Source organism: Erythrolamprus reginae, chromosome 8 (genome assembly GCF_031021105.1).
Source record: "Erythrolamprus reginae isolate rEryReg1 chromosome 8, rEryReg1.hap1, whole genome shotgun sequence".
Lineage (NCBI taxonomy): Eukaryota > Metazoa > Chordata > Lepidosauria > Squamata > Dipsadidae > Erythrolamprus > Erythrolamprus reginae.
The window spans coordinates 12,016,378-12,159,896 of NC_091957.1; the positions used below are offsets into that span (position 1 = coordinate 12,016,378).

General features: G+C 46.8%; 2 protein-coding genes across 4 annotated transcripts in view; both read right to left on the minus strand.

Moving 5' to 3' along the window:
• Window positions 1-7,770: 7,770 nt before the first annotated feature.
• NR5A1 (nuclear receptor subfamily 5 group A member 1) lies at window positions 7,771-73,428 on the minus strand. Its single transcript, XM_070758845.1, is given in 10 exon segments — window positions 7,771-10,108; window positions 19,939-20,086; window positions 20,732-20,851; window positions 49,175-49,645; window positions 49,648-49,904; window positions 51,731-51,788; window positions 51,790-51,873; window positions 58,451-58,568; window positions 64,624-64,932; window positions 73,347-73,428. Coding segments are annotated over 8 exon segments (1,488 nt in total). The 5' UTR covers window positions 58,553-58,568; window positions 64,624-64,932; window positions 73,347-73,428; the 3' UTR covers window positions 7,771-9,860.
• Window positions 73,429-92,931: 19,503 nt separating this feature from the next.
• NR6A1 (nuclear receptor subfamily 6 group A member 1) overlaps window positions 92,932-143,519 on the minus strand; it is a 97,897-nt gene continuing 47,309 nt past the window's right edge. The window contains exons 4-11 of one of the 3 annotated variants that reach the window (XM_070758847.1): window positions 113,706-113,936; window positions 108,952-109,007; window positions 107,938-108,095; window positions 107,602-107,829; window positions 104,773-105,027; window positions 101,121-101,242; window positions 98,486-98,638; window positions 92,932-96,442 (exon numbers count right to left, since the gene is read on the minus strand). In XM_070758847.1, coding sequence (XP_070614948.1) covers window positions 96,354-96,442; window positions 98,486-98,638; window positions 101,121-101,242; window positions 104,773-105,027; window positions 107,602-107,829; window positions 107,938-108,095; window positions 108,952-109,007; window positions 113,706-113,936 — 1,292 coding nt within the window. In that variant the 3' untranslated portion in view covers window positions 92,932-96,353. Of the gene's footprint in view, window positions 96,443-98,485; window positions 98,639-101,120; window positions 101,243-104,772; window positions 105,028-107,601; window positions 107,833-107,937; window positions 108,096-108,951; window positions 109,008-113,705; window positions 113,937-143,519 lie in introns of all 3 variants that reach the window. The other 2 variants (XM_070758846.1, XM_070758848.1) reach the window with 2 other exon arrangements.

Sequence of the window (143,519 nt, forward strand, 5' to 3'; positions counted from 1 at the left end):
GCTATTGATTCCCCCACACTTTCTTCGCTTCTGAACTTGGAGCTGATGGGCCAGAAGCTAAGGAGAACCAAGAGAAGACCAGGCAACACAACCATCCTTAATTGTGAACTTCTGAGGAATGTATCTACTGTAGTGTCTTATCCTGGAGCAACAGCACCCAGTCAAGGTTATGTAGTCACCCCAAAGGATGGTGTTGGGAGAGAAGATTAAGCTAGTGCAGGAGTCACCAACTTTGACAACTTTAAGACTTGTGGAGTTCAACTCCTCTACTCTACCCTACGCAACCAGACTTGAAATCCTAGGCTTAGAATGCATGGAGCTTCATCGCCTTAAACACAACCCAAGCATAGCCCATAAAATCATCTGCTACAACGTCCTTCCTGTTAATGACTACTTCAGCTTCAACCACAACAATACACGAGCACCCAACAGATACAAACTCAAAGTAAACCGCTCCAAACCCAACTGTAGAAAATACAACTTCAGCAACTGAGTTGTTAATGCCTGGAACTCATTACCGGACTCTGTTGTTTCATCACCAACCTCCAAAACTTTACTCTTAGACTGTCCACTGTTGACCTCACCCGATTCCTAACAGGTCAGTAAAGGATGTGCATAAGTGCACCAGCGTGGCTACCGTCCTGTCCTAATGTTTCCCTCTTATTAGTACCAATATAATGTATGAGGGACGCCCAGAAAGTAATGCACCACATTTTTTTTCTCAGCCTACAGTAATGGTACGAATGCAAAACTTTAGATGTGCATTATTTGAATTGTCAGGAGTGCGTGTGTAAATTTTGCATTTCTTCAGACAGATAGCATAGCTGCAGCAGTGTTTCAAAAGCAGGATGTCGTCACTGAATTTCTCACTGTCGAGAAAGAAACTGTTGGGAACATTCAGCAACGTTTGTGTATAGTTTATGGAGAATCTGCAGTCGACAGAAGTACGGTTAGTCGCAGAAGATATTTTGAGGATGACAAAAGAGGTGATTCGCACAGTGCAGAAATGGCTTCGTGACCAGAACCAGGAATGGTACCAATAGGGCATACACGCCCTTGTGTCTTGCTGGAGGAAGGCCATACAATGGGACGGAGATTACATGGAAAAATAGGAAGTGTAGAAGAAACATCATTCTTTCTTGTGTATAAGTTTCATTGTGTTCAATAAATAATTGTTGAAGAAAAAAATGTGGTGCATTACTTTCTGGGTGACCCTCGTATATAAACAGTGTTGTTTCTTTGTATACTACCAATACGTACTTGATAAAAACAAACAAACAAACAAACATTTCTCAGCCAGCCGTGTCTGTTTCCTTTTCTCTTACAACCCTAAAGTTGGAGACATTGCAGAGAAAGGGATTAGAAGAGAGGAAGCTATGCTGACTGAGGAATTCTGGGAGTTGAAGTCCACAAGTCTTAAAAGTCGCCAAGGTTGGAGATCGCCTGCTCTAGTAGATGGTTTCATGAACTGCCTTCTTTCCTCCATAACATCACCCGATGTGGCTGGTCTTCACGTCATCCTCCATTGGAGCTCTCTGTTGTAGCAACTCCTAAAATGGTGGTTCTCAACCTGGGGGTTGGGACGACTATTTCACAGGGGTCGCCTAAGACCACATGAGAAAAGACAAATTTCCCATGGTGTTAAGAACTAAAGCTTCTATTCTGGCGCCTGGTGTTGTGGTTAGCTCTGGCCCAGCTCCTGCCCCAAGGACTGTGGATGTGGGGGAGACATCCACATGCTGCAGGCCTGTTTTGCCCCCGGTGGAATCTGCTGATGAAGGCTCCTCTGACCAAGAAGACATGAGTGACAGGGAGGAGGAGAGTGTGGCAGACAGCTCAGAAGGCGATCAATTATCTAGCTCCTCCTTGGATTCAGAACAATAGTTAATGATACAGCCACACATGTGGAGAGTGATGCATAGGCAACAACAACTGAGAGATTATTATCAAAGAAAATGAGGCCACCTGTGGTTGGGTGGGGCTGTGGTAATTAGTGAGGCTGCTATAAATAGCAGCCTGTGGGTTTGGCCATTGTGGAGGATTATCTGATCGTTGTGTTTCGTGACTGCTTTACTGACTTTGACTTCTTGTGTGCTGATTTTTCCCCGCTTTGAAACTAAACCAGAGCAAAGTGTGTTTCACTGTGTGATAGAAGAAGGACTGTGAATTACCTCACAGCTGCAAGCTAAGTATCACAGAACTGATAAGGGACTTGTACAAATTACCAGTTTGGTTGGAGACGAGTGCTCTTTGCTATACCAAAAGAGGGCTTAGGTTAAGTGAATTTTCAGTATAAAGAACATTGTTTTGAATTTTCAAACATGTGTGTGTCTGAAATTTGTACCTGTGAATTTTTGGGAGGAGTCTACCAGAGAGCCCGACAGAACACCTTACAATCTGACCAATCAGGCATCCCTCTGACCTTCCTGCCAATCAGCTTAAAGCTCTGTTGGAAGAATCGACGCTAGACTTATGGTTGGGGGACACCACACCACAAGGAACTGCATTAAGGGGCCGCGGCATCAGAAAGGTTGAGAACCATTTGTTTAGAAGAACCTCCTCCTCTCTGGAAGCCAACAGCCAACTTCCATCTCCCCATTTTTCATCCCTGACCCAAAACGTCCTCTTCCCGCCCCCCATCACGCCAATCATCACTGCAAGGGCATTCCTTAACCACCAGGACCTCCCTGAAGCCTCTAGAGATCCTGTTTTTTTCAAAACAGGAAACAGCCAGGGACATTAAGTTGGAGAAGAAAAGAGGAAAGACCTTCAGATCTTCAGAAAACAATCGGGGATGCTGATGGAATTTTTTTTTTTTTTTTGGACTGCCCCGTTTAAGGCCTGAAACCGTTTCCATGGGCACCGACGGAACATTTTCAGAGTGCTATTTTTAAAATGATGAGGAGGAGGAGGAACCTTCTGAGGGCCGCTAGAGTTTTCCACCGTTCCAGATTTCATCAGATTTCATCACCTTGCAGCTGTCGGCAATATCTTAACCGCTTGCTGTCGCTTGACAAGTTACAAAAGCTAAAAATTCTCATTTTTTAATATCCCATCTTATTCGGGAGGCTAAGCAATGGCTCTTTCTGAGTGGGTGCAAAATTTACTCCAGTGTTTCAGGAACCGCCGATCTCCTTCGACTTTGGAAGAGGCACCACGGCAGATGAGCAGGACCAAGCACAATGGGTGTCGTTATCCAGTGGTAGCCGTCCCACGATGGCACCCTACGTTAGAGGAACCTCTTGTCTTAACTCTCGGATGTTCGACGTGCTTCGTCTACGTTTATTATTCTAAAAAACGGATCGGCTGAGTTGGAGCGGGTGGGTAAAGTGACGTTTCAATGTTTAAAATTGTGCTTCAGAGTTGTTTCTCTTTTACCCACAAAAACCGCCACTGGGGATAACAGGACTGTTTGTTTCTGGTTGCCGAGTGTCGAAATTCGGCTACATATTTTGAAACCCAAACAGGGGAGATAACAAGGTTGTATCAACTTGAGGGATGCTTCAAGTGAAACAAAATTAAAAAAAATCTTGAAACTTTTCTCTCTCTCTCTCTTTGCCCTGTTCTCTAGGAAATAGACTAGAATGAGCTGGAAAGAGACCCTAGAGGTCTTCTAGTCTGGCCCCTCCTGCTATATACCTATACAGTCGTACCTATACTTACGAACTTAATTCGTTCCGTGACCGGGTTAAGTAGAAAAGTTGGTAAGAAGAAGCCATTTTCCCCATAGGAATCAATGTAAAAGCAAATAATGCGTGCGATTGGGGAAACCACAGGGAGGGTGGAGGCCCTGTTTTCTCCCAGGAGATTCCTAGAGAGGCCCCATGGAGGCTTCTCATCACCTTTTCTGGCCCTGTTTCCTCCCAGGAAATACCTTGAGTGGCCCCACGGAGGCTTCTCCCTGCCTTTTCTGGCCCTGTTTCCTCCCAGGAAATTCCTAGAGAGGCCCCACGGAGGCTTCTCCCCACCTTTTCTATCCCTGTTTCCTCCCAGGAGATTCCTAGAGAGGCTCCACGGAGGCTTCTCATCACCTTTTCTGGCCCTGTTTCCTCCCAGGATATACCTAGAGAGGCCCCACGGAGGCTTCTCCCCGCCTTTTCTGGCCCTGTTTCCTCCCAGGAAATTCCTAGAGAGGCCCCACGGAGGCTTCTCCCCACCTTTTCTGGCTCTGTTTCCTCCCAGGAGATTCCTAGAGAGGCCCCACGGAGGCTTCTCCCCACCTTTTCTGCCCCTGTTTCCTCCCAGGAGATTCCTAGAGAGGCCCCACGGAGGCTTCTCCCCTTTTCCGGTTGCAGTTTTGGAGGCTCGGGTTTGTAAGAGGAAAATGGTTCTTATCTAGAAAAGTTCGTAAGTAGAGGTGTTTGTAGGTAGAGGTACCACTGTATACCATTTCAAAATAGGTCTTGGGCTCCTGGATGTATCTACTGAGATTTTAAAAGCAGGCAGGGGAAGGGGTGACTTTTTTAAAAAAAAAAATTAAGGTTCAGCTGCTCAATTGGTGAAGCTGTTGACTTTGCTTCGAGGAAGCTCGATGGAATGGATGCTTTCGAATCCTAAATTATTTTGTATAATTTTTAAATTTTTCTCCATCATAAAATAAAACAATATATAGTTACAAGTGCAACAACAATGCTTAAAATCTATCATATATAAACTTTCCTTATTACTCAATGGAAGCTCTTGTCTCTCCTCCTCCAAAAATTTCTATTAATTTTATACAACGTTGTCAATTCTTAAAAGTCTAAATAAAAAATCCTTTTCTCCATCTTACTATACTATACTTAACTATATTTACTATACTATACTTATTTACTCCTTTTATAGTGGGATTTTTTTTTTTAAAGAATTCCACCTCTCCTTCCTCAGGCCTATTATCCTTGGCCAGGCTGGCTGAGGCTCATGGGCACTTTAGTCTTGCACATCTGGGGGGGTGGGACTCTCAAGCTCAAGGGAAGGAAGGGCGGCTGCAGTCTATCTGAAGACCCTGCTGAAATCTCTCCTGGCCGTGCATAAAGACGAGGATCAGAAGGTGTTTTCTAAAGGGGGGAATCCTGATGTCTGAATCAGCAGCTAGGCCTGAAACCTAACATCTGGAATCTCTTCTCCAAATGTTCCTGGTTTTTGGGGTCTCTGGGAAGGAACATTTTGCAAGATGAGACCTCTGGAAGCTGTTTCTTGGCTGGATTTAGGCCTCCTTCGTTGTCGTTGTTTTTCCTTCTTTCCTTTTTTCCCTCCTTCCTTAAGTTTCTCCTCCCTTACTCGCTTTTTATTTCCTTTCCTTAACTCTCTCCTTCCTTCCTTCCTTCCTTCTTTCCTTCCTTCTTTCCTTCCTCCTTCCCTGCCTCCCTCATCTTTTCCTTCCTTAACTTTCTCCTCCCTCTCATTTTTTCTTTTCTTTCTTTCCTAACTCACTCCTTCCTTCTTTCTTTCTTTCTTTCTTTCTTTGTTTCCTTCCTTCTTTCCTTCCTCCCTCTCTGCCTCCCTCATCTTTTCCTTCCTTAACTTTCTCCCCCCTCCCTCATTTTTTTCTTTCCTTTCTTTCCTTAACTCACTCCTTCCTTCCTTCATTCTTTCTTTGTTTCCTTCCTTCTTTCCTCCCTCCCTGCCTCCCTCATCTTTTCCTTCCTTAACTTTCTCCTCCCTCTCATTTTCTTTCCTCCCTTCTTTCCTCCCTCCCTATATTTTTCTTCTTTCCTTAACTTTCTCCTCCCTCCCTCATTTTTTTCTTTCCTTTCTTTCCTTAACTCATTCCTTCCTTCGTTCTTTGTTTCCTTCCTCCCTCCCTGCCTCCCTCATCTTTTCCTTCCTTAACTTTCTCCCCCTCCCTCATTTTTTTCTTTCCTTTCTTTCCTTAACTCACTCCTTCCTTACTTCCTTCTTTCCTCCCTCCCTCCCTGCCTCCCTCATCTTTTCCTGCCTTAATTTTCACCTCCCTCTCATTTATACTTTCCTCCCTCCTTCCCAATCTTTTTTCCCCTACCTTAACTTTCTCCTCCATCCTTCATTTTTTCCTTCCTTTTTTCCTTAACTCTCTCTCTCTCTCTTTCTTTTTTTCTATCTTTCTTTCCTTCCTTCCTTCTTTCTCTCCCTCCCGCTCTCCCTCCTGCTCCTCCTCCTCACCAACTTCTCAAATGAGATTCTGCCCCCCCTCAAAGATTTTTTTCACAGGGGGAAACCAGCCACCTCTTCCGAATCACCCCCACGCCTGCAGCTGGAGCTTGGCCTGGTGTCTTATCATTGCTGGCAAGGCTCCAAGCCCTGTTTGCTCTCCAGGAAAAAGCCTTAAAGAGGAGGGACATCCCAGCCTCACTAGCTAGGGAAGGACAATTCCTCACAATTTCCTTGTTTCTTGAAACTGACACAGCTCAGGTTTTGGTTGGCTGGAGAAAGGGCTTTTCTCTCTCTCCAGCTTCCACCCACTCCCCCCATCTGTGCATTCGTATCCTCCATAGGAGTCTTCTGGGTCTCCCCCAGGGGTGGAATCCAGCAGGTTTTGGAGAAGCAGTAGCAGAAATTTTAAGTAGTTCAGAGAACCAGCAAATACCACCTCTGTCTGGCCCCAGAGTGGGCAGGGAATGGGGATTCTGCAGTATCCTTCCCCCAGGCATGGAGATTCTGCAGTATCCTTCCCCTGGAGTGGGGAGGGAATGGGGATTTTGCAGTATCCTTCCCCCAGGAATGAAGATTCTGCAGTATCCTTCCCCTGGAGTGGGGAGGGAATGGGGATTCTGCAGTATCCTTCCCCCAGGCATGGAGATTCTGTAGTATCCTTCCCTGGAGTGGGGAGGGAATGGGGATTTTGCCGTATCCTTCCCCCAGGCATGGAGATTCTGCAGTATCCTTCCCCTGGAGTGGGGAGGGAATGGGGATTTTGCAGTATCCTTCCCCCAGAACTGGAGATTCTGTAGTATCCTTCCCTGGAGTGGGGAGGGAATGGGGATTTTGCCGTATCCTTCCCCCAGGCATGGAGATTCTGCAGTATCCTTCCCCTGGAGTGGGGAGGGAATGGGGATTTTGCAGTATCCTTCCCCCAGAACTGGAGATTCTGTAGTATCCTTCCCTGGAGTGGGGAGGGAATGGGGATTTTGCAGTATCCTTCCCCCAGGAATGAAAATTCTACAGTATCCTTCCCCCAGGAATGAAGATTCTGTAGTATCCTTCCTCTGGAGTGGGGAGGGAATTGAGATTCTACAGTATCCTTCCCCCAGGAATGAAGATTCTGCAGTATCCTTCCCCTGGAGTGGGAGGGAATGGAGAATCTGCAGTATCTTTGGGGATTCTGCAATATCCTTCCCCCAGGAATAGAGATTCTGCAGTATCTTTCCCCTAGAGTAGGGAGGGAATGGGGATTTTGCAGTATCCTTCCCCCAGAAATGGAGATTCTAAAGTATCCTTCCCCTGGAGTGGGAGGGAATGGAGAATCTGCAGTATCTTTGGGGATTCTGCAATATCCTTCCCCCAGGAATAGAGATTCTGCAGTATCTTTCCCCTAGAGTAGGGAGGGAATGGGGATTTTGCAGTATCCTTCCCCCAGAAATGGAGATTCTACAGTATCCTTCCCCTGGAGTTGGAGTTAATGGAGACTTTGCAGTATCCTTCCCCTGCCACGCCACCAAGGCACACCATGCCCGCCAAGCCATGCCCACATGAACCGGTAGTAAAAAATAAAAAAGAAATTGAATTTTACCCCACCCTCGCCATCTTTGGTTGCAAATAAAGCATCCAAGCATCCCCATTGGCGGCAAAGAACCAGTCATGAAATGGACCTCATCGGAATTATAAAATTTATTGGAATGTCTGAATTCAGCAAGGTAGAACTCCATAAAGACTTTTGGGGGAAGGACATGGAGAGAGGGTTTGAGGGGTGGGCATAGACACTTAAGAGCACTTTTCATGTTTGCGTAGGGCTGGGAGTGAGAAGAGAGACCTTCCTCCTCTCCACCCCCTCCCCCAGATCCACGGGCAAACCGAGAAAGCATTGGCCGCTTCCAAGGGGCGTCCTCCAACCACGCAGATCAAACCACAACACGCAGATCCACGGACGCACACTGGGGACCGATTGTCCCGAAGTCACATACGAAGCGGGGAAAGGCGTGGTCAAACACACAAGAGACAAGCAATCATGAGAGTCCACCACTGCAGCGCATGAGGAACAGAAGGGCAGGTGGGGGACAGAATCGAACCATCACGTAGACCTGGGTAGGAAGGCACTCAACAGCTGCGAAGAAGCCCAATTGGGATTTTGGAGGGGGGGGGCACTGTATCACCCCCCCCCCTATTCCTCGAAGGCAGCTGGTCCCACAACCCATCGCCCGCTTTCCCAAGCTTCTCTGCTAAATTTTTTTAAAGCCCCCGAAAACTCAGATAAATATGAACCGTTTTGCCATCTCTGCAACAGGGCTCAGAGGATGTGGCTGGACGGTCAAAGCGCTTAAGGAAACGATCCCCGTAAAAAAAACCACCCCTCCTTCTCTTTGCAAAAGTAACCTTGCACAACTGGCGAGCCTTTTTTTAGAAGAGAGGGACAAAATACAAGAAAAGAAACAGGAAGAGGCTTGACCTTTCGTGGAGCAGGTCCAACAGGAATCTAGATTTTGAGAAACACTTCAAACTTGGACACACACACACACTCAGAGGCAAGACACAAACACACACACAAAGAGAGAGACCGTATCTTTACCAGCAAGTCAGTTCAGGATTCTGGCTAGGCTATTTCTCGAAAAGCTGGATGGGTTTTTTTAAAGGAAGGGACTGCTGGACGCCAAAGAGAACCTCACTGGGATGGGTTGGTGGCTTTAACGGTCGAGATCTGGCCTTTCTTGGACACACCCGTCACCTCCCCCTCCTCTCCCCAAAAGTTCTCCTGGCTGAGAAATTCATTCATGAATAAAATTAAATAAAATGGATTTAGGACTATTGGGAAGAGATTAAATACGAAAGAGACACGGCGACCAGACACAGGCCGTTTGAAAACGAACCCGCTTTTTGCTGGATGGAGCAACAGTAAAATTAAATTGCTAGGCAAAAAAAAAATAACGAAAAAGGGTTTGGGGGAGGGAGAATCCGCGAACAATTTCATGCGCTCGAGAGGATTCACAAGCCTGCGGAGAGGGCCCGACTTTTTCAGGATACGGCCGCCAAACACTCGAGCCGCCGTACCATGGCATGGACCGAGCGCACGCCCAGGAGATGCTCCGCGGAGTGAACTGGAAATGAAAACGAACCACAGTCTGTGAAAACTTTAGCAAAGGGATCGTTCCTCCCACCTACCACCCACCCGTGAGATTGAGAAGCGCGGTGGGTGGGAGGTGGGAGGAATGATCCCTTGCGCCTTCACAAATCCTCTCGCACCTCCAGACCCCCTAAAGACATCTTCCTGACGTTTGAGGTGCAGGGGGGAGAAGGGGCACCCCCATTTTCCTTGCAAAATGCACCAGCTGTGGCCGAGGGAAGGAACGGCGACCTCACTCGTGGGTCGCTGGTAGGTTTCCCCTTTTCGGATCGAGGCCGGGGAAAGAAAGACAGGGTGGCCCCTTTCTCTCCCCACAACCCCTACACACACACACACACACACACACTGCTGACTTCCAAACCATCTCCGAAGACTGCAGAGCTCCAAAGTTGAAGTTGCTCTTTTTTGGATTCTCCCCACAATAACATCCCAGCATCAGGGACACAAGAAAGGCGGAACTGGCCCGATTCCAGCATGCTGGACAACGAAAGGACTCAGGGTCGAAACCCAGAGAGTGGGCAGGGCTCCCCTAATTGCCAACCCCTTTCCCCGGCCGCCCCAGCCTCCTCTTTCCTCCGTCCATCTGTCTGTCCAGTCCGTCAGCTGCTCTGGGGCGGAGGGGAGCCCCTCAAGTCCGCTTCGCGTGCAGCATTTCAATCAGCAAGTTGTTGCAGGGCACTTCCCCGTTCAGGTGTTTGGTGTACAGGTACTCTTCAGCCTGTATGCTGAGGGCCCGGATGTCCGCAAGCTGGACCAACAGGTGCCGGAATTTGTCCATGGTATGCGGATAATGGCAGAGGGTGTATTCCATCAGAGCTGTATTGGCTTTTTCCTGAGCTTCCTTGACCGCGCTGGAATTCTCCAGGTACTTCACATCTGCAGCCAAAACAAGGAGAAAGCGGGCAAGGGAGGGCGGGGGGGGGGGTGTTGTCAGTCCAGCTTTTGCCCCGAGTCCACCACCCCCCACTCCTTCCCCAGCCAGGAGTTTGGTAAAATTTGCAAAATGGCTAGGTTTGCAGACAGGTAGCGGCGGCGCTAACAAGGACCGCGATCTGCTTAATCCAGTGGTTCTCAACTAATGCTGCGACCATAGTTCCCTCTAAGCTGAGCAGTGAGCAATCGCTCACTTAAAAATCATCATCAACTCAGAGTTTTCCAAACCTGCCCAGAAGCCGAGAGGGAAAGAGTGAGAGGGAAGGAGAGAGAGAGAGGAAGAGAGGGAGAGAGAGAAACAGATAGAAAAAAGAGAGGAAGGAAAAGAGAAAGAAAAAGAATGGGAGTAAGGAAGAGAGAAAGAAAATCAAAATCTAGTTTGAAACTAGCTCAACTATTTAAGTGGCATTTTGATATTGATAGAGTTGCCCTATTATGAGCTCACTGTTATAGACACACAGTACAGTATTTTATTTTGAAATTCTCTGAGGCAAAACAGGGTGGGTTTTTTGTTTGTTTGTTTGTTTGTTTGTTTGTTTGTTTGTTTGTTTGTTACTTCTGTGCCGCCCAGTCCCGAAGGGACTGCCGCTCAGACACTATACTTTTCCGCCCACCCCCCCAAAAAAATTAGAGGGAACACTGGCTGCAACCCCTTAATACAGTTCTTCCTGTTGTGGTGACCCCCAACCATAAGTCTAGCGCCAATTCCCCCATTAGAGATTTAAGCTGATTGGCAGGAAGGTCAGAGGGACAACCCCACTGCCAACGCCTGATTAGTCGGATTGTAAAAATAAACTCCAAGTTGTCAGAAGAGAAGCTTTAGTTCCTAACACCAGGGGAAATTTGTCTTTTCCAATTTGGTCTTAGGCGACCCCTGTGAAATGGTCGTTCGGCCCCCAAAGGGGTCCCGACTCCCAGGTTGAGAACCACTGGCTTAATCCATCACTTAAACCTAAGAGATGCATACAAGCTGGGTGAAACCACATTCAACAGCAGCAACTATGAGAAGAGTCTTGGAATTTTGGTGGACAACCAAGTAAATATGAGCCAGCAGTGTGCAGCAGTGGCCAAAAAAGCAAATACAATCCTAAATTGCATTAGGATGGGGTTGGACTAGATGACCACAAGGTCCCTTCCAACTCGAATAAATAAATAAAAATTGTAGCTATTTGGCACATTTAAATCATAGAAAAGTACTATAGGGGCATATAGTTATAATATAAGAAACAAATATTGAAGAAAAGAGATTAAGAGAGGGGAGGGAAATATTAGGCCTTGCGATGAGAAGAAATAAAAAATCATAGGTATTTGGGAAAGTAAAGGGAATAATCATCAAAGTTGGATTCAAAAGAGGGGATTAATTAGTTGGGAAATTCGGATGACAAAATTAGCTGTTTTAAAAATTGGAGGCAGTTGTATACCCGAAATTAAAAGTTTTACATTTTTGGAACTGCAAGTTAAAACTAAAAAATAATGGTGGTTGTTGTTGTTGTTATTATTATTTAGAAACTAAATTTACAACAATGGTCTGCTAATAGGATAGGAAAGGTTTTAGAGGACAGAAGAGGAAGTAGATAGGAAGGTAGAGAGGAAGTGAGAGGCAGAAAGAGTAAAGAAAGATAAAGAGGGGGGAGAGAGAGGGGGAGTGTGAGAGAGAGGTTTGGGAGGAGTGAAGGGAAAGTAGGTAGGAGGAGGAAAGAGAGAAAGAGGAAGGGAGGTGCAAGAGAAAATAGCCAAGGGGGCAGGCTGTTGTTGGCAAAAAAATCTCTTTTTTGATAAAAATTTGATAAGTTCCCCATCTATCCCCTCGTCTAAGTCATGAAGATGTTGAAGAGTACTGGGCCTAAAGCAGAGCCTTGGGGTACTCCACCGCATACATCTCTCCATGTAGATGTAGTTCCATTGAGCAATACATGTAGAATGTAGTTGGTTAGCTTTGAATCCATCTGGAGGTGTTGCTGTCCATCCCACATTTTTCCAGTTTATTTAGTTGTAGGTTATGGTCTACTTTGTCAAAAGCCTTATTGAAGTCCAAGTAAACCACATCGGCAGCATTCCCCTGGTCCACTAATTTTGTCACTTTGTCAAAGAATGCTGAGATTAGTCTGGCATGATCTGACTAATAAAAATGATTTATTATATAACTGTGTAGAAACGTAGAAGACTGATGGCAGAAAAGGACCTCATGGTCCATCTAGTCTGCCACACTATTTTTGTATTTTATCTTAGGATGGATCTATGTTTATCCCAGGCATGTCTAAATTCAGTTACTGTGGATTTACCAACCATGTCTGCTGGAGGTTTGTTCCAAGCATCTACTACTCTTTCAGTAAAATAATATTTTCTCATGTTGCTTTTGATCTTTCCCCCAACTAACTTCAGATTGTGTCCCCTTGTTCTTGTGTTCACTTTCCTATTAAAAACACTTCCCTCCTGAACCTTATTTAACCCTTTGATATATTTAAATGTTTTGATCATGTTCCCCCTTTTCCTTCTGTCCTCCAGACTATACAGATTGAGTTCATTAAGTCTTTCCTGATATGTTTTATGCTTAAGACCTTCCACCATTCTTGTAGCCCGTCTTTGGACCCATTCAATTTTGTCAATATCTTTTCGAAGGTGAGGTCTCCAGAACTGAACACAGTCTTCCAAATGTGGACTCACCAGCGCTCTATATAGCGGGATCACAATCTCCTTCTTCCTGCTTGTTATACCTCTAGCTATGCAGCCAAGTATCCTACCGCCCGACCACACTGCTCACCCATTATTGTAATTATAGTGTAATTATTGTTTTGACATTTTGTCATGTTTTATTGTTGTTTGGTACCTAAAATTTGAAAATAAATAAAAAAGAGATTGATCTTCTTTAGATGCAAGCCGTCGATCCTACCCTGGGCCGGGAGGGGGTTGGGCTGGATGACCTCTAAGGTCCCTCCCCCCTCTGATTTCGTCAACCCAGCAGGGAAAATGTCAACAGCAGGTAAACAAGGCATTTTCCCCTCCACCGTCTGGAATTGTCCTCGCCTCCCCGCCAGACGAGGCACCAGATTGCCTTCGCCTCTAAACCCCGGATGGCGAGATTTTCCTTTAATCTACTTGGCCTCCGCAAAGCCGCCAGGCAGCTCAGCCGGCATAGAAACCCTGATCCCTGCCGCCTGGCACAGACGGGGGCCGTTGTGGGTATATTGTGGGCAACAGGGCTTTGCGGAGCGCAGAAACTGCGTTGCAAGAAAAGCCAGCCAAAGTGGATCGGCAGGTGCTGCGAGCGACCTGATAAAACCCAGTCTTGTTTGGTTCCCATCGTTATTAGATGTGTGTCTCGGTCGGTCATTTGTCGGAAACATCCTATGGCACAATTTCAGGCATTTCATAGAATGAGCATCCAATCGATGCACCTAGATAAAATTAATTTAAATGTTGGTGCTTTTATTTTTTTCATTCATTTCTTTGTTTGCTTGGTCTGGTTCTGTGGACTTCCCCAGGCACGGCTCAAATTTAGCAACCGCAATTAATACTACAGCTCTCGATTGGATCGCTGTTTCTCTCAATTCAAGATGAATGGAATAAAATAACTATGTTGGAAGGGACCTTGGAGGTCTTCTAGTCCAACCCCCTGCTTAGACAGGAAACTCTAAACCACTTCAGACAAACAGTTATCCAACATCTTCTTAAAAACTTCCAGTGTTGGAGCATTCACAACTTCTGGAGGCAAGTTGTTCCACTGATTGATAGTTCTGACTGTCAGGAAATTTCTCCTTAGTTCTAGGTTGCTTCTCCCCTTATTTAGTTTCCACCCATTGCTTCTCGTCCTGCCCTCAGGTGCTTTGGAGACTAGCTTGACTCCCTCCCTCTGAGATTTTGGAAGACATGGATGGTTTTTGTTTGTTAGCTGTTTTAATTGTTAATTGTGGGTTTTTAATTATTTTGTACTGTTTGTATGGGGTTTTATATTGCATTTTATGTCTATTTGGCTGTGAGCCGCCAGAGTCCTCTGGGAGTGGGGCAGCAAATATGTCCTAATAAATAAATAAAGATGCCTAATTCTTCTTTTCTTTATAATAGAAAATAGAAAATAATAGAAAATAGAAATTAGAAAATAGAAAAGAAATTAGAAATTAGAAATTATAGAAAATAGAATAGAATAGAATAGAATTTTTGATTAGCCATGTGTTTTATTGGACATACAAAGAATTTGTCTTTGGTGCAGATGCTCTCAATGTACATAAAAGAAAAGACACATTTGTCAAGTATCATGATTTACAACACTAGCTAAACCCAAATCCTGCAGCTGTTCTTCCTATGTTTGAGCCTCCAGTCCCCTAATCTTCTTGGTTGCTCTTCTCTGCACTCTTTCTGAAGTCTCAACACCATGGCGACCAAGCCTGGACCTCAACTCCCAGAATTACCCAGCCTGCCATAGAATTCTGGGAGCAGGGAAAAATGCTTGGACTGGGGACTTCTGGGAATTGAAGGCCATGCCTCTGGAGCTAGCCGAAATTGAGAAAAGCTTTTAGATGGAGGCGCTGTCATGTCGGTATGAACCCCTGTGCCCTTGAAAATAGAATAGAATTCCTCCAAAAGGATGGAGAATTATTGCAATCTTGATTGGGAGTCCTTGGTGCTCCTCTGAGCTGGGTGGTTTTATTGCAAACGTTTCATGACCCAGCTAGGTAACATCATCAGTGCTGGAAGAGAGAGAAAGAGCAAAACCCACACCTTGCTAGCGTTGATGATGTTGCCTAGCTCAGGCCGTGAAACCTCTGCAAGGAAAGGATGGAAGGACTTTCTCATTGCAACCCTCATCTATAAGTCCCCTCTTTTATCGGCGTGGGAATCTTCATTAATTCCTGGGAAATTATTTATGAGGTCTCTAGGAGCCCCACACACCCTAAAATGGGGATCTCTGGCTTTCCTGAAAGACCCTTGACAGGAGAAGGACACCCCCCCCCCCCAGATTTTTATTTTTATTGTTGTTGTTGTTATTCTGGCACCGGAGCAGAATATCTCCGGGACCGCCTTCTGCCGCATGAATCCCAGCGACCAGTTAGGTCCCACAGAGTTGGCCTTCTCCGGGTCCCGTCAACTAAACAATGTTGTTTGGCGGGACCCAGGGGAAGAGCCTTCTCTGTGGCGGCCCCGACCCTTTGGAACCAACTCCCCCCAGATATCACAGTTGCCCCCACCCTCCTTGCCTTTCGTAACTCCTTAAAACCCACCTCTGTTGTCAGGCATGGGGGAATTGACATTTTCCCTCCCCCTAGGCTTATAAAATTTATGTATGGTATGCTAGTATGTATGATTGGTTTCTAAATTGGGGTTTTTTAAATTAACTTAAATATTAGATTTGTTTACATTGTGTTATTATTGCTGTGAGCCGCCCCGAGTCTGCGGAGAGGAGCGGCATACAAATCTGATAAATAAATAAATAAATAAATAAATAAATAAATAAATAAATAAATAAATAAATGTTGTTGTTGTTGTTGTTGTTGTTATTATTATTATTATTATTATTATTATTATTATTATTATTATTATTTAGATTTGTATGCCACCCCTCTCCGAGAACTCAGAGCGGCTCACAACAACAATAAATACAATAAAATACAAATCCAATATAAACTATATTAAAAACCCCATTATTATAAAAACTAACAATTCTAAAACAATCAAACCAGTCTCATATGTTGAGTCAGAAAGATAAGGGGAGAGAAATTAATCCCCCCATGCTCGGCGGTATAGATGGGTCTTCAACATTTTATGGAAGGTGAGGAGGGTGGGGGCAATTCGAATCTCCAAGGGGAGTTGATTCCAGAGGGGTGGGGCCACCACAGAGAAGGCTCTTCCCTTGGTTCCCAGCAGACGACATTGTTTGGTCGACGGGACCTGGAGATGGTCAGGCCAAGCCACCGCCAGGCCCTACTCAATTCCAGAATGGAATCCCTGCCCTTCCCATTTTCTTCCCATCCACTGAACTTGCGCGACTGCAATTTTTGCATGGAAGGAGGTGGAGGGTTAATAGAAAGTAATAGGTGTGTGTGTGTGTGTGTCTGTCTGTCTGTCTTTGTGTAAACAAACAATCTTCCCTCCCATTTTCCACTACCACCACCACCAGAAAGTATACATCTTCGCTAAATGTCAACTCTCTCTCTTCCTCTTTCTCCTTCCCTCTCTCCCACTCTCTCCTCTTCTCTCTATTTCCTCTCTCTTTTCTTTCCCTCTTCCTCTCTCTCCTCTCTTCTCTCCTTCCCTCTCCTCCCCTCTCTTTCTCTCCCCTCTCTTCTCTCTTTCCCTCCTTCCCTCTCTCTTGTCTCTCCTCTCTTCTCTCTCCTTCCCGCTCCACTCCTCTCTCCTCTTCTCTCTCCTCTCCCCTCTCTCTTTCCATCCTTCCCTCTCTCTCTCTTCTCTCTCCTTCCCTCTCTCCTCTCCCTTCTTTCTTACCCTCCTTCCCTCTCTCCCTCCCTCTCTCTCTCCTCTCCCCTCTCTTCTCTCTCTCTCTCCTCTCCTCTCCTCCCCTCTCTTTTCTCTTCTCTCTATCTCCTTTCTCTCTTCTCTTTCTCTCCTTCCTTTTCTCTCTCTTTCTCTTCACCCTTCTCTCTCCTCTCTCTCCTCTCCTCTCTCTTCTCTCTTTCTCTCCTTCCCTTTCTCCCTCTTCTCTTTCCCCTCTTTCTCTTCTCTTTCTCTCCTTTCCTCTCTCCTCCTCTCTCTTCACCCTTCTCTCTCTCCTCTCTCTTCCCTCTTTCTCTCCTTCCCTTTCTCCCTCTTCTTTCCCCCCTCTTTCTCTTCTCTTTCTCTCCTTTCCTCTCTCCCTCTTTCTCCTCTTCTCTCTTTTTTTCCTCTTTTCTCTCTCTCCCCTCTCTCCCTTCCTCCCTCTCTCTTTTCTGTCTCCTCTTTCTCTCTCTCTGCCCCCCCCCCTCTGTGCTGGGCGTGACAATAGCAGGTTCGTGGCGATGAACTCACCTGGTTTGGAGAAAGCACCCTATTCACAGTTTAATTGAATATTTGAATAATCTTTTCATTCCTGCAAGGGAACATAAAGAATGCCGTTCCCCATCCCCAGCTCAGATCCTGGCGGGGGGGCTTAGAGGGAGAGGCCCCCACCGACTCCGTCCTGCGACAAAAGCCCGGCCGCTGGCAGAGAAGGGAGGGGAACCACTGGAAAGGGGAAAAGAAGGGGGGGCCCGCGCGACTATTTCTTTGCTCTCAAGTGTTCTTCTCATTCACAGCTCCTTTTGTTTGCCGGAGGCTTCTGACAAATTGCCATCGCTTATGGGAATGCAGCCCGCAATAAAAAGCCATTTTCTCGCTCTGCCCCCTCGTTTGGCTGTCGGGAGAATGGAAGTCAGCCGCCCGTACGAGGATGCAGGGTAGGTCAATCCATTAAGGCTCTATTAAACCCTCCTGGAGAACAAAGCTAACCTGTGCCATGCTCATAAATATTGCGGTTTGGAGAAGCCCTAATTTTAATTAAAACCTCTTTAGCTACTCAGGAGTGGGGAGGGGGGGGAGAAGGAAAAAAAAGAGAGAGGGAGAGAGAGAGAGAAAAGAAAGGAAGAAATCTATTTACGGCTCGAAATAGCAGGCCTCTTATGCACATGGGTGCAGATTGTGCCACGGGAAAGCGAAGGCGCATATGTTGGAGAATTCTCCGGCAGAGCACAATTACAGCCGGCGAGGGGAGGGGGGGAGGCCCCTACATAATAGGGGAGTTGGTGGGGTGCAGCAGAGCCTCGAGGAAGGCAAAAGGACAGGACGGGCCCTGCCCGCTAAGACTCGAATACAGAAGAGGGGAGATAGGTCTCCAGCTACAGGACAAAGTCATTTTAACGCAATGCGGAAAGAGGGAAAAAATGGCAGTTCTCCAATGCGCAAAAAAATGTGGAGAGTCTTGAAAAAGTTCGAAGAAGAGCAACCAAGAGGATTTAGGGGACTGGAGGCTAAAACAAGCGATGAACGGCTGTAGGAATTATCCACGGCTGGTCTAGCGAAGAGAAGGACCAAGGGAGACATGATAGAATCATCCAATATTTGAGGGACTGCCCCAGAGAGGAGGAAGGGAGTCAAGCTGTTTTCCAAAGCATCCAAAGGCCAGACATGGAATAATGGATGAAAACTGATCAAGGAGAGATTCAACCTGGAAATAAGAAGGGATTTCCTGGACCAATCAACCCATGGAATAGAAGTTGCCTTCAGAAGTTGTGGGAGCTTCATCACTGAAGGCTTTCAAGAAGGGACTGGACTCTCATCGGTCGGAAATGGTGTAGGACCTCCTTCTTGAGGGAGGGTTGGACTAGATCAGGGGTAGGCAAAGTTGGCTCTTCTATGACATGTGGACTTCAACTCCCAGAATTCCTGAGCTAGCATGATTGGCTCAGGGAATTCTGGGAGTTGAAGTCCACAAGTCATAGAAGAGCCAACTTTGCCTGCCCCTGGACTAGGCGATCTACAAGGTCCCTTCCAACTTGTTCCAATTTGATGCTTTGTTGGAAGGGTGTTTAAATCTAGAAGATGTTCATGTCAACACAACAGGTGGCTGTTGAGCGTCCCTCAACATTGGAGGTGTGCTAGGATTCTGGTGGTGGCCTTCCGTGTCACTTTTAGAAGTTGGAGGTAGCATTAGCAACAGCATTTAGACTTATATACTGCTTCGTGGTGCTTTTGCAACCCTCTCTACGCTATTTACAGAGTCAGCCTCTTCCCCGCAACAATCTGGGTCCTCATTTGACCCACCTCAGAAGCATGGAAGGCTGAGTTAACCTGGAGCCGGTGGTGAGATTTGAACTGCCGAACTACAGCTGGCAGCTACACACATGTTGGAGCTGAGCTAGGGCAACGGCTTGTGTGCCAGTAGATATGGCAATGCATGCCACCTATGGCACCCGTGCCATAGGTTTGCCAATCTTGGGCAGGAGGCTTTTTCATCCAGATAGCAATAGCATTTAATAATTAATAATAATTATAATAATAATAATTTATTGGATTTGTATGCCGCCCCTCTCCATAGACTCGGGGCGGCTAACAACAATGATAAAAACAGCATGTGACAATCCAATAATAAAACAACTAAAAACCCTTATTATAAAACCAAACATACACACAGACATACCATGCATAACTTGAAATGGCCTAGGGGGAAGGAATATCTCAACTCCCCCATGCCTGGCGGTATAAATGAGTCTTGAGTAGTTTACGAAAGACAGTGAAGGTGGGGGCAATTCTAATCTCCGGGGGGAGTTGGTTCCAGAGGGCCGGGGTCGCCACAGAGAAGGCTCTTCCCCTGGGGCCCGCCAAACAACATTATTTAGTCGACGGGACCCGGAGAAGGCCAACTCTGTGGGACCTTATCGGTCGCTGGGATTCGTGCGGTAGCAGGCGGTTCCACTTTACAGCCCTCTCTAAGCGGTTTATAGAGTCAGCCGTTTGCGCCCAAAAAATCTGGGTCCTCATTTTACTGAGGACGGAAGGCTGAGTCAACTTTGAGCCTGATGAGATTCGAACTGCCAAATTGCAGGCAGCTGGCAGGCAGCGGAAGTAGCCTGCAGTACTGCACTCTCACCACTGCGCCACCATGGCTCCTATCAGCCCATGGACACTTGCGGGACAGGACTTTAAGGGATCTTGCTCCCCACAGGTTTCATCCCATAGTCCCCGAACATCTGTCCAGCAGAGGCGGGTTTTTTCAGTTGGGCTCCACCGTCTCCATCGTTGGGTACCCGGGCCTTCCCTCCCCCTCCGTCCCGTTCCCTTCCTCCCCCTCGCCCAGACGTGCCACTTACCGAGGCTGAAGAGGATCAGGAATTTCAAGCAGACGAATTCTTGCCGATCTATTTGAAGGGAGTGCAGGTTCAGCACCAGCTCCTGAGCTTTCAGCACCATGTTGTTCACCACCGATCCTGCCTGGTTGGCAATCGTGGACATGTCCACCTAGAAGGGAGGGGATGGAGGGAGGGAGAGGGAGGGAAGGCATCAATGCCAGAGGGTTTTCCCCTGTGGTTTCCCCGCCACTCCACTCCAGAACGAAAGGGTGCAAAGCCTTAACAGGGATGGCTCCAAGTCTGTTTCGGCTGGGTTGCCACTTCTACCACTACGGGTGCAGTTTATGCGCTGCTTCACATCTCTGCCATGATGCGCATGTGTCAGAGTGAGATTTTGCAGAAGGGGACGCCCGCACAAGGGAGATTTTGGCAATTTTCAGGCAATTTTTTAAATTTTTCTCTCCAATCACATGTCCAAAAAAAAATTACCATTAATATTGAATTATATTACAATGAATCGTTTTTACAATTTTGGTATACATAATTTAACCAATTTATTTATTAGATTTGCATGCCGCCCCTCTCCAAAGACATCTGAACCAGCCTGCAGTGCTGCACTCTAACCACTGTGCCAGCCCCGCTCATGGGGTGAGCATCCTTCGGAGCATGTGCAGAATTAAAACCGTGCAAGGGGATGGGTGTGTGAAATGTTGTGATGTGCACCAGTAGCAAAGGTAACTGGAACCCGCCCCCTGGTAAAATGAGCCAGAACGGCTTCTCCACCCACCCCGAACCTCAGTTTCCCCGTTCGTACCTCCTGGCCTGTCACCAACACCAAGCTGTGCTCTTTTCCGTACTGGACCTGGCGAAAAATGTGGTCGAACACCAGCAGCTCACTCCAGCTGTTCTGCAGCAGCTTCATCTGGTCTCCAACCTAGGAGGAGAGAGAGGGGTTGAACTCGGTTTCATTGAGGGTCGCATCTGGGTTGTGCTTGACCTCAGGGGGCTGGGATGGGTGTGGCCGGGGTGGGCGTGGCCATCTTGATGTCATTCGGGTCAGGAAGGCCTATGGCAGCCTGAGCGTTCTGCCAGAGAAAAAACAGGCTCCCGAGATCACATTTTCAGCTGCGACGGCCTCCTGCAACTCTTTGCGAGCGAAAATGGAGCTTGGGAGGGCAGCCTGTGGCCCTTGTAAGCTCTATTTTGGGCTGTGACAGCCTCCTGCAAATCCTCTGCCAATGAAAACAACTCTCTCGTGCGCTCTCCCTTTCTCCTGTTCCTCTCTTTCTCTTCTTCGCTCTCTCTCTTCTCTCTTCTCTATTTCTCTTTTCTCTTTCCTCCCTTTCTCTCTCCCCTCTCTCTCCTTTCTGTCTCTTTCTCCCTCTTTTTTCTCCTCTCTTTCTCTCTCCTCTTTCCCCTCTTTCTCTCTCTTCTCTCTCTCCCTCCCTCCCTCCCTCTTTTCTCACTTTCCTCTCTATCTTTTCTCTCCTATCTTTCTATCCCTCTTCCTATATTGGAAGACTGCTATCATGTCTCCCCCTGGTCCTTCTTTTCATTAAACTAGACATACCCAGTTCCTGCACTGTTCTTGCTATGTCTTTCCTATCATCTTTGTTGCTTGTCTCTGCGCTCTTTCTAGAGTCTCAACATCTTTTTTTATTACTGACCAGTAATCTCTCGTTAGCAAAACTATGTTTTGCCAGACAGACCTGGTGAAAGCAACTGAAACCACCTTTGAAAAAACAAGTTTGTAAACTAAGTTATCACTTCCACAACTGGGGAAAAACCTCTTAGAATTGGCAAAAACCCTCCTCAAGCACGCAAGCTTCAAACATGTGCCAGAGCTGTCCTGAGATTACCCATCACTTTCCACCAAATGTCAGGTTTCTGAATTTAGGGACCCTAAATTTGCATTTTTGGCTAAAGAACTAGGTGAGGAGGAGAAAGAGGAGGAGAAGGAGAAGAAGAGAAAAGAAAAAGAAGAGAAAGAGGAAGAGGGGGGGAGGAAGGAAGGAAGGAACAAGAAGAAGAAGAAGGAGGAAGTGGGAGGAGGAGGAAGGAAGAGAGGAGAAGAACAAGAACAAGAAGAACAAGAGGAGGAGGAAGAGGAGGAGGAAGGAAGGAAGGAAAGAAGGAAAGAAAGAAGGAAGGAGAAGAAGCAGAGGAGGAAGAAGAGGAGGAAGGAGAAAGGATGCAAACAGAAGGACATTTTACCACATGTGGTGGACATGTCCAGAGGTGAAAAATTGAAAAAAAAACCAAACCTGAAAGATGGTTGGAGGAAATCACAGAACAAAAATTAGAGTTGAAACCAGAGTTGCTTTTGTTGGAAATTATAAGAGGAAAAATAAATAAGAACAATCAATATATCATATGTCATAACAACAACAGTAGCTAGGATCATCTTTGCCTAAAATTGGAAATCAGGAACTGTTCCCACAAGCACAGTGATAATTAAAAACAATTGTTAGAATGTGCAGAGGTGAGCAAGATAACAAAGGAGTTACACAATAGAGGGGATATGGATTATTGCAAAATCTGGAACAAATGGTATAATTGGAACAGAAAAATAAAATTAATGTTTAAAAAGTACATCAAATGTAAATTAGAAGATATGTATGTATATATGTATATAATATGTATGTGTGTATATATGTATGTATCAAATGTTTTTAGCTGGTTTTAGTATATATGTATGTATATATGTATGTATGAATGAATGAATGAGTGTATGTGTGTATATATACACTGCTCAAAAAACAAAGGGAACACTCGAATAACACATCCTAGATCTGAATGAATGAAATATTCTCATTGAATACTTTGTTCTGTACAAAGTGGTATGTGCACAATAGCAGGTGAAATTGATTGTCAATCAGTGTTGCTTCCTATGTGGACAGTTTGATTTCACAGAAGTTTGATCTAGTTGGAATTATATTGTGTTGTTTAAGTGTTCCCTTTATTTTTTTGAGCAGTGTATATGTATGCATGTATGTATGTACTGTATATGGAAATATTAATACACGTCACTAGTTTAAACAGATATTATAACTACTTGTATACCAAGATGGATGTTAAGATGTAAATGTAAGTAGTAACTATGAAATGTATGAAAATTATAACTTAAAAGATGAAATGAAATAAGGTCTGACACCAAAAATGGAGAGCTGTAAAAAATGAATTTTTGATTTTAAATGTATAACATTCAATATTAAAACCCAACCCCACAAAAGAGATGGGACCACTGTTAGCTGCTTGGCCAAAAGGTCACTTTTTATTCCAAAGCTTTGACGTTTGTGCACTAGAGTGCCTTCCGTCCCCTGTCCTATTGCTCTCCTATATCTCCTATACCTTTCTTCTATTCCTATATCTCTTCTTCTATTCTTTCATTGATATGTTCTATTCCTATATCTTCTTTTCTACTCTTTCATAGATATATTTTACTATGAGTATCTCCTCTATAACCTGCATCATGTATTTTACTATGTGTATATAGCCATATACCCACTAAAACCCTCATTGTGTATTGGACTAACTAACTAACTAAATCAATCAATCAATCAATCAATCAATCAATCAATCTTGCATGGATTTCTAGAAGATCCATATAGGCATTTGTAGGCGGGGAAAAGTAGAAAGAGTCCTTGGCTTATGACCCCCCAAATTTTTTTTTGCTAAATGAGACCATTTTCTGGGTGAGTTTTGCCCCATTTTACAATTTTCTTTGCCACACTTTTTTCAGTGGAATCGCCACGGTTGTTAAGTTAGAAACCCGGTCATTAAGTGAACCTGGTAATCTGACACTTACCGTCATAACGATGAATCCGGGGAAGATTTTATGAATGGATGGAAATTAAAACCAATTAAAATTTAAAACTATTTTTGAAGGAATAGGGTGGTACCTCTACTTACGAACTTAATTCGTTCCGTGACCAGGTTCTTGAGTAGAAAAGTTTGTAATAAGAAACAATTTTTCCCCATAGGAATCAATGTAAAAGCAAATAATGTGTGCGATTGGGGAAACCACAGGGAGGGTGGAGGCCCTGTTTCCTGCCAGAAGATTCCTAGAGAGGCCCCATGGAGGCTTCTCCCCACCTTTTCCAGCCTTGTTTCCTCCCAGGAGATTCCTGGAGCGGCCCTATGGAGGCTTCTCCCTGCCTTTACTGGCCCTGTTTCCTCCCAGGAGATTCCTAGAGAGGCTCTGCTGAGGCTTCTCCCCGCCTTTTGCGGCCCTGCTTCCTCCCAGGAGATTCCTAGAGAGGCCCCACGGAGGCTTCTCCCTGCCTTTTCCGGTTACAGTTTCAGAGGCTCGGGTTTGTAAGTGAAAATGGTTCTTGAGAAGAGGCAAAAAAATCTTGAACACCCGGTTCTTATCTACAAAAAATTGTAAGTAGAGGCATTTGTAGGCAGAGGTACCAATGTATATGACAATTAGAATTTAAAGAGGAAAGACCTAGATGACGAAAAAAGGAAGGGTGGCAGCACTAGTTAAATTATGTAACACAGAATTGAATAGTTTACGTAGAGAGAGGTGATAATTCTAGGCAATGAATTTGCGTTTAAAATTAAATAGAAGGCTGAAGCAAACAAATTTTAACACATTTTAACAGATACGGGCACATTATCTATATAAGAGGATAGATATTGAATTTTAGTTTGCACTCTTATAAATGAAAGTTCTGGAATTGAGTTAAATTTAAAAGGTTTAGAAATGGAAGAGAGGATAATATGTAAGGAAAATAGTTGTTTGATGTATGAAGGGAATGTTATATATTAATATCTTTAAGCATGGATGCTTTGTTTCTTTTATATCATGTATGTTTTTGTTTTTTTTAAAAATAATCTTTATTGGTTATGTACATTTAAAAAGAAAAACAAAACATATATAACAAAGAAAAAAAGAAAGGAAAGAAAAAAGTAATAAATAATTTCCATAATATACTTGTATGTGGCACACATCATAAAAGAAAGGAATAATAATGCCACAACATGAGATTATTTTTGCAATACATCGAGTTTGTCTGTGATGACTTATCTCTGTAGTCAATATACATATAAATATAAATTTATATAATTTGCATTTTCCCTCATATTCTTTGTGTATAATTTTAATCTTTATAGATTTATGATATTACTATCTAATCCTTCCACATATACAACTAGTTTGTCAACCATATCGTTGACCGCTAATTTGCGACTTTTAGTTTTAAACCAAAATATTTCAAACTATTTTAGTTTTGTTCATTCTTTGTGACATTTTGGATAGTCATCTGTTGATATGTTTATGATTTCTCTTCTCTGTAACATAATAGTTGATCCTTTTGGAATAGTTCTATAAAGTTTCAGACTTTACTTCTTACTTTTTAACGTATTTATAGTGTTTCAACCAATTGTATGTTTTGCATATAACCAATTGCATGTATGTTTTCTTTCATGTTGGAGAAAAAAATAAAAAAATTATACCCCCCCCCCCCCCAAAAAAAATATGAAGATGAATCCTTTGCTGAGCGTTTGAATTTTGATCACATGTGCTTGGGCATACTGCTAAAGTTGTAACAGTGGAAAAATACTCCAAAGTGACTTTTTCCTCAATGGGGACATGGCGACTGTCATATATATGAGTCAGTTATACCAATTAAGATTATTACTCTTCTTTTCAATCAGTAATTATTAATTTTTATTTAAAATTGGCAATAGAAAATGTACATAGTTAGTACCGTTATACAGACTTGCCTGCTTTCTATTCTTTATTCTTTGTTTTTTATTTTTATTCTTCGTAATTTTTAAATGTGTGTGTTTGTTTGTCGTATACATATATGTAAATAAAATTTAATTAAAAATAAAAAATTACAAAAAAATGAGTCAGTTGCCGGGCGTATGAGTTTTCATCGTGTGACCGTGGTAGAATGCTACAACAGTCACATGAAAAACTTCCTTTTTTTGCTGCTCCAAGTCTACGTAGAGGGGCGGTATACAAATCTAATAAATTATTATTATTATTATTAAATTACAGTGGTACCTCATCTTACGAACGCCTCTTCTAACGAACTTTTCAAGATACGAACCCGGTGTTTAAGATTTTTTTGCCTCTTCTTCTGAACTATTTTCACCTTACGAACCCAAGCACCTGCTGCTGGGATGAAGGGGTTTCTTTTTTCCCCCTTTTTTGAAGAAAGAAAAGGGAGGGGCGGCTTGGAGGAGGAAAGATTTTGCAGAGAACAACGTGCTTGCAGAGGCACTGAAACGGTGTCTTTTGAAGAAAGAAAAGGGAGGGGAGGCTAGGAGGAGGAAAGATTTTGCAGAGAACAACGTGCTTGCAGAGGCACTGAAACGGTGTCTTTTGAAGAAAGAAAAGGGAGGGGAGGCTAGGAGGAGGAAAGATTTTGCAGAGAACAACGTGCTTGCAGAGGCACTGAAACGGTGTCTTTTGAAGAAAGAAAAGGGAGGGCCGGCTTGGAGGAGGAAAGATTTTGCAGAGAACAACATGCTTGCAGAGGCACTGAAACGGTGTCTTTTGAAGAAAGAAAAGGGGGGGGAGGCTAGGAGGAGGAAAGATTTTGCAGAGAACAACGTGCTTGCAGAGGCACTGAAACGGTGTCTTTTGAAGAAAGAAAAGGGAGGGCCGGCTTGGAGGAGGAAAGATTTTGCAGAGAACAACGTGCTTGCAGAGGCACTGAAACGGTGTCTTTTGAAGAAAGAAAAGGGAGGGGAGGCTAGGAGGAGGAAAGATTTTGCAGAGAACAACGTGCTTGCAGAGGCACTGAAACGGTGTCTTTTGAAGAAAGAAAAGGGAGGGGCGGCTTGGAGGAGGAAAGATTTTGCAGAGAACAACGTGCTTGCAAAGGCACTGAAAAGGTGTCTTTTGAAGAAAGAAAAGGGAGGGGCGCCCCCCTTGCCTTTCTTCCTTCCCACTCACCCTTTAGCCTAGCCTTGCTTCTTCCACCCGCCCCCTTTAGCTGCTCCTCCCTGCCCTCTGTTCGCCGCCCTTCTAAAGTTTGGGATTTTCCTGAAGGATTTGCACACACCTCGAAGCCCTGGGAGCTCATAAAAGGGTGAGAAAGTCTCATCACGATTGGGAAAAGGTCTCTCCTCCCCCCCATATTATTATTACGGGCAAAGAGGAACTTGAATGTGGGGGTTTGTCCGGGATCAGAGCTAAAGACAAGGCAGCAAATCCTTAAACCTGTAATTAATAGTCCCGAATAGCTAGTTAAAAGTGAAAATTGTTTCCAGGCTGGCTAATGGGGCCATTTCAGCTGGGGGGGGGGTGAGATGGGGGGGATTTCTAAGAGAAGAAGGAATGCCTTAAGACAGGGATTTATTTATTAATTGCATTTTTAAAAAAGAATCTTTATTGAATATTGACATTAAAAAACCCAAAAACCTTAAAATGCTTTCACCTGCTCCAAGTCTGGTAGAATTCAGTATTGTCTCTTTCCTGTATTTCCAATGTTACTTTATTTATTTCTGCAATTTCATAAATTTTACAAACAGAAGATTGACAGCAGAAAAAGACCTCATCGTTCATCTAGTCGGCCCTTATACTATTTCCTGGATTTTATCTTAGGATGGATATATGTTTATCCCAAACATGTTTAAATTCAGCTATTGTGGATTTACCAAACATGTCTGCTGGAAATTTGTTCCAAACATCTACTACTCTTTCAGTCAGATAATATTTTCTCAGGTTGCTTCTGATCTTTCCCCCAACTAACCTCAGATTGTGCCCCTTGTTCTTGTGTTCACTTTCCTATTAAAAACACTTCCCTCCTGAACCTTATTTAACCCTTTAACATATTTAAATGTTTCAATCATGTCCCTCCTTTCCCTTCTGTCCTCCAGACTACACAGATTGAGTTCATTAAGTCAATGCTAGCAAGGGGATGGGAATGCCCCAGGGGTAGCCTGCTACAGGAACGGTAAGGTGCTGCGTTCCGGTAGCAATATCCAGGATGTGAGCGCATGAGATTTCACTTCTGTGCATGTACAGCAAGTGAAATTTTGTGTGAAGACGCTTGTGCAAGCGAGATTTCAGCAATTTCGGCCGATTTTTTGCTTGTGTGTGTTGTGGTTAGCTCTGGCCCAGCTCCTGCCCCAAGGACTGTGGATGTGGGGGAGACATCCACATGCTGCAGGCCTGTTTTGCCCCTGGTGGAATCTGATGGTGAAGGCTCCTCTGACCAAGAAGACATGAGTGACAGGGAGGAGGAGAGTGGGGCAGACAGCTCAGAAGGAGATCAATTATCTCTCTCCTCCTTGGATTCGGAACAAGAGTTAATGATACAGCCACGCATGCGGAGAGCGATGCATAGGCAACAACAACTGAGAGATTATTATCAAAGAAAATGAGGCCACCTGTAGTTGGGTGGGGCTGTGGTAATTAGTGAGGCTGCTATAAATAGCAGCCTGTGGGTTTGGCCATTGTGGAGGATTATCTGATCGTTGTGTTTCCTGACTGCTTTACTGACTTTGACTTTTTGTGTGCTGATTTTTCCCTGCGTGGAAACTAAACCAGAGCAAAGTGTGTTTCACTTTGTGAAAGAAGAAGGACTGTGAATTGCCTCACAGCTGCGAGCTAAGTATCACAGAACTGATAAGGGACTTGTATAAATTACCAGTTTGTTTGGAGACGAGTGCTCTTTGCTATACAAAAAGAGTGCTTAGTTTATTTGAATTTTCCTTATAAGGAACATTGTTTTGAATTTTCAAATGTGTGTGTGTCTGAAATTTGTACCTGTGAATTTTTGGGAGGATTCTACCAGAGAGCCCGCCCGAACAGTGTCGAAGCAAAAAAAATTCAGCAAAAATCGCCAAAGTCTCGCTCATGCGCGCTTCCTCGCATGAGAGTTCGTTTGCTGAACATGTGCAGAAGCCAAATCTCGTATGGGCGCATAACTGCGCACACATCCTGAAAACCATTCATATTCTTTCAAGTCACGTTTATTTATTTATTTTATTTATTTATTAGATTTGTATGCCGCCCCTCTCCGTAGATTCGGGGCGGCTAACAACAATAATAAGAAACAGCATAAAACAAATCTAATATTTAAATTACTAAAAGCCCTTATTAAAAACCAAGCATACACACAAACATAACATGCATAAATTGTATAGGCCTAGGGGGAAGGGAATATCTCAATTCCCCCATGCCTGACGACAGAGGTGGGTTTTAAGGAGCTTACGAAAGGCAAGGAGGGTGGGGGCAATTCTGATCTCTGGGGGGAGTTGGTTCCAGAGGGCCGGGGCTGCCACAGAGAAGGCTCTTCCCCTGGGCCCCGCCAAACGACATTGTTTAGTCGACGGGACCCGGAGAAGGCCAACTCTGTGGGACCTAACTGGTCGCTGGGGTTCGTGCAGCAGAAGGCGGTCCCGGAGATATTCTGGTCCGATGCCATGAAGGGCTTTATAGGTTATAACCAACACTTTGAATTGTGACCGGAAACTGATCGGCAACCAATGCAGACTGCAGAGTGTTGGTGTAACATGGGCATATTTGGGAAAGCCCATGATTGCTCTCACAGCTGCATTCTGCACGATCTGAAGTTTCCGAACACTCTTCAAAGGTAGCCCCATGTAGAGAGCATTACAGTAGTCGAGCCTCGAGGTGATGAGGGCATGAGTGACTGTGAGCAGTGACTCCCGGTCCAAATAGGGCCGCAACTGGTGCACCAGGCGAACCTGGGCGAACGCCCCCCTCGCCACAGCTGAAAGATGTTTCTCTAATGTGAGCTGTGGATCGAGGAGGACTCCCAAGTTGCGGACCCTCTCTGAGGGGGTCAGTGATTACCCCCCAGGGTAATGGATGGACAGATGGAATTGTCCTTGGGAGGCAAAACCCACAGCCACTCCATCTTATCAGGGTTGAGTTCGAGTCTGTTGACACCCATCCAGGCCCCAACAGCCTCCAGGCACCGGCACATCATATCCACTGCTTCGCTGACTGGACATGGGGTGGAGATGTACAACTGGGTATCATCCGCATACTGATGATACCTCACCCCATGCCCTTGGATGATCTCACCCAGCGGTTTCATGTAGATATTAAATAGCAGGAGGGAGAGTTTAGCTCTCTCTCCCCCAGCCTCATAATTTGGAGTTCGCTTAGGCAGAGAGAGCAGAGACTCTGCAGATCTCTGCAGAGACCCCTCCTCTTATTTCAATAAGGCAGGGGAGGCTCCTTGAATATATACACACATGCACACCATGGCCAGGGATTAGGTTACACTGGTCATCGATGGTGTGACCTAGCTGGGTAATGAAACGTCTGCAAGAGAACAGCCAAGTTCAGAGAACCACCAAGGACCCCCACAGACCCCCCCTTCCCCTCCCTTCCTCCTTCTTCCTTCCTTCCTTTGGTAATGACACACACACACATTTGAAAATTCAAAACAATGTTCTTGATCACAAAAGTCAAAATAAACTAAGCGCTCTTTTTGTATTGCAAAGAGCACTCGTCCCAAAACAACCGGGTAGTCTGTACAATTAACCTTAAGCAGTCATTAAGTACTTAGCTAGCAGCTGTGAAGAAACTTCACACCCCTTCTTCTTCCAACAAAGTGAGACACACACACACACACACACACGTTGCTCTGCTTTGTTTTCCACGGCGTGAAAAAGCAACAAAGGCCAGAAAACACAGGATTCCTGACGAACTCCGATCAGATATTCTTCCACAACGGCCAAACCCACATGCTGCTATTTATAGCAGCAGCCCTAATTACTGGAGCCCCACCCAAACACAGGTGGCCTCTCTTATTTCCTATAATATGTTCTTACTTGGTCTCTTCTACGCATAATTCTGCACTTGCGTGGGTCCAAAATGTCATCATTTGAACCTATAGAAGATAAGGGAGATTGACTGCCTTGGCTGTGTGCCAAACCCTCCTCTGCCGAGTCACTCCCACCTTCTTCGTCGTCCGAGGAAACTAAACTCTGAACTGATTCTGTCGGCAATAACACAGGCCTGTGACATGTTGAATTTTCCCCTGCATCCACCTCCCCATTCCCTGGGGCAGGAGCTGGGCCAGAGCCAACCACAACACCACCCATCCACTTCCTTCTAGCACTGATGACGTTACTGAGTTGGGTAATGAAACGTCTGCAAGAAACCCACTAAGTTCAAAGAGCACCAAGGACCCCCCCGTCCTCCTCTTCCTCCTTCTCCTCCCGTCTCCTTCCTTCTAGCCCTGATGACGTTACCGAATTGGGTAACGAAACATCTGCAAGAAAATCACCAAAGCTCAGAGACACCAAGGACCCCCATAGTCGTTCTCTTCCTCCTCCTCCTCCTCCTCCTCCCCCTCCTCCTCTTCCTCCTCCCAATCTCGTTCTAGCCCCGATGTCGTCACGAGACATCTGCAAGAAACCCACCAAGCTCAAAGAGTGTTGGGTTTAACTACTCTACTACATGCTTGCACTGTCTTGTAAACCAGTGATTTTCAACCTTTTTTGAGCCGCGGCACATTTTTTACATTTATGAAACCCTGGGGCACATTGAGCGGGGTGGGGTGGGGGGGCTAAAAAAAGTTTGGACAAAAATATTTTCTCTCTTCCTCCCTTTCACTCTATTTCTCTCTCCCTTCCTCTTTCTTTCTCTCTCTCCATCCCTCTTTCTTTCTCTTCCTTCCTCTCTTTTTTGCTCTCTTTCTCTCAACTTCCCTACCTCCCTCTGTATCTTTCTCTCTCTCTCTCTCTCTCCTTCCCTCCCTCTCTTTCTCTCTCTCTTGCTTTCTTTCTCTCTCTTTCTCTCTCTCTTGCTTTCTTTCTCTTGTTCTCTTTCTCTCTCTCTTGCTTTCTTTCTCTCTCTCTTGTTCTCTTTCTCTCACTCTTTCTCTCTCTTGCTTTCTTTCTCTCTCTCTCTCTTGCTTTCTTTCTCTCTCTCTCTTGCTTTCTTTCTCTTTCTTTCTCTCTCTCTTGCTTTCTTTCTCTCTTGCTTTCTTTCTCTCTGAGCTTCGCGGCACACCTGACCATATCTCACGGCACACTAGTGTGCCGCGGCACACTGGTTGAAAAACACTGTTGTAAACACATCTCTATGGTCAGGTCGCAATTAACTGACCAGTGTGTCACCTTTTGATGACCAAAAGGGGCAGATACCCTGCAGGCTATATAAACCTCTGCAGAGTAGATGCTCCCCCCTTCTCTTCTACCTCTTCTACCTTCTTCTTCTGAACTCCTGTGTGTGATCCATTGTCCTCGGCTGAGGACACATGTGTGAGATGAAATCCAAAGCCATCCTCACACATGGGACCATCCAGAAGTTATTAATATGGACTGGAATATAAACTTATCTGCCTGCAATCTATCAATTGCATGAATCAACATAATGGTAAGTAAAGATTGTATTTTTCATCTTTATGAAGGAGCGGTCATTCATTGCTAACAAATAGGATTCTGAACCACATGTTATTTCTTGCCATGCTAACTCTGCTGCAAATTAAGCCAGATGAACTCTGCTAATACTAATAATACTAATAATAATAATAATAATAATAATAATAATAATAATAATCAAAATACCCAACAAAGAGCACCGAGGAGCACCCTCTCTCAGTTCAACCCTGAGCTAAAAAACCCCCATTTAATTCTTTACGTATGAAACTCAACATTCAACATGGCAGGCAAGCAGGGCCTTGCCGCTTCAGGCACCCTCACCCAGCAGAATGGCTTTCCCTCGTTGTCGCCCGTCCCCCCCCCCATCCTTGCCTCCCCCCCAACCTCACCCTACAGGCTGGCTGCGGTCTCTGCAAATCTCCTCCCAGGCTTGACACCTCGACCCACTTAGAGCCAGTATTTATGGCCTTCCCGCTTGACCTCTTGCCTGGATGCTCCCCCTTCCATAAACAGGCAACCCATGGAGACCCTCTTGGGCCTGATGCGCATGATTAGCCGAGCCTCCGAAGGCCAGGGCGGCTGTCACTGGCAGGGATGGACGGCTGTGTCGGTTTTTTTCCGGCCCGGCCATGGGCAGTCGGCGGGGGTCTCCCCTCCCCTCGTTTGTCACCCACCGGCTGACAGAATTATGGGCCCTTAAATGAAACCCTCTCTATCTGAAGGGAGCTGGAATCTCAACTTTCCTTTTTTGCAGTCCGGAGGCGTAGGGAATATTGTCGGGGACCTCGATGTCAAGAGGGCAATTAGAGGCACGGCGAGGCAATCGTCTCTTGGCCTTCGCAGGGAAGGCGCCAACCTGCTCCCTCCCCCCTCCCACTCTGCCCCCCCCCCAACCCCAGGGACCTTGAAGTCATTGTTTGGGCAGTGAGGGTGGGGGTTAGAGAGAGAGAAGGTCCTGTCGGTCTTGTTTCTGGTTTTGCTCTTTCTCTTTCTTTCTTTCTTTCGTTCGTTCTTTCTTTCTTTCTTTTTCTTTCTTTCTTCTTCTTCCTCCTACTATTATTATTATTAGTATTACTTCATTATTTATTATTATTGTTGTTGTGATTATTACTAATTCATTGTTACTTCCTCCTCTTCTTCTTCCTCTCCTTCTTCTTCTTCCTCTCTTCTTCTTGTTCTTCTTCTATTTCTCCTTCTCCTCCCCCTCCTCTTCTTCTTCTTCTTCCTCTTTTTATTCTCCTTCTCCTCCACCTCCTCCTCTTCTTCTTTTTCTTCTCCTTCTTCTCCTCCTCCTCCTCTTCTTTTTCTTCTTCTTCATCCTCTTTTTCTCCTTCTCCTCCTCCTCCTCCTCTTCTTCTTCTCCTTCTTCCTCCTCTTTTTCTTCTTTTTCTTCTTCTTCTTCTTCCTCTTTTTCTTCTCCTTCTCCTCCACCTCCTCCTCTTCTTCTTTTTCTTCTCCTTCTCCTCTTCTTTTTCTTCTTCTTCATCCTCTTTTTCTTCTTCTTCTCCTCCTTCTCCTCCTCTTCTTCTTCTCCTTCTTCCTCCTCTTTTTCTTCTTTTTCTTCTTCTTCTTCTCTTCCTCTTCCTCCACCTCCACCTCCTCCTCCTTCTCTTTCTTCTTCTTCTTCTTCTTTTCCCACCACCTTTTCTATCTCTTCATGGACATATTTGAGGGGTTGCCACAAAGAAAAACCACCAGAAGGCAGGACAAGAAACAATGGATGGAAACTAATCAAGGAGAGAAGCAACCTGGAATCAAAGGAGAAGCTTCCTAACAGTGAGGACAATTAACCAGTGGAATTGCTTGCCACCAGAAGTTGGAGGTGCTTTTCATCACCGCAGGATTTTAAAGACTAGACTGGACAACCGTTTATCTGAACTGGTATAGGATCTCCTGCCTGAGCAGGGGGCTGGGCTAGAAGACCTCCAAGGTTCCTTTTGGAGGAGGAGGAGAAGGAAGAGGAAGAAGAATGAAGATGGAAGAAAGAGGAGGAGGAGAAAGGAAGGAAGGAGGAGGAGGAGAGGAAGAGTAGGAAAGAAGGAAGGAAGCAGGAGAAGAGGAGGAAGGAAGGAGAAGGGGGAGAAGAAGAGGAGGAGGAGGAAAGGAAGGAGGAAGGAGAAGAGGAAGAGGAGGAAGGAAGGAAGGAAGGAAAGAAGGAGGAGGAGAAGAAGAAGAGGAAGAGTAGTAAGGAAGGAAGCAGAAGGAGAAGAGGAGGAAGGAAGGAAGGAGGAGAAGGGGAAGAGGAGGAGGAGGAAGAAAGGAAGGAAGAAGGAGAAGAGGAAGAGGAGGAAGGAAGAAAGGAAGGAAAGAAGGAGGAGGAGGAGGAGAAGAGGAAGAGTAGTAAGGAAGGAAGGAAGCAGAAGGAGAAGAGGAGGAAGGAAGGAAGGAGGAGGAGAAGGGGAAGAAGAAGAGGAGGAGGAAAGGAAGGAAGAAGGAGAAGAGGAAGAGGAGGAAGGAAGGACGGAAGGAAGGAAGAAAGGAAGGAAAGAATGAGGAGGAGGAGGAGGAGGAGAGGAAGAGTAGTAAAGAAGGAAGGAAGCAGAAGGAGGAGGAAGGAAGGAGGAGAAGGGGAAGAAGAGGAGGAGGAGGAAAGGATGGAAAAAGGGGAAGAGGAAGAGGAGGAAGGAAGGACGGACGGAATGAAGAAAGGAAGGAAAGAAGGAAGGAAGGAAAAAGGAAGGAGGAGGAGAAGAAGTAATTCTATTTTGATGCTTCCCTGGCATGTTCATGAACTTGGTCTTTTTGATATACGGGAAGAGATCAAAATTCTCTCTTTCTTCCTTGATTTCCCCCATCGGATGTTCCAGGCATTCTTTGGGTTTCCGAGAGACTTTGTATTGTCAGCCTGTCTTGAGCTTTCCCCCCATTACTATTATTATTATTTTTAATTCTTCAAGATTCAGCTTCCTCACCATCTTTTTTGGTCCTCAGGAAAACTCCACTTCAACGCCTGTAGTTTCCCTCTCCACGGGGCTTTCCAAAGGAGGACATTGTTCTGTTCTGTTTTGTTTTCTTTCTGGCACGGTGCGCAACCTCCAGCCCTCGACCCCTTCCAGCCCTTGACCCACTAGCAAAAACCCTCCAGAGAAGCCCGAGAGCGCAATTCCCAGTTTGCTGGTCCAGGGCCACCTCTACTTCTTTATATCGTGCATAGTTTTCAAACCAATCTTTGCTTTTCCCCCCACCTTGCCTAATTAATTGCACTTTGGATCGTTATTATTATTATTATTATTATTATTATTATTATTATTATTATTATTATTATTAATTTAGGCCCTGTTAGTGGTCGTCCTTCCAGGGTAAAAGCTAACTCATCTGCAAATGCCTGTAATTCAGACTATTCCCTTTTAATCTCTTACTAAAGAATTAACAGAGCTGGAAGGGAGTTTGCAGGTCTTCTAGTCCAAAGCAGGAGATCTGATACTCGTGATGGTGAACCTATGACATGTGTGCCACAGGTGGCACACGGAGTCATATCGAAAGCACGTGAGACTTTGCCATGTGTCAGCTCCAGCGCACAAGCATGCACTAGGCAGCTGATTTTCGGCCTTGGGAAAGGCCGTTTCGCCCTCCGGAAACTTCAGGGAAGCCTTGGAGGCAAAGAAAATTGCCCAAACCGGAAGTTTGGAACTGGAAGGCTTGGAGGCAAAGAAAATTTTCCCAAACCGGAAGTTTGGGAAAACGCACTTCCAGTTTGTGTTGTGCTGGTTTTTTGTTGGGTGATTATTTGTTTTTGCCTCCAGGAAGATTCCTGAAGTGTGTTTTCCGAACTTCTGGTTTCCCCATTTTGCTGGGTTTTTTTGGACTCCGGAGCTTCGGGAAAATTCCCTAAACCCTCCAGAGTGCAAAAAACAGCACAACGGCAAACCAGAAGTGTGTTTTCCCGAACTTCAGAAAGGCCTGTGCCCATGAAAGGGGGGTGGGCAGATTAGATTAGATTAGATTTATTGGATTTATATGCCGCCCCTCTCCGCAAACTCGGGGCGGCTCACAACAATAATAAAAACAATACCCTGTTTCCCCGATAGTAAGACACCCCCAATTGTAAGACGTATCAGGGGTTTCAGGGGGGTCGGCTAATATAAGCCGTACCCCGAAAGTAAGACATATGTCTTACTTTCGGGGAAACACGGGGGTATTGCCGCCTCCCTGTCATCTAGCTGCACGCCGCCTCCTGCCCACGTCCGCACCGTCCCCCTCTCCATACGTCGCCGCGTCTGCCACCTCCCTCTGATCTTAATGAGTGCCACCTCCTGCCCACGTCCGCACCGTCCCCCTCTCCATACGTCACCGCGCCGTCCCCTGCACTTGTCACTGCCGCCTCCTGCTTAAAATACGGTAATGCACACAGTATTAATCATACATCAGTAAAACATACACACTGGCATACTGGGGTATCATCTGCTGTTTTGTGGTGAATACAATACTGTTCAGGTTGTTAATAAATGTTAATTTTATGGTTAAAACAAAAAATTTGACATTTTTTTTCCAATATAAGACATACCCCGAAAGTAAGACACTGTCTTACTTTCGTACATAGTAACAAATCCAATTCCCACCAATCTAATTACAATTTTAAATTAAAAAATTCATAAAACAATCCCAATATATATAAAAAACAGGCACACAGTCAATCAATCAAACGGCAAAACAACATGGGCAAGGGGGAGATGTTTTAGTTCCCCCATGCTTGACGACAGAGGTGGGTTTTAAGGAGTTTACGAAAGGCAGGGAGGGTGGGGGCAATCCTAATCTCAGGGGGGAGCTGGTTCCAGAAGGTCGGAGCCCCCACAGAGAAGGCTCTTCCCCTGGGTCCCGCCAGACGACATTGTTTAGTCGACGGGACCCGAAGAAGGCCAACTCTGTGGGACCTAACCGGTCGCTGGGATTCGTGCGGCAGGATGGGGTGCGCATGCGTGGGGGAGAGGGAAGGGGTGTGAGCATATGTACGCATGCTGGCTCACACACATACATACACCCCTATTGGGACGCCAACCCTAAAAGGTTCGCCATCACTGCCCTACACCATTGCAGGCAAATGGCTGTTCTTTTTCCCTTTCCCCTTGTAGCTCACACCCATCCATCCCTTTTCCCCCATTCCCCACCCTTCCATTGATTTCCTATTTCTCCCCCCCTTATCTTCTTTGTATTCTTCATAACGAAATAAAACCTTAATAAATGAAAAGCCTCCAGTGATGGAACATTCCACAATTTTCCGGTGGCAAGCTGTTCCTCTGGCTAATTGTTCTCACTGTTAGGAAGTTTCCCCTTAATTCCAGGTGGTTTCTCTCCTTGATTAGTTTCCCTCCATTGTGTTGTGGTTAGCTCTGGCCCAGCTCCTGCTGCAAGGACTGTGGATGTGGGGGAGACATCCACATGCTGCAGGCCTGTTTTGCCCCCAGTGGAATCTGATGATGAAGGCTCCTCTGACAAAGAAGACATGAGTGACAGGGAGGAGGAGAGTGGGGCAGACAGCTCAGAAGGAGATCAATTATCTAGCTCCTCCTTGGATTCGGAACAAGAGTTAATGATACAGCCACGCATGCGGAGAGCGATGCATAGGCAGCAACAACTGAGAGATTATTATCAAAGAAAATGAGGCCACCTGTGGTTGGGTGGGGCTGTGGTAATTAGTGAGGCTGCTATAAATAGCAGCCTGTGGGTTTGGCCATTGTGGAGGATTATCTGATCGTTGTGTTTCGTGATTGCTTTACTGACTTTGACCTTTTGTGTGCTGATTTTTCCCCGCTTTGAAACTAAACCAGAGCAAAGTGTGTTTCACTTTGTGAAAGAAGAAGGACTGTGAATCGCCTCACAGCTGCAAGCTAAGTATCACAGGACTGATAAGGGACTTGTATAAGTTACCAGTTTGTTTGGAGACCAGTGCTCTTGGCTATACCAAAAGAGGGCTTGGTTTAAGTGAATTTTCATTATAAAGAACATTGTTTTGAATTTTCAAACCTGTGTGCGTCTGAAATTTGTACCTGTGAATTTTTGGGAGGAGTCTACCAGAGAGCCCGACAGAACACCAGTGTTTCTTGTTTGGCCTTCTGGTGCTTTGGAGAATAAATTAACCCCCCCTTTTTTTTTGTGGCAGCTCCTCAAATACTGGAAGGCTGCTATCACGTCTCCCCTAAGGGATGAAGACACAAAACCCGCACTTTGTTGTCACTGCACAAGGGGATGCAAATCTTACGGTACACCAAATATCTATGTCTGTTAGAGACCTTTCCCCCCCCCCTTTATTTCTGGGCTTTCCAGCTCAGATGTCCAAATGTCCAGTCCCCATCAAGGGCACGTTAGACTGAAAAAATAACCGAAATGGATAAATTAACATTACAAACTCAAAAATAAAGAAGGTTCAGATTTTTATAAATGCTGGGGTATATTTTTTATTTTTATTTATTTTATTTATTCATTTATATTATCACGTGTCTATCTTTCTTCCTACGTATTTGTGTACTGGACAAATACATAGGAAGAAAGATAGACATGTGATAATATAAATGAGGGTGAGAGTGAACTTAGAGGAGAGGATATATGAAAGGAAGAGAATATATAAGATAGGTGGAAGAACTTTTACAGAACTCAAAAATAAACAAGGTTCAGATTATTATAAATGCTGAGATAGATTTTACAGAACTCAAAAATATAGAAGATTCAGATTATTATAAATGCTGAGATAGATTTTACAGAACTCAAAAATAAAGAAGATTCAGATTATTATAAATGCTGGGATAGATTTTACAGAACTCAAAAATAAAGAAGATTCAGATTATTATAAATGCTGGGATAGATTTTACAGAACTCAAAAATAAAGAAGGTTCAGATTATTATAGAGGATGGGATAGATTTTACTGTTGGATGGAACAATGGGAAAGTTCAAAGTAGATAGTTAAAATAAAAGATGCAACGATTAAGGAGAAAGAAATACGAAGCTTAAATATCGGGGTGGGGCAGAAAAAAGGGAGAAAGAAGGAAAGACCTATTTGGAAGGATGTATAGAAACTGTAAACAAATTGTTAATATTAGCTATATAAGTATGAATGAGTATTAATGAATATCACGAGAAATGTAAACTGACTTGTCACGTAACGTCCACTGTTTTTAAATGTTCCTAGTTTGTAAATAAAAAAATTCTTTAAAAACTATATTTAAAAAATGGCACGTTAGCAGAAAACCCACCCAACTTTCAACAACCCTAAAGATGACAAAATTAAGGTGGCTTGTTTATAATAATAATAATAATTATTATTATTATTATTATTATTATTATTATTACTATTATTATTTTTTATTAGATTTGTATGCCGCCCCTCTCCGTGCAACTACTAGCAATAGCATTAGCATTTATACTTATATACTGCTTCATAGTGCTTTTACAACCCTCTCTAAGCGGTTTACAGAATCAGCATATTTGCCCCCAACAATCTGGGTCCTCATTTGACCCACCAAGGAAGAATGGAAGACTGAGTGTACCTGGAGCCAGTGGTGAGATTTGAACCGCTGAACCATAGCTAGCAGTTCACTGAAGTAGCCTGCAATGCTGCACTCCAACCACTGTGCCACCCCAGCTATCCCTCAGGTTATGACCAGAACTGGCACCAGAATTTTGGTGACCGGTCAAGGTAGTTATTAAAGGAGACCATGCCTGAGTTCACCACCTTTTCTACCACAGTTGCTAAGCAAAGTAATCTCAGCCACAGAGAGTCCTCAGAGAGGGGCAGCTTATAAATCCAATTAATAAATAAAATAAACAAATAAAGGGGTTGTGGAAGTGAATCTTGTGGCCATTAAACGAAACAACCATATCCTCGTTGATATTACTTGTTGGAAAGCCAGCTGGGAAGGTCACAAATTATCAGTTGTAATAAACTTAGGGAAGGAAGGAGTGAAGGAAAGAAAGGGAAGGAAGGAAGGAAGGAAGGAAGGAAGGAAGGAAGGAAGGAAGGAAGGAAGGAGAATGCATGACAGAATTGGAAGGGGCTTTGGAGGTCTTCTAGTCTAACCCCTTCCTCAAGCAGGAGATCCTATACCATTTCAGATGGATGGATGGATGGATGGATGGATGGATAGATGGAAGGGAAGGGAGGGAAGGAAGGAAGGAGGGAGAGAGGGAAGGAAGGAAGGAGGGAGGGAGAGAGGGAAGGAAGGAAGGAGGGAGAGAGGGAAGGAAGGAGAATGAATGACAGAATTGGACGGGGCTTTGGAGGTCTTCTAGTCTAACCCCTTGCTCAAGCAGGAGATCCTATACCATTTCAGTTGGATGGATGGAAGGAAGGGAAGGAAGGAGGGAAGGAGGGAAGGAAGGAAGGAGAATGAATGACAGAATTGGAAGGGGCTTTGGAGGTCTTCTAGTCTAACTCCTTCCTCAAGTAGGAGATCCTATACCATTTCAGATGGATGGATGGAAGGAAGGGAAGGAAGGGAAGGAAGGAGGGGAGGGAGGGAGGAGAATGAATGACAGAATTGGAAGGGGCTTTGGAGGTCTTCTAGTCTAACCCCTTGCTCAAGCATGAGATCCTATACCATTTCAGATGGATGGATGGAAAGGAAGGAAGGAAGGAAGGAAGGAAGGAAGGAAGGAAGGAAGGAAGGAAAGAGCCGGATTGTGGGGGCAATAGGCTGGCTCTGTTAAAAAGTGCTATTGCTAACATATTGTAAACCGCCCTGAGTCTAAGGAGAAGGGTGGCATAAAAAATTGAATAAATAAATAAATAAAGGAAGGAGAGAGAGAGAGAAAAAAAGAGAGAAAGAAAGAAAGACAGAGAGAGAGAAAGAAAGAAGAAAGAGAAAAAGAAAGAGAAAAGATGGAGAGAGAAAGAAAGAAAGAAAGAAAGAAAGAAAGAAAGAAAGAAAGGGCAGTCAGCATTAAAAAAAACCCCACCCGATGGCCATTCAACATTCATCGGGAACACGATGCTGTGTTTGTGAGGGTTTCAGTGCATGGCTCCCACCCACCCACTCGCCCACCAGACACTCAGGGGAAGCTAACAAAACACCGCATTAGCATAAACCCTTGGAAATAGGCAACAGTTAAAGTCATCATAAACATACTTAGGAATATTATCCCTCTGCCTAAGCCACGAGTTTCTTTTTTTTGCTTCTTCTTCTTTTGTTTTTGATCCTGCTTCAAAGTTGGAGGAGTGAATTGTGACCTTGAAAACAGGTGTTGGAGCTGAATCCTCCCCCCCTCACACAAACACACACACACACAAATGCACAGAGAACACACACCCCACAGCTGTTTGGAGCTCACCACTTTGCTCACCCTTCTGGCAGAATAAATGCCAGGCTGGGGGATTCCGAAAGGTGCCCAGTTTGTTTGCCGTTTTTTTGGCATTAGGGTGTGTAGAAAAGCCCAGGAAAAGAAGAAGGAGTGAGAAGGAAGAAAGGAGGAAGAAATGTGGAAGGAAGGAAGGAAAGGAGGGAGGGAGGAAAAGAGAGGGAGGAAATATGGGAGAAAGGAAGGAAGGAAATGATGTGAGACAGGGAGGAAGGGAATGAGGGAGGGAAGGAGGGAAGAAGGAAGGAAAGGAAGGAAAGGAGGAAATGTGGAAGGAAGGAAGGAAAGGAGGGAGGGAGGGAGGAAAAGAGAGGGAGGAAATATGGGAGAAAGGAAGGAAGGAAATGATGTGAGAGGGAGGAAGGGAATGAGGGAGGGAGGGAAGAAGGAAGAAAAGGAAGGAAAGGAGGAAATGTGGAAGGAAGGAAGGAAAGGAGGGAGGGAGGAAAAGAGAGGGAGGAAATATGGGAGAAAGGAAGGAAGGAAATGATGTGAGACAAGAAGGGAATGAGGGAGGGAGGAAAAGGGAGGGAGGGAAGAAGGAAGAAAAGGAAGGGAAGGAGGAAAGAAGGAGGAAATGTGGAAGGAAGGAAGGAAATGATGTGAGGAAAGAGGAAGAGGAGGAGGGAGGAAGGGAGTGAGGGAGGATCTCAAGGGCCATGCCACACTTGGCAACAGGAGTCAAGCAAGTTTGTGCAGAACTATTCGAAGAAGAGTTTTACTACCCCTCTAGTAAGTGAGTCTATACTGAATGGTGGAAAAGGTTTGATTAGTATCACTATTATTGCAAAAGCCTTTTTTTTTTAAAAAAAATTCCCATTAAAAGCTTTTAACAGAAAATTACAGGGGAAAGAAAACGAATGAAATGAAAACAGAAAAGAAAGATAAAAGAAAGAAGAAAGGGAAGGAAGGAAAGAAAGAAAGAAAGAGAAGGAAAGAGAAAGAGAGAGGAAGAGAAAGAGAAGGAAGGAAGGAAGGAAGGAAGGAAGGAAAGAGAGGAAGAGAAAGAGAAGGAAGGAGGGAGGGAGGCAAGGAAGGAGATGAGAATGGGAGGAAGGGAGAGAGAGAGAGAGAGACCAGAGCAGTGATGGGCTCCTACAGGTATGGTCAGGTATGCAGAACCGGTATTTTTCCTATCTCAGTCAATGAGGTTGAATGTTTATAATTTTAAAAGAGCTGTGCATGTGTGTGTACATGCACATACAGTTTATATAGTATATTTTTGTGTGTCCCTGTGTATAATATGTACGTACACATATGGCCTATATACATAGAATTAAATAGTATATTTTGGATGCTTAGTAATAATAAATAGAGAGGGAAATCGTATCTCTTTGAGGCGAGGAGAAGCCTAACTCTAACCCAGCCCTTGACGTGAGTGACGTCAAAATGGCCACCGTTAAGTTAGTCACATGACCTTTACGTCACTCTGTCACATGACCGTCCAGCCACTCCCACCTGGTCACATACTGGCAAGCCACACCCAGAAAATAAGCCACGCCCACAGTGTGGTAGTAAAAAAATTGTAGCTCTTCACTGGGCCAGGCCCTATCTCCATCCCCAGGCCATAAACCACGACCAATTTGAATTCACACAGCCCGTTTGTCCTCTTCTAGTTAGAAAAGGCAAAAATGCGTTGGGACACAATTTTTGCAGGCTGAGGCCCTCTGTCTCCATGTGACCTGTCAGCCTGTCCTGGAGCTGCACAATCTTCACGTTCGGAGGTAGTGCCAGTAATGGGCAGCCAAAGTTTTTACTGCCACACTGTGGGTGTGGCTAATTTTGTGGGTGTGGCTTAATGGTCATATGACTCAGTAGGAGTGGCTTGCTGGCCATGTGTTTAGGTGGGAGTGGCTTGAAGGATCATTATCGTTCAAGTAAACTGTTAAGTCCTCCTTTCCCCCCCTTTTTTAAAAAAATATATTTTTATTAAATTTTATTACAACAAACAAACAAAAAATACTTAAAGAAAAAGTGCCCAACACCAATAAACCCTACCACCGTTTAGGGGGTTAAATTATTTGCAATAAGTTTCAATTTCTTCCTTAGCTCCGGTTTACATTTCTTTACATACAAAAAGTGATTGGAATTTATTTTTCACATTGTCGTCATAGATTCTACTTAAGATATAATTTTTCACCTTATTCCATCGTGCCATCAGCTCCTCCAGTTTATTTTCATCCAAGTTATTTAATCTTATTTCCATAATTCCGAAGTGGATGTGGTCCACCATGTACCAGTACCAATTCTGGATTGTCCATTTATTGCTATCCTTCCACCCTAATACCACTACTGCTTGAGCGCTTTCCAAAGCTGCTGTTTTGATTTCTTTAAATTCTCGTAATTCCCCATACTTAACTAGTGTTGCTAATTCTTTCGTGATTATCCAATTAATGTTTAGCATATTGTTAATTTCATTCTGTACTTCCTTCCAAAACTTTTGAACTTCAACGCATTCCCAGAGCATATGCATAAAAACTCCTTTTATTTGGCAACCATGCCAGTGTCGCTCGCTGGGGTGACAATTTGCTTCGCGTTTCCCGCGCTCTCTTTCCTGGGTCGCCTCCTGCCTAAGGCTGGGTAGCTAGGCAAACGGGTGCTGCCAGAAGCATAAATGCTGCCAGTGCCGCTTCCACCCACACCTTCTGCTTGCACCTCAGGTGGGAGGTAGCCGCGGGAGGCTGGAGGGGAGCCGGGCAGGAGAGAGGGAAGCTCGTCCGAGGTCAGGAAGGAGGAAAGAGGAAAAAAGCAAGGAGCGCAGACACAGCAGCAGGGGGAAAAGAAGAGTCGAGACGAGACCAGTAATCCAGGAAGTGACAGCCACCCATCAGCTGGAGCTGCACACGCATCTTCATTTCCACAGGTGGAACTGCGTTCCACTCCATCCTGCCTGTTGCCCACCTCTGGGTAGTGCAAAATGCAGCCACGTGAGCAGCCATGGGCTACCAAGGTATACCCATATCTCACTATCACTCTGCGACCTGCTTTGGCTGCCAATCGGACTCTGAGCCCAATTCAAAGTGTTGGTTATGACCTATAAAGCCCTACATGACTTAGGACCAGCTTAATTAAGGGACCGTCTCCTGCCTCATGCATCTCAGCGACCGGTTAGAGCCCACAGAATCGGCCTTCTCCGGGTCCCGTCAACTAGACAATGTCGCCTGGCAGGGCCGAATGGAAGGGCCTTCTCGGTAGTGGCTCTGGCCCTTTGGAATCAGCTCCCACGAGAGATTCACCCTGCCCCCACCTCCCGGCCTTTCAAAAGGTTTTAAAAACACATCCTTTGCCACCAAGCCTAGGGCCGTTGAGCATTGATACCTTGCTCCTGATGGCCGAATACTGTGATTTTGATGAAACGAATGTTGGTTGAATGGTTTGAAATGTTTGGGGTTTTTAAGAGTAGGGATTTCATTGTTTGGATTTTCATCCAATTCATCGTTTTACAAAAATTTATTCTTTTATAACTTTATAAACGTTATCCTAGTCTCACTTTTCTTCTTTAAAAGTACTGCTGTCGTCCGTATTTTCTTATTTCGATATTCGATATTACTTTTGAGAAGAGAGGATGTCACCAGTCTTTGTTTGGAAAAAATGAACTTTTGTGACAAGGGACGCGTGAATGAACTGATGGAGGTATGGTTACAAAACTCGCAAAAGTACAAATCAAATAAGCAAGAAGTCTGAGGATTATTATACAACGGACATCATTACCAGAAAGAGTCTTTGCAATATGGAATTACAATGGTACCTCTACCTAAAAATGCCTTACGAACTTTTTTAGATAAGAACCGAGTGTTCAAGATTTTTTTGCTTCTTCTCAAGAACCATTTTCCACTTACAAACCTGAGCCTCTGAAACTGTAACCGGAAAAGGCAGGGAGAAGCCTCCGTGGGGCCTCTCTAGGAATCTCCTGGGAGGAAACAAGGCCAGAAAAGGCAGGGAGAATTTTATTTATTTTATTTATTTATTTATGATTTGGATTTGTATGCCGCCCCTCTCCGAAGACTCGGGGCGGCTGTGGGGCCTCTCTAGGAATCTCCTGGGAGGAAACAGGGCCTCCACCCTCCCTGTGGTTTCCCCAATCGCACACATTATTTGCTGTTACATTGATTCCTATGGGAAAAATGGCTTCTTCTTACAAACTTTTCTACTTAAGAACCTGGTCATGCAACAAATTAAGTTCGTAAGTAGAGGTATCACTGTATAGGTATATAGCTGGGGGGCGGGGCTGGACTAGAAGACCTCTAGGGTCTCTTTAAAGCTCATTCTAGTCTAGCTACCGTATTTGGATTTTCAAAGGTAGCTTTTCGGGTAGGATTTTATAGTTTGTGTGTGTGTGTGTGTTTATGCTGTAAGCCACCCTGAGTTCCCTGGAGAAGGACGGCCTAGAAATCCAAATAAATAAATAAATAAATCTTGGGTGTGTGTATATATACACACACACACACACCGAGTTCAGCTTCCTTTTCCTGCCTTGCAACAAAGCAACTAGAAGACAGAGAGAGAGAAAGAGCGAACTGCCACTAGCTGTCCTCCCCCAGATGTTGTACCAACATCTGGATCTCAGTCCCTGTCCTTCAGTTTTCTTCTGGGGGAGAGGGAGACCCTGTCCCCAAGGCTGGATCCCCCCCACCCCCACAACTTCGGAGCTCAAAAAATTCCTCTTCCACCCACCCCCAACACACCTCCTCATCCGTTCTGCATCAAGCATTTGACTCCTGGATATACAAAACCTGGGTACCAGCAAAGGATACCCCTTAAAACTTCACCTTATGGCAACACTAGATGCTAATGTAACACAAATCTAAGATAGTTCATAGTTTATATTATTTGATATGGGAAAACTACATTGCTCAAAAAATAAAGGGAACACTTAAATAATGTTGGGGGTTAGGGGTTGACGCTACTGGAACTCATTATCTGACTCGGTAGTGTCAACCCCTAACCCCCAACCTTTTTCCCTTAGACTATCCACGATTGACCTCTCCAGGTTCCTTAGAGGTCAGTAAGGGGCATGCATAAGTGCACCAGTGTGCCTTCCGTCCCCTGTCCAATTGTCTCTCCTTATCTCATTTATCTTTTCTTCCTTTCAAATATGTTCACCTATACTGTACTTTTATATCTTTTCTTCTAGTCTTTTCTTTAGTTATATTACTACATATCTATTCTCTTCAATGTGTATTATGTATTGGACTAACTAACTAACTAACTAACTAACATGAATGAATTAATGAATTAATGAATTAATGAATTAATGAATTAATGAATTAATGAATTAATGAAATAGAACTCAAACTTCTGGGAAATCAAACTGTCCACTAAGGAAGCAACAGTGATTGACAATCAATTTCACAGGTTGTTGTGTACATTCAACTTTGTACAGAACGAAGTATTCAATGAGAATATTTCATTCATTCAGATCTAGGATGTGTTCTTTTAGGGTTCCCTTTATTTTTTTGAACAATATATTTTTATTTTCCCCCCAAAACGCCATTACTCTACTAAACAAATAATTCCCTCAACACTGTCAAACTTTTCACTAAGTCTGCACTTCTATTTCTACTAGTTTTTTCTCACCATTCCTATTACCCATTTCCTCCCACTTAGGACTGTATGACTGTAACTTGTTGCTTGTATCTGAAGATTTTTTTTATTCATATTGATTGTTGCTTTATTGCTTATTTGACCCCTATGACAATCATTAAGTGTTGGACCTCATGATTCTTGGCAAATCTATATTTTCTTTTATGTACACTGAGAGCATCTGCACCAAAGACAAATTCCTTGTGTGTCCAATCACACTTGGCCAATAGAGAATTCTATTCTATTCTATTCTATTCTATTCTATTCTATTCTAAGGTAAACAGCTTAAATGTTGGAGTGAGGGGAATTTCTTCTGTCCCCATAAATAATGATGGATATGGGATTTATTGAATGTTAGATGTTGAAGGATATATTTGGTTGTTGGGTTTGTGTTTGTTTGTAGTTGTCGTGGTTTGATGAAATTTTAGTATCGATTAACAAGTTTAAAGGTTGGAAGGATGAAGTTAGAGGAGACGAAAAGGAAAGAAGAAAGTAAAAGTACCGGTAACTCCTTAGAGTACATAAACGAAATTGAAATTTAGTGGTGTGGCAGGGGAAGGATTCTGCAGAATCTCCACTCCCTCCCCACTCCAGGGGGAAGGATACTGTGAAATCCCCACTCCCTCCCCACTCCAGGGGGACGGATACTGTGAAATCCCCACTCCCTCCCCACTCCAGGGGGACGGATACTGTGAAATACCCACTCCCTCCCCACTCCAGGGGGAAGGATACTGTGAAATCCCCACTCCCTTCCCACTCCAGGGGGAAGGATACTGTGAAATACCCACTCCCTCCCCACTCCAGGGGGAAGGATACTGTGAAATCCCCACTCCCTCCCCACTCCAGGGGGAAGGATACTGTGAAATCCCCACTCCCTCCCCACTCCAGGGGGACGGATACTGTGAAATCCCCACTCCCTCCCCACTCCAGGGGGAAGGATACTGTGAAATCCCCACTCCCTCCCCACTCCAGGGGGAAGGATACTGTGAAATCCCCACTCCCTCCCCACTCCAGGGGGAAGGATACTGTGAAATCCCCACTCCCTCCCCACTCCAGGGGGAAGGATACTGTGAAATCCCCACTCCCTCCCCACTCCAGGGGGACGGATACTGTGAAATCCCCACTCCCTCCCCACTCCAGGGGGACGGATACTGTGAAATCCCCACTCCCTCCCCACTCCAGGGGGAAGGATACTGTGAAATCCCCACTCCCTCCCCACTCCAGGGGGAAGGATACTGTGAAATCCCCACTCCCTCCCCACTCCAGGGGGACGGATACTGTGAAATCCCCACTCCCTCCCCACTCCAGGGGGACGGATACTGTGAAATCCCCACTCCCTCCCCTCTCCAGGGGGAAGGATACTGTGAAATCCCCACTCCCTCCCCACTCCAGGGGGAAGGATACTGTGAAATCCCCACTCCCTCCCCACTCCAGGGGAAGGATACTGCAGAATCTCCATTCCCTCCCCACTCTAGGGGGAAGGATACTACATAATTCCAATTCCCTTCCCACGTGGGGGGAGGGAAGGATACTGCAAAATCTCCATTCCCTCTCCACTCCAGGGGGAAGGACACTGCAAAACCCCCATTCCCTCCCCACTCCAGAAGGAAGGACACTGCAAAACCCCCATTCCCTCCCCACTCTAGGGGGAAGGATACTGCAAAATCTCCATTCCCTCTCCACTCCTGGGGGAAGGATATTACATAATTCCAATTCCCTTCCCACGCGGGGGGGGGATACTGCAAAATCTCCATTCCCTCCCCACTCCAAGGGGAAGGATACTGCAAAATCCCCATTACCTCTCTGCCAGAGGTGGTATTCCGCTACTACCGGTTCTCCAGAGTCTGTCGGAACCTGCTGGCTTTCACTCCTGTAGCCAAGGGCTCTGCCCAGGAAGCTCCATGCTCCCCAGGCCGTGAGGCTGGGGCCATGGGCTTCCGTGCCCGAGACCCAGACAAAAGTAAAGTTCCCTCCAGAGAGAAGAGTGGGTCTCCCCGACCAACCCTCAACCCCACTCCACTTTCCCACGCGCAGGGGTGGAAGAACGCCCCTCACCTGCAGTTCGTTGAAGAAGATGCAGCTTCGTGCCCACTCGACGAAGGCGAAGAGGGTCTGGTCGGCCATCCGGCAGAGGAGTCCGAAGGTGGTCAGCTTCTCCGGCCGGCCTTTGCCCTGCTCCTGCTGGAGGCAGGTCAGGATGCGGACCTTGAGCTGCGCCTCCTCGGGCTCCAGCTGCAGCAGCTTCAGGATCACCTCGGGCACGTCCAGCGGCGGGGAGCCGCCGCCCAACGGGTAAGGCTCCGGGTAGGGGTACGCCGGGGCGGCCTCGTGGGCGGGGTGGGCGGCGTAAGGCTCCGGGAACTCCGACTTGATGGCCCGGCTGGCGAAAGGCGGGTAGGGGTAGCCAGGAAAGGGTCCCGGGGCCACCGGCCAGGGCGCGGCCAGCGCGGGCGTCCCGTAGGGGCTTCGCTCGTAATCGACGGGCGTCATGGCAGCGGCGCTGGGGGGCGGCAGGGCCTTGGCCAGGCCAGCGGGTGCTGGTGGTGCGCCAGGCCGTGGAGAGAAGGTGGCAGCCCCCCGCAGTCCACCGCTTGCACCGGGGAGACGATGGGGGGCGGGGGGCGGGGGCAGGGGCGGCGGCGGGGGTCCTGGCGGCGGCGGGGTGTCTCCAGTTTGAAGCCGTTGGCGCGGAAGAGCGCTTTCTTCTGCTGCTTCAGGCCCCGGTCGCGTTTGTACATGGGGCCGAATTTGTTGCGCCCTCCGCGCATACGGTCGGCGCGCACGGCTGCAAAAGGAAAAAAAACAGAGGAAGCGCGCACCGGAGAAGCGTCGGGGAGAAGGGGGTGCGCGCAGTGTTGGGCTCTTGCCGATCCGGCTAATTGCACGCAGCTCCGGCGCCGCGAGTGGAGGGTCGAACGCCAGATTTTGCTACACTTTGTGCGGCTGGCAAAATCCGCGGTTCCGGCGCGCGAGTGAGGGATCGAGCGCAGATCTTGCTACACTTTGTGCGGGCAGCAAAATCCGCGGCTTTTGAGCGCAAGTGCGGGATGGAGCGCAGATTTTGCTACACCTGCGGGGTTGGCAAAATCCGCGGCTCCTGCGCGCAACTGAGGGATCGAGCGCAGACTTTGCCACACTTTGTGCGGGTAGCAAAACCTGGCAGAGGGGGCCACGTGCGCGCGCGTTTCGGCAAAGGTTTTTGGAAGTTAAAACACCCGCACGGGTGCGGGGAAGCAAAACTGCGCTCGATCTCGCCCTGGCGCGCCGGAGCCGCGGAGCTGCGCGCAATTAGCCGTACGGGCAGGACACCAAGGGGGGGGGGATTGTTACCGTTATTAGCGCCACCGCCACCCCATCTCCCGCTTTGCTCCCCGGCGTCTAGCGGCATCCAAAGATATTCTGGTGAGGGATGGAGGGCAGCCCCCAGATAGGGACGGTGGGAAGACGCGCAAGTCAATTTTTTTTGGCGAGGATCCATTTTTAGGAGCTTTTCAGGCTTGCCCGGGGTTTTTTTCCCGGTCGTCCCCCCACCTCCGCGGGAAGGGCCTCTTCGGGGCTCCTCCGCGTATCCTTCCTGAGACCCCCACCCCCTATTGTTCCAGCTCCCTTGCAGGGGTCTCCGACAGACGGGGGCGGGGGAAGTGGAGGTGTGAGGGGGGAGAGAGAGCCAGGGGGTTGGGGGTTACGGAAAGGCGAGGGAGTCTATTTAAAGAGCTTCCCTTGCCAAGCGCAGAGAAGAAGGAGGGGAAGGGGAGGGGGCGGACGAAGAATCTCTAGGCCGAAGTTGCGCGGCCTGCCCGGAGCTTCCCCTCCCCTCCACGTCCTCCCCCGCACAGGTGAAGAAGGGCGCAAGGCGTTGCTCCCTCCCTTCTGCAGCCGAGCGCCTGCCTTGCTCAGCGGGTCAAAGCAACCGTTCTGGGGAGGGGGGCAGCTCGATTCCTTCCTTCCTTCCTTCCTTCCTTCCTTCCTTCCTTCCTCCCTTCCCCCTTCCTTCCTTCCAGAGAGAGGGGGGGAGGAAGAATAAGAATAAGAGGCACAGAGAGAGGGAGGGAGAAAGCGGGGAGGGAGAGAGACACACACAGAGAAAGACAGAACACGAAAGAGAGAGAGAGAGGCGGCAGAGGTTCAGGCGTTCGTGGCAGCCCCCTTTCCAAAGCAAGCAGCCCGAGCAAGAGGGAGGGGCTGTTCCTTACGGGAGGGTCGGGGGAGGAACACCCGCAGGCCCAGCGTCCTCTTGGAAACCCAGGGGCAACTTTTGAGGGGGAGAGACACGCGCGCTCTGCAACCGGAGCCTTCCAAACATGGGCAGAGCGCCTCGCCTTTCCCCCACCTCCGGCCAGTCCCCAAAGATTTTTTGGGGGCTGCGGGGGGGCGGGGGGTGTTGAGATCCTGATGGCAATGCAGGGGAAGAAGGCCCGGCCGGATTCCCTATCTTAACCACTCCCGCCCCGCCCGCCCTTTAACTCCCTGTGAAGCACTTTCGCTTTCTCCCCCTTCCCCACGTGCGCTTGGCCCGCCTTGAGAGCTGCCCTCCATCCGAGGCCCTTCCGCCGTGCGAAGACACCCCACCGCACCCCCCAACCCCCCATAAGCCAAAGCAAGAGCGCTCACCTTCCAGCCGCATCCCCACGGCCAAGCACTTTTGGAAACGGCAGTACGGGCACCGCTTCCCGCTGGGTCTTGTCGATCTTGCAGTTCTGGTTCTCCGTACACGTGTAGTGCTTGTTGTTCTGCACGGTCCTCTTGAAGAAGCCCTGGGCCAGGAGAGAGAGAGAGAGGGTGGGGTGGGGGGCTTGAGAGAGAGGCCCAAAGGAAGAGGGAAGCACTCCGCTCCGGGCCAGCTGCTGGGAATGTTTGAAGAATGTCGATTATTGGGGCTTTAGATAGCAATTTGTAATTGTGTTTTATTATTGTCTTTTTCACCCTTGCAAGCAGCCGTGAGTCAGATAGGAAAAGGGCAGCCTATAAATCTAATAAGTAAGTAAGTAAGTAAGTAAGGAAGGAAGGAAGGAAGGAAGGAAGGAAGGAAGGAAGGAAGGAAGGAAGGAAGGAAGGAAGGAAGGATGAAGGAAGGAAGGAGGAAAAGGAAGGAAAGAAAGAAAAATGGAAGGAAGGATGAAAGGGAGAAAAGGAAGGAAAGAAAAAAGAAGAAAGAAAGAAAAGGAAGGAAAGAAAGAAAGAAGGATGGATGGAAGGGAGAAAAGGAAGGAAGGAAAGAAAGAAAATAGAAGGAAAGAAGGAAGGAAAGAAAGAAAGAAAAAAGGAAGAAGAAAGCAAAGAAAGGAAGGAAGCAAAGAAAGAAGGCAGGAAGAAGGAAATAAATAGGAAGGGAGGAAAGAAGAAAAGAAAGAAAGAGGGAGAGAGAGAAAGAAAGAAAAAAAGAAAGAAAGAAAGAAAGAAGGGAGCACAGGGAGGGGGATGAGCGGTGAGTGTGAAAAACTATTCTAAGGTGCGTGAGGACTCCAATCCCCAAAATCCCCCTCGCCTGTCCAGGTTGGAGGATTCTGGGAGCTGAGGGTCCACACAGGGCCATCTGAACAGTATTACCTGTATTGCCCCCCTTCCAGGGCAAAGCAGTGTATAGGAGCCCCTACCACAACTACCGACAGGAATGAAAATGTAAAATGGTCGATAAAAGTAAACATATTTCTTTTATTGGCACTCCCAACCAAATAGGTATGTGGCCCTTGTGCTCATGGGGCCAACGGGCAAGTGTCCCTCAGCTCTGAGTCCAGAGGGGGGGGGCTGCATCCCAATTCCATCTGCTGGGGAATTCACTTAACCCCCAATTAACTCGCCCAAACAACATCCCCCCCCCCCAAGCCCCAAGGTGGGCGTCATTTGTTTTACGCTAATCTTGTATTCGAATGAATGTCATAAAAAAATTAAAATATTCATGTGTGAACGTCATATAAAATTTAAATTTTATAAGTTTGAATGAAAGTTCAAATGCTGGTAAGGGTAGGGCTAGCTGATGAGAGCCAAATAGCTTGAAATAGATCTAGTTTCCCTTCCTTTTCATTATCAGCAAAAATGTTACACAAACACACACACACACACACATCTATCTCTACACCTATCTATCTATCATCTCTATCTATCATTTATCTCTCTATCATCTATCCACCCGTCCATCTATCTACCCTATCTATCATCTTTCTCTCTACCTCTTTATCATCTGTCTGTCTGTCTGTCTATCTATCATTTATCTATCATTCATTCATCCATCCATCCATCCACCCATCCACCCAACCCACCCACCCACCCACCCACCCACCCATCTATCTATCTATCTATCTATCTATCTATCTATCTATTATCTATCTATCAATCATTTATCTATCTATCTATCATTTATCTATCATCCATCCATCCATCCATCCATCTATCTATCTATCAATTATCTATCATCTATCCATCCATCCATCCATCCATTTAACTATCCATCCATCCATTTAACTATCTACCCTATCTATCATATCTCTATCTATCTATCTCTTTATCTATCATCAATTTATCTATCTATCTATCTATCATCCATCCATCCATCCATCCATCCATCCATCCATCCCTCTATCTTAGAAAGTTTGCTGGCCTGCGAATACAACCACCGGGGCCGGTGCGCCTCTAGATACAATTCTTCCTGGGACAAAACCATAAAACTGTCTACTTTGGCTTTTAAAAAATAAATTAAAAAGTACTGTATCTCCCAATTTTTGGATAAGTCCTCAAGATAACTAGCTTCACATTCGCATAATTTAACAAAGGGCATTTTTTAAAAAATCCTTTAGCGCCAGTCTGACTTAGGCTCTTTCTGTTATCCTCAAACGCCCCCCCCCCAGCCTGGCGAGGTAGGTTCCACCTGGAAAAAGTAGCTAAACAAAGACACACCCCCATCCCATGAAATTGGGGGGGGGGGGGACGAAGGTCGCCGCTCCCTGCCTTTCATTCTCCCCACCTCTGGCCTCAACATTCATCCGTGAAATGGGCTTAATCCTTCAAACTATAATAATATGAGTTTATAAAATGTAATGAAGCTGAAAAAAGAAATATGCAATGGTGTATCGGTGCAGAACTCCATACTGTACTTATTGTGATTTTGTTCTTTTTAAAAAATGAAAAATTAATAAACTCTATTTTTAAAAAATCCTCAAGACTTAAGCCGGAAGGAACAGTGGAGCTGGAGGCGATGATAATAACGAAAAGAAACTAATGGTTTGTTCATCATTACCCTTATTTGGAATAATGTGAATAGTTATCGACACGAGGGTCCCTTTCTTGAAACGGGACTCGAAAGGAGCTTCCACGCGTGAATAATAAATGGACGGATCGATGCTATAAACACGGGGATTCCTATTTTAATACGACCCGCCTCTGGATTCCATGCGCGCCGCAAAAAAAATAATATTAAACTCTCGTTCTTTCTCCCTCCTTTCCCTCGCCCACCCTTCACTTCCAAGAGGAAAGGTCTCCCGACCATTTTCACGCCCCTTGGGACTGGAGAATCCACCCTCTGTCATGTTCCCCCCCAAACCCACCGAAAAATACCCAGAGGAAAAAAGAATAAGCTACAGTATTTCTTAAGTCCACCTTCGTTTTAAAATCTAGGGGTCCTTTGGACTTGGAGGCGGCGTTTTAATGGGATAGTCGTGGTCTTGTTTAAAAAGGGGGGTCGTTTGGGAATGTGGCTTGAGAGAAGGACGTAGGCATTTCTCCTCCCCCCCCCCCAGCCCGAAAAAAAATCAATTCGATGGGAAAAAAACACCGCCCCGCGAGATCTGGATTAAACTAGAAAAGGGAAAGTGTTTTTTACGCGTTCGCCCCCTTGAATCTCCAAATCAAAATTCCTCTCCCCCTCCCCCATGAAAGAAGCCAAATGAGCCCCCTCCCCCGCGCTCCCCGCGACCCTCCGAGGGACCAGGCGGGTGGGGACGAGGGGGGGCTGCGGGAGCCCCCCCAAAGGGGCCGGCTGCCCACCTTCGACTCGCTTTCGTTTCTTGAAACCAAGGCGTCATTTCGCTCTTTTTTAATTTCCCATCTCAAAATATTTAGAGGGGGGTGGAAATGCCAAGCGAGGGGGGGGGAGAGGCAATTTCCCTCCCTGCGGTGGGGGTGGGGGGTGAAATCAAACTCGAGAGGTTTAATTGCCCCCCCCCTTCCAAAATATTTTTTTAAAGAGAAAAATTGGCACCGTCTCTTCCGCGTTCTTGGCATGCCGTTCCGTTCCAGCTGCCGATGAAAACCCGGAGGAGTTTTGATTCTAAGAGATTCTCCCTTGGTTTCTTCCCAAATCTCTTTCTCTCTTTCATTCTCTCTCTCATTCTCTTTCTAATTCTTGTTATCTCTCTCTCTTTCTCTCCTGCATTCTCTCTCTCTCATTCTTGTTATCTCTCTCTCTCATTCTCTCTTTCTCTCTCATTCTCTCATTCTCTCATTCTCTCTCTCTCTCTCTCTCATTCTCTCATTCTCTCTTTCTCTCTCATTCTCTCATTCTTGTTATCTCTCTCTTTCCCCAATTCTCTCCCATTCTCTCTCTCTCCCTCTCATTCTCTCTCTCATCCTCTTTCTTATTTTATCTTTCTTTTCTTTCTTTCTTTCTCTCATTCTCGTTACCTCTCATTCTAATTCTCTCTCTCTTATTCTCTCTCTTTCTTTCTCTTTCTCCCTCATTTCTCTCTTTCTCTCCCTCTCATTCTCTCTCATTCTTGTTCTCTCTCATTCTCATTCTCTCATTCTCTCTCTCATTCGCTTTCGAATTCTTGTTATCTCTCTCTCTTTCTCTCCTGCATCCTCTCTCTCTCTCATTCTTGTTATCTCTCTCTCTCTCATTCTCTCCCATTCTCTCTTTCTCTCTCATTCTCTCTCATTCTTGTTATCTCTCTCCCCGCAATTCTCTCCCATTCTCTCTCTCTCCCTCCCTCTCATTCTCTCTCTCATCCTCTTTCCTATTTTCTCTTTCTTTTCTTTCTTTCTTTCTCTCATTCTCGTTACCTCTCATTTTAATTCTCTCTCTCTTATTCTCTCTCTTTCTCTTTCTCCCTCATTTCTCTCTTTCTCTCCCTCTCATTCTCTCTCATTCTTGTTCTCTCTCATTCTCATTCTCTTTCTCTCTAATTCTCTCTCATTCTTGTTATCTCTGTCATTCTCTCTCATTCGCTCGTTCGTTCTCGTTCTCTCATTCTAATTCTCTCTCATTATCTCATCATCTCATTCTCTCTTTCTCTCTCTCTCTCATTTTCGTTATCTCATTCTTATTCTCTTACTCACTCACTCTTTCTCTCTCATTCTCTCTCTCTCTTATTTTCTCTCTTTCATTTCTCTCTCTCTCTCTCTCTCCTATTTTTCCCCCTTCACCTCTTCGGATTCTTTTTCAACGGTTCGACTTTTAACTCGACTTTCAGCTTTCTCGGATCTTCCCAAGAAATCTTTCTGGGACCAAGCAGAGGCCGGCGTCAAGGAAAGAAGGCCGGAGTGATGCCGAATCCGGGAGGGAAAAACTTATCTATTTAATACCTGGGCCTCCAAAGCGATGGAGTATTTTTTCCCCCGCGGAAGGATGCGTGGAGGGATCGACGCCCGGTTCAAAAAATTAAAAAAATAAAAATAAAATACCCAAAGAGAAGAGCCGGAATTCGTTTGGACGCTAAACCGCCTTCGCCCAATTCGGAGTCAACTAAACGGAATTCTGAACCGAATCTACAGGTTCTGGGCTGGAGCGGCGAAGGATGGCCAGGATCGCCATTAAATGAATCCTAAGGCGACGTAAAATAAAATCAAATCAAGTCAAATCGGGGGCAATAATTCCATACAGAGGCGAGATCGCGCGGACTTTGCTTCGACCCAGCAGTTAAAACCTCTGTTGTTTTATTTTTAAAAACCTACCGAGATTGGAGGATTTTTTTTTTTTGGCTGCTCAGGGCTGCAACCGCTTTGCCTCCTTCCAAGAATTGGAATCGCCAAAGCGACAAAATCATATATAATATAGAAAAGCTTAGTATATTTTTAAGAATTTAAACGTTCCAGAGATCGTAATATCTATCGTTTATATATATATACATATGGATATTACATATACATATACAGTACATATAAATATTACATATACATATACACATACATACATACATACATACATACATACATACATACATATATATATATATATATATATATACAAATAATTCTTTTTAACATTAATTAGATTTCTTATACATATGATTTTCATTATGCTGTATGCCGCCCTGAGTGAGTCGCTTCGAGAAGGGCGGCATAGTTAAATAAATAAATAAATAAATAAATAAATATGTACATACATACATATATACATACATAAATAAATAGACATATATATATATATATATATATATATATATATATGAATATATACACATTATATACACATGCATACACATATATGTATATATATATATATATATATGCATACAAGTCTAATAAATTATTATTATTATTATTACATATGTATATGTATATATATATATGTATATGTATATGTATATGCATGTACGTATGTATGTACACATAATAGTGCTATCCTAGTCTCCCTTAATTTTGAAAAATCAGCAAAAATATGTGATACATATATATACAACACACACACATATATTCCAAACTTGCAAAGAACTGATAAAGAAATAAAGATATATATGTAACACATTTAGCTGATAAAGAAAAGGCAGACTAGTATAGATCTATTTAGTACTGTAGATATATCTAGTATATATGTGTGTGTGTGTGTGTGTGTGTGTATATATATATATATATCCCGAAGTCCGCACCACCGAAAAACAATTATCAATATTAATTATGATGATGAGGATTATAATTATTATTCCTTGCCGTCAAAGAAGGAAAACCTCACCAGATCTGGGACGCAAATGGATCCGGAGCTGCGGCAGGGATCCGGGGCTTTCCTCGCCTTGCCGAAACCCCCCTTTTCTCCTCTCCGCTGACCGGAGACACCCCACCCGCTAAAACCGTCTTACCCCTCCGGCGTCCCGGAGCGGAGGAGCCGCCAGATCCCCGGAAGGCGGGTCTGCTGCGGGGCGCGGCGCCGCCGGATCCTGGGCGACCCTCCTCCCCGATTTCGTCGGCAACTTCATTATGATAATTCCGACGGCGGCGGGGCCGCGCTTCTACCCCCCACCCCTCCGGGGATGCTGGAGGGGCCTGCGGGGGTCTTAAGTCTGCTTCCCCGCGAGCCCTCCGGGATGCGCTGCTCGGAGAAGGGTCCCCCTTTCCTCTTGCGCGCCCCGCGCCCCAAATCACGCCGCCTCGCCCCCCCCCCCCAAAAAAAAACAACACGCCACCCACCTTGCAACTTTCGCAGGTCAGCAGCCCGTAGTGGTAGCCGGAGACTTTATCCCCGCAAACGGGGCACAGCTCGTCCAAATCTTCGTCGTACGAATAATCCATCACCTTTGAGGCGCGCCTGCGGGGGGAGGAAAGGAGAGAGAAAAAAACGGTGGGGAAACCTTCCCCGGGGAGCAGGGGGGGAAGGGGGGGAAGAGAGGGAGAGGGAGGGAAGGAAGGAAGGAAGGAGCCGCGGGTGCCCCGACGAGAGGTGGCCGAGAGATTTGGGGGGGGGGACACAGGCGGCGCTGACTTTATAAAGCCGCCGGCGGGGGGGACGTGCGCGCCGATGCGCCTTCGCCAAGCGTTCTCGTGCGGGCGGGGAACGCACGGGAACCCCCCCACCCCTCGCCTGCCTCTACCGCCGTCGGGAAGGAGGGCACTGAGAGGGCTCGGCTCTCCACTGGACGCCCCCCCTTCCCCTTGGGGGGGCGGGCTCGGCCAGAGTCCAACCCCCCCTCAAAGATACACACCACCATCCCTTCTCTCTCCACCCCGATGACCAGGCACCTAACGGGCATCGCCCTCTTGTTCCTGCCCCCAATTCCAAGGGAGGGAGGGGGGAAGGCTGGGTCCTTGCTGCGCCCCCCTCCCGCCCCATGCCGGTATCGGAGCCCCGACGGGGCGCACCGCGGGCTCCAGAGGCAGCCCAGGTAGAAGGGTGCGCATTCTGGCTGGCAACCGGCCCCGCAGAGAGGCAAAGACAAGGCCGTTGCGGGCTCTCGGGTTTTTTTCTCCCCCCTCCATTCCCCGGGGGGGGGCGGACGCTCCGAGACACACACACCTCCCCCGCGCGGATTCCCTTCGCGGAGGGACCCACAGTCGATTGAATCATTTTCCGAGGTGCGATCCAACCAAGCTGGAGCGTTTATCTGGATTGGAATTAGAGAGGGACAGAAGAGTTTGTGGCTTTTGGAGGATGGGGGGGTTAAGATCGGGAGAAGGAAGATTTCTGCCCCAGAGGGGGGGGGAAACACAACCACACAGTCACACGCGCGCGCGGGGGGGCACAAACACACACAGAAACAAGTTCACACACATAAGCACACACACGGGGCCACCGCTTTCTGTCAGTTGGCGACCACTTTCCCCTTTCCACCAGCTGCCTCCATGGGGTGTTGGGGCAAGATGGAAACTGTAGTCCCCTTTGGCTCAGGGGAGGGCAAGGCGCAGGTAGCAGAGGCGGTTCATCTGCCCCCAGCTGAGCTGAGCTGGGTTGAGCTGAGGGCAGGACAAGCTCTTCACACCAGGCTTTTCTCTTTTTTTTTTTGAAGCTTTGCTCTGGTCATTCGGCTTGAAGGAAGGGAGGGAGGGAGGGAGGAATTAATTGAGAAGGAGAGGAAGGAAGTGAGGAAGGAATTAATTGAGAAGGAGAGGAAGGAAGTGAGGAAGGAATTAATTGAGAAGGAGAGGAAGGGGGGAAGGAAGGAAGGAAGGAAGGAAAGAAGGAAGGAAGGAGGGAAGGAAGGAGGGAAGGAAGGAAGGGAGGAAGGAATTAATTGAGAAGAAGAAGAAGGAAGTGAGGAAGGAATTAATTGAGAAGGAGAGGAAGGGGGGAAGGAGGGAAGGAAGGAAAGAAGGAAGGAAGGAGGGAAGGAAGGAGGGAAGGAAGGAAGGAAGGAAGGAAGTGAGGAAGGAATTAATTGAGAAGAAGAGGAAGGAAGTGAGGAAGGAATTAATTGAGAAGGAGAGGAAGGAAGTGAGGAAGGAATTAATTGAGAAGGAGAGGGAGGGAGGGAGGGAGGGGGAGGGAGGGAAGGCAGAAAGCTATACTCTAAGAGAGATGGAGGGGGGAGAGAAAAGACGCATATGCACAGTTACACAATCACCAAACTGGGGGGGTGGGGGGTCTTCACAGAACCGGCTCTGGCATTCTGGATTAATTCTATCACATCTGATGCAAAATCACGAGTTGAAGGTTTAAACCAGTACTATAGAAAATCGGGGGGGGGGGGTTGCTGCTGATGTAAGGGGGAAGATGCGGGGGGGGTGTCCCCCCTTTCCTTGACAAACACCCCACCCCGGGGGGGGAGGGAACCCCTTCATGCTCAGGAAATCTCACGTCCCTTCCTTCCGGGGCTCCTTCGTTTGTGCCCAAAGGGGACCCTGTTTCCTCCCTGCTGCCTTGGAGTCAAGGAGAGGGACCCTCTGGAGGTCATCCAAACGTTTCCGAAGGCTCTGTGTGCCTCCCGCAGCCTCCCTCTCCCCTTCAGCCTCGCTCATCCCCCCCCCCCACCAGCACCACCATCGGGGCTAGAAGCTTTGCTTGTCTCTCTGGGCGCCAAAAGCTTCTTATCCCATAATCAATGTGCCCTCCCCCCCCAAAAAAAACCCCTCCTCTGGCCTTTGCTGAGCAAAAAGGCATGTTTTGGTAGACAACAACTACACAACTTTTGCTCCCAGGCTCCTGAGCCACACATACACACTTGTGCCGACAGGCGCTAATATTTACAGCCGATGCCTCTGGATGTGGGTGGATTGAATACGACTAATTTTTAGATTAAATTGGGGCTTTTTAGACTGTTTGTTTTAGTTTTATTGGATTGCACAACTGTCTTTGTTCATAGATTGTAAGGCGCCTGGGGCAGGATTAAAAAAACCCTCATAAATAAATAAATAAATACACACATGTGTGTGTCTGTGTATTTTTATGTGTCTGTGTATCGGTGTGTCTGTGTGTCTGTTTGTGTGTGTCTGTGTGTTTCTGTGTATCTCTCTGTGTGTGTGTGTGTGTGTCTGTGGATGAGTGGGTCGGTGGGTGTCTGTGTGTCTGCGTTTCTGTGTGTGTGTGTGTTTCTGTCTGTGTGTTTCTGGGTGTTTCTGGGTGTCTCTATGTCTCTGTGTGTGTCTGTCTCTCTGTGTGTGTCTCTTTGTGTGTGTCTGTGTGTGTCTGTGTCTGTCCATGTCTCTGTGTTTCTGTGTGTTTTTATGTGTGTGTGTTTCTGGGTGTCTCTGGGTGTCTGCCTCTGGGTGTTTCTGTCTCTGTGTTTCTGTGTGTTTTTATGTGTGTGTCTGTGTGTCTCTCTCTGTGTGTGTATGTGTCTGTGTGTTTCTGTGTCTCTCTCTCTCTTTCTGCGTGTGTGTCTGAATATCTCTGTGTGTGTCTCTCTCTCTGTGTCTGTTTCTGTGTCTGTGAGTGTGTGTGTGAGGCGTGCAACATTTTTCTTTTCCTCCCAAAAGGCTCCAGGGGTGGAAAACAACCACTACAGGATCTCCAACCCCCATTGCACCCCTCAATCTGCTCCCCCACCACTCCAGCCAGCAAAGAGAGACCTAACACCACCGGAGGCAAAACCCTTCGGACACGCAGGAGGAAAAACACACCCAGTTCACACACCAACCGTCCCAGCGTTGTGGTGGAATCGAAAGCAAACTCAGCCGAATAACAACTCCAGGCCCACTGCCACCCGCCCCTCTCCTCCTCCTCCTCCTCTCCGACCCCCCACCCCACCCAGCCTCTTTGCAGAGGTCAAAAAAAGAACATCGACCGCGTGACCCCTTTGGCCCTCTGGTGGAAGATCTCCACATCTGGGCGCTTGGAAATCTAGCGTCTCAAGGAGCAGGCTGGGTGGTTTGGAGCTTTGCTTGCAAGGCAGTGGATCCCCCTGCAGGAGAGGGGCTGCCCTGGTGGCAGGAGTGTGTACTCCCTAGATTTACGCACACAACACAGACACAAACACACAACTGACAATCGTAGATGCTTTCCCCCCCCCCCCCGCATCCAGGTGAAGGCGCCTTTGCCATCTTCCTCCGTGTCGGGTGTGGGGAGGGGGCACTCACATCGTCTTCCTCCTGCAGCCTTTCTGGGGAGGAAGCACTTCCTGCCAGCCGAAATGGCGGCCAGGAGACAACCAGTAGCTAACCGGAGCCCAGTGCCAAAGGAACGGAAGGCCTGCTCAATCGTGGAACCGTAGGAGCACCGGAGAGCCAGAAGGCCCCTGAGCGTACACAGAGTTCTCCCTCAAGGCCGGCCCGAAGCTTGCAAGGCCGAACCTGGAAGAGAGAGGTGCACAAGTCTGGCGCATTTTAGAGTTGCGTTTAAGGGTCTGTCCGGAGGTGCGATCCATCCGAAGGGGGCTTAGAGCAACAATTCCAACATCTGGGGGGGGAAACCACAGGTGGAGACAACCATCCCTAGCTGGGTCAAAGAGATGGCGTGGCCCTCAACAAACGTGGCAGATAACAAAGAGGGAAATAAAGTTAGAACAGGGGTGTCAAAAAAGGCAAAAGGTTTATAAGATCTGAAGATAAACCATGAAGATACGTTTATGTCTTTCCTTAAAATTGGAAACTAGATTATCTTGCTTTTTTGAAGTACAGTATTATTATTATTATTATTTTTATTATTTTTATTATTTTTATCATTTTTATCATTTTTATCATTATCATTATCATTATCATTATCATTATCATTATCATTATCATTATCATTATCATTATCATTATCATTATCATTATCATTATCATTATCATTATCATTATTATTACAGTATTATTATTATTAGATTAGATTAGATTAGATTAGATTAGATTTATTGGATTTATATGCCGCCCCTCTCCGCAAACTCGGGGCGGCTCACAACAAGTAAAAACAATACATATTATTATTATTATTATTATTATTATTATTATTATTATTATTATTATTATTATTATTATTCTCTGCCCAGTTCTCATTCTTTAAATTTCTTTTTTCTTTCGTAAAATGTACAGTATTTACACATAGATAAAAATGTTTCCAATTCGATGTAAAAATATGTGATTCTGACGAAAATCGGGATGTACTTTTCTTCTATGTTTGTGTGTTTTTATATGTCTGTCTCATTTAAAAAAAAATTAAAATATGCATTTAAAAAAGGGGGTGTCAAACTCATGGGCCATGGCCCCACCCCTGCCCAGTTTAGCGGAAGGGGTGAAAAGTCATGTATCATGTGCCGGGTCTAGAACAACAGACAAGAAGGGCCCGACCTCACCAAAAGTGGCCCCATCTATTTCAGGGACATCCCCTGCAGCATGGGATTCAAGAGGGGCCCCAGGCAACACCCCCCATCTTTCTTTGGCTACCCCCACATCAAAATAGAAAGAGGGTGCCCGAGTCATGCTGAAACTGACCGGACACTGGAGTCAATTGGAAGGCATAGATAAGGTTCAAACAGGACATCGGAGAAAAGAAAGATTCGGTCCCTGAAGCATCAGAGAGTTAAGATTAACTTGTGAGAGGTAAGTTATTCTGAAATGGAGAGATGTGGAGAACTACGGACCAGTGAAAGAATAGACTGAGTTTCTGAAAAGCGAAGTTGGCTTCAATCTATCCAAATGTCGAGTTAAGAATTCTCCAAGATCAAAGGCAGACTTCTAAGCCACTTCCTTGGAAGACCAAAATAGCTTTTTTTTCCTGCCTTAAAAAAAGGAGCTTCCTCTCATTTTGGACTCACTCTGGAATTTGTGATGGAATGAAGAAGGAAAAACACAACAAAACCACGCTCTGGGACTCACCCATTCCTACCACGGGGAGACCACCTGAAAATGGAGGTCTCCAAACAAAGATCTGCTCGCAAGTGCCCACATTTGGGGAGCAGGAATCCATGTCTATATTTTGGGGGCGAAGGTGGGTGTTATCTAACCGAGGGAGCGAAAGACGCTACTACCACGCGTCTCGCCATGCAAATTCTGAGTCTTCAAGCCGAGCACTCCCCACTTTCTAAACAAAACCTCCCTTCTCCGGTATCAAAGCAAAGGTTGCGGGACTGATAACCGCTTGGGTCCCACTGTGGGAACCGACTCAAGATCTGGGCCTTTCTTCGGGGAGGTTTCCCTCCCGAGTAACTTGGAGAAGGTGGAAGGAAGCCCAGATGTTGGGGAAGGAAAGGCTGGCAAATCCAAGTGAACTACAACATCTCCACCCAGTCAGAAAAGGACCATGCAGAATTCTACTTTCCAGTTCAACCATCAGCCCTATTCGGGGGCCCCCGAGATCTTCCATCGGCCTAAAAGCAGAGAGGTTGGTGGACAAGGGCCGTCCGGCAGCTCCCGTCCCACCTCATCCTTAACTGGAGACCACGAATTATCGCCCCAAGTAGATAAAAGTACAATTGTTGCCATGACCTTGGCAGTGTCTGTTATCAATCACTTACTTGGAAAGTAGCCCTCAGTTAGTTTCGCTCTCCGCTTAGGAGTCCACCAGCTGAAGTCCTCCAAGAGTGAAAGTGGCCAGAGGCCAAAGTTTTTGGACTCCGGGTCTTAATCCGGATGGAGCCACATGGAGCCCACTTCTCCAACCGGCCGGCGGATCCCAAGTGCCAGGTGGATCTGTGGGTGATCTCCTTCTGGCAGTCCCCAAGCTTTGCCGGACCTCTTCGGTCCAGTCCCCGCCTCCAAATGGTGACCACGGTAAGATTTCAAGTTCTTGCTTCATTGGCTTTCTCCAGGGCCACGTGACGGTGCTAGCAACAGAAGGGAGAAAGGGAGGGGGGGGAAACAGAAAAAGAAGAAACAAAATTAAGATACAAAATACCACCGTTCATAAACCCAGCATCAGAATGTGGCAGCCGAGGAGATAAAAAGGACCTTTGCCATAGATAAAGCAACACAAGAAGGAAACTTGTGAATAGATGGTTGAAGGAGGAGGACAGAGAGCATTTGAAAAGAAAATTGAGGGAAGGAGGGAGGCGGTGGATTTATGGCTGCGGTCCTGCTGGCCTGAACAATTTTACTTTCGGTGTTCACTGCTTAGATTAGATTAACAGAGTCGGAAGGGGCCTTGTGGGTCATCTAGTCCAGCCCCCTGCCCAAAGCAGCAGACCATACAACCAATCGCAGCCCAATCTCTTCATGAAAGCTTCCATCGATGCAGAGAAGTAAGGGGTACCACAGGCTCCATCCTAAAGTACTCTTTCATATCTTCATAAATGTAAAATCCTGTCCCAGGTTAAAAAAAAACCCTCAAAAGATACATACAAACTGGGCGAAACCACACTCACAAGTGACTGTGAGAGAGATCTGGGAGTCTTGGTAGACAGCCAACTAAATATGAGCCAGCAATGTGCAGCGGCGGCTAAAAAAGCCAACACAATTTTGAGCTGCATCAACAGAGGGGTACAATCTAAGACTAAAGAGGTACTAATACCAGACCTCATCTAGAGTACTGCACTCAGTTTTGGGCTCCGAACTACATGGCAAACTCAAACTCAACCCAGACAAGACAGAGTGGCTGTGGGTCTTGCCTCCCAAGGACAATTCCATCTGTCCGTCCATTACCCTGGGGGGGGGGAACTACTGACCCCCTCAGAGAGGGTTCGTAACTTGGGCGTCCTCCTCGATCCACAGCTGACATTGGAACATCATCTTTCGGCTGTGGCGAGGAGGGCGTTTGCCCAGGTTCGCCTGGTGCACCAGTTGCGGCCCTATTTGGACAGGGAGTCATTGCTCACAGTCACTCATGCCCTCATCACCTCGAGGTTCAATTACTGCAACGCTCTCTACATGGGGCTACCTCTGAAAAGTGTTCGGAAACTTCAGATCGTGCAGAACGCAGCCGCGAGAGCCATCGTAGGGCTTCCAGGATTCGCCCACGTTTCTTCAACACTCCATGGCTTGCATTGGCTGCTGATCAGTTTCCGGTCACAATTCAAAGTGTTGGTCATGACCTTTAAAGCCCTACATGGCATTGGACCAGATTACCTCCGGAACCGCCTGCTACCGCATGAATCCCAGCGACTGATAATGTCCCACAGAGTTGGCCTTCTCCCGGTCCCGTCGACTAAACAATGTTGTTTGGCGGGCCCCAGGGAAAGAGCCTTCTCAGTGGCAGCCCCAGCCCTCTGGAACCAACTCCCCCCGGAGATTAGAACTGCCCCCACCCTCCCTGTCTTTCGTAAACTACTCAAAACTCATTTATACCACCAGGCATGGGGGAGTTGAGATAGTTATGCATGGTATGTTTGTGTGTATGTTTGGTTTTATAATAGGGGTTTTTAGTTGTTTTTATTATTGGATTGTACATGTTGTGTTTATTATTGTTGTTAGCCGCCCCGAGTCTGCAGAGAGGGGCGGCATACAAATCCAATAAATTATTATTATTATTATTATTATTATTATTATTATTATTATTATTATTATTATTACAGCAGTCTACTAATACTTGAGAGGCTGCCACAGTGAGGAGGGGGGTCACACTGTTTTCCAGGGCTGCATCAACAATCTAAAACTAAAGAGGTACTAATACCACTTTATAATGCCCTTGTCAGACCTCACCTAGAGTACTACAATCAATTTTGGGTTTTGCGCTACAAGAAAGACATTGAAACTCTGGAAAAAGTACAGAAGAGAGCAACCAGAATGATAAAGAAATTAGAAACCACAAGGAAAGGTTGCAGGAACTGAGCATGGATAATCTAGCGAAGAGGAGGTCCGGGGCGACATGATAGCAATGTACAAATAGTTGAGAGGCTGCCACAGTGAGGAGGGGTATTAAATCTGTCCAGGAAATACAGTAGGCCTGGCAATTGTTAACAGGCTTTATTGGAGAACGGTAACAACAACCTCAATGTAACTAGATGGAACAACAACAACAAGATGGCCGTGCCTGGCAGCTTTTTATATCTGCTGCTGCCAGGCTAAGCCAACCAATCCCGGTTGTGTATTTTCCCGCCCAGGAATAAGGGGCGGGGCCACATTTCTCAACTGTCCCCTGGACACAACAAGGGGGTCACGCTGTTTTCCAGGGCACTAGAGGGCCAGACTAGGAGCAACGGATGGAAGCTGACCAAGGAGAGACTCAACCTGGAAATAAGGAGGAACTTTCTGACGGTGAGAGCGATCAACCGTGGAATGGCCTGCCTGCGGAGGTGGTGAACGCCCACCCCAACTGGAGACCTTCAACAAGAGACTGGGATGGTATAATGTCTCCTCCACCAGAGGTTGGACTAGAAGACTCACAGGGTCCCTTTCCAGCACAAACTAACTAATTAAATGACCTAGATCAGTGATAGCGAACCTTTCTTCCCTCAGGTGCTGAAATAGCGCATACATGCACATGCGCGCTCACACCCATCATTCAAAGCCCCTCACTTGTCCCACCCCACTGCACATGGGTGGGTGACCCCCCCCCCCCACTCCCTCATTTCATGACTTCCAGTAAGCCCAGTAAGCCCATTTTTCGCCCTTCTCAGGCTCCAGAATCATTCTTGGAGCTTGGGGAGGGCGAAAATGCTCCACCTGCCACCCTGGAGGCCCTCTGGAGGATAAAAACATAGAAACATAGAAGACTGACAGCAGAAAAAGACCTCATGATCCATCTAGTCTGCCCTTATGCTATTTCCTGTATTTTATCTTAGGATGGATATATGTTTATCCCAGGCATGTTTAAATTCAGTTACTGTGGATTTATCTACCATGTCTGCTGGAAGTTTGTTCCACGGATCTACAGTACTACTCTTTCAGTCAAATAATATTTTCTCACGTTGCTTTTGATCTTTCCCCCAACTAACTTCAGATTGTGTCCCCTTGTTCTTGTGTTCACTTTCCTATTAAAAACACTTCCCTCCTGAACCTTATTTAACCCCCTTTTCCTTCTGTCCTCCAGACTATACAGATTGAGTTCATTAAGTCTTTCCTGGTACGTTTTCCACCTTCCACCATTCTTGTAGCCCGTCTTTGGACCCGTTCAATTTTGTCAATATCTTTTTGTAGGTGAGGTCTCCAGAACTGAACACAGTATTCCAAATGTGGTCTCAACAGCGCTCTATATAGCGGGATCACAATCTCCCTCTTCCTGCTTGTTATCCTTCTAGCTATGCAGCCAAGCATCCTACTTGCTTTTCCTACCCTACCGCCCGACCACACTGTTCATCCATTTTGAGACTGTCAGAAATCACTACCCCTAAATCCTTCTCTTCTGAAGTTTTTTCTAACACAGAACTGTCAATACAATACTCAGATTGAGGATTCCTTTTCCCCAAGTGCATTATTTTACATTTGGAAACATTAAACTTTAGTTTCCATTGCTTTGACCATTTATCTAGTAAAGCTAAATCATTTACCATATTACACACACCTCCAGGATGAAATGTATTCGAATTTTTTGCTGCCCTTCTCCTTAGACTCAGGACGGCTTACAACATGTTAGCAATAGCACTTTTCAACAGAGCCAGCCTATTGCCCCCACAATCCGGGTCCTCATTTGACCCACCTCGGAAGGATGGAAGGCTGAGTCAACCTTGAGCCGGTGATGAGATTTGAACCGCTGACCTACAGATCTATAGTCAGCTTCAGTGGCCTGCAGTATAGCACTCTACCTGCTGCACCACTCCGGCTAATTGCCCTCCCAGAGCCTCCATGGGAGCCAAAAATCAGCTGGTGGGCACGGACATGCGCGCTGGAACTGAGCTAGGGCAATGGCACGCGTGCCATAGATTCGTCATCATGGGCCTAGATGAAGGAATAGCAGGAGAACTAACCAAATTTGCAGATGCTACCAAGCCATCGGGAGTGGCAAATACCCCAAAGGATGGACTCAGAATCTAGAGGGACATCGACAGACTTGAACACTGGGCCCAAGACCAACAAAATGAAATTCAACATGTAGAAAAGTAAAATCCTACACCTAGGTAAGAAGAATCAAAACTACGTATGCAAACTAGGTGAAACCACACTCAATAGCAGCGATTACGAGAGGGATCTCGGAGTTTGGGTGGACAACAGACTCAATATGAGCCAGCAGTGTGCAGCGGCAGCCAAAAAGGCCAACAGAGTCTTGAGCTGCATAAATAGAGGGGTACAATCCAGAACTAGGGAGGTACATTTGTTTAATTTAATTTAATTTAATTTAATTTAATTTAATTTAATTTAATTTAATTTAATTTAATTTAATTTAATTTAATTTAATTTAATTTAATTTAATTTAATTTAATTTAATTTAATTTAATTTAATTTAATTTAATTTAATTTAATTTAATTTAATTTAATTTAATTTAATTTAATTTAATTTAATTTAATTTAATTTAACTTTATTTTATTTATTCATTTAATTTCATTTAATTTTACTTTATTTTAATTATTCATTTAATTTATTTATTCATTTGTTTGTTTATTTACTCCAATACAAATTGAAAGTTAAAGAGAATAAAAACATGTAGTAGTAAATATCAGGGAAAGGATAGAAGAAAAGATATGAGAATAGAATACGTCAATGAAGAATAGAGGAAAGGATATATGAATGGAAGAAAAGAATATAGGAGAGACAATTGGACAGGGGATGGAAGGCACACTAGTGCACTTATGCTCGCCACTTACTTACTTACTTACTTACTTACTTACTTACTTACTTACTTACTTACTTACTTACTTACTTACTTACTCACTCACTCACTCACTCATTTATTTATTTATGCCGCCCTTCTCCGAGCATTCGGGGTGACTTACAACATATAAAAAAGAAATAACAGAATGCAACAGCTAAATCCAATGAATTAAAACTAAGCCAACAATCTAAGATTGATAATGCGACTTTATAAAGCCTTGATCAGATCACACCTGGAGTACTGCATCCAATTTTGGTCCCCACACTACAAAAAAGACATTGATGGGGAAAAAAAGACATGCAATCTCATTTGGAATGAGTTCTCAGCTCACCGTATTTCTCTTTCATCTGGTAAAACGTCTGTTTTCACCTCTTTTTCTATCACCTCTCATTTTTAATTCGTCATCTTCCTAAAGAGACATCCTTAGATGAAGGAGGCGCAAAAATGGACAATCGGAAGAGGAGAGACTGACAACAAGTAGCTCTCAACTCGGAATCCTTTGTGTGGTGACCAAAGTTACAATGGTACTTGGATGGGGAGGGGGAAAGTGACTTATGACTGGTCCTCGTAGTTATGACCACGGCACCATTCCCGCTCCCAGGGTCACATGATCAAAATCCAGGTGCTTAGCAACCAGCACGTATTAATCGTAGGTGCTCCATCAATGGAGGTTTTAAAGAGGAGACTGGGCAGTCACTTGTCTGGGATGGTAGAGGTTCTCCTGCTTGGGAGGGGGCTCTAGAAGACCACCAAGGTCCCCTTCCAACTTTGTCCTTCCTTCCTTCCTTCCTTCCTCCCACCCTCTCTTCCTCCTTCCCTCCTTTCCTTCCTTCCTTCTTCCTTTGCTCCCTCTGTTCCATCCTTCTTTCCTTCCTTCCTCCTTCCTTCCTTAATTCCCTCCCTCTCTCCCTCCTTCCTTCATTCCTTCCTCCCTCCCTTCTTTCCTTCTTTCCTTCCTCCCTCCTCCCTTTTTTTCTCCCTCTCTTAAAACAATCCTGGCAAAGAGAGGTTGCAAAAAACAGACCAACCATCTCGCTTAGCAATGGAAATCCTAATTCCAATACCACCACTGTTTCTCTCTTTTCTTTCTTTCCTTCTCCCCCTCCCTGTTTTTCTTTCTTTCTTTCTCTTTCACTTTCTCTCTGTTTTGTTTTTCTGTGTTTCTGTTTCTTTGTCTCTCTCTTTCCCTCCCTGTCTCTTTTGCTCACTCACTCACTCACTCTCTTTCTTTCTTTCTTTCTTTCTGTTTTTCTGTTTATCTCTTTCTTTTCCTTCCTCCTTCCTTCCTCCCTTCCTTCCCTCCCTCCATTTTTCTTTTTCTTTCTTTCTCCCTCCCTCCTCTTTCTGTTTTCTTTTCTCTTTGTTTCTGTCTCTCTCTTTCCCTCCTTCCCTCTCTGTCTCTCTTTCACTCCCTCCCTCTTTCTCTGCTTTTCACTGTTTCTCTCTTTCTTTCTTTCTTTCTTTCCCTCACTCCCTGTTTCGCTGTTTCTTTCTTTCTCTTTCTCTCTCCTCTCTGTTTTCTGTTTTTCGCTGTGTTTCTGTTTCTCTGTCCCTCCTTTCTTTCTTTCTTTCTCTTTCTTTCTCTTTCTTTCTCTTTGTTTCTTTCTTTCTCTCTTCCCCTTCCTCCACCTGTTTCTTTCCCTCCCTCCCTCTTTTTCTCTTCCTCTTTTTCTCTATTTCCCCCCATCCCCTCTCTGTTTCTTACTCTCTGTTCCTCTCTTTCTCTCTCTCTTTCCCTCCCTCCCCCTCTCTGTTTACTTCCCTCCCTCCCTTTCTTTTTCTCTCTTTCTGTTTCTCTCTGTTTCTTTTGATATTTCTCTCTCCCTCTCTCTCTGTTTCTCTCTCTCTCTTCTTTCCCTCCCTCCATTTCCTTCCCTCCTCCCTCTCTCTTCTCTCTGTCTCTGTTTCTCTCTTTCTCTGTTTCTCTCCCTCCCACCCACCTTTTCTCCCACCCTTTCTCTCATTGGCCAGTTTCCTGAGAAGAATGCCTATGGATGGCCAATCGGCTGTGGAGAAGGGGAAGTCAGTGAACATCTGGGAGAAGCTCGGCTTCTATTTTTTTGGGTGCTGTTGGGAGTGAAAACTCGGCAACCTCGTCAAACTGGACGAGATGGGGGTCCATCATTGTGGGTTGGAGTTGTTGCAAAGGAGGGAGGGGAGCAGAAAAAAAGCTGCACCCCACCCCAAGGAGCTCTGCCAAAGTGGTGAAACCCCTCCCCTGCTGCAAAAGGGAACCCACCCACCCCAAATGCCCAAAGGATGGAGTGGGAGGAAATACATTGGGCTCCATCTATTTCCTCCCTGGGCAGAAGAAGTTTGGAGCAGACGGGCGATGGGGATCATATGTTGCAACGTCCTGCCTGTCAACGACTACTTCAGCTTCAACCACAACAACACAAGAGCACATAACAGATTCAAGCTCAATATTAACCGCTCCAAACTTGACTAAAATATACGACTTAAGTAATAGAGTTGTTAAAAATTATTTTTTTAAAAAAACAACTGCAGTCTCCTTCTGGTGTGTATGGGGAGGGGGGAGCAAGGCACATCCTTGCCAAGTTTGGGCATTCTACCCCTTTGGGCTTCACCAAAATATACTTCACCAGAAGAGCCCTTCACTCCTCCACTCGAAACAGAATACCCTACGAAAATAGACTTACAATCCTGGGCCTAAAAAGCCTAGAACTAAGACGCCTTAAACAAGATCTAAGTATTGCCCACAAGATCATATTCTGCAACGTCCTGCCTGTCAACAACTACTTCAGCTTCAACCACAGCAACACAAGAGCACATAACAGATTCAAGCTCAATATTAACCGCTCCAAACTTGACTGTAAAAAATATGACTTTAGTAATCGAGTTGTTGAAGCGTGGAACTCATTACTGGACTCCGTAGTGTCATCCCCTAACCCCCAACATTTTACCCTTAGACTGTCCACAATTGACCTCTCCAGATCCCTAAGAGGTCAGTAAGGGGCGTGCATAAGCGCACAAGAGTGCCTTCCGACCCCTGTCCTATAGTCTCTCCTATATCCCATATATCTTCTCTTCTATCCCTTTATCTCCTATTCTCTCCTTGATTTATCTTATCCTATACTCTCCTATTCCTTCTCTAATTTTCTTTTCTTTTTCCCCTTGAAGGTGTCCTCTACTGCCTTCATTGTGTATTATTGTGTATTGGACAAAATTAAATAAATAAAAGGGTGGGGGCAGATGGAGGATCACGGGAGGATCTCATGAAGAAAGCTAGAAGAGGTGGGGGGGGGGGCAGGGCAGGATCTCTAGCAGGGAGGTCTGTGGAGGTTGCCAGCAAAGGGAGAACTTCAATTTCCCCCTCTAGGGCGTCCAGCCAAGCCAGACAATACCACAGGCCTCCCCACCAGCCAAGGAACATGGACTGGTTGCTAAGCAACCAGGACGAGTCAAGATGGTGGCCTTCTGCAAAGAGGGCTTTTCCTGCCCCTCTGCTGCCCCCAAGCTGCCCTCCGACTTTCCTGCAGACAGCCACCAACTCAAAACACACACACACACATTCTCCCCCCTAAAGGGGCTCCAACCTTGACAGCTCTCCTCAACTCCTAAATGTTGCGTTGGGGGCAGAGTTTGGGAAACCGGGCCTGCAAGGGTAGACGTCATTTGGCCTGCGAGGTGGAGAAACGGAGGGTGGGAGCTCGCCTCACTTAGTGAGGGAGGATGGCCTTTGAGGGTCTGCAGAGTGCTGGGGGGGGGCTCCTTCTCCTAGGCCTGAAAGCAGCAAGCAGCATGGGGCAGAGAGACAGAGACAGATAAACACACACAGAGAGAAACAGAGACACACAGAGAGACAGAGAAACAAAGAAACAGAGAGAGAGAAACAAAGAAACAGAGACACAGAGAGAGACAGAAAAAGAGGGAAACACACAGAAACGCAGAGAGAAACAGAGAGAAACAAAAAGAGAGACAGAGAAACAGAAATATATAGAGAGAAACAGAGACAGAGAGAGAGAGAGAGAGAGAAAAACACAGAAAAAACTGAGAAAGAGAGAAACACTGAGAAAAAACTGAGAAAGTAACACACAGAGAGAAACAGAGAGAGAGAGAAACAGAGAGAGAGAGAAACAGACACACACAGAAACAGAAGGAGAAAAATACAGAGAAACAGAGACACACATAGAGAGAGACAGAGAGAGAGAAACACACAGAGAAAAAACAGAGCAACAGAGAGAAACAAAAAGAGAAACAGAGAGAAACATATATATGCACTGTATATAGAGAGAAACAGATACAAAGTGAGAAACAGGGAAAGAAAGAGAGAAAGAGAGAAAAACAGAGAAACAGACACACACAAAAACAGAAAAAACAGAGAGATAGAGACATAGAAATACAGAGAGAAAAAGAAGCAGAGACACAGAGAGAGACAGAGAAAGAGAGAGACAGAGAGAGACACACACAAAAACAGAAAAAACAGATAGAGACATAGAAATACACAGAGAGAGAAACAGAGACAGAGAAACAGAGAGAAAAACAGGCAGAAACAGACAAAGAGAGAGAGGAGAAAACAGACACAGAGAGAGACAGAAATATGTATAGAGAGAAAGAGAGAGAGAAACAGAGAGAAACAGAGACACAAAGAGAGAGAGAGAGAGAGAAACAAACAGAGAGAGCGAAAGAGCGGTGGGGGGGAGAGAGAGGGCTTCCGGCTGCATCAGCGGTAATTATCAGCCAAATGCCAGATGTTCCGAGATGGTGCCAATGACACAAGAAATAAATCATAAAGCTCAGGAAGGTTTCAAGGCCTTGGCTGGGTGGCTTCGAAGGCTTCAGCCGCTCAGCCGAGAGCAGGAATGGCTCCTAAGTCGAGTGGCACTTCCTTGGGCCAGGCTATAAATGGGGCCGGCTATTTTAAAACAACTGGATATATGCACAAAGATGGAATGATTCAAAAATACCTGAAGGTAGAGAAATAATTAAGAAAATATACGATTGTGCAGAGATGGACCAGCTAACTGTTGTGAGCCACCCCGAGTCTGCGGAGAGGGGTGGCATACAAATCTAATAAATAATAATAATAACAACAACAACAACAACAACAACAACAATGGCCATAAATGATAGAAAAGATTCGGATTACTATAACACCTGGATAATGTGGTAGAAATGGACAGAAAAAAGGAAAATGGGTTTATGATTAAAACATGTATGATACTAGAACAGTGTTTTTTCAACCAGTGTGCCGTGGCACACTAGTGTGCCGCGAGACATGGTCAGGTGTGCCGCGAAGTTCAGAGAGAGAAAGAAAGGGAAGAGAAAGAAAGAAAGAGAGAGAGAAAGCAAGAGAGAAAGAGAACGAGAGAGAGAGAAAGAAAGCAAGAGAGAGAGAAAGAGAACAAGAAAAAGAAAGCAAGAGAGAGCGAGAGAGAAAGAAAGCAAGAGAGAGAAACAGGGAGGGAAGGAGAGAGAGAAAGACATAGAGGGAGGTAGGGAGGGAGAGAGAGAGCAAAAAAGAGAGGAAGGAAGGAAGAGAAAGAAAGAGGGGTGGAGAGAGAGAGAGAAAGAAAGAGGGAGAGAAAGAGGGAGGGAGAAATAATGCGAAAGGGAGGAAGAGAGAGATAATTTTTTGTCCAAACTTTTTTTTAGCGCCCCCCCCCCCCCCCCCCGCTCAATGTGCCCCAGGGTTTCGTAAATGTAAAAAATGTGCCACGGCTCAAAAAAGGTTGAAAGTCACTGTACTAGAATATAGGTACAGATAAATATTTTTATAACTTATGGATAAGAAGAAATTAATTGGATGTTAACTTAGCAAAAAATAGTTGGATTTGTATTTGTATTGTTGTTGACGTTTGTCTAAACGTTGTGTTTGTGTCTTGTTTTTATGTTTTTTTTAATGTATAAAAACCCAATAAAAATTATTTTTTTTAAAACAACAACTGGAGTCTCCTTCTGGTGTGTATGGGAGGCGGGGAGCAGGGCACACATCCTTGCCAAGTTTGGGCATTCTACCCCCTTGGGCTTCACCAAAATATACTTCAGCAGAAGAGCCCTTCACTCCTCCACTCGAAACAGAATACCCTACGAGACTAGACTTTCAATCCTGGGCCTAGAAAGCCTAGAACTAAGACGCCTTAAACAAGATCTAAGTATTGCCCACAAGATCATATGCTGCAACGTCCTGCCTGTCGGCGACTACTTCGGCTTCAACCACAACAACACAAGAGCACACAACAGATTCAAACTTAATATTAACCGCTTCAAACTTGACCGTAAAAAATATGACTTCAGTAACCGAGTTGTCGAAGGGTGGAACTCATTACCGGACTCCATAGTGTCATCCCCAAACCCCCAACACTTTACCCTTAGATTATCTACGGTTGACCTATCCAGATTCCTAAGAGGTCAGTAAGGGGCGAGTACAAGTGCACTAGAGTGCCTTCCGTCCCCTGTCCTATTGCTCTCCTATATCTCCTATACCTTTCTTCTATTCCTATATCTCTTCTTCTATTCTTTCATTGATATGTTCTATTACTATATCTTCTTTTCTATTCTTTCTTAGATATATTTTACTATGAGTATCTCCTATAACCTTCATCGTGTATTTTACTGTGTGTGTATATATATATATATATCCACTAAAACCCTCATTGTGGATTGGACAAAATAAATAAATAAAATAAAAACGTTGGAGAGCCTCTGTGGTGATGGGAAATGAAGGCTGGGGGGGTCATCTTGCCATGAACACCCCCCTATTTTTCCCTGAAGGAGACAAGCTGGAGATACGGGGCCATAGAGTCAACTCAGAAGCTGGGTCTTCAAGTTTTGCATAGAATGGAATTTATCTATTTTTATTTATTTATTGTTAGAGTTGGAAGGGACCATGCGGGTCATCAAGTCCAACCCCCTGCCTAAGCAGGAACCCTATAGCATCCCAGCCAAATGGCAGTCCAATTTTCTCTTAAAAATATCCAGAGTATTGGAGTTCACAACCTCCGCTGGTAGGTTGTTCCACTGGTTGATCGTTCTGACCGAATGAGCTGGAAGGGACCTTGGAGGTCTTCTAGTCCAGCCCCTGGCTCAAGCAGGAGAACCTATACCAGTGACGGTAAATCTTTCTTTCCTCGTCTGCCGAAGGAGTGTGTACGCATGCTATCGCGTATGCGCAAGAGCCCACACCCATAATTCAATGCCTGGGAAGGATGAAAATAGCTTCCCCCACCCCTCTGGAGGTCAAAAACGGACCGTTTCCCAACTTCTGGTGGGCCCAGGAGGCTCGTGTTTCGCCCTCTCCAGGCTCCAAAGGCTTCCTGGGAGTTGGGGGAGGCTAAAAACACTCTCCCCCCATCCCTCCGGAGGCTCTCTGGAAGCCAAAAACGCTCTCCCAGAGCCTCTGTGCGAGCCAAAAATCAGCTGGCCGGCACACACATGCACGTTGGAGCTGAGCTAAGGCAAGGGCTCGTGTGCCAGCAGATATGGCTCCACGTGCGACCTGTGGCACCCATGCCATAGGTTCACCACCACTGACCTATACTATTTCAGGTAAGCGACTATGTAAGTCTCTTTTAAAAACCTCCAGTGATGGAGCGTCCACGATTTGTGGTGGCAAGCTGTTCCACTGGTTAATTGTCCTCACCGTCAGGAATTTTCTCCTTAATTCCAGGTTGCGGACAAGATCTTTTGGGGGCTCCACCCTCAGGACCACCAAGTGGGAAGAGATCCTTCAGGTGCCATTTGTGGTTGGAGAAGGCAGCAATGCCTTATTTTGGCTCTCAATTGGCTGGTTTAGTTTCACCTTAGCTCTACGTAGGTGGACAGGAAGAGGGACGTAGGGCAAGAGGTGCTGTGGATTGGACTGGGGGTGTTCTGGAGACCCTACATGGGGCTTTATGTTGTTCTTTGAGGGGGGACCATAGGGGGGAAAGCCCACAGACTCTACAAAGGGTCAGGGAGGCTTAGCCGACGTTACCGATAGATTCTCTTTGAAAGCCAAGGAATCTCAAGATAGCAAGAGCAATAGCATTTGGACTTATATACCACTTCCTAGTGCGTTTACAGCCCTCTCTAAGTGGTTTACAGAATCAGCCTCTTGCCCCAACAATCTGGGTCTTCATTTGACCCACCAAGGAAGGGAGGAGGGAAGGAAGGAAGGAAGGAAGGAAGGAAGGAGGGAGGGAGGGAGGGAAGGAACAGCAATAGCATTTGGACCTATATACCGCTTCATAGTGCATTTACAGCCCTCTCTAAGCTTTTTACAGAATCAGCCTTGCCCACAACAATCTGGGTCTTCATTTGACCCATCGAGGAAGGGAGGAAGGAAGGAATAGCAATAGCATTTGGACTTATATACCGCTTCTAGTGCGTTTATAGCCCTCTAAGTGGTTTACAGAATCAGCTTCTTGCCCCCAACAATCTGGGTCTTCATTTGACCCACCAAGGAAGGGAGGAGGGAAGGAAGGAAGGAAGGAAGGAAGGGAGAAGGGAGGGAGGGAGGAGGGAAGGGAGGGAGGAGGGAAGGAAGGGAGGGAGGAGGGAAGGGAGGGAGGGAGGAGGGAAGGAAGGGAGGAGGGAAGGAAGGAAGGGAGGAGGGAAGGAAGGGAGGGAGGAGGGAAGGAAGGAAGGAAGGGGAGGGAGGGAGGAGGGAAGGAAGGGAGGAGGGAAGGAAGGAAAGAAGGTGGGAGGGAGGGAGGGAGGACTTATAAACTGATTCATGGTGCTTTTCCAGCCTTTGGACTTATACACTGCTTCCTAGTGTGTTTACAGCCTTCTCTAAGCAGTTTACAGAATCAGTCTTGCCCCCAACAATCTGGGTCCTCATTTGACCCACTTCAGAAGGACGGAAGGCTGAGGTAATCTTGAGCCAGTCAAGATCAAACTGATGGCAGTGGGCAGAGTTAACCTGCAATCCTGCATTCTAATCACAATGAAGGAAGGAAGGGGGGAAGGAAGGAAGGAGGGAGGACTTATATACTGCTTCATGGTGCTTTTCCAGCCTTCTGTAAGCAGTTTACAGAATCAGCCTTTCTCCCCCAACAATCTGGGTCCTCATTTGACCCACCTCAGAAGGATGGAAGGCTGAGTCGACCTTGAGCCGGTGGTGAGATTTGAACCGCTGAACTACAGCTAGCATTACTTCATTCTAACCACTGTGCCACCCCGGCTCTTTGATGGATGTGTGGGGGCCCCCATTATGTGGAACCACTTCAACTAAATAACACAACAAGAATAACAAGAGTTGGACGGGAGCTTGTAGATCATCTAGTCCAACCCCCTGCCCAAGCAAGAGTCCTTACACCATTTCTGACCGATGGCAGTCCAGTCTCTTCTCGAAAGCCTCCAGTGATGAAGCTCCCACAACTTCTGAAGGCAACTTGGTCGCTTGGCAGGACCCAGGGGAAGAGCCTTCTCTATGGCGGCCCCGGCCCTCTGGAACCAACTCCCCGCAGATATTAGAATTGGCCCCACCCTCCTTGCCTTTCGTAAGCTGCTTAAAACCCACCTCTGCCTCCAGGCATGGGGAAATTGAGATACTCTTTCCCCTAGGCCTTTACAATTTTATGCATGGTATGTCTGTACGTATGTTTGGTTTTGTAAGGGGTTTTAACTGTTTTAGTATTGGGTTATTATTATATGCTGTTTTATTGCTGTTGTAAGCCACCCTGAGTCTGCGGAGAGGGGCTTCATACAAATCAAATCAAATCAAATCGAATCGAATCAATCAATAAACAAACAAACAAACAAACAAACAAACAAACTTCTGTTCCATGGGTTGATTGTTCTCACTGTCAGAAAGTTCCTCCTTATTTCCAGGTTGAATCTTCTTGTTGCGGTTGAAGGTGAAATAGTCACTAACAGGTAGGACATTTTAGTATATGCTTTTATGAACTATAGTTAAGTTGGAACGGAGACGACAGAATTGTAAGTTGTCTAATCGAAGAATTACAAGTCTGGCGGAGTAAGGTATTTTGTTGCGAGAGGAGGAGTGGAGGACTCTTCTTGTGAAATATTTCTGGACTCTCCCAATTGTGTTGGTGTCAGATATGAAACGTGGGTTCCATACAGGTGAGCTGCATTCTAGGATTGGCCTGGCAAATGTTTTGTCTTCATTGAGCTGTCCACCAAAACCCCAAGGTCCCTTTCTTGGGTTGTCTCAGAAAGCTTGGTCCCCATCAGTCGGTAGATATAATTGGGGTTCTTTGCCCCGATTGCTCTTCTTTCTAGCAAGCGTACTGCCCTGGGCTCTCCCACAATGCCATGCACCAACTCTAAGCTGCATGGGGGGGGGGGGGTTTGAGCGAGGGAGACCTATGAGTGGGAATGGGGGAGGGGGAGGAGGACTCTGAAGTTATGCAAGCCTTCCTAGCAAGCGGTCCCGCCGTGAGGCTGGAGCAGGAGGCCAAGAACAGACTCCCGCCGGGATCCTGGCAGGACGCGCCGAGTTCAGCCTTGATATTTCATGGAGACCAAGAGGGAGAGAGATAAGGCCACTAATCTCCATCCTCTCGTGGTTATCTGCAGCGGGGTTTCAGCCTCTCGCCTCCGCCACGTTCCTGGAACGTGGCTGAAGCAGGTGTGGTCCACCCCACAAGATGCGAGAGAGCTGCTTCCTCCGAAATGCTCTCTCCAAGGGTTCAAATCCCTGACTCCGGGCGATAATTCTCGGGCTGAGCAAAATACACCATCACCAGATGTCCTAGCCTTGGGCTTATAGAAACATAGAAATATAGAAGTCTGACAGCAGAAAAAGACCTCATGGTCCATCTAGTCTGCCCTTATACTATTTTCTGTATTTTATCTTACGATGGATATATGTTTATCCCAGGCATGTTTAAACTCAGTTACTGTGGATTTATCTACCACGTCTGCTGGAAGTTTCTTCCAAGGATCTACTACTCTTTCAGTAAAATAATATTTTCTCATGTTGTTTTTGATCTTTCCCCCAACTAACTTCAGATTGTGTCCCCTTGTTCTTGTGTTCACTTTCCTATTAAAAACACTTCCCTTCTGGACCTTATTTAACCATTTAACATATTTAAATGTTTCAATCATGTTCCCCCTTTTCCTTCTGTCCTCCAGACTATACAGATCGAGTTCATGAAGTCTTTCCTGATACGTTTTATGCTTAAGACCTTCCACCATTCTTGTAGCCCGTCTTTGGAGCCGTTCAATTTTGTCGATATCTTTTTGTAGGTGAGGTCTCCAGAACTGAACACAGTATTCCAAATGTGGTCTCACCAGCACTCTATAAAGCGGGATCATAATCTCCCTCTTCCTACTTGTTATACCTCTAGCTATGCAGCCAAGCATCCTACTTGCTTTCCGTACCACCTGACTGCACAGTTCACCCATTTTGAGACTGTCAGAAATCACTACTCCTAAATCCTTTTCTTCTGAAGTTTTTGCTAACACAGAACTGCCAATACAATACTGTACTCAGATTGAGGATTCCTTTTCCCCCAAGTGCATTATTTTACATTTGGAAACATTAAACTGCAGTTTCCATTGCTTTGACCATTTATCTAGTAACACTAAATCATTTACCATATTACAGACGCCTCCAGGAATATCAGCCCTATTGCACACTTTAGAGTCATCAGCAAATAGACAAACCTTCCCTACCAAACCTTCCCCTGTCACTCACAAACATTCGTTTGTTTGTTTGTTTGTTGCCTTTCTCCGAGGACTCGGAGTGGCTACCAGCATATAACAACACAGCACAACGGCAAATCTAATTTAATTTAAAATTACAATAGAAAAATCCAATGTTTAAAATATTTAAAAACAATCATACCAGTTCAATCATACAACATATATCTCGTTTTGTCGGTCAGGGGGCTAAGACCTAATTGCCCCAAGCTTGGCAACATTGGTGAGTCTTAAGACTCTTGCAGAAGGCGAGGAGGGGGGCAGGGCGAATCTCTGGGGGGAGCTGATTCCAGAGGGCCGGGGCCCCCACAGAGAAGGCTCTTCCCTTAGGTCCCACCAGCCGACATTGTCTGGCTGACGGGACCTGGAGAAGGCCGACTCTGTGAGACCTAACCGATCGCTGGGACTCATACATGCTCTCTGCAAGCAAGACGAACCCAGCTTGGCCCATTGCAACTCGCTTTTCTCCTTGGCAGCCAGCTGGAGGTCAGAGCGACAAGTTTGTGTTGCCTCTGGAGACGCTGCATGCCAAGGTTTGAAGCGATAGCTCGGACCTTTTGCGGGAAGGGGAACGCTGACGTTGATGCTAAGCAGGCCAACGTAGCCTTGGGACACGGTCCCACAGCCAGATGTGCCGGTCTGAATTGGTCTCCCGCACAAATGGGATGCTTCGCCCCCTCCAAAGGGTGCTCCAGGTATCCCTTGTCGCTGTATTGTTTGTGTACTTACCTGCGAGGTGAGCTGAGCTCAGGAGCCTTCTCCAACGCCAACATTCAAAGGATGGAACAGAAATAACAGAGTTGTAAAGGGACCTTGGAGGTCTTCTAGTCCAGTGATTTTCAACCTTTTTTTTGAGCCGCAGCACGTTTTTTACATTTACAAAACCATGGGGCACATTGAGGGGGGGGGCCTAAAAAAAGTTTGGACAAAAAAATTTCCCTCCCTTTCGCTCTATTTCTTTCTCCCTCTTTCTCTCTTCCTTCTTTCCTCTTTTTTTGCTCTCTTTTGCTCTCCCTCCCTCTATGTCTTTCTCTCTCCCACCTTCCCTCCCTCTTTCTCTCTTTCTTTCTCTCTCTTGCTCTCTCTCTTGCTCTTTTTCTTGTTCTCTTTCTCTCTCTTGCTTTCTTTTTCTCTTGTTCTCTTTCTCTCTCTTGCTTTCTTTCTCTCTCTCTTGCTTGCTTTCTCTCGCTCTTTTTTTTCCTCTCTCGTTTTCTTTCTCTGAGCTTCGCGGCACACCTGACCATGTCTCGCGGCACACTGGTGTGCCATGGCACACTGGTTGAAAAACACTGTTCTAGTCCAACCCCTGGCTCTAGCAGGAGATCATGGCCTGTACCACTTCAGACAAATGACTGTCTCTTCTTAAAAACCTCCAGTGATGAAGCACCCACAATTTTCTAGAGGGAAGCTGTTCCACTGGCTAATTCTCCTCCCTGTTAGGATATTTTCTCATTAATTCTAGGTTGCTTCGCTCCTTGTTTAGTTTCCACCCATTGCTTCTTGTCTCCTGCCTTCGGGTGGCTTTGGAGAATAGGTTGACTCCAGTGAAGGGCTACCAAAAATTTTACTGCCACACTATGGGCTTAGCTTATGCATTTTCTTTCAACATCTTTCAGTGCAAATTGGGTGCTTTGGGGTGGAGCTCCATTTTCACTAGCCCACTGCGTTCCCACCCACCCACCCCGTCTGGGTAGTAGCCCACCCCTGGTTGACTCCCTCTTCTTTGTGGCAACCCCTCAAACATTGGAATACTGCTATCAGGTCTCCCCTTCTTTTCATTGAAGTAGGCATACCCTACATAATATGTTTGTGAGTGACATAGGGGAAGATTTGGTAGGGAAGGTTTGCCTATTTGCCGATGACTCTAAAGTGTGCAATAGGGTTGATATTCCTGGAGGGGGTCTGTAATATGGTAAATGATTTAGCTTTACTAGATAAATGGTCAAAGCAATGGAAACTGCAGTTTAATGTTTCCAAATGTAAAATAATGCACTTGGGGAAAAGGAATCCTCAATCTGAGTATTGCATTGGCAGTTCTGTGTTAGCAAAAACTTCAGAAGAGAAGGATTTAGGGGTAGTGATTTCTGACAGTCTCAAAATGGGTGAGCAGTGTGGTCGGGCAGTAGGAAAAGCAAGTAGGATGCTTGGCTGCATAGCTAGAGGTATAACAAGCAGGAAGAGGGAGATTGTGATCCCCTTATATACAGCGCTGGTGAGACCACATTTGGAATACTGTGTTCAGTTCTGGAGACCTCACCTACAAAAAGATATTGACAAAATTGAACGGGTCCAAAGACGGGCTACAAGAATAATGGTGGAAGGTCTTAAGCATAAAATGTATCAGGAAAGACTTAATGAACTCAATCTGTATAGTCTGGAGGACAGAAGGAAAAGGGGGGACATGTTCAAAACATTTAAATATGTTAAAGGGTTAAATAAGGTTCAGGAGGGAAGTGTTTTTAATAGGAAAGTGAACACAAGAACAAGGGGACACAATCTGAAGTTAGTTGGGGGAAAGATCAAAAGCAACGTGAGAAAATATTATTTCACTGAAAGAGTAGTAGATCCTTGGAAGAAACTTCCAGCAGACGTGGTTGGTAAATCCACAGGAACTGAATTTAAACATGCCTGGGATAAACATATATCCATTGTAAGATAAAATACAGGAAATAGTATAAGGGCAGACTAGATGGACCATGAGGTCTTTTTCTTCTATGTTTCTACCCAATTCTAGCAACTGTTCTTTATATGTTTTAGCCTTAGTCCCCTAATCATCTTGATTACTCTTCTCTGCATTCTTTCTAGAATCCTGGCCCGTGGTCCTGGTTTTCTTTGTAGGATATTTTAGAGACTGTATGCTTTAGATGTTTCGGTCGTGTTTTAGATTTTTTTTTAATCATATTTCATATGTTTCGATCATGTTTGACACTATGTTTGAGGCTGGAGGCTAAAACATACGATGAGAAGCGGGTATGTCTGGTCTAATGGAGGGAAGGACTAGGGGTGACACGATACCAGCCTTTTGATATCTGAAGGGCTGCCAGAAAGGAGTCAAGCTTTTCCCCAAAGCACCTGAGGATAGAACAAGAAGCAATGGGTGGAAACTAATCCAGGAGAGAAGCAGCTTAGAGGTATGGAGAAATTGCCCTCCTTGCCTTTCGTAAGCTCCTTAAAACCCACCTCTGCCGTCAGGCATGGGGGAACTGAGATATTCTTTCCCCCTACGCCTTTACAATTCATGTATGGTATGTTTGTATGTATGTATGTTTGGTTTTACAATAAGGGTTTTTTAGTTGTTCTAATATTGGATTTACATGCTGTTTTTTGTTACTGTTGTTAGCCGCCCCGAATCTACGGATAGGGGATCAGAGGTCGACCTCTAGGTCTCTCCCTTGTGGGGTGCCTCAGGGGTCGGTCCTCTCCCCCCTGCTATTTAATATCTACATGAAACCGCTAGGTGAGATCATCCAAGGGCATGGGGTGAGGTATCATCAATACGCCGATGATACCCAGTTATACATGTCCACCCCATGTCCAGCCAACGAAGCAGTGGAAGTGATGGGCCAGTGCCTGGAGGATGTTAGGGCCTGGATGAGTGTCAACAAGTTCAAACTCAACCCAGACAAGACGGAGTGGCTGTGGATCTTACCTCCCAAGGACAACTCCATCTGTCCATCCATTACCCTGGAGGGAGAATCACTGGCCCCCTCAGAGAAGGTTCGCAACTTGGGCGTCCTCCTCGATCCACAGCTGACATTAGAGAAACATCTTTCAGCTGTGGCGAGGGGGACGTTTGCCCAGGTTCGCCTTGTGCACCAGTTGCGACCTTTCTTGGACCGGGAGTCACTGCTCACAGTCACTCATACCTTCATCACCTCGAGGCTTGACTACTGTAACGCTCTCTACATGGGGCTACCTTTGAAAAATGTTCGGAAGCTTCAGATCGTGCAGAATGCAGCTGCGAGAGCAATCATGGGCTTTCCCAAATATGCCCATGTTACACCAACACTCCGCAGCCTGCATTGGTTGCCGATCAGTTTCCGGTCACAATTCAAAGTGTTGGTTATGACCTATACAGCCCTTCATGGCACCGGACCAGATTACCTCAGGGACCGCCTTCTGCTGCATGAATCCCAGCGACCAGTTAGGTCCCACAGTGGATCTTCTCCGGGTCCCATCAACTAAGCAATGTCGCCTGGCGGGACCCAGGGGAAGAGCCTTCTCTGTGGCGGCCCCAGCTCTCTGGAACCAACTCCCCCCAGAGATTAGAACTGCCCCCACCCTCCTTGCCTTTCGTAAACAACTTAAAACCCACCTCTGCCGCCAGGCATGGGGGAATTGAGATCCTCTTTCCCCCTAGACCTTTACAATTCTATGCATGGTATGTATGTATGTATGTTTGGTTTTTATATTAATTGATTTTTAATCATCAATACCAAATTACTATTGTACACTGTTTTATTGTCGCTGTTAGCCGCCCCGAGTCTCTGGAGAGGGGCGGCATACAAATCCAATAAATAAATAAATAAATAAATAAATACAAATCCAATAAATAAATAAATAAATAAATTTCCTGACAGTGAGATTAATTAATTAATGGGACAACTTGCCTCCAGAAGTTGACATTGGAGGTTTTGAAGAAGAGATTTGGACACGAGAAGTTTTCAACAAGAGATTGTGTGGAATGGTTTCTTGATTGAGCAGGGGGTTGGATTGGAAGACCTTCAAGGTCCCTTTTCGATTCAAATTCTGTAATTCTCAAAGGCAGAGAAAGCCTGACTGGGGAATGGAATGAAAACAATCATTTCAGAGTAGCAGGATAACAGAAGTAGATCTTATAGCCCAAGCTCAGAAAACCTACTGTCTCACTGCTTGGGAACTTGGTCAAGCTAGGCTATGAACCCAGGATAATGTCTCCTTTGGCATGAATGAGCTTTCTTGTTAAATTTTCCACCTCTCGCTGAGGGCTTTGGCTTTCAGAGTTTTGCTCTGGTGCAGACTTGAGGGTTGCCTCTAGTTGGGGTACCCATTGGGAGGTCTTTTTCCCAAGGAGTGAAATCTAGCAGAGAACCAGTAGTGGAATTTTGAGTAGCTTGGAGAACCAACAAATACCATCTCTGGCTGGCCCCAGATTGGAGTTGGAATGGGGATTTTGCAGAATTCTTCCCCCTGGAGTGGGGAAGGAATGGAGATTTTGCAATATCCTTCCTGCAAACTGGGGAGGGAGTGGAGATTTTGCAGTATCCTTCCCCAGGAATGGGGAAGTGGGATTTTGCAGTATCCTTCTCCTACCACACCAGAACCAATAGTAAAAAAAACCCTCTGGACTTCACCACTGTTTTTATCCTCTTCCTTTGTACCTGAGTTGTAATTCAACACAACTGGAGAATAGGAGGGGGGTGACACCTAGCCACTTCATCAGGTTCAAAATTAATCTTGGGGTATCCTGACACAGGGCCCTGCCACCTCCACCAGCTGGGCTTCATCTCCTCCTCCTCTGAAGGTCGCTCCAGCCTGTGACAAAACATCCTGACAAAGTCCTTGAAGCCCATAATGGATGTTCCAGGCAATGCTGACATTTGTGATCCACCGAAAAGATCAGGTTAAACGAGAGAATGACGCGGTGGGGTGTGAGGTTTGCGCCCTCCGGATTGCGATGGCAGGCCAGGTGGCCTTCAGCAGTGAGTAATGGTGCCCTGTCCGAAAAGATCCATCCAGCGGTTTGATGGGGCAGATTAGGACAAACTGTGGCGGCCAGGAAAGGCCAAGAGCTTTCGTGTGCTGGACAGAGGTAGGGGTGAAATTCAACGGTGGAAAGGGAAAAAAGGAAGGTTCCACATCCAGGCAAGAAAAACCAAATGCACAAGATGTAATTTAGATCAGTTCTTACCTTCTGTGTTTGCACACACGCGCACCCCACCCAAAACATTTGCAGAACAACTATCCAGAATTCTTTTCCGAGTAAACATAAGAACATAAGAAGAGCCCTGCTGAATCAGGCCAAAGCCCATCGAGTCCAGCATTCTGTGTCCCGCAGTGGCCCACCAATTGTCCATGGGGATCTTGAGCAGAAAGAGAAGGCAAGACCCTCCCTTTCCCTGAACCTCCAACAAGTGGTACTCAAGGGAATCTTGCCTGCCTCAACCAACATAGAGGCAGCAAATGGACATCCGTTTCAATAACCATCTATATGCTTGGCATCCATGAATCTGTCTAATCCTGCCTTGAAGCCATCAAGGCTGACAGTTGTCACGACCTCTTCTGGAAGGGAATTCCATCAACCAACGACCCTCTGGGTGAAGAAATATTTCCCTTGATTTGTCTTCACTTTCTTACCTATGAGCTTTAGGGAGGGCCCCCTCGTCCTAGCATTGTGTGATTGAGAAAAGAATTTTTCTCTATCCACCTTTTCTATCCCATGCATGATTTTATACACTTCGATCAAGTCACCCCTTAAACGCCGTCTTTCAAGGCTGAAGAGACCAAGGGGTTGCAACCTGGTATCATAAGGGAGGAGCTCCATTTCCTTTATCATTCTTGTTGCCATTTTATTGCACCTTTTCCAGTTAACAAGCCGCAATTAAAAGGTTCTGCCCTGGCTGGAAGATATTGAAATGTGTGAGACTAGGATAGCACTATTTCGGCCCTGTTCTTGCATCATCAGATGGCCATACCCTTATTGGGGTCTGTGTGTGCAAACCCATTAGGAAAGAAATAAAAGATCAGAATTTGGGTGGGAGGAGGAGGAAGAAGAAGAAGAGGAGGATAGCAGCTGCTGAAGGAAGGTGAGTGCCCCTTTTGCCTTTTCGCGCCCAGATGCTCCAGGAGGTAACCTCACGCTGGGTGTTTGGAAGGCAGTGCAAGGGAGTTCATTCGCTCTGGGCTGCCAAAGCCTCCTTAAGCGCCATCGAAAGGCTCCTCTGTCAGCCCAGAAAAGCCCGAGATGGCCGGGATTAAAGGGGGAATGGCAGGAAACTGGCCGGGCCTTCGTGCCGCTCTCAAAATTTCCTGGGAAATTTTTCCCGGCTCGGGTTCTTAAGTAGAAAATGCTTCTTAAGAAGAGGCAAAAAAATCTTGAACACCCAGTTCTTATCTAGAAAAGTTCTTAGGTAGAGGGACCACTGTACTGCTATCCTGTCTCCCCTGGTCCTTCTCTTACCTAGACTAGCCGTGCCCAGTTCCTGCAACCGTTCATTGTACGTTTTAGCCTCCAGTCCCCTGATCATCTGGGTTGCTCTTCTCTGCACTCTTTCAAGTCGTAAGGTCTTTTTTAATATAATGTGTAAATGCCCCATTGCACCCGTTGCCTGTTGTGGGGCGCTGCCCCCAACCCCTCGACCCCTTTACGAAGCACAAGACTGAATTGCCGCAAGACCCAAATCCCAACCTTTGGCACGCTGAGACGACGTGCCCCAAAAGCCGCCTTTCCGAAGAAAAACAGTGTCAAGAGCCCAGCAGTGCAGAACGGTTCACATTTATTAAGTTTCAAATATCTAAACACTCACTAAACATACACTGAAAACTTATCGGTCATGTTTCCAAAAAGGTAGTCAAGTCGAAAGGGGAGCCGGGGAGCCAAGTGGACGCAGCCAAGGGCACCCGGTTCCCGCTGTTGTTCGGGAGTGGGGGGGGGGCACCGCCAGGCTCTGACGGGCAGGCCAAGAGACGCACGCCGCCCCCTGCTTTCCAACACCTGCCATCCGTTCCCGCCTGGTTGAATTCCAAGCTCCAAGCAGGCGAAAAACGTTAACAGCTCAGCGCTCCCGAGTTGTGAGGTTGCGGTGACATCCTGCCGCCCTGATTTGTAACAAGGGATTAAAGAGGGGGGGGGGGGGGAAACGGCCGGGTTGGAAGGGGTGCCATCTCTCCAACTTGGCAAAGGGTGGGTGGTAGCGTGTGTGTGTGTGTGTCCCCCCCGTCCAAGGATAGACCGAGAGGAGCGAAGAGGCCCGAGGAAAACCCAGCCACCAGATTGGGAAGCAGGCGAAGAGCCTGCTTTGTGCAAAGGACAAAACCATGCAAAAGTGTTGGAAAGACACTGTGACATGGGTTGGCAAGGAGAAGGGGGCGTGCGAGGCGTTCTCTAGTTCCTGATTGTGTGCCCTTGACCCGGGATGCCCCTTTCCACGTAGAGCCACCGTCAGTTGTCACGACGGTGGCTTCTCCCTGAGTTAGCAGAGCACTTGGGCGCACGAACACAACAAGGAGGTTGGTACATCAGACCCCCACGGCTACCCGCAAAACAATAAAATAATACCCCATAATGGAAAGCAGACGAGAGAGAGAGCAAACTCTTCCCCTCCATGGGTAGAAGAAGAGTGTATTTGCAGCCAAATCTTAAGGCAACTGTCTTATTGGGAGGGAATTATTTGGAGGTAAATTACAGCATGGGAAATGGGCATGTCTGAATTAAAATTGTTCTGTGCTGGAGCACATGGTAGAGGGAGAAGTGATGGCCTGTTGCTGGAACGGTAAGGTGTCTCCGTTCCGGTAGCATTTTTGGGGATGCATGCACAGCTGCGAGCCCCCAACGCGCATGTATGCACCTCCACATAAGATTTAATTCTGCGCATGTTCAGCAAGCGAAATCTCGTGTGAAGACGAGGGTGGTTTTGGCGATTTTCACTGCATGCACAGAAGCAAAAATATCAGCTAAATCAGCCAAAATTTCACTCGTGTGCATGGCCTCACTTGTTGCGCATGTGCAGGGGTGAAATCTTGTGCCGACGGACACACACACGCGCCAGCTTCGGAGGGCGCACCAGTAGCGCCAAAGACGGCAGGCGTTCCCTGAGAGGGAGGACCTATCTCTAGGAATGGAGAATGAACTTCCTGGCCTTGAAATGTTTGAGGACCGCAACTCCCATCAGCCTCGGCCAGAGTTGAAAAACTGTCAAGAGGTTACGAGGTGGGCAAGCCCGAAGGGTTCGCCCTTGTTGCTTGCGAGCAAGCATTTTGGGTTAAGTTTTGGGGTAATTATGCGTCCCCCACGTTGTGTTTACTTGTGACTCGCAGATCAAGACGTGACCGGAAAGGCCCGGGTCTCAAGACTCGTGGTAGAAAAATGGCCCATTGATCGGTCTCTCCAGAAGATGTTCGGATTTTCCCACTGCTATTGATGGTCAGGTTTTCGAAGCCTGAAGAAGGAACTTAGCTTCAGCATTCAGAGCTGCAGCTTTCAGGAAAACTCTGGAGATGAGCTAAGAAGATAATGGGGTGGTTGTAACAAGTGTAACTTCATAATGAAAAATAAGTTGTTTTTAAAATACAGTGATACCTCGTCTTACAAACGCCTCATCATACAAACTTTTTGAGATACAAACCCGGGATTTAAGATTTTTTTGCCTCTTCTTACAAACTATTTTCACCTGACAAACCCACCGCCGCCGCTGGGATGCCCCGCCTCCGGACTTCCATTGCCAGCAAAGCACCCATTTTTGCACTGCTGGGATTCCCCTGAGGCTCCCCTCCATGGGGAACCCCGTCTCCGGACTTCCGTGTTTTTGTGATGCTGCAGGGGAATCCCAGCAGGAGAATCCCAGCAGCGCAAAAACGGGCGCTTCGCTGGCAACAGAAGTTCGGAGGTGGGGTTTCCCAGCAAGGGAAGCCTCAGTGAAATCGCAGCATTGCAATAACACAGAAGTCCGGAGGTGGTGTTTCCCATGGAGGGGAGCCTCAGGGGAATCCCAGCAGCACAAAAATGGGCGCTTCGGCTGGCAAAAGGGGTGAATTTTGGGCTTGCACGCATTAATCGCTTTTCCATTGATTCCTATGGGAAACATTGTTTTGTCTTACAAACTTTTCATCTTAAGAACCTCGTCCCGGAACCAATTAAGTTTGTAAGACAAGGTATCACTGTACTCTTAAAAGGGACAGTTGAAAGGTGCACTTAATTCTGCATTATTTTAAAAGAGGTTTTGGCTGCAGCCAACTTTTTCGTTTTGCTTTCCTAAGCTGCATCGTTTTAGGAAAACCTGCAATTGGAAAAATGGCAAGGAGGGGATGAGAGACCCTGAATCTATTTTTAAAATGTAATCTCCGAAATGTACGGATTTAAATTCTTCTGGTAAATTTATTTTTCTCTTTCAATGAGTCCGTCTGGATTTTTTGGTAAGAGGTGGTAGGTGGTTTTTTTTGGTAATTGGATAATTTAAGAAATTTGTTGTTGAGAAGGAAACCTTCAGTAGAATGTTTAAAGAAGAGATTGGATAACCATCTGTCTGAAATAGTGTAGGGTTTCCTACCTAAGCAGGGGGTTGGACTAGAAGACCTCCTGGGTCCCTTCCAACTCTGTTGTTGTTGTTCTTGTTATATTGTAAGGGACATTAAGGAAATTTTTTTTAAAAAAAATTATAAGATTTTATAAGTGGACTTTTTGTTAACTTACATAAAGCACCCTTATTGGAATTATAAGATAAAGAACAAAAGAAAAAGTTTTGAACTACCACTTCAAATCTAAGCTGAAGATTTACAATGTGGACATAATTGCCTTGAGAATTAAAATTCCTCTCAAAATTTTGGAAAAAAAAGAATATCTATTCTATTATGACTTCCTAATAGAGCAGAAACATTCCATTTTCCTGGCACAAGCTCAAAGGATTAAAGAACAAAGATTCAAATTATCGAGAGCAAAGATTCAGATCACAATCCAGTTCTTTTGGCACTTAAGTCAAAGACCCAGAATTATTGATGGGATTAAATGAAACTATTCTACAGGAGGAGACAATTATGAAGGATTTTAAAAAGAAACGAAATGAAAATGTTGACAATAATTTGGATACAGGAAAATTCTGAATGACCTTTAGGGATTTAAGTAAAGTTCTAATGATTTCATTATTAAACAATGATTATATACTTTTAATTACAATATTGTCTGGAAAACTCAAGGAGCTGTTTTATCGGTAAAGTCTAACCTAAGCTTTTGCCAAGAAAAAGCAATTGAGGAACTGGCTTGAGTGTTATTGAATACTTAACAATACCATAAGCAGAAGCAAACAATTTTAATATTTTTGGATGCAGAAAAAGCATCTGACAATGTAAACGGGGTCTTTATGCTTACATTATTGGAAGTTATGGATTGGGGGGGGAATTATCCAAGGGATTGGTTAAGTGAATTAGCACATTGTACCAAGCACATATTATTGAGACTGAAAGATGTGTGAAATTTGGAATGGTATAAGATACAGACGTCCTTTGTCCTCCCTGCTTTGATTTCAACTCTAGAAGATTTGAACAGAGAGATAAAGACACGATGAAAAAAATAATGGGTGTGAAAATAAAAAATTGAATATCAATACTGATGGCAGAGGCTTAATTTAAATACAGAATCTAATGCTTTTTCTCCCCGCCCTTTCCCATTCCTGTACTATTTTATTTGCATTTTGTATTGTGATGATCTCAATAACATGTGTGAATAAAAGAAAACCTTGATTGAAAAGTGGGAGAGATGGACACAGCCCTTTGCCAAATATTTCTTCTGGTTGGCATTTTTTTTTTAAAAAAAAGGTGGATTTTTAAATTTTCTTTTCGTTCTTTCTTTCTTTCCCCATATAATCCCTTTGGAGATTCTTCAGCAGGATGTCACACAAGAGGTAGTTTTGTTATGGAAATCGAGTCAATAATTTTAACAACTAGAACAAAGACATTTTTTTTTCATACACAGGAAAGGAAAATTAAAAAAAACAAACAAATAAAAACAAATACAAATTATAATAAGACATTATCCTATCCCGAAGGCGGCTCAGTTGAGGTTCACGGGTGCCCACGGGAAGGTCATGATTCAAAGTCAGCCAGCAGTTTCTTGCCCAGGGGTGGAAGGGAGTTGACCTTTAGGGCAGTTTTTATCAACCTTTGGCAACTTTAAGCTGCATGGATTTCAAGTCCCAGAATCCCCCCAGTCAGCGTGCCGGCTGGGACTGGAAGCCCATGCAGATTAAAGTTGATAAATACTGCTTTAAGCTCCCTGAAACCATGGAAAAGAAGTCCAGGAAAGAGACCTGGAGGATTTGAGCGGGAAAGGGTGGACAGTAGCAGCAGGGCGGGCTCTGGGTTCTATTTAAATACACATCCCTGAGTTTCGGTGGGCACTGCTCAGGTGACCCACCTGGAGAACCCAGAACCCCTCTGCCGACAACCGTCAGAACGCCGAAGGAGTCTCCGGCAAGCATTGTCATCTACAATACCACAATTTTTTTCTTTTAAAAAAACAAACAACCTGTCTACTAGTCCCTTTTTTCTCTCTCTCCATCTCTTTGCCTTGATTGCCGCCTCAAAAGCCCGATCCGGGAACCCGCCTCGGTCTCTCCGCAGACTGGGGGTGTGATGATGGGTTTAAGGAAAGAGGAGATTGAGAAAGGGAGGGGGAGGCAGGGTGCTGTTTGGGGGAGGGGGAGGCAGGGAGGAGAGGGCTGCTTTTCTGCTTTTAGAAATAAGGATTTTAAAAAACAAAACTAACAGGGAGGGGGAGCAGTTCAAGTTTAGAAAACAGCGATGGCGGCAAGACGACGACGACGACGAAAGAGAAAAGTTGGTCTGAAGGACTTAAGAAGTGGAATGTCGAGCCCGTATCCTGGGAATTTGAAAAGAAATTCCCGGGGGGGTTTTCTTGGCAATGATACAGAAGTGGTGGATGGGGCAGGATAAAACTGGGAGGAAAAAATTATTTCTTTGCTTGCGGAACACAGGGGTAAAGAGGCAGGAAGCCTTTGCTATGATTGTTTACATTCTTTATGTCTGAGATGACCTGAAGCCACCACTCTCAACCGCAGCCATTGGCAGGCGGGTGGACTTTTAACTCCCAGGATCCTCTCCTCCTGTCAAGCAAGCCCCCCCATCAAAAATTTAAAAAGAAGAAGCCCATTATCAAGGATGGCAGCTCTCCCCTGCCCTGTGGTAGATATACATGCAGCCCCTTTAGCGAGAAGAGAAATGGAAAAGAGAATAATCGTGAGAGAAGAGCGGGGCATCCTTCAAACCAAATCCATTTACGGGGAGGGGGAATCGACCTAGAATCGTTCTACGTTATCTAAACTACATTCCTACTTTTATTCACCTAATACCTGAGTTCCTCAACACCTTACATTCAGTTTACCCTGTTTGACAATTCTCCTCCGAGCCCTTCCGCAGGCCGGGATGACAGCGGCGTTACCGGCAAGGCCAAACGTTACTTTCTGGCATCCACTATCTTTTAATTCCCCTATTTCCCGCTCGCAGGGCAGAAGAGAAAGGCATAAACATTAAGAATGCCAATGGCGAGTCTGCAACTGTGGACCCAAAGGTCCAGGAAGCGTTGCCTATCCCCTTCTGTGGAGGTCTTTGAAAGCGGAGGCTGGAAAACGGGGAGGTGGGGTCAAATTCCTGCCTCAAACCTGAGGGCGGGCTTGTTTCCAACGCTCGGGGCTTTTCTTCGGCCGTGGCGACAGCTCGCGAGTGATCCTCCGCGATGAAACACGGCCAGCCAGCAAAAAAAGTAACGCCCGGTCTTGTGGTAGGGACAGCTCTTTGCGGAGGGGTGGGGGATGGATAGGAAAGAAAAACGTAACAAAAAGAAAAAAGAAAGAAAGAAAGGAGGGAAAATAAAAACGTGATGAAACAAAAATGAGCTTCCCCCCCCCCCCCGCCACCCGAGGAAGTGAGAGACCCGTTTCGGATCGCGCCACTGCCCGCTGAGGTATTTTCTAGTTTCGAAGGAAGGAGGGGATATTTTCCTGAGAGAAGAAAACAGCCACAGTGTGGCTGTGGTAAGAGGTAGCTCGGTCTGCCCCAATTGGGGAGACCCACGGAGCCACGGAAAGACCCATCAATCCTGGCCACGGACTTTTACCCGTTCTGCCTTGCTGCATCTGTCAGCAACCGTCAAGTGGGGAAGGTGAGCCAAGCCCAGTCAGAGGCACCATCCCAGGAGCAGGTACCGTGTCCCCCCCTCCCCCGGACTCAAATGCAAGAGGCTGAGGAACCTGTAACCAGGTTTGGGGTGGGGGAATGCAAGACTTTTTGAGGGGAGGGGGTTGAAGCCTTCAAATTATTTCCTGGCCCCTGTTAGGCAAGGCGACCCCCTTCCTGGATCGGTCTCAGCCCAGCTAATCGCCTAGAGATGCGCCAAGCCTTGGGGCGAGCGGGCTTCAACTTGATTGAGCCACGTATATGGGGGTAGAAGAGATAGCATGACCCCCGGCGGCAGGGCCTGGATCTGAAACAGCTGAGGAAATTCAGGAGGCGCTTCCCCCCCACCCCAAAACTGGGCTGAGGTAAAAAAAAATTGGTGGGGCTGAGGTAATTTTTTTTTTCTGGGGCTGAGGTATTTCTTTTTTTTTGCTGGGGCTGAGGTAAATTTTTTTTTGGGGGGGGGGGGACGACAGGCAACGGCCCACTCGGATGTGACCTTGAGGTGTGAGCTGCAGTATTCTCAGGCAGCACCTTCTCCTTGAGGTAGTCTTAGTCATCGGCCCAAAGCCCACCCCCACCCCGTTCCCTCCCCAGTACAAAAAAAGAGAGAGGTCTATTTCCCCCCCTCAACCCCCCCCCCCAAAAACACTGTAACTAACATCTTCACATTCTGTAAACTGTGAGGGGTCGATCCCCCCACGCATACCCCCACACCCAAAAGCAGTGATGCTGGCGGGTTGGAGGGGAAGAAGGAAGGAAGGGGCAAAGAAACCGTGCAGGAGGGGGGTTGAAAAAAATCATACATTCAACTCTGTCGTGAAATAAATATTAGAGGGAAAATGAGTCAAAAATGAAACGAGCAAAAAACAAAACAAAAAAAATCAATCCCCTCCTTACACACACACACACACACGCAACGACAAACGGCTCAGAAGAATGAACGGCATTCCTTTCGTCGCCAAGGATTCTTGTTGGCCCCTGCCGAAAGCTGCTGTTGGTCCGCTCCGTTCTTTGCCGGGGTGTGTGCGTGCGGGTGTTGGGGGGCGTCGTGGAGCCCCTGGCCGGCTTCATTCCTTGTTCATGGAGGCTCTACAAGAGTGCAGGACGGCCTTAAAGAGGAGGGGGAGTTGCTCCAGAGGGACGTTCACCATTTTGCCTGACAAGGGAAGAAACCCACCGTGAATCATGGCTACCAGACCTTCGCAATGCTTTATGGCCCAAACTGTAAAAGTGGTTTGCAGAGTCAGCATTTTGCCCCTAAATAATTTGGGGTCCTCGTTTTACCAACCATGGAAGGACTGCAGGAGGAATCAACCTTGAGCCGGCCAGGATAGAACTCCTGGCAATGAGCAGAGTTAGCCTGCATTGGTGCATTCTAACCACTGCTCCACCACAGTTGAGAGAGAGAGAGAGACAGACAGAAATAGATACATAGATATTGATGGTAGATAAATAGACAGACAGATGGAGATAGAAAGAAAGAGAGACAGACAGATTGATATAGATATAGGACAGAAGGAAAAGGGGGGACATGATCGAAACATTTAAATATGTTAAAGGGTTAAATAAGGTCCAGGAGGGAAGTGTTTTTAATAGGAAAGGGAACACAAGAACAAGGGGACACAATCTGATGTTAGTTGGGGGAAAGATCAAAAGCAACATGAGAAAATATTATTTTACTGAAAGAGTAGTAGATCCTTGGAACAAACTTCCAGCAGACGTGGTTGGTAAATCCACAGTAACTGAATTTAAACATGCCTGGGATAAACATATATCCATCCTAAGATAAAATACAGAAAATAGTATAAGGGCAGACTAGATGGATCATGAGGTCTTTTTCTGCCGTCAGTCTTCTATGTTTCTAGATAGTAGGTAGGTAAGTAGACAGGCAGACAGGCAGAAAGATATTGATGATAGATAGATAGATAGATAGATAGATAGACAGACAGACAGACAGACAGACAGACAGACAGAAAGAAAGAAAGAAAGACAAATCAATATAGATGGTAGGTAGGCAGGTAGGTAGAGAGACAGACAGACAGAAACAGACAGAAAAATATTGACAAAGACAGACAGATATAGATGGTAGATAGACAGAACGAAATGGATGGATGGATGGATAGATAGATAGATAGATAGATAGATAGATAGATAGATAGATAGATAGGCCTGTTTTGCTGCCGACAGAGTCAGACAGTGAATTGTCCTCTGCAGAAAGAAGTGACGGTGAGATGGAGGAGGGGGGCTTGGAAGACAGCCCAGGAAGAAGTCAATCACCCTTATCTTCCTTAGATTCGGATGAGGAAATAATGATAGACCCACGCATGCGTAGAGCTATGTATAGGAGTGAACAGCTTTAAAAGTATTATAGGAGATAATTGAGTCCACATGTGGTTGGGTGGGGTTCAAATAATTAGGGCTGCTGTTAAATTGGCTGCGTGCTGGCCTCGCAGTGTGGAGATTGTCTGATTGTACTGGTTTGGACTGTGACTTGCTGTTTCAGGACTCTGTTGATTTTTCAAGACTTGGAAACCAAGGCAGAGCAAAGCGTGTGTGTTTCAACTCGTGGAAGAAGGAGGGCTGTGACGTTTCTTCACAGCTGCTAGCTAAGTACTTAAGGACTGTTTAAGGGGTTTTTACAGCCTACAAGTTTGTTTTGGGGAAAGTGTTCTTTGTCATACAAAAAGGGTGCTTTGTTTCTTTTGAATTTTGTGATAAAAAACATTGTTTTTAAATTTTCAAGTGTGTGTCTGACTTTTTTACCCTTGAATTTTCGGGAGGCTCATACCATAGAGCCCGGCTGAACAATGTGGAGAAGGGAAGAGAAACTGCCTCCTCCCTTCCTGGAGAATTTGAGAGCAAGAAAAATGAGCAACCAAGATGCCCTCGCTTGGCTTAGGACCTGTGGACTATTGGTTTCCAGAAGTTCTGGGTTAAAAACAAGCCCAACGTTCTCGAGATGTTCCTACAAGCTCTAGAAGAGCAACTGGGCGCTTAGGGAAACCTTTGAGGTTTGGAAATGATGTTTGTCAACCTTGGTAACTCTCAAGGTATATGGACTTCAACTCCCAGCATTCCCCAGCCGGATGGGAGTTGAAGTCCATGCGTGGTAGAGGTGCCAAGGTTAAGATGGACACAGCTTGGGAGACTCCCAACTTCCAGCCCAAGGAGTATCTCCTTACCTGGATGAGTTGCTTACCTGCGATGTACCGGATCTCCGGCAGACACATCATTAGATCCGGAAACCGGTTTGGCTGGTGTGGGTATTTGAACTCCACGAAGTCCTGGCAGACGTACCAGTATCGCTTGTTTAGCTGCTCCAGCTGGGAGGAATTGGTCAGGCCCCGAATATCTGGACGATGGAGGAAGAGGAGGAAGAAGGGCCTCAATCTATGAAGTTGTCAATTATTGTGGTTAGCTCTGGCCCAGCTCCTGCCCCAAGGACTGTGGATGTGGGGGAGACATCCACATGCCGCAGGCCTATTTTGCCTCCGGTGGAATCTGCTGATGAAGGCTCCTCTGACCAAGAAGACATGAGTGACAAGGAGGAGGAGAGTGTGGCAGACAGCTCAGAAGGAGATCAATTATCTCGCTCCTCCTTGGATTCAGAACAAGAGTTAATGATACAGCCATGCATGCGGAGAGCGATGCATAGGCAACAACTGAGAGATTATTATCAAAGAAAATGAGGCCACCTGTGGTTGCGTGGGGCTGTGGTCATTAGTGAGGCTGCTATAAAGAGCAGCCTGTAGGTTTGGCCATTGTGGAGGATTATCTGATCGTTGTGTTTCGTGACTGCTTTACTGACTTTGACCTTTTGTGTGCTGATTTTTCCCCGCTTTGAAACTAAACCAGGGCAAAGTGTGTTTCACTGTGTGAAAGAAGAAGGACTGTGAATTCCCTCACAGCTGCAAGCTAAGTATCACAGAACTGATAAGGGACTTGTACCAATTACCAGTTTGTTTGGAGACGAGTGCTCTTTGCTACATCAAAAGAGGGCTTGGTTTAAGTGAATTTTCATTATAAAGAACATTGTTTTGAATTTTCAAACGTGTGTGTGTCTGAAATTTGTATCTGTGAATTTTTGGTAGGATTCTACCAGAGAGCCCGACAGAGCATCAAGGCTCCAACACTGGGAGTTTTAAACAAGAGAATGGACAATCGTTTGTCTGAAATGGGATACAGCTGTGATGGCCAACATAGGCCAGTGATGGCCCACCTATGTCAAGGGTGCCACAGGGGGGAAGGGGAGACATATCTGCTGGACACAAGCTGTTTTAGAAGTTGCCAACTAAAACTTCATGAAAGACTTCATGAACTCCATCTGTATAGTCTGGAGGACAGAAGGGAAAGGGGGGTGGACATGATTGAAACATTTAAATATGTGAAAGGGTTAAATAAGGTTCGGGAGGGAAGTGTTTTTAATAGGAAAGTGAACACAAGAACAAGGGGACACAATCTGAGGTTAGTGGGGGGAAAGATTAGAAGCAACGTGAGAAAGTATTACTTTACTGAAAGAGTCGTAGAGGCTTGGAGCAAACTTCCAGCAGACATAGTTGATACAGTGGGACCTTAAGTTAAGAACTTAATTCGTTCCGTGACCAGGTTCTTAAGTAGAAAAGTTTGTAAGTAGAAGCAATTTTTCCCATAGGAATCAATGTAAAAGCCAATAATGCGTGCAAACCCATTAGGAAAGAAATAAAAGAAATAAAAGCTCGGAATTTGGGTGGGAGGAGGAGGAGGAAGAAGAAGAGGAGGAGTACAGTCACTACCAAAGGAAGAAGATGAGGTGAGGAGAATTTAAAAAATCCAAAACTTTAAGGCTTAAAAAAAGGGGGGGGACTCTGAGGCAGTGAGGAGCACGCGCCTCCCATACACCTGGCGAGAGGCTGCCTCCTATACACTGCGCCAGAGAGAGAAACCCAGGCGGGCGAGAGGGGGGAACCTCCCGTTCCTTTGACTGAAAGGCAGTGGCTGCTGCTGCTGCTACCGGCTTCCTTTTCCTTCCCATGCTGAAGGGCTCCCCTCCCCTCGCACTCGCTCGCTTTGTAGTCAGCGCCTTTCCTTCATTGTGGTGACTCCTCAGTTTGGCTGAAGCCGAGTTGATCCGGCCGGGGTGAAGCGCCCCCTTTTGCCTTTCCGCACCCAGATGCTCCGGGAGGCAACCTCGCGCCGGGTGTATGGGTGGCAGCGCAAGGGAGTCCCCACAGAGAAGTGGTTTATTCCCTCTCCAAGCGCCCAGAGAAAGGAAAACGCTTTGTTTGCTCTGGGCTGCGAAAGCCTCCTTAAGCGCCACCGAAAGGCTCCTCTGGCAGCCCAGAAAAGCCCGAGATGGCCGGGATTAAAGGGGGAATGGCAGGAAACTGCCACTCTCAAATTTCCTGGGAAATTTTTCCAAGCTTGGGTTCTTAAGTAGAAAATGGTTCTTAAGAAGAGGCAAAAAAATATTGAACACTCGGTTCTTATCTAGAAAAGTTCTTAAGTAGAGGTACCACTGTAAATCCACAGGAACTGAATTTAAATATGCCTGGGATAAACATAGATCCATCCTAAGATAAAATACAGGAAGTAGTATAAGGGCAGACTAGGTGGACCATGAGGTCTTTTTCTGCCATCAATGTTTCTAAAACTCTCAAGGGGATTTTTTGGTCAGTGAGCCGGAGGGGATGAGGCTGTTGGGAGATGTGATTGGCAACATCTGGAGAGTGCCAGGTTGTCCCTGCGTGCTTGCCATCTGGGTTTGTACCTTCTCCAAGCAGCTTGAAACCACCAGTAGAGTAGGACCATCAGTGCTTCTGCGCCAGGACAGAAGTCCAATACTTGCAGCTACTCACCTTGGTTGAGGAAATTTATGGCTTTCATGCAGGCATATTCCTCGTTGCTGACTTTCAACTGGCTGAACTTGCGATACAGGTAGATGAGTCTTTCCATAACTTCCATCCCTTCTTCGCTGAACCTTCATAAAAGGAGAAATATGAAGAAATATTTCCCTTTATTTGTCCTTACTTTCCTACTTATGAGCTTTAGGGAGGGCCCCCTTGTCCTAATATTGTGTGATAGAGAAAATAATTTTTCTCCATCCACCTTTCCTATCCCACGCATGATTTTATACACTTCGATCAAGTCACCCCTTAAACGCCGTCTTTCAAGGCTGAAGAGACCAAGGCGTTGCAACCTGGTTTCATAAGGGAGGGGCTCCAGGTCAAGCCATTCTCCAAAGCACCTGAGGGCAGGACAAGAACCAATGGGTGGAAACTAAACAAGGAGAGAAGCAACCTAGAATTAAGGAGAAATTTCCTGACAGTGAGAACAACTAAACAATGTCGGCTGGCGGGACCCAAGGGAAGAGCCTTCTCTGTGGCGGCCCCAACCCTCTGGAACCAGCTCCCCCCAGATTTTAGGATTGCCCCCTCCCTCTTTGCCTTTCATAAACTCCTTAAATCCCACCTATGCCGTCAGGCATGGGGGAACTGAGACATCTCCCCTTGCCTATGTAGTTTTATGTATGATATGTTTGTGTGTATGATAATGGGGTTTTTAGACTTTTAATGTTAGATTTGTTATTTTAGACTTTTAATATTAGATTTGTCATTGTATATTGTTTTATCACTGTTGTGAGCCGCCCTGAGTCTGCGGAGAGGGGCAGCATACAAATCTAATAAATAATAATAATAATAATAATAATAATAATAACAACAACAACAACAACAACAATAACAACAACAATAATAATAATAACACCAACACTCTGCAGTCTGCATTGGTTGCCGATCAGTTTCCGGTCACAATTCAAAGTGTTGGTTATGACCTATAAAGCCCTTCATGGCACCGGACCAGATTATCTCAGGGACTGCCTTCTGCCGCACGAATCCCAGTGACCAGTAAGGTCCCACAGAGTGGGCCTTCTCCAGGTCCTGTCAACCAAACAATGTCGCTTGGCGGGACCCAGGGGAAGAGCCTTCTCTGTGGCGGCCCCGGCCCTCTGGAACCAACTCCCCCCAGAGATTAGAATTGCCCCCACCCTCCTCGCCTTTCGTAAGCTGCTTAAAACCCACCTCTGCCGCCAGGCATGGGGGAATTGAGATACGCTTTCCCCCTAGGCCTTTACAACTTAATGCATGGTATGTCTGTACGTATGTTTGGTTTTATAATAAGGGGTTTTAACTGTTTTAGTATGGGTTTATTATTATATGCTGTTTTATTGCTGTTGTTAGCCGCCCCGAATCTGCGGAGAGGGGCGGCATACAAATCCAATCAATCAATCAATCATAACAACAAATCAGTGGAACAACGTGACCCCAGAAGTTGTGAATGCTCCAACACTGGAAGTTTAAGAAAAGATGGTTGATAACCATTTGTCTGAAGTGGTGTAGGGTTTCCTGCCTAGGCAGGGGGTTGGACTAGAAGACCTCAGAGGCCCCTTCCAACTCTGTTATTCAGATTCTGGGGTTGGCTGGAAGGGGGGGGGGAAGCCCCCTAGGACCTGTGTTTGGGTCAGCTCTTCTGCTTTGGTCTCTTCAGGATATGTCTAGCCCCCCCCCCCCCCCCCCCCCGGAGAGAATCACCGGAGGGCCCACCACGTGCTCTCCCCAAAGAGAAAAATCTGGCCGGCCTTTCCAGCTCCTGATAAGAGAACGGAGGAGATGAGAAAACCAGATGCTATAAATTTTACTCCCCTTGCAAACGTGCAGCTGGAGGGGTGGCGGGGTGGGGGGGGCTGTGTGGATGGGGGGGCGGGTTGAGAGGACCGACAGGGCTTGATTTAAAGGGGAGGGTGGGAGTTTTCAAGGCAAGTCCGGAGAAGCCCAGGGCGGGTCAAGGTTCCCAAAGGAAGAACAACAACAAAAGTGGGAGAGGCAGAGACACAGATGTGCCGGAGGGGAGGGGAGCCCCCCCCCCAAGGAAACCCAGGAGTCTCTTGGGGAAAGAGCAGACTTCACATCTGGAAAGGGGACTTTCTTTATCAGGGGGTTTTGCCCTGGGGAGGGGAGGGAGGACACACGGACGTCTTCAAAGCTGGTTTGGGGGAAGGTCGGAAGGAGGGGTTCAAGGAAACGGCTCACATCTGCAGGATGGGAAGTCCCAGAGGGGGGGTGGAGGCTCAGAATGGAGCCGGGAAGGAGGGTTGGCAATTGATTGGGGGTGGGGGGCATGGAAGGGATGCCTGGATCATTTGGGGGGGATGGAGGGGATGCCTTGATCAATTGGGGAGACGGAAGGGTTCCTTTGATCAATTGGGGGGATGGAGGGGGACCCCTGGATCAATTGGGGAATGGAGGGGACCCCTGGATCAATTGGGGAATGGAGGGGACCCCTGGATCAATTAAGGAATGGAGGGGACCCCTGGATCAATTGGGGAATGGAGGGGATCCCTGGATCAATTGGGGAATGGAGGGGATCCCTGGATCAATTGGGGAATGGAGGGGATCCCTGGATCAATTGGGGGACAGAAGGGATCCCTGGATCAATTAGGGAATGGAGGGGATCCCTGGATCAATTAAGGAATGGAGAGGATCCCTAGATCAATTGGGGAATGGAGGGGATCCCTGGATCAATTGGGGAATGGAGGGGATCCCTGGATCAATTGGGGAATGGAGGGGATCCCTGGATCAATTGGGGAATGGAGGGGATCCCTGGATCAATTGGGGAATGGAGGGGATCCCTGGATCAATTAAGGAATGGAGGGGACCCCTGGATCAATTGGGGGGACGGAAGGGATCCCTGGATCAATTAGGGAATGGAGGGCATCCCTGGATCAATTAAGGAATGGAGGGGACCCCTGGATCAATTGAGGGGGGGACGGAAGGGATCCCTGGATCAATTGGGACACAAACCAAAAAAGGCTCACCATCACTGTCCTAGGACCCAGTTGCCACCACAGAAAGCTTCCTCCTTCTCCAAAGCCTTTGAAGTAGGACGCCTAGCACTGACTGATGGTGTTACCTAGCTGGGTCGTGAAATGTCTTGCAAGAAGACAAGCAAGCTCAGAGAGCAATCAAGGACCCCGCAGTTCTCCTCCCCCTCCCTCATTCCCTTCTACCACTGATGGTGTTTCCTAGCTGGGTCTTGAAATGTCAACAAAGAAACAACCAAACTCAGAAAGTACCAAGGACCCTACAGTTCTCCTCTTCCTCCCTCATTCCTTTCTAGCAGTGGTGGTGTTACCTAGCTGGGTCATGAAACGTCTACAAGAAAACGACCCAGCTCAGGACACCTTCCTCCTCCTCCATTCTACAAACCCCATCACCTTCTAGCACTGATGGTGTTGCCTAGCTGGGTCATGAAACGTCTTGCAAGAAAACAGGGGAAGCTCAGAGAAGCACCAAGGATCCCACAGCCCTCCTCCTTTCCCTCCCTCTCCCCCTCTCTTCCATTCTACAAACCCCACTCCCCCCCTAGCACTGATGCCACCGCCTAGTTGGTCACGAAACGTCGGCCGAGGGAAACCACTCCGCTCAGAGAGCAACGAAAGTTCTTTTTTTTTACCTGTGAAGCTCGTCGTCGGAGGGCGAATACTTGGCCGTCACGTCCGCCAGGTCCCCGAAGATCTGCTTGCTGTAGACGGTGAGGGAGGAGAGGAGGATCAGCTCCTGCCAGGTGGAGCTCAGGAGGCAGGTGTAGTCCTTGATGGACAGCTCGCAGAAAAAGGGCAGCTTCTTGATCCAGGAGATCTGGCGGAAGAGGAGCTCATCCGCCAGCCGGCACAGCAGGGCAAACAGCTCGGCCTGGGTCACTCTGTACCTGCGGGAGCCGGGAATGAGAAAGAGGTTGGAAGTACAGTGGAACCTCGTGATACGAACCCTTCGTGATACAAACTTTTCTAGATAAGAACTAGGTGTTCAAGAACCATTTTCCACTTACAACCCCGAGCCTTCTAAACTGTAACCAAAAAAGGCAGGGAAAAGCCTCCGTGGGGCCTCTCTAGGAATCTCCTGGGAGGAAACAGGGCTGGAAAAGTCAGGGAGAAGCCTCTGTGGGGGCCTCTCTAGGAATCTCCTGGGAGGAAACAGGGCCGGAAAAGGCAGGGAGAAGCCTCCGTGGAGCCTCTCTAGGAATCTCCTGGGAGGAAACAGGGCCGGAAAAGGCAGGGAGAAGCCTCCGTGGGGCCTCTCTAGGAATCTCCTGGGAGGAAATAGGGCCGGAAAAGGCAGGGAGAAGCCTCCGTGGGGCCTCTCTAAGAATCTCCTGGGAGGAAACAGGGCTGGAAAAGGCAGGGAGAAGCCTCCGTGGGGCATCTCTAAGAATCTCCTGGGAGAAAACAGGGCCTGAAAAGGTGGGGAGAAGCCTCCATGGGGCCTCTCTAGGAATATCCTGGGAGGAAACAGGGCTGGAAAAAGCGGGGAGAAGCCTCCCTGGGGCCTCTCTAGGAATCTCCTGGGAGGAAACAGGGCCTGAAAAGGCGGGGAGAAGCCTCCGTGGGGCCTCTCTAGGAATCTCCTGGGAGGAAACAGGGCCAGAAAAGGCGGGGAGAAGCCTCCGTGGGGCATCTCTAAGAATCTCCTCGGAGGAAACAGGGCCTGAAAAGGCGGGGAGAAGCCTCCGTGGGGCCTCTCTAGGAATCTCCTGGGAGGAAACAGGGCCGGAAAAGGCGGGGAGAAGCCTCCGTGGGGCATCTCTAAGAATCTCCTCGGAGGAAACAGGGCCTGAAAAGGCAGGGAGAAGCCTCCGTGGGGCCTCTCTAGGAATCTCCTGGGAGGAAACAGGGCTGGAAAAGGCGGGGAGAAGCCTCCGTGGGGCCTCTCTAGGAATCTCCTGGGAGGAAACAGGGCCCGAAAAAGCGGGGAGAAGCCTCCATGGGGCCTCTCTAGGAATCTCCTGGGAGGAAACAGGGCCGGAAAAAGTGGGTAGAAGCCTCCATGGGGCCTCTTTAGGAATCTCCTGGGAGGAAACAGGGCCAGAAAAGGCGAGGGGAGAAGCCTCCATGGGGCCTCTCTAGGAATCTCCTGGGAGGAAACAGGGCCAGAAAAGGAGAGGAGAAGCCTCCATGGGGCCTCTCTAGGAATCTCCTGGGAGAAAACAGGGCCAGAAAAGGAGAGGAGAAGCCTCCATGGGGCCTCTCTAGGAATCTCCTGGGAGGAAACAGGGCCGGAAAAGGCGAGGGGAGAAGCCTCCGTGGGGCCTCTCTAGGAATCTCCTGGGAGGAAACAGGGCCAGAAAAGGATAGGGGAAGCCTCCATGGGGCCTCTCTAGGAATCCCCTGGGAGGAAACAGGGCCGGAAAAGGCGGGGAGAAGCCTCCGTGGGACCTCTCTCAGAATCTCCTGGGAGGAAACAGGGCCGGAAAAGGCGGGGAGAAGCCTCCGTGGGGCATCTCTAAGAATCTCCTCGGAGGAAACAGGGCCTGAAAAGGCGGGGAGAAGCCTCCGTGGGGCCTCTCTAGGAATCTCCTGGGAGGAAACAGGGCTGGAAAAGGCGGGGAGAAGCCTCCGTGGGGCCTCTCTAGGAATCTCCTGGGAGGAAACAGGGCCAGAAAAGGCAGGGAGAAGCCTCCATGGGGCATCTCTAAGAATCTCCTGGGAGGAAACAGCGCTGGAAAAGGCAGGGAGAAGCCTCCGTGGGGCCTCTCTAGGAATCTCCTGGGAGGAAACAGGGCTGGAAAAGGCAGGGAGAAGCCTCCGTGGGGCCTCTCTAGGAATCTCCTGGGAGGAAACAGGGCTGGAAAAGGCAGGGAGAAGCCTCCGTGGGGCCTCTCTAGGAATCTCCTGGGAGGAAACAGGGCTGGAAAAGGCAGGGAGAAGCCTCCATGGGGCCTCTCTAGGAATCTCCTGGGAGGAAACAGGGCTGGAAAAGGCAGGGAGAAGCCTCCGTGGGGCCTCTCTAGGAATCTCCTAGGAATAAACAGGGCCAGAAAAGGCAGGGAGAAGCCTCCGTGGGGCCTCTCTAGGAATCTCCTGGGAGGAAACAGGGCTGCAAAAGGCAGGGAGAAGCCTCCATGGGGCCTCTCTAGGAATCTCCTGGGAGGAAACAGCGCTGGAAAAGGCAGGGAGTAGCCTCCGTGGGGCCTTTCTAGGAATCTCCTAGGAGTAAACAGGGCCAGAAAAGGCAGGGAGAAGCCTTTGCTGGCTGGTGAATTCTGGGAGTTGGTCTAAATGTCTTCAAACTGCCAAGGTTGGGAAACACTGGTGTAACTAGCTGCACCTACAACAGCTCACACGACTGCATTCTCTGGAGAGGGGCGGCATATGAATCTAATAAATTATTATTCTGGATTAATTGTCGTCTCCAAACGCTTTTCAAAGGCAGCCCCACGTAGAGCACGTGGCAGTTAGACTTTATTAACAAGGGGAGGAAGGGGGAGGAGCGATCCGCCACTCACCCGTCTTCAATCAGCATCGGTGTGCCCAAGGGCGCCAGGTCTTCCGCGGACACCAGTTGGCTGATGAGAAGCCCGTGGGCCTGGGGGTCAAGGCTACGGGGCTGGGGGGGCAGCAGGGCCGTGTGAGTCGGGCAGCTGAGAAGGTGCGGCAGGTATTGGTAGGGGGCGGACACCGGTGTGCCCATGTACTGATCCCTGAGAACCGTAAACCCGTTCATCTCCACGGACCTACTAGAAGAGGCAAGGCAGGGCTGAGAGGGGAGGGATGGGGGAAGAGAGACCCTCGGCCGATCTGGACGGCCGGCCACCCCCTCCCCCCCTCCCCCGGAGTCCCACCTCGAAGACGGAGTCGAGACCGGAGAAGGCTGGTTACTTTCCGAAACTCCGTTCCCTGGAGAGCTGTTGTCGCTGTCTCCGTTGTTGCACCAGGAGATGTTGGCCTCCCCTTCGAACTCCTGGCCGGACATGATCCGTTCAATCTCTTCCTCAGAGATCTGTACACACACATACACACACACAGAGGGGAGGGGAGAGAGAGAAAGAGAGAGAGGGAGGGAGGGAGAGGGGGAGAGAGACAGCAGCAAGCCAAGGAGAGGACGGTTAAATGGATTGATTGGATGGGAACAGTGGTGAAACCCACATTATTATTTTTTTACTATTGGTTCTGTCGGCATGGCTTGGTGGGCGTGTCAGGGGAAGGATACTGCAAAATCCCCATTCCTTCCCTATTCCTGAGGGAAGGGTGCTGCAAAATCCCCATTCCCTCCCACTCCCAGGGGGAAGGATACTGCAAAATCCCCATTCCCATCTCACTCTAGGGGAAAGGATACAGCAAAATCCCCATTCCCTCCCACTCCCAGGGGGAAGGATACCGCAAAATCCCCATTCCCATCTCACTCCTGGGGGAAGGATACAGCAAAATCCCCATTCCCTCCCACTCCCAGGGGGAAGGATACTGCAAAATCCCCATTCCCTCCCCACTCCTGGGGGAAGGATACCGCAAAATCCCTATTTCCTCCCCACTCCTGGGGGAAGGATACTGCAAAATCCCCATCCCCTCCCCACTCCTGGGGGAAGGATACTGCAAAATATCCATTCCTTCCCCAATGTGGGGCCGGCCAGAATTGGTATTTGCCGGTTCCCCGAACTACTCAAAGGTTTCCGCTACCGGTTCTCCAGAACCGGTCAGAACCTCCTGGATTTCAGCCCTGGATTGGATGATCCAGGTTTATGGCTCAGCCCTTCAGTTCAAGCAGCAGAAAAGACACCAAACCCACCCTCTGGGGAGGTGAACAGGTGGGAATTTGGCAGCAACAGGAAAGCCCCACCTTGCAAGGTAGAAGTGCTCACCTGGACAGGTCCAATGCTCTTGTTTCTGCCCCCGGGCATGCCGTCTTCACGGATGGCTGGCGCGGAAGGAAAAGGAAGCTGGTCAGGACTCTAGCAAGGTGCCCACCTAACCACCTGCAGCAACTGAGCCTTTTTTCTCTGTGCTCTTATGTTTTGGTGACTTTGTCGCCTTTTGGTGACTTCTACATGGGTGTGGCCCTCTTGTTGAAGGCCACAAGACCACCTCTCCTCGACTGCAGAGGTCATGGAACCATGGTGGTGCAGTGGTGAGAATTCAGGGTTGCAGGCTCACTCTGCCGACTGCCAGCAATTCGATTCCCACCGGCTCAAGGTTGACTCGGCCTTCTGTCCTTCCGACATCGGTCAAATGAGGACCAGGTTGTTGGGGGCCAGAGGCCGATTGTAAAGCACTGTGAAGTGGTATAAAAGTCTACGTGTTTTATCTATCTATCTCTCATCTATCAATCATCTGTCTATCATCTATCTATCATCTGTCTATCTATCTATCTATCTCTCATCTATCTATCTATCTATCTATCTATCTATCTATCTATCTATCTATCTATCATCTATCTATCATCTGTCAATCATCTGTCTATCATCTATCTATCTATCTATCTATCTATCTATCATCTATCTATCATCTATCTATCATCTATCTATCTATCATCTATCTATCTATCTATCTATCTATCTATCTATCATCTATCAATCATCTATCAATCATCTGTCTATTGTCTATCTATCTATCTATCTATCTATCATCTATCAATCATCTGTCTATCATCAATCTATCTATCTATCTATCTATCTATCTATCATCTGTCTATCTATCTATCTATCAATCATCTATCTATCAATCATCTATCAATCATCTGTCTATCATCTATCTATCTATCTATCATCTATCATCTATCTATCTATCTATCTATCTATCATCTATCAATCTATCATATGTCTATCTATTATCATCTGTCTGTCTGTCTCTCTATCTATGTAATATATCCTATCCATCTATAATCTACATCAGCCTGCCTACCTACACATTAGATGTGGTGGCACAATGGTTAGAATACAGCATTGCAGGCTAACTCTGCCCATTGCCATCAGTTCGATCCTCACTGGCTCAAGCTTGACTCAGCCTTCCATCCTTCCAAGGTGGGTCAAATGAGGTTCCAAATTATTTGGGGGGGGGGCATAGGCTGACTTTGTAAAGCGGTTAGAGAGGGCTGTAAAAGCACAGTGAAGCGGTATGTAAGTCTAAGTGCTATTGCTATATGACCTCTTGACCAGGAGGAGGCGCTGCACGACACATTTTGTGCTCCTCGGGATTCTTTGAGGGGAAAAATAACATCTGTATTTCAGCTAATGCTCGGCTTGCAATCTTAACTGAGCCCGTTAAGCTGTGCTAGTCATGAACGAGAAGAATGAGGCAATCACCAAGCCCTGGTCCAACGCCATCAAGCAGAGAGAAACCATTCTCTTCTTTCTAGACCAGGGTTTCCCAACCTTGGCAACTTGGAAGATATCTGGACTTCAACTCCCAAAATTCCCCTGGCTGTAGAATCCTGGGAGTTGAAGTCCAAATATCTTCAAGTTGCCACGGTTGGGAAATTTATTTATTTATTTATTTATTTATTTATTTATTTATTTATTTATTTATTTATTTATTTATTTATTTTATTATTTGGATATCTGTTCTAGACAACAGGGTTCTCAATCTCTCCACTGACCAAGGAAAATAGGGAACCTATCTACCGTCTCTCTCTCTCTCTGTGTGTGTGTGTGTGTGTGTGTGTGTGTGTTGTAAAGCAGGTGGACTTTTGTTTGTTGGTTTAACCAGGTCCGCTGCTGCAAAATACGAGAGAAGCTTTTCGGCTGACCATGGCTGGTGGAAGACCTTCAGGCGCCCTCTGGTGGCCACACACCAGACCAGCTGCTGCCCCCCTGGGAAAACTTTTCCTTCCCCGCTCTTGGGGGGCTCCGAAGCAGATGGGAAGCCAGCCTCCAAGTGCCAACCAGAAAACAGCCCTGTTTTCTGAGCAGCTGTGGCCTGAAGACCCTCCTGCCCAAAACCTGGACAGCAGCTTCTGAAATGTCCCTAAAGTATCCTCGGCCATCCCAGGATCATGGGAAGGTTGGTTAGATTAGGGGTCAACCACGATCCATCTCTCTTTCAGAGAGTCTCTCTTTCTTCTTTCTTCTATTTCCTCTCTGCCCTTCTTTCCTTGTCTCTCTCTTCCCCCTTTCTATCTCTTTCCTCTTTCTCTCTCTCTTTCTGCCTCTTTCCTCTATTTCATTCTCTCTTGTTCATCTTTTTTTCTTTCTCTTTCTGTCTCTCTTTTCTCTTTCTTTCTTTCTTTCTCTGTCTCTTTCCTCTCTTTCTGGCCCTTTCATCTCTTTCTTTCTCTTTTCTCTCTGTCTCTTTTTCTTTCCCCTCTCTCTTTCTCTGTCTCTTTTCTCTTTCTCTTTCTTTCTCTTTCTCTCTTTCCTGTTTTCTTTGTCTCTGTCTCTTTCCTCTCTTTCTCTTTCTCTTTGTCTCTTTTCTCTCTTTCTCTCTCTTTCCTCTCTCTCTCTTTCCCTTTCTGTCTCTTTTCTCTTTCTTTCTCTTTGTCTCTTTTCTCTTTCTTTCTCTTTGTCTCTTTCCTCTCTTTCTTTCTTTCTCTCTCTCTCTCTCTTTTCTCTTTCTTTCTCTCTTTCCTCTCTTTCTCTTCTCTTCCTCTCTTTCTTACCACTCCAGAACCACAGATTTCCAACTACACAGGTAAACCCAAGCCAAACTGATCTTTAAGGGAGAATACCATTCTCAGCTTTGATGACTGACCCTCTGGGCTGACCCTTATCTGATGTTTAGGGAGATTCTCCACCATCACAGTAAGGGTCACAAAGGTGCTTTTCCAACACCCCCCCCCCAACAACTGGACATTCTAGGTCGGTGAGGGCGAATCATTTTGGGTTCGTGTGCCAAAAGGGTGTGCTGTTGTTATTGTTGTTGTTGTTGTTGTTATTATATGCACAGGCCTCACTGAAGCCTGAGACATGAAAAAAATGGCCAAACCGGAAGTTCAGAAAAATGGACTTCCGGTTTGCTCGTTGTGCTGTTTTTTGCACTCCGGAGGGTTCAGGGAAACTTCCTGAAGCCCTGGAGTGCAAAAAAAAAAAAAATAGCACAACGGGCAAACGGGAAGTATTTCAGGAAGCTTCCTTGACCCCTCCAGAGTACAAAAAACAGCACAACGGGCAAACCGGAAGTGCATTTTCCCCCACTTCCAGTTTGCCTACTGTTGTGATTCCGTCTGAGGCCCCTCAGGGAACGGCTGATCCTCTGCCGGCTTCCTGCTCAGAGGGGGAGGATGAGGAACAGGAGGTTCAGGCAGACGGGGAGGAGGAATCTCAGGCTGAGGGAGAGGGAGGACAGCCAGAGTCCCCCGAGAGGGAGCTCTCCCCAGCAAGCAGCCTGGATTCCTTAGATGAAAATGCACAAGCAATAATCGATCTCCGGCAGAGAAGAGCAACACAATGAAGGGGACAATTAGCCAGGTACTTTCAGCACTAAAGAGGCAACAGCTGGGTTTGGGTGTGGTGCTCTCTGGAAAGGCTGAAAAGGCAGACCCACCCTTCCTGGCTTGTGGAGTATTATCTTTGGGAGTCCTGGGACCTGGCTGTGATCTTTGGCGTCTTGGAATTCTGGTTTGTGACTTTGAATACTGAAACCTTGGGGGGGGGAAAAGGTGTGGGTCTTATTCTCTACAGTGGTGGGTGTGCCAGCAAGAAGTCTGCTGTATTGTCTGGCCATCAGGACTCTGCTGTGAAGTCTCATAGCCTGCCTGTTGGGAAGAACAGGTTTTTCTCTGTGTTTATTTTTCAAACTATAAAGTGCTTTTGCTTTTACCAGCGTGTCTGGCTGCTTTTTCCAGTTGGTGTTGAAGTCTGGGGGCACCCAGACAGAACACCTACTGGGGGATTTTTTGCCCTCCGGGGCTTCAGGGAAGCTTCCCCGAAGCATCCAGAGGGCGAAACAGCCCTCCCCAAGTCTGAAAATCAGCTGGAGCTGACATGGGGCAACTTCTCGCATGCCCTCTGATAAGGCTGTGCATGCCTCATGTGGCACACGTATCATAATTATAATTAATTAATTAATAATAATAATAATGATTTATTAGATTTGTATGGCGCCCCTCTCCGAGGACTCGGAGCGGCTCACAACAAGACAATACACAACCTACAAATCTAATAGTTAAAAACAATTTTAAAAACCCTTATAAAATAGTCATACAGCTCAAACAGAAAGCTTGAGAACCACTGGCTTAGGCTCTTTCGAATTAAAGGCAATATAATAGTAGGAACTGTACGTTCTTTTCTAGTTTTAATTTGCATATGGAATAATGTGGCTTTTTAACCATTAGAGACCATTGCATGCATAAACACCTATGCTGAAAATGACATGTGATTTTGTAGGTTTCCCAAATTGTCGAAATGCACGTGAATAGAAATCTTTAAAATAGCAGCCACAAGTTCCCTTTTCCATCCCACTGCCAATCGGCTTCAAGCTCTCTTGGGAAAATTGGGGCTGGACTTATGGTTGGGGGTCACCACAACACAAGGAACGGTATTAAGGGGCCGTGGTTGAGAACCACTGCGTCTTGGTCCAGGATCCTCTGCCTTGAGGTTGTGCTGGTCCAAGGAGGACCCAGAAGGGACCGAGGAGACACCTCCCCCCCCCTTCTGCTCCCCCCCCCCCGGCCGACCGTCACCTTTCCGGTTCATGCCCATCTGGAGGCACTTGAGGAGTCGGCAGTACTGGCACCGGTTGCGCTGCTTGCGGGACATGACGCAGTTCTTGTCTCGGCTGCATCGGTAGACCCGCCGGTTGCAGATGCTGCGCTTGAAGAAGCCCTTGCAGCCCTCGCAGGAGATGATGCCGTAGTGGAGGCCGGTGGCTCGGTCCCCGCAGATCAGGCAGGTGCGCTGGTCCACCCGGTCATCTGCGGGAGGAAGGCAGCGAGGGTCACCCCCAGGCGATGGAAGAGGGAGGGGGGAGAAGGGAGCCAAGCGGGAGACGGGAAGGGGGCCTCGTGAGAAGCCGGACCTGGGGGTGGGAGGACGACTCAAAGCAGGGCGCTCTCAAAGGAGCTCTTCGGTATCATCTCTCTCCCTCTCTCTCTCCTATGCAGGAGTTATGACATTGAAACACCTTCATTTATCTACTGTTCTATTCTATCTATCTACCCTATCTATCATGTCTATCTATCTATCTATCTATCTATCTATCTATCTATCTATCTCTCCATATCTATCTGTCCATCCATCTATCTACCCACTCATCTCTCATTCATCTATTTTATTTACTTACTTACTTACTTACTTACTTACTTACTTACTTACTTACTTACTTACTTACTTACTTGATTTTTTATGCCACCCTTCTCCTTAGACTCAGGGTGGCATACAACATGTTAGCAATAGCACTTTTTAACAGAGCCAGCCTATTGCCCCCACAATCCGGGTCCTCATTTTACCCACCTCGGAAGGATGGAAGGCTGAGTCAACCTTTCTTTCTTTCTTTCTTTCTTTCTTTCTTTCTTTCTCATCTATCTATCATCTATCTTTCTCTATACCCCTATCCATATCTGTCCATCCATCCACCCACCCATCTATCATTGATCTATTTCCTTTCCTTTCCTTCCTTCCTTCCTTTCATTATTTCTTACTTTCTCTCTTTCTTTCATTTTTCTCTCTCTCTATCATCCATCCATCATCTATCTCCATACCTAACTCTCTCTCCATATCAATCTGCCCACCCACCCACCCACCCACCCACCCGTCATCTATTATCTGTCTGTCTGTCTGTCTGTCTATCTATCTAAATATCTATCTTTTATGTACACTGAGAGCATATGCAGCAAGACAAATTCCTTGTGTGTCCAATCACACTTGGCCAATAAAAAATTCTATTCTATTCTACTCTATTCTGTTATCTATCTATCTATCTATCTATCTATCTATCTATCTATCTATCTATCTATCTATCCCTATCTCTCTCTCCAGATCTATCTTCCACCCATCCATCCATCAATCCATCCATCCATCCCCATCCTATCTGTCCATCTACCAACCTACCTCCTAACTTAGAGCAGAGATGGGGTTAATTTTTAGAGGTTATATTGAGGGGTGAGATGGAGGCTGGCAACCCAGAGAGAGAGAGGGAGACATCTGGATTCAGCTTCCTCACCCCTAAGTGTGAACTCGGGTGGGTGGTGAATGTTTCACCCTCACCACTTGTCTCCCCACTTCCAACTTTCGGAAGCAAGGACCAGCAAAACCTCAACTGTAGAGCAGAGACCTCTCTGGCAACGAGGAAGAGGAGGAGGAGGGGCAGAGGGATGAAGAAAGAGGGCAGCCATGAACCCAACCAAAGTTCTCCGCTGCCACCCAACTTAATAAGGAAGTTTTGGAAAAGAGAGACAGAAAGGCAGAGAAGCAAAGCACTTTCCTTCACATGTGGTGGTTATGCCCTGAACCAAAAAAAATACTGGACCAAAATTCATCACTGGTTGCAGGAAATAGTAGGTACAACTGTTAGAGCATACTCCTGAAATCCTCTTATTAGGTATAATTTAAAAGGCAATATATTAAAAGTATCAAATATTTAATCTTGCATATCACAAAAGCGGCCAGGAGGGTGGACGTACAATGCTGGTGAAATCCCAACATACCCATGGGTCATTCTTTGCCAAGTGCACCAGGTGCCAATTTGATTTTTGCAACCTTATTTGAAAAGAAACCATCACAAAAACAACATATATGATGGGAAAAAACGTGGTCTTTCTAATGAAATAAAAATGAAGATGATTGAAGGTGAGAAAACAGAGAGCTCTCTTTCCTCACCTTCAATCATTTTCATTAGAAAGAGCGAGGTTTTTTCTATCGCTCTCTGTTTTCTCACCTTCAATCATCTTTGTTTTTATTTCATTAGAAAGAGCATGTTTTCTTCCATCACATATGTTGTTTTTGTGATGGTTTCTTCTCAAATAAGGCTTCAATTTCACCTGGTCCATTAGACAAAGAATGGACCCTATGGAAAGTATGATAACCAAGAAGATACACCATTGCGCTGAAATGGACAAATTAACCATAGAATTTGGAGGACAAGAAAGAATCAGAATACGACGATGTTCCGGGGAAATGGTACAATTGGACTAATAATAGAAAACTGAAGGGACAACGTGGCATTGGACCAGAATACCTCCGGAACCGCCTTCCACCGCATGAATCCCAGTGGCCAGTTAGGTCCCACAGAGTTGGCCTTCTCCGGGTCCCGTCAGCTTTGGCGGATTAAGAGAGTCCAAGCCAAGTCAACCTCTTGAGGAATCTTTCTTACTATGTCGACTTAATCCCCAGGTATGCCCATTTACACTAACACTCCGCAGTTTGCATTGGTTGCCGATCAGTTTCCGGTCACAATTCAAAGTGTCAGTTATGACCTATAAAGCCCTTCATGGCATCGGACCAGAATACCTCCGGGACCACCTTCTGCCGCACAAATCCCAGCGATCGGTTAATTGGCCTTCTCCGGGTCCCGTCGACCAAACAATGTTGTTTGGCGGGCCCCAGGGGAAAAGCCTTCTCTGTGGCGGCCCCAGCCCTCTGGAATCAACTCCCCCCGGAGATTAGAACAGCCCCCACCCTCATCTTTCGCAAGTTAGTCAAGACCCACCTATATCGCCAGGCATGAGGGAACTAAGACATCTCCCCCAGGCTTTCTTATATTTCATGTTTGGTATGTATGTGTTGTATGGTTTTTTTTAACAGTTGGGGTTTTTAGATAATTCTTATTATTAGATTTGTTCCATTGTTTATACTGTTTTTTATTGTTGTTGTGAGCCGCCCCGAGTCTTCGGAGAGGGGCGGCATACAAATCTATCTATCTATCTATCTATCTGTCTGTCTGTCTATCTATCTATCTATCTATCTATCTATCTATCTATCTATCTATCTATCTACCTTATCTATGTATCTATCTATCTATCTATCTATCTGTCTGTCTGTCTGTCTGTCTGTCTGTCTGTCTGTCTGTCTGTCTGTCTGTCTGTCTGTCTGTCTGTCTATCTATCTATCTATCTATCTATCTATCTATCTATCTATCTATCTACCTTATCTATCTACCTACCTACCTACCTTATCTATGTATCTACCTATCTACCTATCTATCTACCTTATCTATCTATCTAAATAAATAAATAAATAAATAAATAAATAAATAAATAAATAGGATTTAGATAATATGGTAAAACAATATATGAAAAGCACAAATATAATAATAATGCATATAAAAGGCTTGAGAATGCCGTGACATGTGAAATGTGAAAATAAATGAAAAAAATATTTATTAAAAGGAAGCAAAGCACTTTCTCCTTCCCAGGAGGCCTGTCACTTTGCACTAAGCGGAGGTTTCCCATCCTGGCTCAGACAGAATGAGGCCAAGGCAGGGCTCTCTGCCGACTCCCGGTGGGCATCCGCTAATCACGGCTGAAACCACGATGTCAAAACCACGACCCTGGCTCACGCACAGCGCCCAGAGCAAGCCAATTGACAATGCTGAGCCCTGGCCCTCATTATCCTGGATCCTTGCCTGACCCCTCTTTACGCGGGAGGCTCGATGGGTGGATGGCGCTACGACACCAATGTTCTGCCAAAGAGCCTGGGTTTCGGTGGGGGGAAGCAGCCGATGCGCGCAGGGGCGCGGCGCCAGTGGGAAACACCGGGAGGCGTGCACAACTGTGCGGAGACACGCGGGAGAGCGAGATTTCGGCAATTTTATTGCTTCAGCACATGCGCGAAAGCAAAAATATTGGCGAACATCGTCAAAATCTCGCTCTCGGGGGCATCCTCGGGCAAGTCTCGGCTTGTTGAGCATGTGCAGAAGGCAAATCCCGCAACGATGTGGTGCACATGTGCAACTGCGACAGCCTCCGAGAGAGATCCGGTAGTAGGTAAATGAAGTGGCCTAACCAGCAACAGGCCACCATTCCCGGCACCACCGGAACGGGGCTGGGAGCGTGTGTGCACATGGCGAGGGACTCTAGTGCAAGGATGTGCAATTTGCGGGGTGGTTATTATTATTATTATTATTATTATTATTATTATTATTATTATTATGTCTTGGATTTGTATGCCGCCCCTCTCCGCAGACTCGGGGCGGCTAACAACAATGATAAAAAACAACATGTAACAATCCAATTTAATAAAACAACTAAAAACCCTTACTATAAAAACCAAACATACACACAAACATACCATACATAACTTGTAATGGCCTAGGGGACAAATGCCTGGCGACAAAGGTGGGTCTTGAGTAATTTGCGAAAGACAAGGAGGGTGGGGGCCGTTCTAATATCTGGGGGGAGTTGATTCCAGAGGGCCGGGGCCACCACAGAGAAGGCTCTTCCCCTGGGGCCCGCCAAACGACATTGTTTGGTCGACGGGACCCGGAGGAGGCCAACTCTGTGGGACCTTATCGGCCGCAGGGATTCGTGCGGTAGAAGGCGGTTCCGGATGTATTCTGGCCCAATGCCATGTAGGGCTTTAAAGGTCATGACCAACACTTTGAATTGTGACCGGAAACCGATCGGCAGCCAGTGCAGGCCGCGGAGTGTTGAAGAAACGTGGGCGAATCTAGGAAGCCCCACGATGGCTCTCGCAGGCGCATTCTGCACGATCTGAAGTTTCCGAACACTTCTCAAAGGTAGCCCCATGTAGAGAGCGTTCCAGTAATCGAACCTCGAGGTGATGAGGGCATGAGCGACTGTGAGCAATGACTCCCTGTCCAAATAGGGGCAGAAGCAAAAAAGCCGGAAAGCGAAAAGGTAAGTTACCCCCGCCAGGTGCCCTGCCCATTCGCCTGCCCCGCCGCAAGCAGCGTCTTCACCACAAGTGGCCTGAGTGCTCCACCTCCCACAGCCTGCCTTACCTTGCGCGACGGCTTCTCCCTCGCCGAGAAGATAGCACGCGGCATGGGGTGGAGGCAGGGCGGCCCCGGGCTCCAGACGTGCGGCCTGTTCCGTTCTCTCCCGCACCACAGGCATCTCTCAGCCCAGCAATGGCGCCCCAAAGGCCACGACTCGCTCGGAGTGCCACTGCTGCACCGAGAGATGCCTGCGGCATGGGAGAGCAGAAAGCAGGCCGTGCAGCCAGAGCTCAGGCGGGGCTGCTTTTGGTGTTGGCCCCAGCTGCCAATCTAGGTGCCGCAGCAAGATTCGGCGGCTGCGCATGTGCAGCAGCTGAAATCTCGAGCGTGGACCAGTGTTCCCTCTAATTTTGGGGTGGGGGTGGGCGGAAAAGTATAGTGTCTGAGCGGCAGTCCCTTTGGGACTGGGCGGCACAGAAATAATAAATGAATAAATGAATGAATGAATGAATGAATGAATGAATGAATGAATGAATGAATGAATGAATGAATAAGCAAGCAAGCAAACAAACAAACAAAACAAACAAACAAACAAACAAAAAACCCACCGTGTTTTGCCTCAGAGAATTTCAAAATAAAATACTGTACTGTGTGTCTATAACAGTGAGCTCATAATAGGGCAACTCTATCAATATCAAAATGCCACTTAAATAGTTGAGCTAGTTTCAAACTAGATTTTGATTTTCTTTCTCTCTTCCTTACTCCCATTCTTTTTCTTTCTCTTTTCCTTCCTCTCTTTTTTCTATCTGTTTCTCTTCCTCACTTCCTCTCTCTCTCCTTCCCTCTCACTCTTTCCCTCTCGGCTTCTGGGCAGGTTTGGAAAACTCTGAGTTGATGATGATTTTTAAGTGAGCGATTGCTCACTGCTCAGCTTAGAGGGAACTATGGCGTGGACGTCCTTCCGGCAGCAAAAATTGCTCGTTTCTTTGCTTCTGCGCATGCACGGCGGCAATAGAGCTACATGCTCCGTTGCCGCCACCAGAACAGCGTTCCTGGCATTCCGGCACATAGCATGTCCTTGGGGCTAACCCACGGGTGAAATGCTCCCGGTTCACTCGTGCTTGTCAGTCATCGGAGAGCTATTTCCCATCTGCCCGGATGCTGACATTTGGGTTCTTTTATTTTCTGCGCATGCTCAGAACACTTTGCGCATAGGATAAAAGAACCCAAATAGCGGCATCTGGGTGGGTGGGGAAGCCTCACGCTGCAGTTGCTACCATCCCTATGATGATCGACCGGCCCATATTACACCAACACTCCACAGTCTGCATTGGTTGCCGATCAATTTCCGGGCACAATTCAAAGTGTTGGTTATGACCTTTAAAGCCCTTCATGGCATCGGACCATAATATCTCCGGGACCGCCTTCTGCCGCACAAATCCCAGCGACCGGTTAAGTCCCACAGAGTTGGCCTACTCCGGGTCCCGTCGACTAAACAATGTCGTTTGGCGGGACCCAGGAGAAGAGCCTTCTCTGTGGCGGCCCCAACCCTCTGGAACCAGCTCCCCCCGGAGATTAGAACTGCCCCCACCCTCCTTGCCTTTCGTAAAGTTCTTAAGGCCCATCTCTGCCGTCAGGCATGGGGAACTGAGACATCTCCCCCGGGCCTATATAGTTTATACATGGTATGTTTGTGTGTATGTTTGCTTTTAATAATGGGGTTTTTAGCATTTTTTAAATTATTAGATTTGTTCTTACATTGTTCTTGTTATTGTTGTTAGCCGCCCCGAGTCTACGGAGAGGGGTGGCATACAAATCTAATTAATAATAATAATAATAATAATAATAATAATAATAATAATAATAATAATGCACAAACTGGGAACATTTAACCCCTGGCTTAACCTGGTTAAAAATGGATGGTTAAAAAAAACCTAGGAAACCCCCCCCAGATTTGTTTAAAACTTAAATCGGATTTTTAAAAAAACTTTTGTTAGCAAAAAACTCAGAAGAGAAGGATTTAGGGGAACTGATTTCTGACAGTCTCAAAATGGGTGAACTGTGCTTGGCTGTATAATTTATATCCCTTATACTATTTTCTGTTTTTTATCTTAGGATGGAAACATGCCTGGGATAAACATAGATCCATCCTAAGATAAAATACAGGAAATAGTATAAGGGCAGACTAGATGGACCAGGAGGTCTTTTTCTGCCGTCAGTCTTCTATGTTTCCATAACAAGCAGGAAGAGGGAGATTGTGATCCCGCTAGTGAGACCCCATTTGCAGTACTGTGTTCAGTTCTGGAGACCTCACCCACAAAAAGAGATTGATAAAAATCAAACAGGTCCAAAGACGGGCTACAAAAATGGTGGAAGGTCTTAAGCATAAAACTTATCAGGAAAGACTTCATGAACTCAATCTTTAAGTCTGGAGGACAGAAGGAAAGGGAACCCAAGAACAAGGGGTCACAATCTGACGTTAGTTGGGGGAAAGATTAGAAGCAATGTGAGAAAATATTATTTGACTGAAACAGTAGCAGACGCTTGGAACAAACTTCCAGCAGACATGGTTGGTAAATCCACAGGAACTGAATTTAAACATGCCTGGGATAAACATAGATCCATCCTAAGATATCACGAATCCCAGCAACCGGTTAGGTCCCACAGAGTTGGCCTTCTCCGGGTCCCGTCGACTAAACAATGTCGTTTGGCGGGACCCAGGAGAAGAGCCTTCTCTGTGGCGGCCCCAACCCTCTGGAACCAGCTCCCCCCGGAGATTAGAACTGCCCCCACCCTCCTTGCCTTTCGTAAAGTTCTTAAGGCCCATCTCTGCCTCTCCACTCTAAGATAAAATACAGGAAAATAGTATAAGGGCAGACTAAATGGACCATGAGGTCTTTTTCTGCCGTCAATCTTCTATGTTTCTAAATAAGGTTCAGGAGGGAAGTGTTTTTAATAGGAAAGTGAACCCAAGAACAAGGGGGCACAATCTGAGGTTAGTTGGGGGAAAGATCAGAAAGCAACGTGAGAAAATATTATTTGACTGAAAGAGTAGTAGATGCTTGGGACAAACTTCCAGCAGACGTGGTTGGTAAATCCACAGCAACTGAATTTAAACATGCCTGAGATAAACATAGATCCATCCTAAGATAAATGTACAGGAAATAGTATAAAGGCAGACTGATGTCTTTTTCTGCCGTCAATCTTCCATGTTTTTTATGAAATTTGTTTTTAACAAAATGCTTTTGTGAATAAAAAAAAAATCTGTCTAAAGATAGTTTTCTATTCAAGATACATCCATACTTTAGTTTGTTCAGCGTGAAGTGGCGCTTAGTTATGCAGAATGAGGCTGTGCAATATTTACATTATTGGTAAACCCGTTGAATGAATCCAAGCTCGGCAAGCTAAATAGGAAGCCTTCATTCTGTTACCTTTCCTCAAAGTGTACTTAATCTTTGCTTTCTTTGCACAATGTCTTTGGTTGCAATTCATAATAAGCTTGAGGCAAATAAAATTCCGGTAACTTTGGGGTGGGGGGAAAGGAGGAGAGGAAACTTTCATTTTGTTTGCAAATAATACGTATTAAAGATTCTAACTGCCAGCCAAGAACGAGTCCTTACATTTAAAGATCGCCTGTCATTTCAGATCCATCATATTAGCGGGCATCCCCTCACTTGCTACCTGCCACATCCCCTTCACCTTGCTGTGTCTCTACTCACCAGCTGTCCCATTGAAGTGGATGAGACTGACGGTAAGTCAATAGCGCGTTAGAGGGGCCGCTGCGGGATAGAGATGACGGTTGCTCTTTAAAAATTAGGGTTGAAATCAGGTTGATTTAACTCAAGCAACAGAATTACTGAATTGAATTGGGATTTAAATCGACTTATTTAAAATTATTATTATTATTATTATTATTTATTTATTTATTTATTTATTCGACCTGTATGCCGCCCCTCTCCAGAGACTCAGAGCGGCTCACAACACAAAAAACATGATACAAATCCAACAATAAAAAAGCAATTTAAAACCCTACATATAAAAAACAATCATACATCTCAGGGTCTTATTTTGGGGAAAACACGGATATTATTATTTATTTATTTTATTTTATTTATTTATTTATTAAACTTGTATGCCGCCCCTCTCCGTAGTAGTATGATATATAAAGTGAATTGGCCCAGACATTACACTGTTCACTAAGCACCTATGTGTACCCCCCCCCCCACAAAAAAAACCTATAAATAAAACTTTTTTCCTTTTTTTTTTTAAAGGACTCTATTTGGCATAGGGGCAGTTGGCAGAAACTGGGCCCCCTTTGTGCTCTGCAGCGGGGTTAAAATGGAGACTTTCATTCAGCCGAAGACTGAATTATTATTGGAAGACTGCTATCATGTCTCCCCTGCTCCTTCTGGGTTGCTTCTCTCCTTGTTTAGTTGCCACCCATTGCTTCTTGTTCTACCCTCGGCTGCTTTGGAGAATAGCTTGACTCCCTCTTCTTGGTGGCATCCTGCTATCCTGTCTCCCCTGGTCCTTCTTTTCAGTAAACTAGCCATGCCCAGTTCCTGCAACCGTTCTTCACATGTTTTAGCCCCCGGTCTCTTAGAAACATAGAAGACTGACGGCAGAAAAAGACCTCATGATCCATCTAGTTTGCCCTTATACTATTTTTTTGTATTTTATCTTAGGATGGATCTATGTTTATCCCAGGCATGTTTAAACTCAGTTACTGTGGATTTACCCAACCACGTCTACTGGAAGTTTGTTCCAAGGATCTACTCCTCTTTCAGTAAAATAATATTTTCTCATGTTGCTTTTGATCTTTCCCCCAACTAACTTCAGGTTGTGTCCCCTTGTTCTTGTGTTCACTTTCCTATTAAAAACTCAGTCTACGGAGAGGGGCAGCATACAAATCTAATAAATGAATGAATGAATGAATGAATAAAAACACTTCATCCTGAACCTTATTTAACCCTTTGACACATTTAAATGTTTCAATCATATCCCCACTTTCCCTTCTGTCCTCCAGACTAGACAGATTGAGTTCATGAAGTCTTTCCTGATACGTTTTATGCTTAAGACCAGAGGTCTTCAAACTTGGCAACTTTAAGACTTGTGGACTTCAACTCCCAGAATTCTCCAGCCAGCTATGCTGGCTAGAGAATTCTGGGAGTTGAGGTCCACAAGTCTTAAAGTTGCCAAGTTTGAGGACCCCTGCTTAAGACCTTCCACCATTCTTGTAGCCCGTCTTTGGACCCATTCGATTTTGTCAACATCTTTTTGTGGGTTCTTAATTGTTGATCTTCTCTGCACTCTTTCTAGACTCGTCTCAGCGTCCTTTTTGCATCGTGGGGACCCAAACTATACTGCTCCAAAAAATTAAAGGGAACCCTCAAAGAACCCATCCTAGATCTGAATGAATGAAATATTCTCAATGAATGCTTTGTTCTGTACAAAGCTGGGTGTGCTGACAACAAAATGAAACTGATGGTCCATCAGCAGTTGCTTCCTAAGTGGACGGTTTGATTTCACAGAAGTTTGATTTACTTGGGAGTCATATTGTGTTCCCTTTATTTATTTTTTTGAGCAGTGTATTTACAGCCAAGGGGCCTGTTGTCGCTGCGGCACAAAAGGGGAGGGTGGGGGGGTGGGAAAGTTGGATTACGAGGGTCCACCCAGCCTCCTCCTCCTCCTGCTGCCCAGGACCTCAAGCAGAGCTACTGTACAGATTTTACAGGCATTATCTGGGTCTTTAGTTATCTGATGAGCAGAGAAAAGAGATTAAGGGGGCCTCGCTGGGTGGGTTTCGGAGTTTTCCAGCCCCCTCCCCATCGGAGCCACCAATCCTGGCTGGGGAGAGGAGGAGGAGGAAGAAGGGGGGAGGGCCAGGCAGATGCCCCTGGCCCAGAAACCTCCAACTGGCGGCTCCCGTGACTGCACAAAACGGAGCAATATTGGAACTCACGAGGGGCCAACAAATGGAGGAGGCATCATTTGGGAGTAAGGCCAGGAGGAGGGTTGGCAAGGCGAAAGCACCCAGCCACCCAGCCACCTAGCAGGAGCTTCCATTGGGACGGGCTCAGCCTCCCTTTCTAGCTTTGGGGAAGGAGAGGGAGGGAGGGAGGAGGAGAAGGAAGGAAAGAAGGAGGAGAAAGGAAGGGAGGGATGGGAGAGGGAGGAGATAGGAATGAGAGGAAGGAAGGGAGGGAGGGAGGAAAGGTGGAAAGGAAAGGAAAGGAGGAAAGAAAGGAGGAGGAGAAAGGGAGGGAGGGCAGAGGGAGGAGATAGGAAGGAAGGAAGGGAGGGAGGAGGAGGAGGAAGGAAGGAAGGGAGGAGACAGAAATGAAAGGAAGGGGGCAGGAGAGAAGAATTAGAGGAAGAAAGTAAGGGATGAGGGAAAGGAAGAAAAGAAAGGTGGAAAGGAAAGGAAGGAAAGAGGGAAAGAAAGGAGGAGAAAGGGAGGGAGGACAGAGGGAGGAGATAGGAAGGAAGGAAGGAAGGAAGGAAGGAAGGAAGGAAGGAAGGAAGGAAGGAAGGCTTACTGACAGGTCTCTTTCAATCGTTTTGCAAACTCTTTGTTATTCTTTAGAGACACTCAAGTCGAGAGTGCCATGTGCTTCTCTCTGCCCCCAACCCCCTCGTCCCTTCCCCCCATGGCATCCCTGGTTGGGGGGGGGAGATGGGAGCAGAAGCCACAAACCTGGAGCAGGGCAGGAATTGGGCTGCTGATGGGACAGGGGCCCCTTTGGGAGAGGCTGTGGGGGGGAGGACCTGGGCCTCTCACCCATCCACACACACACACACAAGTTTGCTGCCCTACTTTGCTCTCCCCCTGGTCAAAAATCTCAGGCCTCCTTGTGGGCAACTTCCAAGTGTTCACACATCTAACTCTTTCTTCTTCTTCTTTTTTTCTTCCTTCCTTCCTTCCTTTTTTTCTTTGTCTCTCCCTTTCTTTCTTTCTTTCTTTCTTTCTTTCTTTCCCTCCCTCCTTCTTTCCTTCCCTCTTTCTTTTTCTTTCTCTCCCTTTTTCCTTCATTCCCTCCCTCCCTCCTTCCTTCTTTCTTTCCTTCATTCCCTTCCTCCTTCTTTCCTTTCCTCTTTCTTTCCTTCATTCCTCCCTCCCTCCCTCTTTCTTTCCCTCCCCCTTCCTTTCTCTCCCTTTCTTTCCTTCATTCCCTCCTTCCTTCCTTCCCTCTTTCTCTCTTTCTTTCATTCCTCCCTCCCTCCTTCCTTTCCCTCCCTCCTTCTTTCTTTCTTTTCTCTCTCTCTCTTTCTTTCCATTCCCTCCCTTTTTCTTTCCCTCCCTCCTTTCTTTTCTCTCTCTCTTTCTTTCCATTCCCTCCTTCCTTCTTTCTTTCCTTCCTTCCTTCTTTCTTTCCTCTCACTTTCTTTCCATTCCCTCCCTCCTTCCTTCCCTCATTCATTCTTTCTTTTCTCTCTCTCTTTCTTTCCATTTCCTCCCTCCCTCCTTCCTTCCTTCCTTCTTTCTTTCCCTCCCTCCTTCTTTCTTTTTTTCTCTCTCTCTCTTTTTTCCATTCCCTCCCTCCTTTCTTTCTTTCTTTCTCTCTCTCTCTGTCTCCCTGGCTTTGATCTCGGAGGGAGGGGGGTTCTGGGGGTGGAAAGGGGGTGGGTAGGTGGGCAAAAGCACAAACCCTCCCTTGGACCCATTTGGGGAAAGGGCCTACCCTGCCCCCCTTCCAGGAGAGAGAGAGAGAGAGAGTGGGGGAGAAATGAGAGGAGGGAGCGGAAAAGAAGAAAGGAAAAATAAAAGAGAGAACGGGGGGGGGGCTGAAGAAACTCAGAAGGAGCCGGAAACTTCCAGCGGGGTCCAGGCACAAACAAAAGCAATTAAATGTCGCTCCCCCCTCCTCCTTCTGCTGCCCCCCCCTCCCTGCACACTAGTAGTAAGAAACTACTTGTAAGCCTGCAATTCGACCCGTGCTTTTTCCATGTCCAGCACTTTCTGGGAGAATTGGAGGGATGAGAAGCCCCCCCCCCCATTTGCAATGATGCCAAAGGGGCTTTGCATGGACAGAGGTGGGAACCCCCCCCCCTCCAAAGGAGAGACCCCCCAAAAGCAGCCAGAAAACACACACACACACAAGCACACATCTACGCAAAAACTGAACGGGAAAGCAACTTTCCCCCCCCAAAGTGTCAAAGAGGAGGGAGGGGGAGCAGAGAAAGCAACCACAAAGGGGGGAAAACCCACCCTCCCCTCCCCCAAATACTCCCCCCCCCATCTTTAAAGGCCATCTGGGAAGCCGCCAAACAATAGAGAAGCACTTTTAAGCACGGAGGCCCCCCCCGTGCCCCCCTCCTCAAAGGCCTCCGCAGAAGGGCAGACCCCCCCCCAGCCCACCTTCGCCTTACTGAGCCCCCCCCGTGCCCCCCCTTACCTTCCCACGTCTCCATTTTGGGCTCCGCCACGTTGGCTGGGGAGCAGCCATGAGGGGTGAGGGGGGCCAGGGCTTGGCTCACTGCCCCTGCCCTGTGGCCAGGCGGGGGTGCCTCGGTGCTCTGCCGGGACACCACACGGGGGCCAGAAACCCACCCACCCCCTCCTCCCCCTCCTCCTCCGGAGGTCAGCTTACAGGCGGGTCACGTGAGCCCAAAGTTCAAGCCCTAAGGTCACAATTGTGGGGATTCCACCGAGGAGGAGGGGGGGAGGAGGAGGAGGAGGAAGAAAAGGAAAGAGGAAAGGAGAGGAAGAAGAGGAAAGGGAGAAGAAAGGGAGGAGAGGAGAAAGAAGAGAAAAAGGAGGAAAAGAAAGGAGGAGGAGGAGGAAAGGCGGAGAAGAAGAGAAGGAAGAGAGGAGGAAGAGGAGGAAGGAGGGATAGGAGGAAGAGAGAAGAGGAAAGGTGGAAGAAGAGAGGAGGAACAGGAAAAGAGGAGGAGGAGGACAAGAAGAGGAGAGGAGAAAGAGGAAAAGAGAAAGAGAGGAGAAAGAGGAAAGGGAGGAGAGGAGAGGGAAAAGAAGAGGAGAGAAGGAGAGGAGGAGGAGAGGAGAAAGAGGGGGAAGAGGAAAGGAGGAGAGGAGAAAAGAAGAGAAGAAAAGGAGAAAGAGGGGAGGAGGGAGAAGAAAGGAGGAGGAATGGAATAGAAGAGGAAGAAAAGGAGGAGAGAAGGAAGAGAAGGAAGAGGAAAAAAAGGAAAGGAGGGGAAGAGGAGAGGAGAAGGAGGAAGAAGTGGAAAGGCAGAGGAGGGGTAAGTGAAAAGGAGGAGGAGGAGGAGAGAATAAAGAGGAAGAAGAGGAAAGGAGTGGGAGGGGAGGTGCAAGAGGAAAGGGAGAGGAGAATGAGAAAGAAGAGGAAAGGAGGCGAGGAGGAGGAAAGGAGAAGGAATGGAAGAGAAGACGACAAGAGGAAGAGGAGGAAGAGGAGAAGGAGGAGACAAAGAGGAGAGGATAAAAAGGAAAGGAGGAGAGGAAGAAGAGGAAAGGGGGAAAAGAGGAAGAGGAGGAGAAAGAGGAAGAAGGGGAAAGGGGAAAGGGGAAAAAGAGAAAGAGGAGAAGGAGGGAAAAAAGAGGAGAGAATAAAAAGGAAAGGAGGAAAAGAGGAGAGGATTAAAAGGAAAGGAGGAGGGGGCAGGAGGTGTGTGTACGTACACACACAACCTCCTTGCGCGTTGGGGGGCTTCTCCAGACTGTCTCCTCTGCCAGCTCTGCCCAGGGGCTCTTGAGCAAGGCAGGAGCATCTCCGGTGGATTGGGCTCCACACGCCAATCCAGCCGCAGGCAGACTCAGCCCCTTCGCCTTCCAGGCCTCTCTCTGTCTGCACCCTTCAGGGCTGGTCCCTTGCCCTGGGAGGCGGGCCAAGGCCTTCCCGCCCGAGGCTGCTGATGGACAGAGCCCCAGACGGACGCCGGGTCCAAAATGGCCGGAGGAAACAGCCGAGGGCTGGAGAGAGGGGCCTGTCCAGGCCACGCAGGAGGACCTTCCTGTTGAGGGGTCCTTGGTGCTCTCTTGAACTTGGAGACTTTTCATTACCCAAACTAGCACTGATGATGTTCGCTAGTGGGGTCATGAGACGTCTGCAAGAAAAGCACCAAGGACCCCCACAGACCTCCTCCTCCCTTTCTCCTTCCTCCTCCTTCATCCCTCCTCCCCCTCTCACCCACTTCCTTCTAGCCCTGATGATGTTACCTAGTCGGGTCATGAAACGCCTGCAAGGAAATAACCAAGCTCAGATGGACACAGCACCGGATGTCTGGTCCAAGGACCCCAAAGTCTTCCCCCCTCCCCTTGTTCCTCCTCCTGCTTCCTCTTCAATCCCTCCTCCTGCTCCTTCCCCCTTCCACTGGTAGCACTGATGCTGTTACCTAGTCGGGTCCTGAAACATCGGCAAGAAAATTACTCAAACTCAAGAGAGAGTCAAGGACCTGACAGTTTTCCTCCTCCTCTAACTCCTCCTGGTTCTCTCCCTTCCCCTCCTCTTCCCCTTACCCTCCCTCCTTCTTTCATGCCCTGATAATGTTACCTAGTTGGGTCATGAAACGCCTGTTTCTGACATTCCCCCTCCAACTCCCCCTCCTTCTCCTCCTCCTTCTCTCCCTTCTCCTCCTCTTCCCCTTCCCCCCTCCTCCTTCCTTCCATCCCTCCTCCTCTTCCTCCCTTCCTCCTCTTCCATCCTTCCTCCTCTTCCTTCCTCCTCCTCTTCCTCCCTTCCTCCTCTTCCATCCCTCCTCCTCTTCCTCCCTTCCTCCTCTTCCATCCCTCCTCCTCTTCCTTCCTCCTCCTCTTCCTCCCTTCCTCCTCTTCCATCCCTCCTCCTCTTCCTCCCTTTCTCCTCCCTTCTTCCTCTCTCATCCCTCCTCCTCTTCCTCCCTTCCTCCTCTTCCATCCCTCCTCCTCTTCCTCCCTTTCTCCTCCCTTCAATCCTTCCTGCTCTTCCTCCCTTTCTCCTCCCTTCCTCCTCTTCCATACCTCCTCCTCTTCCTCCCCTTCCCCTTCCTCCTCTTTCATCCCTTTTCCTCCTCCCACCCTCTTCCTTCTAGCCCTGATGACGTTACCCAGTCGGGTCACGAAACGCCTCCAGGAAAAACACTAAATCCAAGACAGCCTGGAGCTTGGCAAACCGTCTCCTTCCTCCTAGCCCCGATGACGTTACCTCCTTGGGTAATGCAAGGCAACCCCCACAAGCTCCCGGGACCCCCTGGAAGGCAGACGGAGCCCCAACTCTCCCGTAGATGAGCAATGACACCCCCAGCGCAAAGGAACAGCCTCCTCCCCACAAAATGGGAAGGGGAACATTTCGGAAGAGTTTCGTTTCGACCAGCAACGTTCCCGGCCTCTCTCTCTTTCCCGGGCCCTCAACTCAGATCACATCAAGCCAGCATTTCACAGACCGGCTGCCCCCCCCCTGTGTGTTTTCTCAACAGCCCCCCTCCCTCTCCATTCCTGCCACTTTGCATTAACACCGTCTCTTACCCCCCCTCCGCCTGCAGAAAAATTCGCGAGGCTTTGATGTGTAAGAACAATTCATTTGTCCTGCTCTAATTGCTTTCTGAGCAGAACCCACAACCCACAACACACACCTCTCTCCCCTTCCCTTCCACGACTTGCTGCTGATTTTTTACAGGTACACAACACGTGAGTGTGTGTGTGTGTGTGTGTGTGTGTGTGTGTGGTTTTGAGGACTACACACACCTAGGCCTGCTTTTGGCTCTTCCGTGAAAGCCACACAAAGCCAACGCCAATGTTTCTGGTCTTGGCTGGCCTTGGTCTCTATTCCCCCCCCCCCCAGGGATTTTTGAGAGGGTGCTGATGTTAATCCTCCAATGACAATATTATTATTATTTTGCACTGGGTGGGGGACAGGGGGGGGACACGGGACTCAAACTGATTCTGATAAACCACTTAGAGAGGGCTGTAAAAGCACTATGAGGCTATATGTAAGTCTAAATGCTATTTGCTATCTTCCTTTCTTCCTTCTTTCCTTCCTCCTTCCTTCCCTTTCTCCCTCTCTCCCTGCCTCCCTCCTCTCTCCCTCCCTGCCTCCTTCCTTTCTTCCTCCCTCCCTCCTTCCTTCCTTCCTTTTCTCCCTCCCTCCCTGCCTCCTTCCTTCTTTCCTTCCTCCCTGCCTCCTTCCTTTCTTCCTCCCTGCCTCCTTCCTCCCTCTCTGCCTGCCTCCTTCCTTCCTTTCCTTCCTTCCTCCCTGCCTGCCTCCTTCTTTCCTTCCTACCTCCTTTCTTCCCTCCCTCCCTCCTTCTTTCCCTCCCAGTGATTAGAATGCAGGGTTGCAGGCTGACTCTGCCCACTGCCATCCGTTCGATTCTGACCGGCTCAAGGTTGACTCAGCCTCCCATCCTTCTGGAAGTTTGTTCCAAGCATCTATTACTCTTTCAGTCAAATAATACTTTCTCACGTTACTTGGAATACTGTGTTCAGCTCTGGGGGCCCCAATTTAAAAAGGACATTGATAAACTAGAGCAAGTTCAAAGGAGAGTTATGAAGATGGTGAGTGGTCTGGAAACCATGTCCTATGAAGAACGGTTAAAGGATCTAGGGATGTTTAGTCTGCAAAGGAGAAGACTGAGAGGAGACTTGATAACTGTCTACTAATATCTGAAGGGCTGTCACAAAGCAGAGGGGTCAGCATTGTTCTCATTAGCACAGGGAAGGACTAGAATGGAAGCACATTATAGAATTAGCACATGGAAAGACGGATGTCCATGTGCCGCCTCTATGTTGGTTGAGGTTGGGCGGATTCCCTTGAGTACCATTTATTTATTTATTTATTTATTTATTTATTTATTTATTTATTCTTTGTCCAATATACAATACATATGGAAGAGAATAGACATTAAGTAATATATATATAAAGATAGAAAGTAAAAAAGAAGAGAAGTAGATGGGAGGGAGAGAATATATATGATATAAGAGATAAGGAGTAAATATATAAGTATATATGATATATATATAAGGCCGAAATGGGACCATCCTAGTCTCCCTTAATTTTAAAATTCCAGCTGAAAACATTTTAACATATATATATATATATATATATATATAATATATATAAATATATATATATAGATAAGGAGAGAATATATATGATATATGAGATAAGGAAAGACAATTGGACAGGGGACGATAGGCACATCAGTGCACTTATATACGCTTGTATACACTTGTTGGGGGTCAAGGGAAAGGGAGGGTCTTGCCTTCTCTTTCTGCTCAAGATCCCCATGGACAATTGGTGGGCCACTGTGTGACACAGAATGCTGGACTCAATGGGCTTTGGCCTGATTCAGCAGGGCTCTTCTTAGATTAGATTAGATTTATTGGATTTATACGCCGCCCCTCTCCGCAGACTCGGGGCGGCTCACAACAATGGTAAAAACAGTACATAGTAACAAATCTTCTTAGGTTTTTAGAAACAAGGGAATGAAACTGCAAGGGAGTAGATTTAGATGACATATCAAGAAAAAACTTTCTAATAGTAAGGGTGATAAACCAGTGGAACAGTTTGCCACAGGAGGTGGTGGGCTCGCCTTCACTGGAGGTCTTCAAACAGTCATCTTTCTGGGATGGTTTAGGGAATCCTGCATTGAGCAGGGGGTTGGGCCCGATGACCCTGCAGGTCCCTTCCAACTCTATGATTCTATGATTAAAAGCAGCCCAATGGGCCTACCGGAATTTCGGAGGTTTTCCTGACGTTTAGAGAGGGCAAAAACAAACTTCTGGTTTCTGAACTTCCGGTAGGCCCGTTGGGCCTGTTTTTTGGCCTCCACAGGCTCCAGAGGCTTTCCCCCACCTTCTGGAAGGCTTAATATCAGCTGGCCAGTGTGCAATACCTTAGTTCTAGGCCTAGAAAGCCTAGAACTAAGACACCTTAAACAAGATCAAAGTATTGCCCACAACATCATATGCTGCAACGTCCTGCCTGTCGGCGACTACTTCAGCTTCAACCACAACAACACAAGAGCACACAACAGATTTAAACTTAATATTAACCGCTCCAAACTTGACTGTAAAAAATATGACTTCAGTAACCGAGTTGTCGGAGCGTGGAACTCATTACCGGACTCCATAGTGTCATCCCCAAACCCCCAACACTTTACCCTTAGATTATCTACGGTTGACCTATCCATATTCCTAAGAGGTCAGTAAGGGGCGAGTACAAGTGCACTAGAGTGCCTTCCATCCCCTGTCCTATTGCTCTCCTATATCTCCTATATCTTTCTTCTATTCCTATATCTCTTCTTCTATTCTTTCATTGATATGATCTATTACTGTATCTTCTTTTCTATTCTTTCTTAGATATATTTTACTATGAGTATCTCCTCTATAACCTTCATCATGTATTTTACTATGTGTATATACAGTGTTCCCTCGATTTTCGCGGGTTCGAACTTCTCGAATAGCCTATACCACGGTTTTTCAAAAATATAAATTAAAAAAATACTTCGTGGGTTTTTTTCTATACCACGGTTTTTCCCGCCCGATGATGTCATACGTCATCGCCAAACTAATATTTTTTGCAAATAAATAACAAATAAATTTATTATTGTTAATAAATAATTATGTTTATTAATATCAGGATCACTAAGTGTCTTATTCAATGGTGAGTACCAGTAATAATGGTGAGTAAATGGTTATTAAGGGAATGGGAAATGGTAATTTAGGGGTTTAAAGTGTTATGGGAAGGTTTGTGATACTGTCCATAGCCAAAAATGGTGTATTTACTTCCGCATCTCTACTTCGCGGAAATTCGACTTTCGCGGGAGGTCTCGGAACGCATCCCCCACAAAAATCGAGGGAACACTGTATATATATATATATACCCACTAAAACCCTCATTGTGTATTGGACAAAATAAATAAATAAACATGCCCTCAGATATAGCTCCAAATGCCAACTGTGGCACATCTACCATAGGTTCACCATCACGGGTGTAGGATCACTTTCTTGAGCAGGGGGTTGGACAAGAAGGTCTCTAACTATAAGGGCAGACTAGATGGGCCAGGAGGTCTTTTTCTGCCGTCAATCTTCTATGCGCCAGCTGATTTGCAACCTTGGGGAAGGCCGTTTCGCACTCCAGGCGGTTCAGGGAAGCTTCCTGAAGCCCCAGAGTGCAAAAACATAGTCCAACAAGCAAACCGGAAGTCAATTTTTCCGAACTTCCGGTTTGTCCGTTGGGTCGAGTTTTTTTCACCATCCCAGGCTTCAGTCAGGCCTGTGAGCATGCAGGTGTGTATTGTGTGCATGTGCAGAGGGCAGTGCAGGGCGCGCATGCACGGGGGTGGAGGGAATGGCAGTGGGTACAGGCTGGCACGAGCCCACAGCCCTTTTGGCACGTGAACCAAAAAGAAGGTTCACCGTCACTGCCATAGACTCTCCGTCCCTGGCAGAAACCGTGCTTGCTCTTCAAACCTCATGCCACCAAGGTTCTCCCCACCTCCTCCGTAAAAAAAAGGAGCTTCCACAATGTGTGTTGGCCTCTCGCAGGGATGGCGGACCTATGGCGCGGATGCTACGGGGGCTACATGGAGCCATATCTGCTGGCACGCGAGCCGTTGCCCTACCTCAGTTCCAATGTGCATGTGTGTGCCGGCCAGCTGATTTTTGCCTCGCACAGAGGCTCTGGGAGGGCATTTTTGGCTTCCAAAGAGCCTTTGAAGGATGCGGGAGGGCGTTTTTATCCTCTCCCAAGCTCCCGGGAAGTCTTTGGAACCTGGGGAGGGCAAAACACGAATCTACTGGGCCCACCAAAAATTGGGAAACAGGCCGTTTTCGGCCTCCAGAGGGCCTCTGGGCAGGGGGGCAAGGGAAGCTGTTTTCGCCCTTCTCAGGCATATAATAATAATAATAATAATAATAATATTTATAATAATAATAATATTTATAATAATAATAATATTTATAATAATAATAATAATATTTATAATAATAATAATAATATTTATAATAATAATAATATTTATAATAATAATAATAATTGATAGTGACAGTGATAGTAATAATAATAATAATAATTGATAGTGATAGTGATAGTAGTAGTAGTAATAATAATAATAATAATAATAATAATAATAATAATAATAATAATAAAAATTATATTTGTATGCCACCCCTCTCCGGAGACTCGGAGCAGCTCGCAACAATAACAACAGTGTAACAAACCCAATATATTTAAAAGACATCTAAAAACCCGTCATTAAAACCATGCAACACAATCATACCATACATAAATAATATAAGCCCAGGGGAATCTCAGTTTCCGCATGCCTGGCGAGATAGGTGGGTCTTCAGTAGCTTACGAAAGGCGAGGAGGGTGGGGGCGGTTGTGATCTCCGGGGGGGGGAGTTGATTCCAGAGGGCCGGGGCCGCCACAGAGAAGGCTCTTCCCCTGGGTCCCCCCAGACGGGACCCGGAAAAGGCCATTTCTGTGGGTTGGGAATTATGGGTGTTGGCACCCGAGGGGAAAAAAGGTTTGCCATCACAGGCCTATCGAGAGCACCTTCTAAGCCCTGGTTGGAGCTCCTGATGCCAAAGCCTGGGGAACCTTCTGTTCTTCTGTTCCGTGCGTGTCTTTTCCCTTTAAATTCCATTTTCTCTGCTTTAGTCGGCTGAGCTCCCTGACCCACTTTTGCGCTGCTGAGCAACAGAGGCCCTTAATGAGGCCAGCTTTGCCTTTGTAGACCCTCACTCCCCTTAGGGGCATCTTCTCTTCTCTAACGCTCCCCCCACCCCACCCCGCAATACGTGCTGCTGCAGAGTAGCCGGGCCATGGCAACGGGCGGGCTGCCAGCCTGCAAAACCCCCGTGTGCCAGGGGCAGGAAAGGTTCTCCAAATACCGAGGGCTTAGCCAGGAGTCGTCCGGGAAATGGTTGCCTTGCTTCCAAAAAGAGACCCACAGACGGAGTAGCTGGTGAAGGATGCCAACGCTGAGCAAACTGGCTCATATTATTTCCACCAAGGGCTTGGCCCTTTGGGGGGGGGGCTTAAATATGAAGGCGGCACGCTCCCTCCTTCCTGCGCTGGAGGTTTTTAAAGAAGAGGCTACTAAATAGTCATTTGTCTGAGATGGTACACCAAGGTCCCTTCCAACTCATTGTATTCTCTTCTGTTCTATTCCATGCTATTCTACATTCCATTCGAATATTCCATTTTGTTCCATTCCATTCTACATTCCACTATTCTCTTCTGTTCTCTTGTTTTGTTTTGTTTTGTTTTGTTCTGTTCTATTCCATTCCATCCCCTTTTTTATTCCATTCCATTCCACTCCATTCTACATTCCACTATTCTCTTCTGTTCTATTCTATTCTATTCCGTTCCATTCCATTATTCCATATTCCATTCGGTTCCATTCCATTCCACTCTACATTCCTCTGTTCTGTTCTGTTCTGTTCTATTCTATTCTATTCCATTCCATTCCATTCCACCTCCCTTTTTATTCCATTCCATTCCATTATTCCATATTCCATTCGGTTCCATTCCATTCCACTCTACATTCTTCTCTTCTCTTCTCTTCTCTTCTATTCCATTACATCCCCTTTTTTATTCCATTCCATTCTACATTCCGTTCCATTCCATTATTCCACATTCCATTCGGTTCCATTCCATTCCGCTCTACATTCCACTGTTCTGTTCTGTTCCATTCTATTTTCTGGTTGGACAGTAATTTCTCTGGAACAGCATCAGGTCTCCTGCTTGAGCAGAGGGTTGGACTACAAGACCGCAGGCACCCCTGCGTGTCCGCGCGCGATTTCGCAACCTGCCCAGGTGCAGTAGCAGAATTGCGCTGGACTCCGCCAAAGCACTCAGAGCCACGGGGGCGAGCACCCCTCACCGGTCCACCTTCGCAGCCCACACCTCTGGACGGAAGAGGCCCACCCAAATGGACCAGGATATTTTCTGCCCCCACCAGTGGGAGAGACCAAGAATGGCTCTTCAAACAGAAGCCCCCCCTCCTTCCCCATCCAAAACGCCTCCCGTCCCACTCAGGACTAGCTACATCCGCGGAGAGGAATGAAGAGGGAAGGAAGGTCCTCGGAGGTCTTTGGGGAAGAGAAGAGGGGCCCAGACAGGTGTCACTGTTCAGGCCTGGCCTGGCCCAGCTAACAAAACAAGACGGCGGGGCTCTCCTCCTCCTCCTCCTCCCCTCCCCACCCAGCCACCCCCACTTATCCGGCAAAGACAATGAGACCCCCAGCAGCCGTCCAGCCAACCAGCCGAGAATTACAGCCTCCGAACAGCCACATTGCACAGCACTCCCTCGGCCGCTGGCCCAATCAGGAGGCGAACTCCCGCACGGCCCCGGCTCAGCAAATCGGCGCCTCGCCTGGCCCGCACATGACGGGTTCTCCTTCTGTCCATCATCTGGGTCATATATAGTTCAATTCGAGTGGAGCAGACAGGACTGGGAAGGCGGCTGGGGAGTGCGCAGCCCCTCGGCTGTCTGGCTCGCCTCCGGAGAGGGACAAGACCCCCCCCCACCAGCCGAGACGGCGGGCGCTGTGTGTGTGTGTGTGTCTGAAGCCGATTCCAGTCTCGGGATCATTATCATCGCCGCCACCACGGACATCTCCCACCTTCCCTGGGGCAGAAGGAGCCAACGCCGGATTTCTCTCCTGTCCTTGACCTCTTCCCGTCTCGTCCGGCACCACCTGCAACTTTGGAGGAACGTACGACCCGGGCTGGCTGGAAAGGGGAAAGGCTGGACACTCCGAGAGGGGTCCGAGCCGCCTGCGGTTTCCCTCCAGCCGGCCGGTCCCCCCCACCATCCCCAAAAAAGCCAGGTAAGCGTTTTTTAAGCCCTCTTTCTTCGGTCCTTTGCTTTGAGGCCGAAACGGAGCAGGGGGGAGAAGGGACGCGTTGTTGGGCCGCGTAGTCTCCGGGCGCCACCGGGCCCTGTCAGCGCGGGTTTTTCTTCCTCCTTCTGGGCTCCTACTTCTGCACGTGCTCCTTTGTTCTCCACGACAGAAGCTTTTTATATACTTCCCATAATATGAGCCAGCTGGAGGGAGGCACAAACGGAGGGGAAGGGTCGGAGGGAAGCCCCCCAAACGCGCCGCCCAGAGCTCGTCTTTCTTAAAAGAGCGGGCGAAGGAGACGGGCAGCTCGGGAAGAGGAGGAGGAGAAAGAGGAGGGAAAGAAGAGGAAGAGGAAGAAGAAGGAGATGGAAGGAGAGGAAGAAGGAGAACAAGAAGAAGAGGAGGAAGAGGAGGAGAAGGAAAAGGAGGAGAGGAGGAAGAGGAAGGAGAGGAAGGAGAAGAAGAGGAGGAGGAGGAAGAGGAGATGTTCAAGGCTAAAGGCTTGATGACTAAGTTTAGCAGGGCGGAGAGAAGAGAGAAAGGAGGGGAGAGAGAGAGAGAAAGGAGGAAGGAAAGAAAGAAAGAAAGAAAGAAAGAAAAGAAAGAAAGGAAAGAAAGAAAGAAAGAAAGAAAGAAAGAAAGAAAGAAAGAAAGAAAGAAAGAAAGAAAGAAAGGAAAAGGATGCATCCAAGGCTCCAGCTGGATGTAACTGAACACTTTCCTGAAACGCACATCGAGAGACGGATGGCGAACAGCCGCGGGCGGGCGGACAAAGGCAGGAGCTGAAACCAGACAACCCAACTTGTCCGCCTGGACCAGACAGGTCAGCCAGCTGCTGCTGCTGTGTGTGTGTGTGTGTGTGTGTGTGTGTGTGTGAGAGGCACTGGTGCTCCCAGCCGTGACAGCAGAAGCAGTGTGTGTGTTTGTGTAAGAGGGGGGGGGGGGCTTGGGACCTGCCAGCCATTTTTCTCCAACAGTGCCGAGAGAGAGGGGGGGGGGCTTTTGTGCTGTCTAAAGGAATGTGCTGCCCCTGGAAGGTGGATTTGGAAGCTGGGAGCGGAGGAGGAGGAGAGGGGGGGGGGAGATTCAGGGGTCAGGGATAGGAAGAGCCCCCACCCCAAAAAAGGGCTCGCTTCCTCGCTCCCCTTGTCCCACCCACCCCATTCTCCCCCTGCCAGTATCGTCTGCTTTTGTCTAACTCCCCATAATCCATCTGTGCCTGCGGGTCACTTTAGTTTGTTTTTTGGGTCAGAGAAAAAAGGGCCCATTGAAGGAGGATGATGATGATGATGATAATGATGATGATGATGATGATGATAATAATAATAATAACGATAATATTAATGATGATGATGATGACCGCCTTCTACCGCATGAATCCCAGCGGCCGATAAGGTCCCACAGAGTTTATTTATTTATTATTTATTAATCAGATTTGTATGCCGCCCCTCTCCGTAGACTCGGGGCAGCTCACAGCAATAATAATACAATGTAAACAAATCTAATATTTAAGTTAATTTAAAAAAACCCAATTTAGAAACCAATCATACATACTAGCATACCATGCATACATTTTATAAGCCTAGGGGGAGGGAAAATGTCAATTCCCCCATGCCTGACGACAGAGGTGGGTTTTAAGGAGCTTACGAAAGGCTAGGAGGGTGGAGGCAACTCTGATATCTGGGGGGAGTTGGTTCCAAAGGGTCGGGGCCGCCACAGAGAAGGCTCTTCCCCTGGGTCCCGCCAAACGACATTGTTTAGTTGACAGGACCCGGAGAAGGCCAACTCTGTGGGACCTAACTGGTCGCTGGGATTCATGCGGCAGAAGGCGGTCCCGGAGATATTCTGGTCCGGTGCCATGAAGGGCTTTATAGGACATAACCAACACTTTGAATTGTGACCGGAAACTGATCGGCAACCAATGCAGACTGCGGAGTGTTGGTGTGACATGGGCATATTTAGGAAAGCCCATGATAGCTCTCGCAGCTGCATTCTGCACGATCTGAAGTTTCCAAAGTTGACCTTCTCCGGGTCCCGTCGACCAAACAATGTCGTTTGGCGGGCCCCAGGGGAAGAGCCTTCTCTGTGGCGGCCCCGGCCCTCTGGAATCAACTCCCCCCAGAGATTAGAACAGCCCCCACCCTCCTTGTCTTTCGCAAGTTACTCAAGACCCACCTATATCGCCAGGCATGGGGGAACTAAGACACCTCCCCCAGGCTTTCTTATATTTTATGTTTGGTATGTATGTGTTGTATGGTTTTTAACCGTTGGGGTTTTTTATATAATTTTTATTATTAGATTTGTTCCATTGTTATACTGTTTTTATTACTGTTGTGAGCCGCCCGGAGTCTTCGGAGAGGGGCGGCATACAAATCTAATGAATTATTATTATTAATTATGATGATGATGATGATGTAAGCCAAATTCAGCAGCCCCCAAAAGAGTAGGGGAGAGAGAGAGAAGGGGGGAGAGAGAGGGAGGAGGGAGGGAGGGGGCTTCATTGCAGAAGCGGCCCCCAACGAACCGAAGGAGGTCGGCGCTGGCGTGCCACTTTCGATGGGCAAGTCTAGGGCAGTAGATCGAAGCCTTCTTTTACAGGTGGCGCCAGGTGTGAAACCCCAAGCAATGGAGGTGGGGAGGGGGACTCTCCGCATGGAAATCGCCAGGTGCGGTGCCCGCTCTTTGATGGGACAAGTTGGCACTGTTGGCAAAATGGGCAAAGAGTCCTCATGCCGGGCTGTCATTCCCCCTCCCCCTAATTTAATACTAAGGAAGGAATCCTTCTCCCTTCCACCACGCAAAATCTTTGCGTTCGTTGGATGCCGAAATGTGTAGCAAGCCTTCTCAAAAAGTGCCGGCCAAATTTAAACCGCAAACGTTAGGTCCCAAAGAGTGGGCCTTCTCCGAGTCCCGTCAACTAAACAATGTCGTTTGGCGGGACCCGGGGGAAGAGCCTTCTCTGTGGCGGCCCCGGCCCTCTGGAACCAACTCCCCCCAGAGATTAGAATTGCCCCCACCCTCCTTGCCTTTCGTAAGCTCCTTAAAACCCACCTCTGCCGTCAAGCATGGGGGAACTGAGATATTCTTTCCCCCTAGGCCTCTACAACTTATGCATGGTATGTTTGTTTGTTTGTATGTATGTATGTATGTATGTATGTTTGGTTTTACAAATAAGGGTTTTTTAGTTGTTTTAGTATTGGATTGTTACATGCTGTTTTTATCAATATGTGTTAGCCGCCCCGAGTCCACGGAGAGGGGCGGCATACAAATCCAGTAAATAAATAAATAAATCCACCCATCCCCAGGAACAATCCTCCCCTTCCACACGCACTCAAAGCATGAAAAATTAACTATTTTCCCCACACCCACCCCAAATCTACACACACACACACACACAGAGAAACACACAATCCACCGTCCCTCTTAGACAGGGCTCGGGTGCAAATTACAGGAGCTAAATTTGGGGACGAGGATGGCCGGAGAGAGAAGCCTGTGGCGGAGACCCAAAAAGTTTTGGTCTCCCCAAGGAAAGGCAGTCGGCTCTGGCTTGGGCCGAGCGGGAGGTGAGGATGCAGCTGGCCGGCCGCTGGAGCGAGCCCATTCATATCGGCAACTACCTGAATTTGAATAGTTTCCAGACAGCAATCTTTTGCTCGATCGCCGCTCAGCCCACCGGACAATGGAGATGTGTTAGTTCTCAGGCCCGCAGCGGGGCGTGACACACAAAAAGGGGGTAGAGGGGCAGGAACGGGGCTTGGAAGACAGGAAATTGCGGTTGGGGGTTCGTTCCACTCACACACAGACTCACATGGCCTGAAAGGCAGGCCGACCGCCGACAGCCAAGGGGATCGAGGGCTTTACGGCCACCGTTAAAAGGACCAACATCGCCAACATCTGCCATCCTTCCGAGGGGGTTGCAACTTAGAGACGGCCAAAGGAACCCAACGTCCAAGCTAGGGAACTGTCCCAACTGCCCACCCTCTGCTCCCAACGTTTGTACGCTGGGTTGTGGTTGCTATGATGGGCTTAAGAGAAAAAACCTCCAAGCTGTGCAACAAAACCCAACTCTGGTAAGACCGGGGAATACAACTTTTCGTAGACCTCACCCACAAAAAGATATTGATCAAATTGAACGGGTCCAAAGACGGGCTACAAAAATGGTGGAAGGTCTTAAGCATAAAACTCATCAAGAAAGACTTCATGAACTCAATCTGTATAGTCTGGAGGATAGAAAGGAAAGGGGGGACATGATCGAAACCTTTAAATACGTGAAAGGGTTAAATCAGGTACAGAAGGGAATTGTTTTTAACAGGAAAGTGAACCCAAGAAGAAGGGGGCACAATCGGAGGTCAGTTGGGGGGAAAGCTCAGAAGCAATGTGAGGAAATATGATTTGATTGAAAGAGTAGTAGATGCTCGGAACAAACTTCCAGCAGAGGTCACTGAATTTAAACATGCCTGGGATAAACACAGATCCATCCTAAGATAAAATACAGGAAACAGTATAAGGTCAGTCTAGATGGACCAGGAGGTCTTTTTATCTATGTTTCTATGTGATATCTGTGCTTCCTACTGCCTACAAGAAACCCACCCACCCCAATTCTGCTTTTTTTCACTTGCTCCCCCTCTATGAAACCCAGTTTAATCAAGGAGGGCAAAGCAGAACCTTGGCTTGTAGGGTCATGATGATGCGGCATTAGAAAGCTTGAGAACCACTGGCTTAAGAGCCTCTATACAAAACCTGAAGGGCTTCCCAAGGAGTTAAGCATGGGTCAATTTCCAGTTATCGTCACCATCATCATTTTTATCCGCACAACTAACTCGGGGGAACTTTCTCCCAGCTGCCCCCTCAAATTATTATTATTATTATTATTATTATTATTATTATTATTATTATTTATTAGATTTGTATGCCGCCCCTCTCCGAAGAATCGGAGCGGCTCACAACACCAAAACAGTACAAATCCAATACTTAAAGCAGTTTAAAACCCTTAATATAAAAAGCAATCATGCATCTCATACAAACCATTCATAAAACAAAAACAGTCCAGGGGAATCAATTCCCCCATGCCTGACGACAGAGGTGGGTTTTTAGGAGTTTGCGGAAGGCAAGGAGGGTGGGGGCAATCCTAATCTCCGGGGGGAGTTGGTTTCAGAGGGTCGGGGCCGCCACAGAGAAGGCTTGGGGCCACTAAACTCCAGCCCCCTGGCCGACGAGTGTGGTGTATGTCTGTTGTTCGATTGGGAATGAGTGATTTATAATGTTACTAAGGTTTTTCAAGTAATTAGTTAAATTAATTATTTGTTTTAGTATGATTGTCGAATGAATGGTATTGATAGTTTTTTAATTAGGATTTTAAAGATTGTTTTAATGTATTATTAATTGGATTGCTATTACTGTTTTCTGTTTTTTGTACATGCTGTGAGCCGCCCCGAGTCCTCAGAGAGGGGCGGCATACAAATTCAATTAAATCTTAAATTGGATTTTAGATATTTTATATTGTATATTGTTTCTTTGATATGTTGTAAGCCGCCCCGAGTCCTCGGAGAGGGGCAGCATATAAATATAAATATAAATTATATATATATATATAAATATAAATATATATAAAAGTAATAGTAATAATAATAATAATAATAATAATCATCATCATTATCATCATCCCATGAGACAGCAGAATTGAGGAGAAGCAACTACAGAAATTAGTGAAATACAAAGATCTAAAAATCGAGCTGCAACGACTCTGGGCATAAGCCAGTGAAAGTGGTCCCCAGTGGTCCTTGGCATGCTGGGCGCAGGGCCAAAGGATCTCAGCAGACATTTGAAAACCATCAGAATTGACAAAATCTCCATCTGTCAATTGCAAAAGGCCGCTTTGTTGGATCGGTATACACATAATTCGCC